This window comes from Mustela lutreola, chromosome 7, assembly GCF_030435805.1.
Source record: "Mustela lutreola isolate mMusLut2 chromosome 7, mMusLut2.pri, whole genome shotgun sequence".
Classification (NCBI taxonomy): Eukaryota; Metazoa; Chordata; class Mammalia; order Carnivora; family Mustelidae; genus Mustela; species Mustela lutreola.
Window position 1 is genome coordinate 90,748,958 of NC_081296.1, and position 144,179 is coordinate 90,893,136.

Genomic DNA, 144,179 nt, shown 5'->3' on the forward strand with positions numbered 1-144,179 from the left:
AGGTGTGTTTGTAATTGCTCACGGAAGCATTTTTGTCACGGCTGCCTTATTTTTTTTGTTTTTTTAGATTTATTTATTTCAGAGACAGAGAGAATATAGGGAGAGAGAGGGAAGAGGGGGAAGCAGACTTCCTGATGGGGACAGAGCGCAACTTGGGCCTCGCACCAAGCTCAACCTCCTCACCAGGAAATCATGAACTGAGTGGAAACCAAGAGTCAGACGCTTAACTGACTGAGCCAGCCAGGCGCCCCTATCATGGATGCTTTAAAATCTTTTTCACTGAGGCACCTGGCTGGCTCAGTGGGTTAGGCCTCTGCCTTCCAGCTCTGGTCATGATCTCAGGGTCCTGGGATCGAGCCCTGCATTGGGCTCTCTGCTCAGCAGGGAGCCTGCTTCCTCCTCTCTCTGCCTACTGTGATTTGTCAAGTAAATAAATGAAATCATTAAAAATAAATAAATAAAAATTTTTGTCACAGAATTCTTTTTTTTTTTTTTTTTTAAGATTTTTTATTTATTTATTTGACAGAGAGAGAAATCACAAGTAGGCGGAGAGTCAGGCAGAGAGAGAGAGAGAGAGAAGCAGGCTCCCGCTGAGCAAAGAGCCCGATGCGGGGCTCGATCCCAGGACACTGAGATCATGACCTGAGCCGAAGGCAGCGGCTTAATCCACTGAGCCACCCAGGCGCCCCTGTCACAGAATTCTAACATGTCATCTTGGTGTTGGGATCTTTCTTTTTTTCATTCAGTTTGAGACCTTCTAGGTTTGTGGTGTAATTTTCAACTAAAACATGGACATTTTTGTATTATAAGACTCTGGACCTTATTTAAATCTTCCTTCTTCGTGGGCTTTCTCTGATCCCACTGGCAGGGAAAGCCTGGGAACTGCCTTGTAATTGCCAGATGCAGTAGAAATCCAAGTTTCCCATTCAGCCACTTATGGCAGCAGAAATGGGGTTCCCATTTCTGGCCAGTGGTGTGACTCTAGGCACCTCCTGCACAGACACTGTTGGGGGAGCAGAACAAATATGTCACTCCTGACTGGTAGGGATCAAAGTCCAGGCTTCCTACTAAGTCTCTGCTCGCACCACTCCAGTGGGGGTGCTGGGGCACCTCATTTTATCCTTATTAGGGTGGAAGTCTAGGCCCCCCACTTGATTTTTGCTGGGTGTGTGGGTAAGGCCAGTTTTTGTGGTGTCTGGCTGGAATGGAGTGGCTATTGTCTAAATGTTTTGTCTTATGAGGCTGTTCCTTTGCTGGTCCTTTTGCTAGGAAAAGCTTTTGTTGTGGCCTTTTGTTTGTTTGTGCCGTTTAGAATTTCTAGTTGCCGGCTTCTTCAGCATCTTCTGGATATATGAGCCAAAAAGAAAACCCAGGGAACTCATCACTCTTTCCTCAGATTCCAAGGTCTCCAGACAGTCTGCCTCCTCTCCAACTTTCAGTCTTAAGTTGCTTTATACATAACAGTCAGGGTTTTCAGGTTGTTGTTTCTTTTTTAAGATTTTATTTATTTATTAGAGAGATGGAGAGAGAGCACAAGTAGGCAGAGCAGCCGGCAGAGGGAGAGGGAGAAGCAGGCTCTTTGCTGAGCAGAGAACCTGAGGCAGGGCTCAATCCCTTGGGATCATGACCTGAGCCGAAGGCAGATCCTTAATGACTAAGTGACCCTTGTGCTCCCAAAGTAAAATTTTCTAAGACATTTGGTTATTGGCATATGAAGTAATTACAAACTTACCAAAAGTTACAGTTGTGAACATATTCCTGCAAAGAATCCAGAGAGTTGATCATCTCAAAGACGTAAGAGAAAGACCTGAAAGAGGGGAACTACCGAATAAACAAACCTAATTAAATGAGAATATGGTTTTGTCAAGATTTAGATGAGCAAATAGAGAGATGACTCTATTGCCTCCCAAAAAGTCCTGGGGAAGACATTGCCTTCTGCATCCTAAAGAGGAAGAGCTACTCCTATAAAACTGGGGCCCCTGTATATCTTCCACACCTAAGAAATAGAACTATTTTATTTAAAAATGTCTGAGTGGTGTTTTTTTAAGCAGGTAGGCATATTCCAAACCTCCTTTCTTTCGTTTACTGAGAATCCCTGTCACAGGCTGTTACTGTTCTTAATGGGAGGAATCTTACTCCTCCAAGGGTTTGGGCCCCAAAAGATGCAAATCCCACTGCCATGGTACAATAAATTAGTTCCTATGGTCGGTATGTATCATATGTAATAGTACAATTCTGATTTGTAAAAATTCTAGATTCAGAATACTTGAAAAACACGTATTATTTTATTTGTACATTTAAAAAGTTGTACATAGAAACTTGTAATACAGTTCTATAAAACTGGAAGAACTGTCAGGGAAGAGGGAGGGTGTTACCTTTTACTGATTGATCATGAAGGAAGTTAGAGAAATAAAACAAAAACACAGTAAAATGTTTAAAAAAATTAAAGAACATTTTCCAGGTACAAATTTTATAAATACAAAACAAATTCACAAATTATTTTGAATGCTAAATAAATATCTAGTTAATAAACTCAGACTTAATACCTCCGGCCAGCACTGGTACAGCACTGCAAGGATATAAAATTCGATTCATTCATGTGTAGTGTTGAAAGAATGTGTTCATTAAACAATTCTTAGACATATACACTTTTCTAAACTGTGCTATAATAGAAGATTTATCTGTATACAGAAGATTTGTCTGTATATACAGACAAATCTTCTGTATACAGACAAATCTTCCTTCATATCACTTCTAAAAAAAAAATCAAGGACAAAATAAATCACAGGTGAAAAAATATTTTCAAAGATATTGGGACACATGAATGATCTCAAAATGTACAAAAACCTCTGTAAACCAGTACTGTATCCAATACATCTATTAAACTTATTAGATACTGAACAAAACTGTAGCAAAGGAAATCTTTCCTACATTCTCCTGAGTGCTTAATATTAAAATTGAGAATATAGTGCAGGCCACACTTCAGTGTGGTCAATCAGTTGTTATTGCTTTATATATATATGTCTGCTTTAGAGCATGATTTAATGTTCCATTTTCATGAACAATTTGTTTTCCTCAAATACATCCTTTAGAAGGACAAAATTAGATTCGTGACTTTTTTGCAGCTGGTGGTGTGCTAACTTGATCCACGTTCCCAGGAGTGACATGGAGTCCAAGTTTTTGAGCCTGAATATGAAAAAATGCTTGAAGCCTAGTTCCAGCTTTTGCTTCACTTGTGTTACGAGGGTTGTACTCAAAGCAGTTTGAAAACATTAACTCAATATCATCGATAAATTCCGCTAGAAAGAAAAAACCAAATGAAATTAGAATAAAAGTACATAATTTATAAACCTAATTGTTTGTTTATATGATATCTGGAAATGTCATTAAGAAAATGTAAGCCCACTTTTTTCTTTAGAAATTGAAGCCTCTGAAACAAGGTAGCAGATCTAAAGCTCAAAACTGTTTAACTACTAATGCTTTAACATTGTTCTACAGAAACTATGCAATTATGTAATTAGGAATGTTACATAATTACTCAGGACTTCTATTAAGTCAGATTCTACAAAATATCTAACTCATTCAAATCGCTATCTCTTCCTTCATCTACACAGACAGCATTTTAGAGACCTCTTGGGATCCCATCTACATAATCACATTAATATACATCATTTAAATCACAAGAAAACAGCTGTTACCTCTTTAAACAAAAATAATTATCAGAGAAGAACATAAATTACTTACATGCTAATTTATATTCACATTTGTTCACTTTTTCACGAATTATATTTAAGGCAATGGGCTTTTTGATGATGTCATAATAGTCTGGGACCTGTAAAATAATTCAAACATATCTCTTGTCTCTTGTATAGAAAATTTATCAGAATGTGTTATGGTGAGTGGTGGGAATTGTGTAAGACTGAGGATTCACAGACCTGAACCCCTGAAGCAAATAATACATTATATGTTAATTAAAAAAAAAAAAGAAAGAAACGAAATTTATCAGAGATAAGAGGTCAAATATGTGAAGGTTCTGCACTTAATATCAACTGAATATTAATTTTTGAATACTATTATTCCATTAAAACCACTTAATATGCTTCAGTCACTATAATGTTATAGAAGCTTATTTGATACTATAAAAAAATGACAGCTTATTGTGAAAAGAAAAAGCTTATGATTTTTCTTGTGTGCTCTCTATTTCTCTCCAAGAGATACATATATGTATCTATAAAGTTACTTAATGAGCATTATTGCATTTGTAATAAATAATAAAATGTATGTAACAAAACTTAGTTCAGCACAACTACTACTCAGGAAAAATAAAAGTCAAATGGAGATTTAATTTTGCAGGATGCTATCCAATGGTAATTAGTCCTTCACATTTAAAAAAAATATATTTTATTATTTGACAGAGAGAGACACAGTGAGAGAGGGAACACAAGCAGGGGGAAGTGGAAGAGGGAGAAGCAAGCCTCCTGCTGAGCAGGGAGCCTGATGTGGGGCTCCATCCTAGGACCCTGGAATCATGACCTGAGCTGAAGGCAGATGCTTAACTGAGCCACCCAGGCGCCCCAATCCTTCCTCTAGAAATCTCAAAGTAGAATTTGGAAGGTGTCACTTTTCATTCAGAAACCTTCACCTAACACACCTGACAAGTGAGACCCTTTATAATCTACTTGTGCCTCTCTAACGTACCTTTTATTCCATTCAAACTACCCATCATTTCCCATATTCTCACCTCTGGGTCTTTAACTTATCACACCCTTTTCATGAAATGTCCTTATTCCATTTCTCACTGTTGAAATTTCACCTATCTTTAATGACCAGACCAAACAGTTTCCATTAAAAACTTTCACATTCCTGCTATTCCCACCCTCCGAGATGCTCAAATCAATCTCCTTTTCTTCTGTACTTCTGGAAATCCATGAGAACTTCTTTACTGGGGGAGCGGTGAACTGGGTGATGGGTACTAAGGAGGGCACGGGTTGTAGTGAGCACTGGGTGTTCTACGCAACTAACGAATCACTGAACACTACATCAAAAACTAAGGATGTAATGGGGCACCTGGGTGGCTCAACGGGTTAAGCCTCTGCCTTCAGCTCAGGTCATGATCCCGGGGTCTGGAGATCAAGCCCCACATCTGGCTCTCTGCTCCGCAGGGAGCCTGCTTCCTCCTATCTGCCTGCCTCTCTGCCTATTTGTGATCTCTCTTTCTGTCAAATAAATAAATAAAATCTTTAAAAAAAAAAAAAACTAAGGATGTACTGTATGCTGGCTAATTGAACATAATGAAAAAAATTAAAATTAAAAAAATACACAATGGAATACTATGCAGCCATCAAAAGAAATGAAATCTTGCCATTTGCAACAACATGGATGGAACTAGAGCGTATCATGCTTAGCGAAATAAGTCAAGCAGAGAAAGACAACTATCATATGATCTCCCTGATATGAGGAAGTGGTGATGCAACATGGAGGCTTAAGTGGGTAGAAGAATAAATGAAACAAGATGGGATTGGGAGGGAGACAAACCATAAGTGACTCTTAATCTCACAAAACAAACTGAGGGTTGCCGGGGGGAGGGGGTTGGGGAGAAGGGGGTGGGATTATGGACATTGGGGAGGGTATGTGATTTGGTGAGTGCTGTGAAGTGTGTAAACCTGGTGATTCACAGACCTGGGGATAAAAATATATGTATATAAAAAATATATGTTTATAAAAAATAAAAAAAAAAAAATAAAAAATAAAAAAAAAAATAAGTTAAAATGCTTTAAAAAATATTAAAAAAAAAATAAACTCATCTGATTCTATTAAAAAAAAAAGAACTTCTATTACAGCACTATCACACTGTCCCATCTGCTGCAGCTCATGACATGCCCCACATGTATCAATAACTCCAGCACCATCTCAAATGCCTTAGTGTGAGGCCATCTCTGTTTTTACGAGTACCTACCTTTCACATCAGTGTTCTTACACAGTGAGATCTCAGCATCAGCAACATCTCAGATCTAGCGAATTAAGAACTCTGGGGTGAGGCCCAGTAACCTGTGTTTTAAGAAGCCCCCACCGCCCAGGTGATTCTGGTGTATACCGAACATTGAGAACAGCTGTTTTACATTACAGAAATACCAAGAATAGTACACAGTTGAATTAAATCTACTCATACTCCTTACACAGAATAAACACATTGGAGCCATGTCAACATACTGTCACCATGCATGAGAACTGGTCACAGGGTTAGAGGGGACTAAGGAGAGCATGCTCTCTAGTGGCCTTTTTTTCAGTGTGGAAACTAACTTTCCAAGTGTTTAAAAAACAAAGTAAATAGTGACTAATGGGTGTTTTGGCTACCTCAAAGTTGCCATGCAGACTAAATCAGATCATATATACATGACTACATTTGATCAAGTGTAATAATATTACCTGGATTTTGGAAACGAGTTTCAGAAAAGGCCAGCTATCATCATGGCGTACCAGTTCCACAACGAGCTGTTCAAAAGCAGACAATTCATGGACACCTCCTTGTCGACCAGAACTCCTTCGATTCAGGGTCAGAGGAGAGGATTCTAAATAAATAATTAATTTTAGGTGATGACAAAGCAAAATATTTGATCACTACAGGCTTAATGGGTATATAAATGCAACATAAATGCAAACAGAAAACTGATATTCTATATATGCTGAAATAAACTAACTTACATTCTGAAACACGAAAATCTGAACTAAATATTCACTCTTTCCTGTTTAAAAAAAAACTTTATTTTATTTTATTATTTTTTATGATTATTAATTTTTTTTTTTTTTTTTTTTTTTAAAGATTTTATTTATTTATTTGACAGAGAGAAATCACAAGTAGGCAGAGAGGCAGGCAGAGAGAGAGAGAGGAGGAAGCAGGCTCCCTGCTGAGCAGAGAGCCCGATGCGGGACTCGATCCCAGGACCCTGAGATCATGACCTGAGCCGAAGGCAGCGCCTTAACCACTGAGCCACCCAGGCGCCCTATGATTATTAATTTTTTAAAAAGGTTTTTATTTAAGTAATCTTTACATCCAATGTGGGGCTTGAACTCATGACCTTGAGATGAAAAGTCGCAAGCTCTTCCAATGGAGCCAGCCAGGCACCCCTAAAGATTTTATTTTTAAGTCATCTTTACACCCAATGTGGGTCTCAAACTTACAACCCCAAGATCAAGAGTTGCATGCTCTACCGACTGAGCTAGCCAGGTGCCTCACTATCTCCTTTTTGATCATAAAATTTCCAAATTAATTAAACATTTATTGGGAACATGCTATAAACATGTTTTATTAATTAAACATGTTTTATTTATTATTATTTATTTATTTATTATTAATTAAACATGTTTTATTTATTAACCTACTGTAATATGAAAGAAAATTCCTAGGACATAAAGTTTATTTTTTGCCTATTCTATTAAAAATATTTTTTCAACTATAATAAGCAAGCAAGCAATTCTCCAGAATTTCCTGAAACACATCCTTAGGAAAGCAAACTCTTCAGATCTAGCAAGTAGGCCTCTTTAAAATTATCCTGCTTAATAGAAATGTAATGCTCAACAATGAAGTAAAAGATTATCTTAAAGATAAAGATAATCTCCCTATTTATTGGGGGGGGGGAGGAGCAAGTTGTGGGGCAGGGAGGAGCAGAGGCAGAGGGACAAGTAGACCCCAGGCTGAGTGTGGAGCCTGAGGTGGGCTTCAGTCCTGTGACCCTGGAATCACAAACTGAGCCAAAATCAAGAGTCAGTCCCTCCACCAACTGAGCCACCCAGGTGTCCCTATTATCTTAATTTTATATGGCGACTTTGTTAAAGCAAAATGCTTTCTGACAAAACTCAAGGTATATATAATGAAATCTCAAGAGTATGAATTAGCATAGTTCATACTATGAATTCAGGTATTTAAATTCTCCGCTTAAATATAAATGCATACATTTCCTCCTCCCCCTTTGTCATTGGAACCAGGTTAGTAATTTTATAAATGAATTAAAAAATTTTTTTCTTGGGGCGCCTGGGTGGCTCAGTGGGTTAGGCCGCTGCCTTCGGCTCAGGTCATGATCTCAGGGTCCTGGGATCGAGTCCCGCATCGGGCTCTCTGCTCAGCAGGGAGCCTGCTTCCTCCTCTCTCTCTCTGCCTGCCTCTCTGCCTACTTGTGGTCTCTCTCTGTCAAATAAATAAATAAAATCTTTAAAAAAAAAAAAAAAAAAAAATTTTTTTCTTAGCAGAGTTTTTTAGAATACAAATGTTTTAGGTATACTATGTTTCCAAATAGCCTGAAGTTCAGAATTGGTGAAAAGCAAAACAGATAGATAATGGGACAGGAAAAGCTAAATTAGATCTTGGTGCCAAGTTACCTGATACAATACCTTTCCACCATCCCCACAATCTGGTGATTGCATAACAGACTGTCTTCCATTCTTTCACCAATGAACACCTTAATCCTCTCAAGTATTTGAATAATGCAATACAACCTCTCTATAGTTCAAGGAACAGTATCATTTTTTATGTCTAATTTCATTTTTTGGAACTATCAAAGTTTTATTACTACTGATATTAAAGGAAAGAAATAATAGAATTGAAGAGATCATAAAGAGATTATTGCTTGGATAAAGATTACTATAAACAACAATTATCAGAAACTTCCCAAATAACCCAATGTAGCTTGTCTAGATGATGATGAGTATGTGTATTTTAAAGGAGGAAAAGAGAATGAAGTGTTATAACGTCTTCTACTGACACTACTGAAATGTTGGTCAATCTCTCCATTAGAGACAGGACACTGCAACTTTCTCACAACTACCTTACTAGAAAAATACTCGTATCATTTACATTATTCCCCAAAGTGCTGTCCTTTCAATGAATATTATGCCTCAGGCCACACTACTCTCTAGTCACTTTGTCTACTAAAGTGACAGCCTTTAAGAAATGATGCAAAATATCTCAACACTCAGTCTTCCCAAATGATTCTATTTTCTTAGGTAAGAATAATTTAAATTAGGCTTCTTCATACCTGTAGACTGTCTTTTCCTTCCTCTTCTCTTGGATTCATTATCTTGGAGAGAAAGTTTTGGAGTAACATTTAGAGATCTTGACTTGTCACCTGACTTCGTGGCAATGACTCTGAAGTTAGGGAAGTGGGGACTATTTTCTGGAGTACTATTAGCACTCTTCCTGCCTCTGCGTTTTCTACGAGGACTAAGTAATTCCACAAATACATCTGCTTGCAGTGGGCCGTAACTCTGGCGAGTAGAACGACCAGCAATTCTTAAAGATTTAGTTTCTGTTGGAGGAGCAGACTTTATCTTTCTAAGGCTTCTACCACTGGTGGTTTTAGAGGGAACAGTTGTTTTGGGTGTACTCTGCTGACTCCTTGAAGTATATCTTCCAGGATCTTGTCGTTGGCCACGACTTGAGAAAGAAGAGCTAAGTCTCCCTCTTGTTTTAATTGGCAATCTAACTTGCGGTCTTCCTCGTTTTGGTGGGCTGTAAATATTGTTAGAAAACATAATTATTGTACAGAGAAACAATGTGCATAAGATTATGTCTATTCCCCTTGTTCTACTATTCAGCCAGTGAGTTCTACATACATTTCTTTGGTGTCCTTACGCTACAGGAGACTATCACTTTTCATTACCATTGATGCTGAGGTAACCCACAGATTGGTCAAAGTAGGCCCTAAACCTGTCCTGAATATGAAGCTAAGAATCTCTTTTGCCATTTTCTGATTGTCAAGGTAAAATACAGAACTAGGTTCAACACTTTAGTAAACTCTATTCCCAACATGGGGCTAGAACTCATGACCCTCAGATCAAAAGTTACATGCTCCACTGACTGAGCCAGCCAGGCACCCCTACGTTCATCCTTCAATTGCCTTTAAGTTGTAGACAAGGACGAAACAACCCCATTAAGCCTCTTTTTATCCATCTGCCCACATATCTGGACTTCCAGTTTACCTAAAATATTTCCAAGTATTTTCTAAATTCATTATCATCTTTATGTCTAACACAAATACTGCCCTTATCATCTATAGGGATGACGGCTCCTACTAGGTGGAGCTAGTAAAAAGTAACAACTTGCTTACATTAGATGGGGCAGCTCTCTCTACCTATCCTCCGCAGACTGGCCTTTCTGTACTTTCTCAGTCCAAAGCTGCCCTTGTTTTACATCCACTTTCCTGATTCCACATGAATGGGGTTCAAATGTTAAAAAGGTGGGGAGGTCTTGGGGCAAACAAGGGGGAGAAAGCTCTAGTGCTGCCATAGCAGGAATGACCAGGCCCCCACTCTACCCCATTCATTTGGCCTGGGTGACACAGCTTGCTAAGTTGCAGAACACCTGGTTATATGGTGGTATAGAAGTTGTTTCTGGGGGCTAATGTGGAAGGAGTAGAAGAATACCATGTGCTTCCTGGCCTTTCTGTCACTCTCTCTATAAATGCCAAGACCACCAATATTTGAAGATAACTCCTTGAGAAAGCAAGAGAGGCACTGGGAAGCTGCATTCATCTTTATATCATGAATATCCTTTGGGACGCTTATTTGCTGCTTTAGGCATAAAATTAAGTAAAAATCAAACTCAGCGGGTCTGGATTGGTATTCCTGTCCAAACGTGAGCTCATATTTGATTTTATGACCTGGCTAAACTCACATAGGTACTACACTCCCTTAGGAATAACTTTAAATTCTTAGAATACTAAAGCAAGGAAAACTTCAGGCCACCATATTACATACCAGTTTTAAAAAAGTTGTGGGCCCCAATCATTCCATTTGTATTTGAGTAGTCAAGAGACTGTTATTTAGCTATGACTCGCAAACTCTCACTTTGTTGCATGTTAGGACTTACCTGACTTCTTCCTCTTCGTGAGAATCATCTTCATCTTGTTCTATCTCATACTCCTCCTCCTCACTTTGACCCTCTTCATCATCATCATCAACTTCATCGTCCTCGTCTTCCATACCATCTTCCATCTCTTCATCACTTTCCAAGGATGGTCTCTGTCTAGATGAGAGTCTTCTAGAACGTTGCTTTGGCCGACACTCTGGACAAAACCAGTCGCCTTCAGGCACAGTCTGACAAGTCACAGAAATGATCATTAGTCATCTGTCACTCAAAAATCAATCACTCAATTCTAATCTAAGGCACAGAAGAGGAAAAAACTACCTTGAGCTTTGGTCGAACACAGTAGGTGTGATGACCCCGATCACAACCATCGCAGAGTACCATGTTTTCAGCATCACCCTTCTTTCGGCATATCTTGCAACGAGCATTCAATATAGATTTAGACCATATCACACTACGATCCAAGGTGGAGAGATGAAGAAAGACTTGGGACAGACTAGCAGAAGCAAGGAGAGACTCTCTCCAACGGTCCAGGACTGTTTTGTAAGAACGTCCACTGTCACTGGCATCTTAAATGACAAAGTAAAGTGATTTAAGTTTCTAGACAAACCTTCAGATATCTCCTAGAGTTATTTTCTTGGTATTTTAAACAGGTTAGATATTAAAGTTCTAAAACTTAACAAAAAGATCATGTTGATATTAAAAATGAAACCGCATGTTAAAGAAAATATTTGCTGAGCCACATCTTATTTGTGACATAAGAAATTACTTAAATCCTAACTCAAAACTTCGGGATTCCAACTGTTAAAAAAAGAAAAATAACTTAGGCAATATGTTCTCAAATTTGTCTGACCTGACTTACTAGCTAGATATGATTACAAGCCATTTACTATCCATTTGAGTCAAGAATATTGCTTCCTTTTTTTGGATAAAGGATGGACTGCTCTTGGATGCCTGGGTGGCCCAGTGGGTTAAAGCCTCTGCCTTCAGCTCAGGTTATGATCTTAGGGTCCTGGGGTCGAGCCCTGCATTGGGCTCTCTGCTCAGCAGGGATCCTGCTTCCCCCTCTCTGCCTGCCTCTCTGCCTACTTGTGATCTTTCAAATAAATAAATAAAATCTTAAAAAAAAAAAAAAGATGGACTGCTCTCTTAGTTAAATACCAACCATATATGATTTTTTTGGGGGGGCTGATGAAAATTTTCTGAAATTAGATCGTGGTGAATGGTTGTACAACTGTAAATATACTAAAACCCACTAAATTATATACTTCTTAAAAGGATGAATTTTGCTTATGTGAACTACATCTCAATAAAGCTATTATTAAAAATATCAATTATGTAGAAATGCCAACTCTATTGTCTTCTATCTCTAAGAAAATATTTTTTTAAATGAGGTAAATTAAAAAATACTAATATCCCACGTTTCCCAAAAGAACTTTCAGTACCAATATCTACATAAGAACATTTGAAACTTCCTTTCATTAATAACATCATTCTTTTGTCTTCTGGACTAAAAAATTTATTAAAAGTCATTTGATTAGGGGCACCTGGGTGGCTCAGTTGGTTAAGCATCTGCTTTCAGTTTGGATCATGATCTTGGGGTCCTGGGATTGAGCCCTGCATTAGGCTCCCAGCTTGGTGGGAGCCTGTTTCTCCCTCTGCCTCTCCCTGCTGCTACCCCTGCTTGTTCTCTCTCTGTCAAATGAATGAGTAAAATCTTAAAAAAAAAAGTCATTTGGTTAGATGGCATTAACTAGCCGGCCTATCATTTTACATTAGCATGTGATTTCTCTCTTCAATTAATATTCAATTATTGCTGACACATTAGTTTTCCTGACATTAAACTTAATTATGAAGGGACTACCACATAATGTCAAAATTCTACAAGGTATATATGACTTCATATATAGTTTGTTTCTATTATGATATCTTTCCTACTATTACCCTCAAAAAAAGTCCTTTTGGGCAGTAGCCTAATGGTTAAGGGAATATAGGCTCTGGAGTCCGTCTGCCTTGGGGTAAGTACTAGCTCCCCTATGTGAGTGAGCTCGGTCAAGTTACTTAACTCCTCTGTGCCTCAGGTTCCCCAACAGTAATATGTATATACCATCTACCTCTGAGGGCTGTTGGGAAGATTAAGTGGGGTAATATACACAAGACAAGTAAAATGCCGGTCATGGAGTAAATACTGTTACTGTTAACCATTATTCCTACATTATACTGTTCCTCCCGTGTGCCACTATTTAGAAGATAGGAGAAGTCTATTCTATGGTCCCTATCTTTAAGAAATTTTTTATATAGCTAGGAGAACACAGGAGTTGAAGTCAGAAAAGAGCAGACTGCCAAACACTAGTAAGTCTTGAGCTCCTATTTCTCGGGCAGGATGAGAGAGACAGGACATGAAATCTAGGGCTCACCCAATGTGTTAAATCCTTTCTGGAAAGCTAGAACTCCAAAGCTATATCCTCAAGCATCAGGTGGAAAAGGGTACCATGAGGAAAAAAAGTAGTGAGGAAATCAGCTTATCTGGACCTTGAAGTTGGGTGGAAAGGGAAAATAAATCTACCCGAGAACATGTAACTATAAGCAATGCATTAAGCAGTTTATTTATTTATTTATTTATTTATTTTTTTTTTTTTTTATTTATTTATTTGACAGAGATCACAAGTAGGCAGAGAGGCAGGCAGAGAGAGAGGAGGAAGCAGGCTCCCCACTGAGCAGAGAGCCCGATGTGGGGCTCGATCCCAGGACCCTGGGATCATGACCTGAGCCAAAGGCAGAGGCTTTAACCCACTGAGCCACCCAGGCGCCCCTGCATTAAGCAGTTTAAAACCTGAAAAACATAAGATTTTCAAAGTGGTCCAGGTTGGTAGTGACCTCAGGTGAATGACAGGAACAAGTACAAACCTTTGCAATTCTCTCTGAAGAAATTTCCATAGATCAAGTTCTGAGGAATGAGAGTTAACAGTCACACTCACAATGCACATGTGGAAACAAAACACTACAGGCAAGAGCTGGCAGAATCAGACCCATAAAGACTTGAGAGATTCGAATTAGACACAGGATATCTTAAAACATATTTAAGAAATGTTTTTTGTTTTTTTTTTTTAAATATGTATTTTTTTAATTTGACAGATCACAAGTAAGTAGAGAGGCAGGCAGAGAAAGGGGAGAAGCAGGTTCCCCACTGAGCAGAGAGCCTGACGCGGGACTCGATCCCAGGATCCTGAGACCATGACTGAGCTAAAGGCAGAGGCTTAACCCTCTGAGCCACCCAGGCGTCCCTAAGAAATAAATGTTTTGAAAATATAAGTAACCAAGCAGTTTGAAAAAGCTTAAGAACCTCCAAAAATTATTGAGAGCAATAACTCAATGGGAGAGGGAAAAAATGAAAGGGTCAAAGGCTCTTCAAGCAAAGCTAAAAAGAAATATTAGCAAAGTAGGAAATCAATACAGTAATACAGTCCATTTGATTTATTTCCACCCTCTCATTTGTGTTTTCTATTTGCCATGGTTTTTTGATATAAGGCTTCAAGAAAAGCTCTGGTCTGAGCAGGATCTCTAAGGAAGGAGGCAACAAAAACTGCTAGTTCAAAGATCTTGAAGAAATCTTCCTGGATAACTCAACTTAAGAGGACATTCTTATTAGTAAGTGCAAGAAATAAGGGTGGAAGAAAAAGCCAAACTGTAAAGAGCCTCTGGAACCTTGAAAGTCAGTATGAATGATTTTTAACTCAAAGGTTGGTGAAACATTAAGGGCTTTGATCAAAGAGTGTGCTTTAAGAAAATTAAATCAATAGTAGCCCAAAGTCCAATTTTTATCCCACCTACTTTTATTGATCTATTATTATTATTTTAAAATTTATTTATTTGACAGAGAGAGACACAGCAAGAGAGGGAAAACAAGCAGGGGGAGTGGGAGAGGGAGAAGCAGTCTTTCTGCTGAGCAGGGAGCCTGACGCTGCACTCGATCCCAGGACACTGGGCTCATGACCTGAGCTGAAGGCAGACGCTTAACGAATGAGCCACCCATGAGCCCCTCCCACCGACTGTTAAATGGATGTTCACATTTTCACATTTTTATATAGTACCTAAATAAGGATGAAAAAGAGTACATATAACTGATTCCATTTTTCTTTTGTCTTGCTGCTTCTTTAGATTATAAAATTCTCAAGGGCAGAAACATCTTGTTTCTCTTTTATCTTCCATCATGCTAGCACAAATAAATTCCTCAAGAAGTTAGGATTAGGATTTTACTAATATGAAATAATGGCAGAGTCATATGATCAATTATTACACTGGGAAATTTCATATTGTTAACTGCCACTACATAGTAATCCATGTGACCATGCTATGTAGGTTTTTCCCGGAGATAAAACAATACAAGAACTCCCACCCTATAACTCTCCCTATGCTAGTAAAAAAGAAGAAAAAAAAAGCTGTACATAAATACCATATGCAAAATAAATAAACAAACCTCCACCACTGTTCCGCTTTTTCACTAACTTAAGTATATTAAAATTCACAATGTCAACTTTTTATATACCAATTTTTAGAAAGTTTCATTAGCTGAGGTATGCAATGTAGAAGAAAAATGCTAGGAAGATGATATTGTTTTATAAGCTTGTTCCCAACTTCATTCCTTTCCAAAAAAATTAAATTCAAGGTTTTCTGTCAAAAGCTAAATATTCAAACTAGTACTCAGCAACATAGAAAATAAAATCATAATTCTTTAAAAAGACAGAATTCTTTAAAAAGTTAAGAAGGGGGTGCCTGGGTGGCTTAGTGAGTTCAGCCTCTGCCTTTGGCTCAGGTTATGATCCCAGGGTCCTGGGATCTAGCCCCGCATCGGGCTCTCTCCTCGGCAGGGAGCCTGCTTCCCTTCCTCTCTCTCTGCCTGCCTTTCTGCCTACTTGTGATCTCTGTCTGTCAAATAAATAAGATATTAAAAGAAAAAAAAAAGTTGGGCGCCTAGGTGGCTCAGTGGGTTAAAGCCTCTGCCTTCGGCTCAGGTCATGATCCCAGGGTCCTGGGATCGAGCCCCACATCGGGCTCTTTGCTCAGCAGGGAGCCTGCTTCCTCCTCTCCCTCTGCCTGCTTCTCTGCCTACTTGTGATCTCTGTCAAATAAATAAATAAAATCTTAAAAAAAAAAAAAAAGTTAAGAATTTACCACCTCTCACACTAGATTGATCTTCCTCTCTCTTTTTCTTATCCTTTCTTTCCTATCTCCTCTTTGATCTTTATTAATATGTTATCTAATTTCAAATTGATAAAGTTAAAGGATTTTTTCATAGCTTAAGGATTTAACCATAAAGCATGAATTTATAAATAATGAAATTACCAACCTAAACAAACAGTTCTCACATATCTTACCTAAATTATTCAAATATGAGTATCTTCCTCAAGTTGAAAAAAAAAGCCAAGTTTTACTAATGTGATTAATTTCTAGAATAAAAGAGACATCCTGAGGAAGGTGGAATGTAAGTAGAATTCTTATTTCTTACTTGCTTCCTCAAGAAACTATAGTAATCCCTGAAACTAAACTGGGAAAATGCCTAACACAGTTAATTTGCTATGCTGAAAAATAATTGAAAGAATGGAGAATTTTAATATATATTCTATCTCAAACATTCATAAAGCAGAATCCCCATTTCTTTCCCACATTAAGGATATTCTTGATTACCTTGCTCTAAATATTTAGATTATCTTGAAACTCTAGAGGAACCTCTATCTCTTGTTGTCCCATTCAAAACAGATCCTCCAAAGGCTTAAACATAACACAAAAAGCGGGACGTCTGGGTGGCTCGGTTGGTTGAGCCACTGCCTTCGGCTCGGGTCATAATCCCAGAGTCCTGGCATCGCGTCCCACAGGGTTCGCCTGGTTTGTGGGGAGCCTGTTTCTCCCTATCCCTCTCCCCCTGCTTGTGCTCTCTTTCTCTCTGTCAAATAAATAAATAAAATCTTTAAAAAACAAATATAATACAAAAAGCTACAAACATCAATTATTCTATTAGCTTTTTATGGGGTAACAATGGTAGATGATAATATACATATTATAAATGATCAACATCTAAACTTTGATCAACATTTACCACCAAAGTTAAGTTGAACTTTTCTTATTTCCCCTTTTTTAAGACCTCAAGCTGAAATTGTTTATTTTATATCCCTTAGGATGAAATTAATGTTCCAACACTCTTGTATACAAACTAGCGTAAAGAACACTATAGCTCTCAGCTCTCATATAACCTACTAGATGTAAATTGCAACATCTCCCAGCATTAACTTGTTCTCTTTGTCTAGATATTTAATGAGGTATACTCATGAAAATATGGACACACTAAACAATTTGACGTTTTCCCCTTGAATTTATAAACAACTTTAATCGTTGGTAGTTTCAGAAATGTAAAAATCAGCAGAGCTGTCTTTTATCTCTTTTGGAATCACAGAATTAATGAATAGTAGTAAAATACTTATAAGGGCTACATAGTCTATAAATAACTTTAAAAAAATATTTTATTTATTTATTTGAGAGAGAGACAGTGAGAAAGGGAACACAGCAGAGGGAGTGGGAGAGGGAAAAGCAGGCTCCCCATGGAGCAGGAAGTCTGATGCAGATCATGACCTGAGCTGAAGGCAGATGCTTAACGACTGAGTCACCCAGGCGCCCCTACAAATTACTTTTAATTGAAATTTTAATTTTAGTAATTGTAGATTCACATATGGTTGTAAGAAATAATAGAGAGGGATCATTTGTATATGTAATTCGATTTAGACACCAAGTATTTTTTTTTTTTTAAAGATTTTACTTATTTGAGAGAGAGACAGAGATACCAATAGAGATGGAGAGAGCACAAGCAGGAAGAGGGAGAAGCAGGCTCCCTGCTCAGCAGGGAGCCTGACCTGAAGCTTAATCCCAGGACCCCAGGATCATGGCCTGAGTACAAGGCAGACAGATGCTTAATCAACTGAGCTACCCATGCCCCAGGACACAGAAAATATTAAGAAATATTGAAGACTGCTAAGTAAGATTGATATAGGAAATACAAACTAATATTTTTATGAGCTATGACAATACATGTTTATTTCCACAACTGCTACCTCCAAATCTGAAAAGTGAGTTGTTGAGCTCATGGTAGAATTACCAATTTATAAAAATATGAATAGGTTTATTAGAACCTACTATTTATTATGAGATACTGGCCATAAACTTTTCAATTTCAAAACAGACATTTTACAAATACATTCACATTCTGACAGCACCATATATTTACAAAAACTTTGTTCTTACTATTCAAACAAGGTAATATTCAAATAATTTAAAAGGCATTTTAGTCTATTTAAGTTGCTTTCAATATGAGACCAAATGGATATGGTTTCATTTATTTATTTACTTATTTTGAAAGATTTTATTTATTTGAGAGCAAAAGAGAGCATAAGCAGGGGAAGGGTCAGAGGAAGAGGGAGAAGCAGACTCCCTGCTGAGTGGGGAGCCCAATGTGGGCTGAAGGCAGATGCTTAACTGACTGAGTCACCCAGGTGCTGCAAGATACGGTTTTAAAATCTTTCTTCTACCCCACTACTGAGATACAAATTAACTTGAATATGACGAGTTATAAAGTAACGTATCAGAAAGAGCACACAGAAGTAGAAGAAATTATGAGTTATGGTATGAAAATTGATTTGGAACTCAAAACATATTTTCCTAAACACATAATGATTATGTTCCTAGATTAGTACCTAAAAAGGTATTTCATAAATTGCTAAACACACGATCCAGATTGTATCCTCTAAACATCCTACCATAAATTATAGAGCATTTCCTCATTTACGTACCCTTTAACACTTGGTATTTCTGACTTAGAGCTTCTTATACAGTGCTCAGGTTCCAATCCGATTACTGTTCTTATTTTAAAGATTTAGTTACTCATTTTAGAGAGAGAGAGCATGAGAGGAGAGAGAGGTAGAGGGAGAGAGGGAGAGAGAATCCTCCAGCAGACTCTCCGCTGAGCATGGAGCCTGAAGTGGGGCTGAATCTCATGACTTTGAGATCATGACCTGAGCTGAAATAAAGTCATCACTCAACGAACTGAGCCACTCAGGCACCCCAGTGACCCATGTTATTTAACCATACCCGTAATGGTGGACATTTAAGTAGCTTCTTTGGGGTTCTGTTTTAGATAACAAACATTCATATACAGTTTTTGATTATGCAGGATCTGGCTAGTCACATGTTTTGGTAATCTTTCTTTTGATGAAACACTAAAGAAAAGACTGACAGAAAATTAAAAAGACAGTCATTAAGATGAGTACTTAGACTAAAACGTATTTAAGTACTATTGTTTTTGTAATCTTTTTAAAAAATTTTTTAAAAATTTTTAAATTTTTAAAATAAACATATAATGTATTATTAGCCCCAGGGATACAGGTCTGTGAATCGCCAGGTTTACACACTTCACAGCTTAAGTACTATTTAAAAAAAAAAAAAAAAAAAAAAAAAAAACCTCACCTGAAAGAACCCATGTTTTGGAATGAAAATACAATCTCAAGTTTTTCAAAATAGCCAACAGTATTGTGTCAGCCCGTGAGTTTATATTAAAGGGCAATTTTAGAATCCTTTAAAATAGAGCTAGTATTTAGAAGTAGAAATTGGTACTTACCAAGTGGAGCTTTGAGAAAACGTCGCTCAATGCCCTGCTCTATCTGAAAAAGTGCCATTGCCAGATAATGAACCACGTTGCTCACTGATTGCGGGGTACTTGCATTAGTTGAGACAGTACTAGGAGTTTCTGTTTTTACGCCCAAAAGTCTACAATGAAAACATGGAAGAGTTTATGGTACTTAAAAACACTGTTCGGTAAATAAAACTTGAGTTCAGTCCTCCAAATGCTTACTTACACCTGTGTAAGAAATAGTTTCCTCCATCTCATAGATCACATAAGCCAGTAAGAAATGGAGATATATACATGAATCAAGAGCTAAACTAAACACCAACTCATTTAATGAGGTCAGAAGGGCAAATATTTGGAGGGAAGGTGGATGAAACAAAGCTTAGGGGGAAAGGTTTTAGGCAGATGACCCAGTCACAGGCCTTTAAGATAAGTATCCCAGGCAGCTGCAGCTCCCTCTTTCTTTTTCTCTTGCTTCAACTTTTACTGGTTGGGACACTGATAGCTGCCTCTTCAGTTCCTTAGCCTCCCGTCTTATTCCCTTTGCAATAAATCTCCATGCTGCAGCTAAAATGATCATTTACATGTACAAACCTATCCGCTCAAAGCCTTCAGTACATCTTCCCTCCTAGGGTCGTATCTTCTTTTCTTTCCAGATAATAAACTCTTTTTAAGAGGGGTTACGCAAAAATAATTCTGAAAGTAAAAGTATCTATCGCTATAAAGACACAGTTTCTGATTAATAATTCATAAAATATTTAAGCCTACCACAATTTACTATTATCCTACAGAAAAGAAAATGGATAGAATAAAGTTACTTTAAAACCTTAAGTTCAAAGATTTTTCTTTTTTGAACTTGAGAAATTACCATTATCTTAACTAGCTGTCTTTTGGCTGCATTAGCACAAAGTAAAGTAAAAGAGAGCCTGAGGTTGAGGAAAATGTTCATTTCAGTGGTTACAAATATTAAAAGTCCACATGGTAAGATTTTTAAAACAATTTTTTAAAGAGAAAGAAACATTTACTGAAAAGAACCACATAACTGAAGTGGCAAGGAAATGAGACCGTTACTTTAGAAATATCCCTTTGTACCTGTCTTTTACTATGACCTTCGCTTGCTCATCAATTTCCATCTCTTCTACGTCTTCATTCACAGTCTTAATGATCCCATTTTCCTTGTTTTCCTCACTTAACAGCTCATACCGTCCACTCTCTAATGCTGATCTCCAGATGTGTCGATCTGTAACCTGTAACAAAACCCAAATTTACCAACCTGGAAAAATGGCATATGTGGTTCCTAAGAAGTATGAGATTCAATGTACATATGAAAAATTCATGAATATTCTAGAACAGATTGTAAATCAAAAAGGGATCTAAAACGGTTACTAAGTGGCCAAAATGAAATACGTATCATTCATAGATGGAAGTTTTAGCACCTCACTCTTTATATAGGGAAATCATAAACAATTCTAAGATTGGTCACCTGAGAGTAGCAAAAAAGTGACAGATGATAGCAAAGGAATGAACAGAACACACATATCAAGCATGAATTACTTACAGATTTTAAAAAGGTAACAAAGAAACCAATAAACAAACCAGACTCAGCAGAGCAGGCAGGAGCTAGTCAAGGAAGAAGAAAATATCCTTATACATTTTAATATCTCGGATGAAAATACCATAAAACAGATACTTAAAAAATACTAAAAATTAGTATTAAAAAGGTCAATTACATTCTATAAATTCTGTTTAAGAAAGCAGATAGCCATAGAGTATGTTTAAGGAAGATCTCTACCCATATATAAGTATTTTGATACAGGGGACAAACTTAATTTTCACAAAAAAATATAGCACTCCCATGTATTTATTCAAAACACACATGCCTTGCCTATACCAAATAAATAAACAAATATGACCAAAACTTTGGTAATTAGGTAAACCAAAAATGGGAACAGGTACAAACCTTGATTGCTCCTAATGTTCCTTGGTAGATTCTGTCTTCAATATCCAAAAGAAAATCTCTCAGCCTCAATTCAAGCTGTCTTTCTGCGGACATCTGAGCTGAATCATATGCAGTGGAAGACCTTCCCCGACTATAGGTTGGTTTGCTATCAGTTTGAGGTTTGTCTGAAATAGTTATCAATACCTTTATTATGATTTTCTTACTAAAAAATATAATGTCCCCAATGTGATGGCTATGATAGTGAGATAACTGATATAAAAACACTTAATAAATCCTCAAGTGCAAAAAATAGGGGGTAGTGGAAATGTTTGCACATCAAGTATCTGATAAGGAATTCATGTCTAGAATATCTGAAGAACTCTTACAACTCAATAAAAAGACATTCCTATAAGAACAGGCAATGAATGAATATGAATAGACTTTTAAGGAAGACATACAAACAGTCAATAAGACCATGAAAGGATGCTCGACATTATGAGTCTTTAGGAAAATTCACATAAAAACCAAAATAAAGTACCACTCCATACCTCTAAAATGGCTGGAATCTAAAAATCATCAATAACAAGTGTTGTCAAGGACGTGGAAAAATTCTAACCCTCAGACACTACTGGCAGGAATACAGAATGGTGCAGTTGCTTTGGAGAACAGTATGGCCATTCAAGTGATTATGCAGAATTATCATATGACCCAGTAATTTCACTCTTAGATATACACCCAAGAGAAATGAAAACTTATGTTGAGACAAACACCTGTACATAAATGTTGACAGCAGCATTATTCATAACTGCCAAGATATGGAAACAAAAGCAATAATATCCATCAACTAACATATGGTTAAATAAAATGTGTTATATATTTATAGAATGGAGCATTATTTGGTTATAAAAAGGTATGAAGTACTGACATGTGCTGCAACTTGGATGCACCTTGAAAACATTATGCTAAGTGAATGTCACAAAAGACCATGTACTATATGATCACATTCATACAGAATGTTCAGACAAGGAAATTTACAGAGACAGAAAACAAATTTGGGGTTTCTTTTTGAGGTGATAAAAATGTTCTACAATTGTTTGATGGCTGCACATCTGTATATAATGAAAACCACTGAACTGTACACTCCAAATGTGTGAATTGTATGGTGTATGAACTTAACTCAATAACGCTGTTAAAGAATTGTGATCTATACTTTTTTTTAAATTTTTTTAATTTTTTATACACATATATTTTTATCCCCAAGGGTACAGGTCTGTGAATCGCCAGGTTTACACACTTCACAGCACTCACCAAAGCACATACCCTCCCCAATGTCCATAACCCCACCCCATCTCCCAACCCCCCTCCCCCCAGCAACCCTCAGTTTGTTTTGTGAGATTAAGAGTCACTTATGGTTTGTCTCCCTCCCAAGAGAACTAAAGTAGTCATGACAATATGTCCCTAAATTTAAGAGTTCTTTACCTAGAGAATCTCGTTTATAATGAAATAATGAAAACTTATACCCGAAAATGCCTTACTGCTTTCTCGTATCTGTTATTAATGAACCGGCCATCATATAGGAGCTGCTGCTGCCTGATCTGCCCTTGCAGCCAATCTCCAAAGAAGTGATCACTAAGGGAACCTGTCCCTAAACCCTTAGCGAAAACCCTCAGTGACCGCACTCTCACTATCCTATCAAATGCCTAAAATAAGGTTATCCTTAGTGCCTTGGTTATTGGGTCTACTGATCAGAGAATGAGATCAGGAAGAGTATGGATCTTTGTGCACTGCCTTTCCTCATAATCCAAATGGAACCCAGTGAAATAAATCTAGAGAACCTTGTTCCTCTAACTGGTAAATATTCTCTAACTTGAAAACTGAGAGCACGGTCCAAGCGAAAGAGGAGGTGTTTTAAATATAGCTCCAAGACTTTGACAGATGTTTAAACCTGAACCGGAGATTATGGGGAGAAAGAAAGAAACAGTTTTCAATGAAAATTTACCTGAAAAATGAAATTTCTCTTCAGAAAAATGGGCTAGCTGGGCACATATTCTGCTCTTCTCTTGCAACAAAGTTTCTTTTAAGGCACTTTCTCTATGTCCTCTAGAATTAAGAGCTTCAATGAGCTGGTCTAGTTGTTCACAAGAACTGTAAAAGCACCACCGATTTGGCTTATGCACTGGTTTTGGCAGCTGCACAGAATCATCACATGGACCCTGGTCAATGTTGGAGGTAGATTCAGACATCAAAGACTCTCCAGTTTTAGTGGATACCTGAGGATCTTGAGACTGTACACTATTCTGAAATGATGAAGGTCTAGGCAACAGCATGTCTTCAGTGAGACCGGAATAATCCTCTTCAATAAATAATCCAGGAATAGAAGGGAAAATCCAATATCGCCTATACATGCGGTCTCGGCCCAAGGGAAAGATATTGGTACATGCTATGGCACTTTGGATTTTTTCCAAGAGCTCTTTCTCTTTCCGTTGATGTTCCTGTTTTAAAGCTTCTTCCTCATCAGCAGTAAGAGGCTCTCTTGTTACACAGCTGACTTCTTCTTGTCTTATAAATTCTTTAAATCCATTTTGTCGCCTTTTCCCTATGGTTTAAACATTTGACCATCACCCATCATATTTTAAATTTTCATCAGAAAAATATCCAAAAATATCCCAAGTTACTAAGTATTATGGACCAAACTGAATGCCCCCAAAATTCATAGGTTGAAATCCTAAACCCCAGTGTGACATATTGGGAGACAGGGCCCTTGAGGAGATTTTAAGGTCAAGTGAGTTCAAAGAGTGGGACCCTAATTCAGGACTCGTATTCTTTTAAGAAGAGAAAGAGACCAGAATGCTCATTCTGTTTACTTGTGGGCACAGAAGAGAGGTTGTGTGAGGACACAGTGAGAAAGGGTTATAGCGAGCCGGAAGACACCTCACCAGAAATCAACCCTGCTGGTACCTTGATCTTTCACTTCCAGCCTCCAGAACTGTGAAAAAATACATTTCTGTTGTTTAAGCCACCTAGTCGGCGTTTGTTTTGTTTTTTGTTTTTTTTTTTATTATGGCAGCCTGAACAGACTAATATGCTATGCTGATAAGAAACTGGTACAATAAATATGAGGGACACACTTTAAACTGCAATCTCTATACCAGAGAGTGAGGCAACACTGCAACATACGTTTGGTCCTTTCTCTAAGGCAGGAGTACGCAAACTAACTATTATAACGGGCTGGCTAGTAAATATTTTTAGGCTTTGTGGGCCATATGGTTTCTGTCACAGCTGCTCAATTGCGCCACTATAGGCATGAAAGAGCCATAGACCATATGTAAATGAACAACCGTGGCTGGGTTCAATTAAAACTATGGTCACTGAAATCCAAATTTCATATCATTTTCATATTATAAAATATCATTCTTTTCCCCCAACTATTTAAAAATTTAAAGATGTCAAAACCAGTTTAGTTAGATTATATAAAAACTGGCAGGGCAGATTTGGCCAATCGGCTAGTTTACTAACCACTGATTTAAAGTAACAGAACCCCTAATGCTTAGTTGGGTACCTAGCAATTCAAAAGTAGGGCATTTCCCAAAAGGAAATGTCTCCCCGGGAGGTATAGCTATGAGAAACTTCTGATCAGAGATGGAAGTAGAGCGTTATATGTAACCTCTGGGATAAATCATTTTGGAACAGGAGGATGGCAGCAAAACCGTAAGGATGGCAGTATGAACAAGGCAGGAAGAGCCTGGATTCCTGGAGGCCTACCTGGCCTTGTGTGGCGTGTTGAAGTAAACTTCTCCTGTTTCAATCACTGTCAGATTGCATAGATGGTCAGGGAATCATTTCTTCTATCTCTTTTGTTTGAAAGGGTCTGTATAAGATTAGAACTATCTGCTGCTTTAAAATTTGGGAAAATTAGGGTGCCTGGATGTCTTAGTCCATTAGCTGTCTTAGACTCAGGTCATGATAGCAGCGTCCTGGGATCAAGTCCTGCATCGGGTTCCCTGCTCTGCAGGGAAGCCTGCTTGCTTCTCCCTCTGCCTCTCTCTCTGGCTCTCATGAATAAATAAATAAGTAAATAAAATCTTGAAAATTTGGGAAAATTCACCTATAAAGTTGTCTAGGACTAAAGTTTCTGCTATAGGAAGATTTATTTTATTCAGAGAGAGAATGGTTGGGGGGCAGATCAGGGAATGGGCAGAGGGAGAGAGGGAGAAAGCAGGCTCCACGACCAATGTGCAGAGGAGCCCAACGCAGGGCTAAATCTCATGACGTGAGCCAAAACCAAGAGTTGGAAACTTAGCAGACAGAGCCACCCAGGCGCCCCTCTAGAAAGGCTTTTTTTTTTTTTTAAAAAAGATTTTTATTTATTTATTTATTTGACAGGAAGAGATCACAAGTAGGCAGAGAGGCAGACAGAGAGAGAGAGGGAAGCAGCCCCCCAACCCACCCACCCGCTGAGCAGAGAGCCCTATGTGGGACTCGATCCCAGGACCCTGGGATCATGACCCAAGCTGAAGGCAGAAGCGTTAACCCACTGAGCCACCCAGGCACCCCTCTATAAAGATTTTTTAACACTGATTCAAGATTTAATGATTTAGGACCATACACATTATACATTTTCTCATGAATCCATTTTTATAATGTGTATTTTCTAGGATTTTGTTTATTTTTTGCCTCCACTTTCAAAGTAAGGATAAAACTTATATATGCTATATATCTATATAAAACTATATATGCTATCCCCTTATCTTTAAATTTCTACTTAATCTGTAGTTACATTGCTTCCCTTTTGAGTCTTCACCTTATGTGAACACCCCTCCCAAATCAGTTTCAAGAAAGATTTGTCTAGTTTGTATTTTTTCCAAAGAACAAATTTTTGGCTTTGCTATTCTCTTCTATTATTTCCCATTAATTTCTACTTGTACCTTTTGTTTCCTTTCATCTGGAGGGATTATTCTGTTTTCTACCTCTAACTTCTTAAATGAATGACTAGCTCAATTTGCCTTTCTTCTTTCCCAATATGTAATAAAACTAGAAATTTTCCTCTAAGCAGAGGGAGTATCCAACAAGTGTTAGTGAACAATACTGATTAGTTTTTTTTAGTATAGATTAGTATTAAATATTTTCTAGTTTCCATTTATGGTTTCTACTTTGACCTATTATTTAGCAGTGTGTCTTAAAATGAATCAAATGAGGCCTTTTGGTTTGGATTTCTAAATCAATTGCATTATAATCAGAAAATGTAGCCTCAATGATATAAATTTTTTGTCTACTTATAATAACTACTTAGCAAATAAAGTAGAAAAAAGATATGAAATTATAGGCACAGAATAAAGTTAAAAATCTTCAATAGTTGTCAAATGAAGATGGTTAAAGATCCTCAGAAGTAATTTGTATCAACAACTTTTAAAAAATATATTCCCTTTGATCGAGCAATTCATGCAATTATTCTAAGGTAGCTGATTTTCATTCTCAGCCATATGGTACCAATTATAAGCATTCCTGACCTTTGTATTTCTAGCAGCTAAATGGCACCTAATGCACGCTGAGTATGCTGTAGAATAAAAATTTCTATTTGGCCTAGTATAAAATAGTAAATACAAAAACTCCACAAAATTTGCTAACCAAAAGTTGAAGTTATTTTTTATTTTAATTTTTTTTTAAAGATTATTTATTTATTTATTTGACAGAGAGAGAGAGAGATCACAAAGTAGGCAGAGAGGCAGGCAGAGAGAGAGAGAGGAGGAAGCAGGCTCCCTGCTGAGCAGAGAGCCTGATGCGGGACTCGATCCCAGGACCCCGAGATCATGACCTGAGCCAAAGGCAGCGGCTTAACCCACTGAGCCACCCAGGCGCCCCCAAAAGTTGAAGTTATGAGAAACTGACCTATTAAAACAATATGAATATTGTCGCTCCTCCCTCAAGTATAAATGACATGAAAATAAAGACTGAATGTAACTTCTAAAACCATTTAAGAAAACGGTCACCATTTAAAAAACTTACCACAGCTATGAGGCGGGCATTTAAAAAGCAAATACACCTTGGAATTACAAATGAAGTAATCTCATACATATTTCAGGATAGCTAAATTATAAAGTTCCTTATAAATTAAAAACAAGCAAGCAAGCCCCCAAGAAACTTCTCTATTACCTCTTCTGCCTCTTTTATGTGATCCTGGGTCATCTTCATCTTCAGTGACTGTGTCTTGATCAAGTTCCTTTTGCTCTATTTCTTTGCTCTCAGTGCTAGTATCAAAATCTTCCCTTTCTTCCTCTCTTAAGGAAAAAAACAAAGATTATTTTCATTAATGAACATATAATTCTATTCATGAGATATTTATTGCCTGCCTATGAAGTGCTAGCCATTATGTTTAGGAAGTAGTGGACAAAATGACATAGAGTTTATATTCTCAGAGAGATAACAGATAATAACACAATTAAAAAATTAAAACATGTAATAAGTATTAAAAATGAGAAATTCAAGTTGCTATGAAAGCTTTTCAAGGATCAAGAAAAAAGTGACATTTAAACTTTGAGACTAGAGAGACTAGGGAGGGGTAAGGTGGCAGGTAAGAAGAAATCTGCTAGAAGAGGGGGTAACATGCAAAGGCTCTGAACTGAAGAGAAAAGGAAGGAGCTTATCATTTTGAGAAAAATATAAAACAAAAAGAAGTAATCCAAGATATGGATGAGAAAAAGGTAGGGTTAGATCATACATACAAAAGGCTTTGTAGGGCATTACTTAAAAAGCAATGGGGATAAAAAGTAGAAGAGTTTAGAAAAGGGAAATGATAGGATTGGAAAGCACTTTGGTTGCTATGTGGAAGATGATCTGGGAGAGAAAGTAGATGGGGGGAGACAAGACGCCACTGTAACAGCCCAGGTAGCTTGGCTGGGAGGTGATGGTTTGCTGAGTAGAAAATAGACAAATAGTAGAGAAGAGTAGGCTGAATGAACACATCAGATGTTTCATCTAATCCACTACACTGTCCAAATTAAAACTAAAACTGTATGCACCTTGAAATAAGCTCCACCACTTATGTTCTTTATCCAGAGGTTTGCAAACTCTAATATGTTTAGGAGCCAGAGAGATAATATAAATGAGTGAGGCTAGATGAGGATTTAAAAAAAAAAAAAGAAAGAAATGGTAGAATCTATAATATGCTTATTTTCCTTTTTTTCCAAAATGAAAAGATTACAAGGAAAAAATCTTTAACTACAGGAGGTAATGAAGAGTAACCAAACTTATTGTAGTAATTATTTCACAACATATGCATATATCACATCATTATGTTATATACCCAAAATGATTAGTACAATGTTAGAAGTCAATTATATTTAAATAGAACCTGAAAAGGTTTATAAAATACAAAAAGAATATTGAGTTGTAACTCACATATCCTAAAATTACCATTTTAAAGTGTACAAATTCAGTGGTTTTTAGTATATTCACAAGGTTGTGCAGTCATTACCCCTATCTAATTCCAGAACAGTTTCATTATCCCAAAGAAAACCTCTGTAGTAGCCATTAGTAGTCACTTTCCATTTCCTCTTCCCTACTTCCTTGGAAACCACTCATTTACTTTTTGCTGTAGATTTGCCCATTCTGGACTTTTTATATAAATGGAATCATACAACACATGGCCTTTTGTAACTAACTTCTTTTAATCAGCATAATGTTTTCAAAGTTTATCCACACTGTAGCATATATGAGAATTCTATTTCTTTTTATTGCTGAACAACATTGGGCTGTATGGGTATAGCACCAAAGAAATACAACGTTTTATTTATCCATTCATCAACTGTTGGACATTTGGGTTATTACTTCTTTGGCTATTAAGAATAATGATGCTGTGAACTTTTGTATATACATTTATGCGTGAACATTTGCTCTTAATTCTCTTCAGTATACACCTAGGAGTGAAACTGCTGGGTCATACGGTAGCAAATGGTTCAACTGTCTGAGACACTGCCAAATTTATCCAAAGCAGCTGCACCATTTTATATCTCTACCCGCAGTGCAAGAGAGTTCCAATTTCTCCACATTCTCACCAGTACTTCTTATAGTCTCTTAACTGGATTACAGCCATCCTAGGGAATGTGAAGTAGTATCTCATTGTGATTTCAATGTGCATTTCCCTAATGACTAGTGATGCTGAATGTCTTTTCAATGCTTCTTGTATATCTATTTTCTTTGGAGAGATGCCTATTAAAATCCTTTACCCATTTTTTAATTGGGTTGTTCTTTTATTGTTGACTTATAGGAATTGTTATATATACTGGATATTAAACCGTTATTAGATACATGATTTGCAAATATTTTTTCCCATTCACTGTGTTGTCTTTTTACTTTCTTGACAGTGTTCGTTGAAGCACAAAAGTTTTTAATTTTGAAGAAACCCAATTATCTATTTTTTTTTTTCTTTGACTGCTTGTGCTTTAGGTATCAGATGAACTTTTCCAAAGTATCCAAATTCCATTTCTTAAAGTACTGTTGATGTGCATATAAAATACAGCTGTTACAAGTTTTTGATCTATGACTCTAAGACTAATAGGCATTTTTATGTGCATGTTTAACTAAGAGTCAATATACGAATTTCAGAATACTGAGATTTTAAAACCTTCCTTTGCAGATTTCATAAAAAAATTATTTTTGCAAAATTTGAACAGAGTTTGCCCTCTACAATATGCAAAAATTCCCACTTGTCTTCATAGCCAATTTTTGTCCCAAATATTTTCAAATGCCAAGAGTACTTAAGTCACTAAATTACTTAAGGTGCTTCTACCTTCTCCCTGTACCATCTACTAAAACCTCCAATTTCATCCCTGTTCCTCAATAAAGTCAGAGGAACTTTGGGAAATACACTGTACAACTGTGATGGTGGTGGTAGTTGTGGTGGAGTGAGGGAGTTGCCACTATTAATGCTAGAAATGTACTACTGGTTAAAAATAGCCTATTGAAGGCTTTCTGGGCAATTATCATTTACAACATTAATTTTATGAGAAAATCAATTCTAGATTCCCTGAAAGTATTTTTTAACATAACACATGTATACTTGAGAACTGTATATATATATATGTAAATTTCATAGGTCCACTGGTATAATTATTATGTACCTATAAACAAAAAACTAGAAAACTTGTTTTTAGAACTTCTGAAAAGCATTTTAGAGGTTAAGGTGCTGATTTTTATTCTTTATGTAAAGCCCAGTGAGCACTGTAATTCAAACCATACCCAACAGATGTATCTGCAGCTGAGTTTCTCAGCTCATCTTCCTTCAGTTTCTCTTGTTTCTCTTTCATTTTTTGTTCTTGTTCCTTCAGTTTTTCTTCCTTCCTTTTACGAATTCTGAAAGTTAACATAAAATATTATAGTCTATTTGATGGGAGATAAACTTTTAACTTTCAGCATATTGTTTTAATCATAAAATTATAGAAGTGCTCTAAATGTTATCACAAATTACCGTGTAGTAATTCATTTATAACAGTTAAGCCATCGAACATCAGTGTGAGCCAGTATCGCATTACAGTTCAACGTGAAATATCATTTTAGATGCAAAGAAATAAACAGCCTTCATTAGCACAACTAACTATAATTATCTTTTACCTAGCAGCTGCTTCTTCCCTCTCTTTCCGATGTTGTTCTGCTTTTAACTCCCGGAACTCCTGCTTTGCCTGTCGTAATATATCAACATAATCTTCAATGAAATCCCTAGTAGAAACTAGGGTCAGTAGTTTCCCACAGAGAGCATGAAGTATCTTCATTTTTTCTCCTGTCAAAAGTGGGTAAATAACTTCTGTATCATCAATGGCAAAAAGGAATTGTTTGAGAAATCTTAATTTGTGGCTCAATGTGAAAAAGCTTAATAAAGAATAGAAAAAAGTCTCTGGACCAAACATGCCAATGGCATGTTTTCAGAAAAAGCACCTCTGAATCCAAATTAACAGATACATGACATACAAGGTATTTCAAATACAAATAATTACCATATAGACCAATTAAACAGACATAAAAAACTTTCTAATGACAAAGAATTTTTTTCAAGTTTTAATATTTAGGCTCACATAGGAAGTTCAATTTAAAAACTAAATTATTACCATGTGAATTAAAAAAGGGCGACAGGCAAATCGGTACTCTGAAAATACTGCACAAAAACACTACTACAAAGTATAATAACTATGTGAATGTTAGGAATGAAGGCACTCTACTTTTATTATATTTATTATATCTTTATTATATGTTCTCTTAAATAAGTATATTAAATTAAACTCTATGTATTTGTGCATTGTAATTTTTTATCCAAAAAAGGAAGTGAAAAGTAACTTCATCTTAATTTTATATACCCTTTCTCATACCTCAAACACTGTTCAAGCAAATGTTAGAATTTAGCAGCTACAGCTTAAATTTCTGATATACTGACAAATAAAAGTTCTGGCTAATTCTTACTTATCCTTCTAAATTTAGTAGATTAACCACAAATTTTTAAAGTAACAGAAAACCTACATGAAAAAGAAAAGAACATCAGAAACAGCTGATATGAATATCAAGAGTAGTCTCCACCAGGGTCACTCTTTGTATTCCAACAATTTTTTTTTTTTTTAAAGATTTTATTTATTTATTTGATAGAGCACAGTTAGGCAGAGAGGCAGGCAGAGGGGTACGGGAAAGCAGGCTTCCTGCTAAGGAGGGAGCCCGATGCAGGGCTCAATCCAGGACCCTGAGATCATGACCTGAGCCAAAGGCAGAGGCTTAACTCACTGAGCCACCCAGGCGCCCCTTCCAACAATTTTTTTTAAGGATGGTTCTCCTTCTCTTTTAAAACGGCTATCTGAAATTTCTCAGCAGGACCTAGTTTTCTAGGCTAAAGAGAAAGAGGAGGGGAGGAAGTGGGCAGATTATACCGATTCCAACTTGCAAAGCTTACCTGGTGTCAAATCATACACTGAAGTGCTTGCCAGTTTCTTCACGAGACTGGGGTTGCTCAAACGCAGCTCCATACAGGCGTCGTCTGTAGCATCAAATCCTCCTCGCTTCTGATATCTATACTTTGCATTTGCTGACGTTACATCAGCACCTGAAGCTAAGATGTGCAGTCTGAGGATTTCAGAGAGAGTGCAGCTATCAAGATCCAAGCTTTTCAAACTGCAGCCTATAGTTGTTAAAAGACGAAGTTGTCATTTAGAATATCAGCAATAAACCCTCAGCAATGTAAAATGTACCTTTATAAAATTAAAAATAAAAAGCCAAACAACAAAAAAAAATAAAACCCACACATACCCTGGTGCAACTGCGGCCACGCAGCTGCCAGAGATGCAACTGCAGACAGTGCAGATTTTGTGGGGTCTGCATCTTCATCCAAAGCCTCTGTTAAATCTTTAAGGAAATAAATACTTTATTCTAGTGAAAATCAAAACTGGAATCTTTGGGAATAATGCCTTTCTAAAATGATGAAAGAAACAGCAAACAGCTTAACATGCGGAACCTCAAAAGAACCAACGCTAGGTACAACAAGCATCATTCACATGCTGCCTAGTGTCCACCTTCAACTAGAAATCCCGAGACACGTACTGCACACTCTTATTTCCTTAGTTAACACAGAAGACAATTCCAAGTTACCAAGTTACAAGAAGCACGTATACATTCCCCCCAAAATGGTACAGTGCACTTTTAAAAACAAATCTCTTTGCTCAATATAACTTTAGAAAAGTCTACTTTGAAAATCAGAATCTCTTTGAAGATCCCCAATCTTATATAAATTTTTTAAGATCGAATCATAACGTATGGGTTATAATCACAAAACCAGCACAGAAAAAGAACTAAAACAACTTTAAGGTAGAACTTCTGTCTCTTAACCACTGATTTATCCTCTTCATTTAAGGTTCCTGTTTCTACTTTGAAAACTCTCCAATCTAAGACACAACAGGAAGAGTTCCCTGCATTTTCTAAGTAAACTGCTTTAATTCTGAAAGTCATGCCTGGCTTACAAACATGACTACAGAGTAAATCTACTGACACAAATTGTATAAAGCATTAGCATAAGCAATTATTCCTAATTATAATACATAGATGATAAAAAAAGATTAAAGTGTCAACCATGAAAAAACTTTAAGCTTACGAGAAAACCTGTTGTTATATCACAGAATGGTGGGGATAACTTCAGACTGAGTCGGATAATACATATTCTAGGCTCAGCACTGCCAGTCCCCTAGTTTCTAGATGTGCAGCCTTCAGACAAATCACTTAATTGGCTTCCTTCTTCTTAAAGGGGTGGGTCTCGATCAGCAGTTTTTAAATTCTTCCAACTACGTCTTAGGCATCCAAACAAAAGAGATAAAAGTTCCCTTGTTCAGTGGGGTATGGAGATGATAACCCTGACCAGACATCTTTCCAACTCTCCTGCAGGGGCCCCCAGGAATCCCTGTACAACTCACAGTACTCCATGGATTAGAGCTGGAAAATCGCTGGGCAAAACTCCATCTGTGGTTCCTTAGCCTCCTACTATGTTCCCCTTCCGAAAGTTCACAAGCTGACAAAATGAACCTCAGAGAACAGAACTACTGTCCTTTACTAAAAGGAAAAAAGCAGCTCTGGGATCATGTCTGATTACAATCATTGACAATTTCATGGCAGCTAAAGCATAAACACTACTACACAGGAGAAGTTATCTGACTGAACATTGCATATGTGCAGAAGTTTTTCCTCCCAGGCCATGAATCCAGTCCAAATGACAGACATTCTCTTCCTTCTTACCAGGGAAATACTAGAGCTAAAACTTCTTCAATTTTCACTTTACATGGAAAGCCGAAGAAAATTAATAGGCACTCTAAAATTAGCAATAGTCTTAGTTACAGAACTGTAAAAGTGGACTGGCCCTCTTCCTTTGCAGCAATCACCACATTCAACCTATTTTATCTGTAGTAACTTTTAACTTCCTAGGACAAAGTTATAAAGGCCTTAGGAAATGGACAACCAACAAAATGACAGTTTACTTTTAATTGTTTAATTGTAAACTAGCATGTTAAAATATGTGTTTTTTTACAAAAAATTTTATTTATTTATTTGTCAGAGGAGGGGAAGGGAGGGAAAGAGAACATGAGCAGTAGCATTAGGCAGAGGCAAAGGGAGAAGCAGGCTCCCCACTGAGCAGGGAGCCTGATGTGGAGCTTGATCCCAGGATCCTGGGATCATGACCTGAGCCGAAGGCAGACACTTAACCAACTGAGCCACCCAGGTGCCTCAAAATATGTATTATTTAACTCAATTATCTACCAAATAGGACTCTCAAGAAAGTGTATTGTTACTCTAGGATTTGCTTAGAGACAGTCACTTGGGTACATCATACCAAGAGAATATAGTTGCCCTTGAACAGCATGTGGGACCATGTATAAGTAGATCTTTTAAAAAAGACTTTTTAGGTACTTATTTATTTAAGAGAAAGAGAGAGAAATTTAGAGAGCAAGCAGGGGGAGGGGCAGAGGGAGAGGGAGAAAGAATCTCAAGGGAGACTCCATGCTCAGCGCGAGCATGATGGGGGTCTTGATCTCATGACCCTAAGATCATGACCTGAGCTGAAACCAAGAGTTGGAGGCTTAACTGACTGAGCCACACAGGTGTCCCTATAAGTAGGTTCTCTCTCTCTCTTTTTTTTTTTTTACAATATAGTACTGTAAATGTGTATTCTCTATAACATCTTCTTTTCTCTAACATACTTTATTGTAAGAATATAGCCTATAATACATAAAAACATACAAAATATGTGCTATTTAACTGTTTATATTATCAGTAAGGCTGCCAGTCAACAGTAGGCTGCTAACAGTTATTTTGGGGGAGTCAAAAGTTATACTTGGATTTTGGGCTGGGGGTAGGGAGGGTTGGTATTTCTTTTTTTTTCTTTCTTTTTTTCTTTTTAAAGATTTTATTTATTTATTTGACAGACAGATCACAAGTAGGCAGAGAGGCAGGCAGAGAGAGAGGGAGAAGCAGGCTCCCTGCTGAGCAGAGAGCCCGATGCGGGGCTCGATCCCAGGACCCCAGGACCATGACCGGAGCCGAAGGCAGAGGCTTTAACCCATTGAGCCACCCAGGTGCCCCGGAACTAAAATTTTTAATGTAAGATGTAAAAAATTGTTGGTCAAAATTTCCAAGATTTGATATAAAAAAAGATGGATAATTTTATAGGCAATGCTAGGGAAACAAATATCCCAGTTTTCAAAATCTTTGCCATATTATGAGGCAATATAGCATAGCCAGTATGAGGCTCCCAAGTAGGCTGCCTGAATCTGTATCCCATCACTTTCTTATTAGCCATATGTCTATGGGCAAGTTAATTAAACTTCTTAAGTCCTAAGTTTTTTTTCAGTAATGGCAGAAAATAATTATTAACAACCTACTGATGTATTATACCTATCTATACCATAAGGATGGTATGACCATTAAATGAAATAAAGTATATATAGTGTCTTATGTCACTTTCTTTCAGAAAGAACTGTGGGGAAGCTTTTTTGTAATGGAGATAGGAGAACATAGGTAAAATAACCTGGGGGAATAGCCTAGGGTCCTTACTATAACTGAAATAACTATGTAAATTGTAGTCGACAGGACAGGGAAGTAAAGATTGGAAAAACTCCAAAGCATTTTTTCCCCTAATACTTAAATAAATAACTTCAAAAGGAGCATTAAAACCTTTATTTAATGACCAATACTCATTTAAAGGTAGATCTTGCATTAGCATGTATAGATTAGTCCTCTATAGGATTAGAGCTATAAAAATTACAGATCAAACCAATCATGAAAGGAAAATACAATGGCAATACAAACACCAATAGTTGCATATATTTTCTTTAAACTAGCTGATTTTTCCAATATAATTTCCTTGTCACCCCATTTTTTGTCATCTGTACAAAACTACAAAATTCACCCGCTTCAAATCCTGTATTAAATACAAATTTAAGGTCAGAAATTATGTTAAGGTCAGAATTTGATCACCCTGTAATGTTATTGGTCATTAAGACAATCTAATGGCTATTTGCCACATTTTCCATCTTAGATAATTCATCTTTAGTGCTGGTACTTGTTATCTTAGAAAATATTTAGACTTTTATAAATTGTTTTCTTTTCTATCTTCCCTTTAGTAGAGTCTCATTTTATGGACTAAGTCATCTGATGACAAATGGGACAACACTATTAAAATGACCTTGATAAGGGACCTACTATGGTGCTTAGCACTCAAGCTAGAGAATATATTTAGTTTGAACTCAGGCTGTAAAATAAAAAGAAAACCAACATGAGATGCGTAGTTATTATAATCCTGTTGCTTTAGGGCCCAGGCATAAAAAAATAAGCTCACATTATCTGAGGTCAACAATACTATCTGAATGCAAGAATGTCCCATCTTTTTGTATTGAGAATGCTAACAAAATGTCTCCCAAAAGTTATTTCTTATTGTGAATTTTTATGCAATACATTGAAGTATTGTTTAATAAGGCTTCTAATAAGGCTTCTTCCATTTATCTCTCATGTGACAAGGTTCACGGAGAGTATAATTCAGGAAGCCAAATCGATCTCTTTTTATACATGCTTAACAATTCCTCTGATTAAGGTAAGTCCTAAACAAAATAGAGAACACACTCTATTTTAAAAATAAAAAGGGTTTCTTCAAGAATTAATCCCATGTTAATATGTACCACATACTGACTTTAGATATTTAAGTGCATAGAATTTAAATAGCAAAATTTCTAGGTCAAACTGTTGGTAAAATAAAAAAATTAAATTTTACTTAACTCTGATCTACAAACTATCACATCTGAAATGAAATCAGCAGAGTATTTTCAATTTAAGTACTGGTAACAATTATTAAAGTATTTCCTTAGGTGGGGGCAAAAAAAAAAAAAAAAAAAAAAAAGAATCAGTGCCATTTAGCAGAATCTCTTGGAACTAGATACTGGTCAGTGACATCTATAATGCTCCTAAATCACAAGTGAAATCTAAAAGAATAAAAAGGAAGATAGATTGTGGGGGAGGGTAGATATTTTAAGGTCATCGGATGCATTAAACAAAGTTTTTATAACAGGATGCATTAAAACAAAGTTTTTATAAAACAACTGATAATGTATTGTTCATATATGATTCCAGAACTGGGAGACTTGAACAGTTATATTTTATAACTGTAAAAGCGAGGTTAATTTTAAGTTAACCTTCAAAGATCAGTTCCAAAGCTACAAAGCTACTATCAATCAGCAATAATACTGAATTCTGACCTTTGGTGTCAGCATCCGTTATTTGCTCTTTGGCTACTTCCTCTTCTTCTTCAGCTATCGCCTGGAAGATGGCAGTCAGGAAGAAAAAAAGCAATTCACATAGTGGGCCTTCACTGTCATTTCCTACAAGAGCTTCCTCTAACACTTCTGTGAATAAAATGTTTAAAATGAATTTAAAGTTCTGTTCATGTACTGAAAAAACAACTCCATTGGAATAATAAACATTTTAATCAAACAGCCTATGTAATTATTTTAAGTGTCCATTTATCAAAGTAGAATATTATCCAAGGTCAAATCAAAAAACAATTTATAATGATTATAATAAAATACAATAAAATCATAAGCCAAAATCACTACATTCAGGAAAGTCAAATTAGCCTCAGCAGATCAATACCATATTTCATTTTAAGTTTAAATTTCAGGTACAAATTAAGGCACATATTAAAAATTATCATTTTATTCTAATTTGAATAACAACTCAAAGATTTGTTATTGTTGCCCCACTGTTCTCAAGAGCTATGTGAGACATTACTGTTAACAAAGTAGTGCAGAGGAGAGGTAATCATTAGTATCAGGAATAATCTTAATATTGTATCCAAGTCATAAATGTTATCTAATTTATCTTACCTAAATGAGCATTGTTTAGACCTTCTTGATCTGCAAGGCACAATGATTCATGCCTCACCAAGTTCATAGAGAAACTGAGAGAATGTGAAATGAAAGCCCTCCTGAAGAATACACTTTTATTAAAATAACAGTAGCATCATAACTGTGTCTTTGAGGGTCTTTATTTTGATTTTAAGAAAGTTATTTTGCTACTTAACAATTAAAAATCCAAAATGAGACCCAAAGCCCTTCTCAATTAATGTAGTTCTTACATTGTTTGTAAGTACAATGTTTGTACAAAGTACAAGTACAGAGTCAATATAGAATGACAAATTAAGGGAGGCAGTAACTTGTCTCTAAATACAGCTGATGTCAATTCCTTCCTTCCCTGCACTTATGCAAACCATGACAATGTCAAGAAGGATTCCTTCACTATTCACTATTCCTTCACTCCCTTAAATCCCAGCAGGCCTGACCAATGGAATATGACAGAAATAAGGCTTGCCAGTTCCAACCCTAGCCTTAAAGAAGGCTGGCAGTTTCTGTCCTCTTCCTTCTTGGAGCCCTTAGCTGCCACATTACAAGTAAAGGCTACCCTGATGGAGTGGGATGTTCATGGACGAGCACTGAGGCACCAGGCCTATGTGGGAGGAAGCCATCTTGAACATGCAGTCAGGTAAGCCTTCAGATGACTCCAGACCCAGCCCACTTCCTGTTACCACATGAGAGATTCCAAGAAACGGGTGGACAGAGAGGTCCAGTGACTCTACAGAACTCTGAGATATATTAATTTTTTATTTTAAACCACTAATATTAGGGTGAACTATTAACACAGCAATAGCACTTGCCTAAGGTTACTCCCTCAGGAAACTCATCTTGAAGATCAAAAAGTTCCCCAAAAGCATTAAGAAACTCCAGAACCATCAGAGCATCACCAAAGATTTCAGGAGGTAGTCTAGTCTTCACTGGAGTTGGTTCTGGAAGTTCCTGAAAGATTAAACAATTTATGTAACTGTTTGAGTTATATAGTGGAGAAAACTGTAAAAGGTAGATATATACTCTTTGCTGAATAAGATTTCAGGTAGACTAGTGGTTCATAACCCTGGATGTTTATCACAATCACCTTTGGAACTTTAAAAATTATAGATGTCTTGGCCTTATTCCAGCTTTAGTAATTACAGTCATTAGTGACTTTTTAAAAATCAAGCTAAGAACAACTTTGAGCTGATGTGTACTTCTGACTACATTTTCTAGTTAAGAGAGACTTTTAACCTAGATTCTGAGATCAAGGCATTATTAGCTACATCAATATTATCCTCAATTCAGGATCTTCTTAGGATATGGAATAGAAGTAATCCACCATCTACTGAACGTGGAATTGGTTCCTTACAAACTGAGATGCATGATAATACTGGATTATTAACAACTATACAAATGACAAATTATGTCTGCAGAATGAGAATCATTTTTGAAGTCTGTTATAAAACACTAACAGTGCTGCTTTGGGACTCTACCTATAGCATCTGCTTAATTGACTATTTCCTCTCAGTTCAATATGATCCCGCTGTTAAAAAGAAAGAAAAATTTAATTAGCAAAGCCACATAAGGCATGTAGAACATAGGTGTGAAACGTCACATAATATACTTATACCTTAAGATCATCACATTCCATATCTTCTCTAGGTTTACTCCACTGTTTTAAGTATTCCATATATTTTCGCTTTTCTTCCCGTAATTTTTCTCTTTCCTAAAACAAAAGGTTAATAAAATTTTTTATAAGAATTTTGTAAGACAGCATCAGCATCACCTGGGAACTTATAAGAACTACAAATATTTGGGCCCTAACCCGGACCTACTGAACAAGGAACTTGGTTTGAGACCCAGGAGTTGATGTTTTAGTAAGTCCTTCCAGTGATTTTGATGCATGCTCAAGTTTTAGAACTACTGATTTAGAACTACTGATACAATGCCTGTCTAACACAACTGCTAAAAAGATGGAAAGGTCTCATACATAGTAGCCTGTGGATAAATACTAGTGCAATCTGACACTGCCTACAGGGGCTCTTCCATTTCAAATCAATTAAATCCTGACAAAGTAATGAACAAATTATTAGAGTACCTAAAATAAAACCTCCTCCCGTATTTCTAGTATAGTTGTTATTTTCAAGATTCATTTAAGTCTAGCAGCCTAAGGATAGAGGGACCAGGAAGTAAAAGCAGTATTATCAGAACACAGTTGGTAGGTTTCTTTTTCTTTCCATCCAGACCACTTCTCTTGCTCTCTTGGTCTTTTGATAAATACACTTATTTCTTGGTTCTTGTATTTGACACTGGAAGATAAATAATGACCCTAAAAAGTCTCCAATAATGCAGAGTGTAAAGGAAATATTTTAAATTGATTACAATTTATAATTACTTTCCAATAAATATTTAACATATGTTAATATTATTCTCTTCCTTTGAAATTTAGGACCCCTGGAGGTAACAGATGGGCACTTATCAAATTTTCAACATAAAAAGATAGTTACAGAACTAATTCTGCTATAGTAAGTCTTCCCCTCCCTGCCCCAAATAATTCTTGTAGCATGTAATAAGATGGGTATTCTTATTCACTGTTAAGAGTGAAAATAAGCACATTTAGCAAACACATACCTATGTACATTTTAAAAAATGTTCTTAGCCTTTGACCTATTATTCTACTTCCTAAAAATTTATCCAGGTATATCATCTAAAAACATTAAAAACTTTTATTCATAAATTTGAACAGGGTATCATCATTTATGAGCAAAAAATTATAAAGTACTTTACTTGTATCTATTTGATTAACTATTATGCAGTCACTAAAAATCCCACCTTACTTAGTTTACTTAATAACATGAAGGGATTGCATGGAGCACTGGGTGTGATGCATAAACAATGAATCTCGGAACACTGAAAAAATAAAATAAAGTTAAAAAAAAGAGGAAAAAATAACACGAAGGGATATTTCAATAATGTTAAAACAAAAAAAATTACAAAATTATAAATCCTGCATTTCTTTTTTTAAGGCCCAGAATTAAGATTAAATATAAACTGAAGTGCTAAAAAAATGCTATATTTAAGGGCACCTGGGTGGTGCATCTGGTTAATCATCTGACTCAGTTGGGGCTCAGGTCATGATCACAGGGTTCTGGGAACAAGGCCTGTGTTGGGTTCCACACTCAGCAGGGAGTCTGCTTGAGATTCTCTCTCTCTCTCTCTGCTCTTCCTGTTAGTGCTCTCTCTCCTTTTCAAATAAATAAATAAAATCTTTAAAAAATTGCTATCTCTAAATGTTAACACATGTAGGTTACAAGTAGTTTTCTTGTCCTCTACATTTTCTGGAGTGTATATGTATTAGAGACTTCCAGCCCCAGTCCAATGGCCTATTTGAAATAGTTCAAGAAACTACAGGCAATTTAAACGAGCACAGGGTGTAACAGGATCAGCTAGGGCTGCTTGCGAATATCTGGGAAAACCAAGGACACTTCCTGACTCTGGAGGAAGCTACCTACAGAATTCTCTAAGAAATATCTACCACTAAAGACTGTAATAAAAGATATGCTGAAAAACCCATTTTTACAGATACTTTTTCCTTCAAGGAGAATAAGAACACTAATAATTCTTATTATTTGTAGATTTTATTGTATTTTTTCAATTACAGATTTTACAAGTTTTATGCATATCATCTTCCCTAAATTTAGAAGTCTAAATAATGAAGAAAATCAACTTCAGAATCGTTTTTAAGAGGCTTTGGGGTATAAAGACAGGTATGTGTACACACACACACACACACACACGTTGAACCTTAAATTATTAAATTTTTTTTAATTATTAAATTTTCCAAAGCAAAAGAGAGATAAAGCAATAACTGTTTATCAGCAGTCTATGCACGACTAGAAATATGAATCAAAGTGTAAAGGCATTTGAAAATTAACCATGAATTTAAGTATGTAAAACCCAATACTTATTATATAGAGAGCATAGCTAATATACTTGAATGAATACCTTTTCTCTTTCTATTTTAAGTCTCTCTTTTTCCTCTTTTTTCTTCAGTCTCTCCTCTTCAACAATTTTCTTTAATTCTTCCTTCTTCTTCTCTTTATCTTCCTTTTCTTTTTTCTTTGCTTCTAGGGCATCTGCTTTTTCTCTTTTTAATTTAGCCTTTTCAAAAGCTGTGGAGAAGGTCAAAGTTAGAACTATTCACAGACAGAAAACATTTTTTAAAGTAACAAAATAATCCCTAAAATAAATGTGATCAGTAGAGACTCACGAGGGTTGTAAATTGCTGGAGGGAGCCAGCAGGTGATTAAAATGGGAAAGCAAGTTGGCTGGGTTTAAGACAAACTACTGCACTGGAACAAATCTGTACCTGCCTTTCAAAGCCCTGTTACTACTCCAAGTGTGGTCCTAAGATCAGGAGCAAAATATCCCCCTGTTAGAAATGCAGACTCTCGGGACGCCTGGGTGGCTCAGCTGGTTAAGCAGCTGCCTTCGGCTCAGGTCATGATCCCAGCGTCCTGGGATGGAGTCCCACATCGGGCTCCTTGCTCTGCAGGGAGCCTGCTTCTCCCTCTGCCTCTGCCTGCCATTCTGTCTGCCTGTGCTTGCTCTCTACCCCTCCCTCTGATAAATAAAATAAAATCTTAAAAAAAAAAAAAAAGAAAAGAAATGCAGACTCTCTTCTCCCACCCAGACCTACTAACTTAGAATCTTCATTAAGATTCCCAAATGATTCATATGTATAGTCAATTGTGGAATGCAATGTTTTATAAAGCTGCGTGAATCAAGCAAATGGCCCCAAAGAGTCTGTAAGCCATAGAAACTCTAACATGTGCGTAATCTAGCATTAGGTTGGTTTAACAGTAGATACCTTGAGATACTGTTTTAAGAGATGAACACAGGTCTCATTTATCATAAAAATCTACAAATACCTGAGGGGGATTTTTATCATAAAAAACTACAGATACTGTAGATAAAAATCTACAGATATCTGATAAAGATATAGATACCGAGGCTTAAAAAAAAAAAACCCAAATAAAAGAAATATGCCATATCAGAAACACCCCCCACCAAGCACAGAGAAATATTCTTTCCTATACAAACAGTTTTTGGAGAGAATGTTAAACTCACCCAGTGACTTCATTTCTTCTTGTTTCAAAAGTTTGTCTCTTTCTTTAGTAGCTTTGTTCCTATAACCTGCAATAGTCTGTTTATTAGCAACGCTGTCCTCCTAAAAAAACAAACCAAGAAACTAAAGTTGTAGACCACCAAAACTTTTACAAATTAATGGTCTGGCCTTGTTCTAACAGTAATAAAAATTTTAAACTCTCATCAAGTTAAACTCTCATCTTACTATAATAATATTTTATTCTAAGCATAACTGAACTTTTAATAACTTTATTCAGTAACAGAGAGAATTTGAGTTAGTTCTATAGCTCTACAAATTAGTACAAAAATGTCCCAAGAAAAACAACCAGTGATTTACAAGAAAAGCCTTAAAAATATGCATTAGAAAATAATTTTTTTCCATGGTACCCTATAAACAAAATGGTGTAAACATCAAATGTGAAAGAGGCGTATGTCTATAGTCAATGTCAGAAGATTTCTTTTTACTGTACTTCTTGGGAGAATAATGGTCTGTAACCTACTTAGTATGATTTTTTATTATCTTTTATCTTTTATATGCTCTTCATGTTTCAGTCCCATAATTTATCTCTGTATTTCTGCTGCTTTACATTTCAGTAACTGCTTATATGCTTGCTTCCACTTTGGTATAAAATCCCCTTGGCATTAAAGTTATGTCTAATTCACACTTGAAACTGCTACAAGTCTCATTGCTAAGTAGTTATCAACATATAGTACATACATTGTATACAAAGGAATGTGCCCCTTATTAAGGCTATGTGCAGGAGGGGAGCCAAAGTGAGCCAAAGGGAGCCAATGACCATTCTTGATTTTAAACAGTTTTATTAAGAGCTACAATGTAGTTTTCATTCATTCTCTACTTACCTGACTAATAGATACTCGTTTGGGAGGTCTCCCTCTTCTTCTGTTAGTAGGACTAAATATAAATGTGGGTGGATCATCAGGGAAGAAGTAAGAAAAATCTTGTTCTGCTATTTTATATGTTGCAAGAGATGACGCCTTCATTAAAAAAAAAAAAGACACAGGGTACAGTAATAACACCATTAGGAAACCATATATAGATTTAAAATGTCTAAAATTTCGTATGACTGCTATTAAAGACTAGGTCAAAAACATTAGAATTTCATGTGTTAATACATAGTAATACACTTTTAAAATTTTTCTCTCCCGTATGTTTTTTTAAAAAGATTTTAGGTATTTATTTATCAGAGAGAGAGAGACAGAGAGAGAGAGAGAGAACAAGCAGGGGTGTGGCAGGCAGAGGGAGAGGGAGATGCAGGCTCTCCGAGGAGCAGGGATCCCCCCGCCCCCAATGCGGGATTGGATTCCAGGACTGTGGGATTGTGACCTGAGTCAAAGGCAGCCATCTAACTAACGGATCCACCCAGATGTCCCTGTTTTTTTTTTTTTTTTCTCCAGTTTTAGGGGTAGAATTTACTGATCTATTAGTTGCAGATAACACCAAGTACTCCTTACCTCAAATGCCCTCCCATCATTCCATCTCCCAATTACCCCAACCAACTCTCCCTCCCCTCTCCTCCAGCAACCCTTAGTCTGTTTCCAAGAGTAAGAGTCTCTTATGATTTGCCTCCCTGTTCTCATCTTATTTTACTTTTCCTTCTCTTCCCCTATGTTCACTTGTTTGTTTCTTAAATTCCACATATGAGTGAAATCATGTATTTGTCTTTCCCTGACTGACTTACTTCGCTTAGCATAATACCCTCTAGTTTCATCCACATTGTTGCAGATGGCAAGATTTCATTCTTTCTGATGGCCGGGTAATATTTCAGTGTGTGTGTGTGTGTGTGTGTGTGTGTGTGTGTGTGTGTATGCACACAAAAACTGTTTACCCAGTAATACACATTTTAGCTGGTTCACTTAATCTATCATTAATCAGCTTTCCCAGAAAGAAAACCATAATTCAAAGGGTTTTCCCCCTATAAAATATGCAGGAATCCTTCAAACGTTTCTTAAATTCTAAAACTATTTCAAAATTATGTTTATTGGATAAACATTGCTTTTGGATTGCATTGCTTTTGACTTATTTTGTATGGAATTTTCTTTGTAAATAAATAACCCATATATTTAACATTACAAGTCCACTGTATTAACCCAATTAATTTTTCTCAACCATTTCCTAAGTGCTGAACATTTAGATTTTCCCTCCAATTGGGGGTGAGAGACTTTTTAACTTAAAGACTTTACGTATCAAATTACAAAGCTGATCTGGCAAAAAAGAGAAATGCTGATAAATTCCTTTTTTTAAAAGATTTTATTTATTTATTTGACAGAGATCACAAGTAGACAGAGAGGCAGGCAGAGACAGAGGGGGGAAGCAGGCTCCCTGCTGAGCAGAGAGCCCGATGTGGGGCTTGATCCCAGGATCCTGGGATCGTGACCTGAGCTGAAGGCAGAGCCACTGAGCCACCCAGGCGTCCAATGCTGATAAATTCTTAACAAATTTCAATTCAGATTTAAGTTCAGAAAAGTCAACTTTTTTTTTCTTTTTTTTTATCAGAAGTTGTGCAGTTTTAGGATATTTGCTAAATCCAAAAGTTTCAAAACTTGTTCACCTTTCATCCAAGTCCAACTCTAAACTTTTTATTTTTGGTCTAATAGCCAAGATCATCATTCCTTCTCTCCAAAAAAATCGAACATGCCATTCACAGTAGTATCTTTCAGAAAATGTGTAAGAAAATAATGATAATAAATATTTAGGGGCACCTGGGTGGCTCAGTCAGTTAAGCATCTGCCTTTGGCTCAGGTCATGATCCCAGGGTCCTGGGATCGAGCCCAGCATCAGGCTCCCTGCTTGGTGGGGAGCCTGCTTCTCCCTCTCCCTCTGCTTGCCACTCTGCTACTTGTGCCCTCTCTCTCTCTCTCTTTCTCTGTGTCAAATAAATAAATAAAATCTTATAAAATTTTTAATTTTTTTTAACACTTCAACTGGGAATCAAATTTTCTGTGTAATAATTGTAATCATGGTAGAACATAACTTTTAACATTTAAAACTCAATCAGTTCTGGGCATCATAATAAATCAATAATCTATTAAGATTTTGTATTAAAGTCTATTAAGATGGTTGCTGACTATCCCACATAAATAACTCCTGAATATATAGAATTGTCCTTTAAAAATATGAATATAAAACATATGGGTGGTTTCTTCTCAAATATATATGCTTAAAAAAGGTCAAAATAGGCTTTAATACATCAATTGCCAATGTTTCTTATTCATACACACACAACACAATAAACAAATGCATCTTCGTGTTCTTGAGTACTCCTAATAGTGGACTATACTCACATTGGGTATTAAACTTTGTTGTTCTGGGGTTTGTGTGCAAGTATACTAGACTAACCACTAATAACTTTCGTTACACTCTAAGAGAAAAACGTGTACTGTCACTTTAATTTTTATTCATTCATTTATTATTTTTTAAAGATTTTATTTTTTTTATCTGTCAGAAGGAGAGAGATTGAGAGAGAGAGAACACAAACAGGGAAAAGCAGGTTCCCCATTGAGTAAGGAGCCTGATGCAGAACTCGAACTCAGGACCCTGGGATCATGCCCTGAGCAGAAGGCAGATGCTTAACTGACAGAGCCATCCTGGTGTCCCAATTTTCATTTATTTATTATTAAGTAAAGTTGAATGTCTGTTCATGTCTACTGAATGTTTATTTTCTTTGGTGAAAAACTGCCAATACTTCTTACCATTTTTTTTCCAATTGGGTTGTTTTTATTCATCGATATGTAAGACATTTTTATAAGTTAGGGAAACTGGTCAACTTGCTATTTATGATAAACATACTATAACTTATTTCATATATAACAGATTGCTTACCAGTGCCAGCACTGTTCTAGCCACTTCTCACAAATACCTGAATCATTAACTTTTTGTAAGCATCTTTTTACATGGCTATCTGTGATTTTCAATGCCACAGATTGAGCACAATTTAAGCTTTTCCCTCTTACCAAGACAAATACATAAATATGCTCACATTAACAAAATTATTTCAGATGATTCTATCATACGTTTTCAAGTTTTTATATTTCATCTACTGTGAATTTTGATCATGCCTATTTTTATTTTTCTACTAGGATATTTATGTTTTTTAATTGCTTTGAGCTCCTCACTATAGTCACTGAAAGTATTTTTCCTCTAGCACTTGTCTTTCAATTCTATTCATGACATTTTTATTTTTATTTTTTGAAAATTTATTTATTTATCACAGAAAGAAAGTGTGTGCGTGCACACAGGTGCAAGTTGGGGGGCAGAGGGAATCTCCAAGTAGACTTACTACTCTGAGATCATGACCCCAGCCAAAATCAAGAGCCAGATGCTTAACCAGCTGAGCCACCCAGGCACCCACCTAGGTACCCCTGAACCTACCTTAAGTTTCTATTGTCAAATAAGTCTTATTCTTGGTATTTCTTTTCTCTTGCTCCTCCTAAGTACTTTAGCATGCATAACATTAAGAATTATTTCATTTCCCTTTTTCTCCTTTGAGTTAGTTCTAATTTTGTTTTCCAAGTTAACCAGGTGTCCCAGTTTTGTTAAATAATCTATCTTGGTTTGTAGAGACTTGAAATAGTACTTTCCACATAAACTCATATCTTCTTTTTTTCCATTTCTTTTGATGGAACATTTATTTATTATGAAATACACAAATCTTAAGCATATAGTAGCTGATTTTTGACACATGCATACGTCTCTCTACCCATTCTACTGCTTTTTTACTTAGTATTTCTTCCAATATGAGTTAAATATTTCTCAGTTAAAAAAACTAGTCCTAGTTTTACCATTTAACTTTTTATTTACTTTACAATGTGAGACTTCTAAGCTTGATTTTCCTCCTCTTAATGATTATGAATCAAATAATCTATCTACTTAGTATAGGTCTCTGATGTTCTTTTTATTATATGAATTGTTTTTCTCTCTAGTAGAACTTATTTTAGCATTGTTTTTTGAATTTATTTTTGTGAGACAGGATCCCACTTAGAAAAATACAGTTGTTCCCTTCCCCTATAACATTTCCTTTTTCCAAGTTTTCCATATATTACTCTTACCTGTCTTGGTTGATCTTTTCTACAAAGGGGAAAAAAGTGCAGTACCTGAGCCATCTAGCAATTCTAGCAATTGCAAAAATAGTATTTAATAAATAGAAAATTACTAAAAACTGGCTCCAGATAAAAAGAGAACTATTTTCAAACACTTTAAAATAACATTTCTGCAATGTTTCAACTTTATAATACAACCCGTTTCTTTTTTCTTCCTTCCAATAAATAATTTCACTGTTCTGATTACCTTAATTTTAATGACTCCATCTTGTGGTTCACAGTGTTGCTTCAGAAAAAGCTTTAATTTATCACGAGAAAATAAGTGTTTTCTCCGGCTACCAGGGAAAGAGGAGGAGAAAGTGTAAAGTGTTAGTATCAAAGAATTCAGTTTGAACTTCATAATCTCCGTAAATCCATAACCTCTATTTCAAGCTGAGGAAAAGAAGGATATTTCATTTTCCAATAGCATTTATGTAGAAGTTATGAGAAACTTTATACAGAAGTATTTATGTAGAATGTTAAAAGATCAACAAGTGGATCTATTATAAATGTCCATTATGAACATAGTATATGCATTTGTTGCAGAAGAACCACTTAGAAACCAAATAAACCTCAAGGAAAATATACTACAGAGTAAACCTAATTTTTAGAAAATTTGATGATCATTCTTACAAATATCACCGTTGAAATTCTTTAAAAAATTAAAATCAGAGGACTATAAGATTTCATATAACACTAAGTAGGTCAACACTCGTTTTTTTTTTTTTTTTAATATTTTATTTATTTGACAGAGATTACAAGTAGGCAAAGAGGTAGGCAAAGAGGCAGGCAGAGAGAGAGAGGGAAGCAGGCTCCCTGCCGAGCAGAGAGCCCCATGCGGGGCTCGATCCCAGGTCCCTAGGATCATGACCTGCGTGGAAGGCAGAGGCCTCAATCCACTGAGCCACCCAGGCGCCCCAGTAGGTCAACATTTGAATGGTTATTGTGAACATTCTTGAACACAGGTTGTTTCAAATTCTAAAATATTTCATATTTGCTGCCTTCAAAAGGCAGCAAACAAATTCATGGGATTAAGATGAAAGAGAATTAGAATTAAGATTCCAAAAACATGCTATTTTTGATTTTCCCTTGCCCCCAAACTCAAAAACCACCACCACAATGGTAACAAACACCACCAAAACCAAATCAAAACAAATTAAAAAATCCGCCAAAATACCCAAGTATTTCTAGAAAAGTTCTGGAAAGAAAGTAAATGTTTTAATTGAATTCTATGTATTTCTTTCAAGAGAAAGCCAACTTAAAAGCTTCTAAGAGTGAATAAACAATGTAGGAGTTTTAAAGTACTAGTCTCCTCAAAAATGTATATGCTTTTCTTATAGAAAGGACTATATGAGAGAAAGGGTTGGCTTGCTGTGCGTACTTACTGGCTTACTGTGCTATCCTGGCTTCATAATAATAAGAAGGTTAATTATCTCTTGACTACTGAATAAACACACCAGTGCTCAAGAATCGTATTGTCGGGCGCCTGGGTGGCTCAGTGGGTTAAGCCGCTGCCTTCGGCTCAGGTCATGATCTCAGGGTCCTGGGATCGAGTCCCGCATCGGGCTCTCTGCTCAGCAGGGAGCCTGCTTCCCTCTCTCTCTCTGGCTGCCTCTCCGTCTACTTGTGATTTCTCTCTGTCAAATTAATAAATAAAATCTTTAAAAAAAAAAAAAAAAAAAAAAAAAAAGAATCGTATTGTCCTACATGGCACTCACTAGCCTACTTAAAAAAAATAGTTAAAAACAAGTGTGCATAATCTATGAGCATTATTTTGGGAATACTATTCTTCGGCATATAATAAAATGCAGAATGCTCCAGAGACCTTTTTTTTCAATTTTTATAAAACAAGATTTTTATTTATTTATTTATTGTCGGGGAGAGAGAGAGAGAGCGCACACAAACAGGGGGAGAGGCAGGCAGAGGGAGAAAACCAGGCTCCTCAATGGACAAGGAGGAGCCCAATGCAGGACTCAATCTCAGGATCCCTGGATCATGACCTGAGTGAAGGCAGACTCCCAACTGACTGAGCTAGCAAGGTGCTCCCACTCCAAAGATCTTAATTAATGATGTACCCCCCAAACCCAACCAAACAAAAACTACACTCACCTCCTTAAAGAAAGTAATATATATGACTCAGGAATTCACAACACTTAGGTTATTATCACTTTTCTTTGGACTCATATGAGAATATATGAGGCAAGAGGTATATGAGAATAAGTAAAACCATTTTTTTCTAAAGATTTTTATTTATTTATTTGAGCAAGAGAGCACACATGCATAAGCAGGAGGAGTGGCAGGCAGAGGAAAGAGAGGGAGAAGTAGGCTCCCTGCTGAGCAGAGAGCCCAATAAGGAGCTGGATCCCAGGACCCTGGGATCATGACCTGAGCTGGAGGCCCATGTGTAACTGACTAAGCCATTCAGACACCCCCAAGTAAAATCATTTTACATCAAATGAAATGCAAGATTGACTACTAGGTAGCAAGTTGATCAATGGTTGATAGCGTCAATTTACTTTCAGATGACTAGGGGCCTAACATCAGCACACAACAATAGGGGTTGTCCTAAAAATAGATCTGTGTCACCTAAAATCATTTCCTTTAAATATTAACCACTAATCATCCCTCTTTTATTTATTTAATTTTTTCTTTTCTTTTCTTTTTTTTAAGATTTTATTTATTTATTTGACAGACAGAGATCACAAGGAGGCAGAGAGGCAGGTAGAGAGAGAAAGAGAGAGAGAGAGAGGGAGAGAGAAGCAGGCTCCCTGCTGAGCAGAGAGCCCGATGCGGGACTCGATCCCAGGACCCTGAGATCATGACCTGAGCCGAAGGCAGCGGCTTAAGCCACTGAGCCACCCAGGCGCCCTATTTATTTAATTTTTTGAAAAAGATTTTATTATTTACTTAGGGGGAGCACATGTGCAAGCAGCGGGAAGGACAGAAGGAGAGAGATAGAGAAGCCCAAGCAGACTCCATGCTGAGCACTGAGCCCGACTTGGGGTTCAATCTCATGACTCTGAGATCATGACTTGAGCTGAAATTGAGAGTCAGATGCTTAACTGACCACACCAACCAAATGTCCCTCAAACAGGAATTTTTAAGGATACTAATTTGCTATTATTAACTTGAAGGAACAGAAGAGACTGATCAGATGTTTGTGTCTAATGAATAAAATATTACAAATGTGACCTATTTCTAAGTACCATCAGACTTCTCAGCATTGAAAACTGAGTTTTCTCATGAGAAGTACCTTGCAAATAGGATCCTTCATAACTTTTTAGACTGAAGACTCTTTGGGGTTAGTTACAAAGGGCTCATGGAGTCCATTAAGATTCACTTTATCAGTCTATAAGTGTACATTTATTTTAAAAAGGGAAACAATCACAGGCAACACTGTTTGTTCTATAGCGAATCTTAATTGAACACAGTTATTCTATTTTTAACCAGCATGGGTGAGATACTGAGTTTTACCTTATTTGTGTTGCTTTAACAATAGCACACTCATACAATTCTTTTTTAGTGGGTTGCACCTTATACTTGAATAATAAGGGATCGATTGCGTCTTTTTTCTTCCTAAAAAAAAAGCAAAGATATAAATCAGTTAATAACTTGTTTGAAAATCTGAGATTTTAAATAGAAATACAGTTTCTAAGAACACACTGTAACAGAATCTAATGCATTTTTAGTTTAACTAGGATTTTATAAGTTACTAACATCCCTCACCATTCTATTAGCCAAAATAGTACAAAGCACTATTTTATGTTAGGTATGTATTTCAATCATTCAATAAATTTTCCTGTGAAGAAATCAACTAAAGATGAAAAAGCACAAAGTACCCAGTTCAGGTAAGATAATTTTTTTTTAAAAAAAGATTTTATTTATTTATTTGGGAGACAGACAGTGAGAGAGGGCATGAGAGGGCAGAAGGTCAGTGGGAGAAGCAGACTCCTTGCTGAGCAGAGCGCCCAATGCGAGACTAGATCCTGGCATTCCAGGATCAGGACCTGAGCCCAAGGCAGTCACTCAACCAACTTAGCCACCCAGGCACCTTAGGTAAGATAAATCTGTAAGCAAACAAATAGCTCTTGGATTTGCTTTTAAGCTTTTTTCTTAATAGCTATGTAAAGCAAGAGCAAAAGTGGTGATAATACAGTTCACCCTGTTTTAAGAATTGGCAGAGGGTATAATTTAATCCTCGTCTCCACCAACTTCTCATCTCGTCTTTCCTTTGGGGATGCTTTCATCCATTTGTCCAATAAATACTTAAGAGTATATTATGTGCCCCAAACTAAACAATAAAGATTAAACAGTGAACGAAAAAGAAACATAGTGGGGACATAGAGGCAAGCGAAGAAACAAAAATCTGCAGCAGGGTAGGTGGTAAGCTATGAAAGGAATTCATAGGTACTTTCTATTATAAAGTGACAGCCCTGATCAACTGACGAGATAGGGCTGATAAGAAGTTAACATTTAAGCAGAGATCTGAAAGAAAAGAGGGAACCGCTGAGGAGAAACTCCTGGGAAAATGAGTTTAAAGGAAGAGAGAAAAGAGTGCAAAGGCCCTAAGGTGGAAGTAGTCATGGTTTGCATAAGAATGATAAATAAGGAGAATAAAAGAAGAAGATCCGGTTAGAGAAGAAGCAGAAGGGCTAGATTACAGGCAAATAATAAGGGTTTTGGTTTTCACTCTGAAAAGACACTAGAGGATACTGAATAAAGGAGAGATAATGACTTAACTTACACTTCAGAAATATTACTCTGGCTGCCAGACTGTGGGGCAAGAGTGCAAACAGGGACATCCATTAGAAAGCTAGTGCAATGAACCAAGTGAGAATTGATGGCAATTACAGACTAGGGTGGTCGTGGTGGCAGTAGATGACAAGTGGTTGGATTTTTGATAAGCTGCCTCTGTGAATGCAAGTACATATATAACAAGGATGTGAGTATGGGTGACTGAGATGAAAATGATAGGAAAGGACAATAAAGGAAGCATTTAGCAATGAGGGTCAGATATAGCCAACGTGTTATAAATACAGTACACACAAGGTGGGGGGTGTGGAGAGACTCAGACAGAAGGGATGCATGAGACAATCACACAAATAAAATGGAAGTATTCACCTTTAACTGCATTCAAGTTTCTAGTTGGAGAACGAAAGATCTTTACATTGAGACCCAGTATACACAGGAAATATATTTAATCATTCAACCTGACTATATGGAATGCAGCTAATATTTTCTATTCTGTTAAAATTCATTATTAAATTAATTTCACAACCTACACAAAGCTATATAACCCGCAGTTTGAAAATCACAGTCCCAAAAGAACAGATCAAAGAGAGAAGTCGAAGTGTTCAGAGAGTAATACTGATGTGAGTTTCTGATAAAGGAATTTCTTGGAATGAAAAGAAGGGGAAAAAAGAAAGGATCTTAATGAATCAGCAGCAGTTGTTCAAGAACAGACTTGATTTTTTATCTTGATATCATTTTTTTAATCAATCACTACCATTTTATACATATAAGGGGTTGATCAAGCATAATATAGATTGCACTTAAAAGATTACTGCCAGGAGCAGTATATAATTATATTTTAAGTCACAGTTATAAATCTATAAATATATTTATTTTATTTATATATTATTTGTTTATAGAAAACTTGTTTGGACTTTATCTTAATGGATTTAAGGCTATAAAAATGTGATTTTTGGGGTGTATATAAAATTATTTTTTTCTTGCTATATCACGAAATTCATTTTTTTAAAAGATTTTTATTTATTTGACAGACAGAGATCACAAGTAGGCAGAGAGGCAGGCAGAGAGAGGCGGGGAAGTAGGCTCCCTGCTGTGCAGAGAGCTCCATCCCAGGACCCTGAGGTCATGACCTGAGCCGAAAGCAGAGGCTTTAACCCACTGAGCCACCCAGGCTCCCCATAAAATTCGTTTCTGAAGATAAAACACAACAGAACTAAAATCATTTTTTCCAATCAGTGAAAATATTCTTATGGGAGTTTTGTTATAACTCCTACACAAAATTCTATATAAATAAAATCATAACTGGATTATTTCCAAGGAAGTACAGTTGTTGGAAACCAATAGAAACTGCTTATCATATGGATTCACCTATAAGACAGGAATTAAAAGATAATACTAAAAATAAAGGGGCGCCTGGGTGGCTCAGTGGGTTAACCTTCTGCCTTCAGCTCAGGTCATAATCTCAGGGTTCTGGGATCAAGTCCCACATTGGGCTCTCTGCTTGGCGGGGAGCCTGCTTCCTCCTCTCTCTCTCTCTCTGCTTGCCTCTCTACCTACTCGTGATCTCTCTCTGTCAAATAAATAAATTTTTTTTTTTTAAAGCCCATTTTAACAATTTTTCTCCTTTGCTTCCTAAAGCCTAGGCCTAAATAGCTGGAATACTAAATTGAATGTAATGATCTTAGCCATGACTGTAACTAAGAGACTGATTTTATTAGCAACAAGTACAGATCTATTACTAGCTCTACACTGGCAAATTAACACCAAATATTATATTTATAGAAATTAGATCACCATTCCAATGATTTATTCACAAAATTTTATCACCGATTTATTTTATAAATATATCATATTTCAATATGCCTAGTTATATGTATTTTTTAGCGGGGAGGGGCAGAGGCAGAGGGAGAAACTGCCAAGCAGGCAGGCTCTATCGTGGGACTCAGTCTCACAACCCTGAGGATCATGACCTGAGCCAAAATCAAGGGTCAAACATTTAACTAAGCCCACCCAGGTGCCCCAATACGCCTAGTTACATATAATATATACAATATGCCAATATGCCTAGTTACATATACATTATATATATGTATATATATACACACATATATATAATGTATATATATATAATACACATTATATAATGTATATGTAACTAGGCATATTGTATATATTATACATACATGTTATATGTATATATATAATTTTATATGCATTATATATTATATAATTATATATTTTCTATATATAATTTATTACATCTTATATAATATATTTCAGTATTATATTATATATTTAATTTTTATTATATTATTATATTATATTACATATAATTTTATATATTATTATATGTATTATATATTTTATTATATATTATATATATAATTTTAGTTCTACTTTTATTTTCTCATAATGGGAATTGTTTTTGTTGCTATCCCATGGACAATATTTGACACTAAAAAGGCAGTTAAAATTTTTTTCTATAGCAGTACAATAGAAATGACAAAAGATCAAATAATTAAGCTTTCAGCACAGGGGTTATTTATGGTGGTGTTTTGCTTGTTTATTTTTAGAATTTAAAATGCTAACCTGACCTCACACATAAAAATTTCATATATGAACTACAATTAGCAAAACAATTAGGTCTACTTCTTTAAAAATGACACTTGGATAATATGTAATTCACGCCCTGAAATATTATACAACAATGAAAATGAATCAACTAGAGCTATCATCACAGCCAGATTACACTGCATGAAGGAAGTCAGTTGCATAGTATTTCAAAATGGGATACACAATACACTTTTCAAGGTTCCTAAAATAATTAGTTTTTCCTTGTGCTCTTGCAAATTACCACCAGGATTATAAAATGTTACCAAAAATGTATCCTTGTTCATATACTATTTTCAGGTTAGAATAATATTTTTAAGATAATTTTAAACTTCAAACAATATCTGCCTAGAGATGACTCTATAAAACTCTGATATTCAGATATTCATCAATATTTTCATCATTATTCATTTTAATCAATTATTTCCAATTTCATCAATTATTCATCAATATATTCATATTATTATTATTCATATAAACTCAAGCATCTATCAACAAATGAATGGATAAACAAAATGTAGTATACACATACAATGGAATGTAGAGTAATAAAAAGTAATGATTAGAAAAATTAGCCTCATCTCTTTCTAAAGTATATTTAAGACAGGTATATCAAAGCTCTATTATAAATCTCAACATAGTACGACATGGCTGTACCTTGGAAAATAGTACTAAATGAAATAAGCAACACACAAAAGGAAAATGCAGTATGATTTCACTTTATATGAATATTTAGAATACGTAAATTCACAGAGACAGAAAGCAGATTAGAGGTTACCAGGTGATGGAGGGGGAAAAGGGAATGTACCATTATTACCTAACGGGTAATAGAGTTTCTGTCTGGGGTAAAGAAAAGGTTTTGGGAATAGTGGTGATAGTGGTATGACACTGTGAATGCAATTAATGCCATTGAATTATACACTTAAAATGGCTAAAACAGAAAATATTATATATATTTTAACGACCCCCTCCCTGGAATGCTGGTGACCATTTTGAGCACCTAGGCTTAATTCTAAATATGCTGCCTTAGTAAGTCTCACAGATATTTTTAACTAGGTGATGTGGAAACATTTTTTAACTCTGAACTTCCATTTCTCCTCAATGATAAAAGAATATGATCACCTACCCTTATAGAATGGTTCTGAGGAATAAAATAAATAAGAAAACAGATATGGGTGCTGTTATACAGCTCAAGTAATGGAAAATGACCAATAAATAACTGTTCCATTCTCATCCTTTCAACCCACCTACTGAAACGTGAGAAACTCCAGATTATGTCAGTCAGGGAGCAACCTAGAAGAAGTAAATTTCTTACTCACTTAGGTCATAGAATTGATAGAAATAACAGAACAAAGGCCCAAGATGATTATGTTTCACTTTTCCTGGTATATCAGAATACAATGGAAGCAAGCTATATATAAGTAGGCATTTTATGATGTTGATGTATAGTTAAGGCTCAGATCCTTTTAGAATCACAAACAGGTTAAAATACCTGTGAATAAAGTAATTAATTAGCTTACTCACTTTTTCTATACCAAGTATATTCATGGAATAAGGCACAAGCTATTTAGGCAGGAAATCATGGTCAAATTAAATAATACTCTGTGATAAGCTTGTTATACGTGGCAGAAGTAGAATTGATGGGAATAAAGCCACATATAACAAGTAAAATATTTACTATTACTAATGGGGATTATGAATTAATTTGCTTTGTACTCAAGGTACCAAATCAGCTACAAACTATGCATGTACCTCATATTCAAAAAAGGAAGAGAAAGGACATTAATGAGCTGAATAATGGAGTGCTGAACCTAAGAGTCTAGACATTCCTCATCCTAAAGCACCTCACAGCATCTATAAGAATTAGAAAGATTAGGTTAAAAGTTACTACAAAATAGGGGTGTCTGGGTGGTTCAGTAGGTTAAGCGTCTATAGGCTAAGGTCATGATCTTCGGGTCCTGGGGTGGAGCCCCCGTATTGGGCTCCCTGCTTCTCCCTCTTCCTGCCCCTCCCTCTGCTTGTGCTTTCTTGCTTGAGCTCTCTCAAATAAATAAAAACTTAAAAAAAAAAGTTAGTATAAAATAGCCTTAACTGATAAATCGTTTAAAATGAAAAAATTTAATGCTTACCATATTTAAACATCAATTTAAATAAAGTCTTTTATATACAAATCTATATTTAACCCTTCAAGACTCATATATAATTAACTCTATTTAAGGGTTATAATCATTCATACACTCCAAACAAAACACATGAACTACTGTCAGGGCTTCTAAAGGACATGTATTAACCACCATAATACTCAATAATTTTGCATCATAAACTCTATATTCAATGAGGGACGCAAAAATCTCTTTTTTGTCCTTAATAAAGTAGCAACTCAAGAAAAAAATGAGATGCATCTAAAGACTTAATATATAGGATCATGTCATGCTTCACTCACCTAAAAATTGTTTTTTCTGTCAGGCAATATACTAGGCTAGATGGTCTTGTGCAACACCAATTAACATTACTAAAGCTCAGGTTCTTCTTGTTTAACAAGGATAACAACACTCTTCCAGGAGTGACTGATAGGCATATAAAGAACTTAGCACAGTGCCTGGACAGCAAATGCTCAAATGCTAGTTATAGATACAGTAAGTTCAAGTCAGATAAAACAAGAAGCTGAACTGTGTACAGAACTTGGTAGTTACTGATATTTCAGATACAAAGGAGATAAAGTAGTTAAGAGTGGCCTCAGAGAGTTCATATCCACAATATATAAAAAAGTGATACAATTCAACACCAAAACCCCCCCAAATAATCCAATTAAAAATGGGTGGGTGGGGCGCCTGGGTGGCTCAGTGGGTTAAGGCCTCTGCCTTCGGCTCAGGTCATGATCCCAGGGTTCTGGGATCGAGCCCCGCATCGGGCTCTCTGCTTGGCAGGGAGCCTGCTTCCCTTCTTCTCTCTCTCTGCGTGCCTCTCTACCTACTTGTGATTTCTGTCAAATAAATAAATAAAATCTTAAAAAACCCAAAACACTCAAGGGGTATATAGGCCTCTAACTCTTGATCTTGGCTCAGATCATGATCTCATAGGTTGTGGGATCAAGCCCCGAATCAGGCTACCTGCTTTGCAGGAAATCTGCTTGAGGTTCTTGCCCATATCTCTTTGTCCTTCCCCTGACTCATGCATGCGCAAGCTCTCTAAAAGTAAATAAATAATTCTTTTAAAAAAAATGCTCAATTGCTGGGCACCTGGGTGGCTCAGTTGGTTAAGCGCCTGACTCTTGATCTCAGCTCAGGCCTTGATCTCAGGGTAATGAGTTCAAGCCCCATGATGGGCTCCATACTGGACATGGAGTCTACTTAAAAAAAAAAAAAAAAAAGTTCCATATCACTATTAATCAGGGAAATGCAAATCAAAACCTTGCACCTGTCAGGATGGCAACAATCAAAAAGATAAAAAAAACAAGTGTTGGTGAGCATGTGGAGAAAAAAGAATCCTGTGTACTATTGATAGGAATGTTAACTGGTGTAGCCACTGTGGAAAACAGTATGGAAGTTCCTCAAAAAAATTAAAAACAGAAATACCATATGATCTAATAATTCCTGTACTGGATATCTACCCAAAGAAAACAAAAACATAAAGATATATGCACCCCACGCCTATGTTTATTGCAGCATTATTTACAATAGCCAAGATATGGAAGCAATTCAAGTGTCCATCAATAGCAAGTCAATTTACTCAACTGAATGAGTGAAGACACACATACATACATATACAATGGAATATTAGGTAGCCATAAAAAGGATGAGATCTTGACATTTGTGACAACATGGGTGAGACAAACACCATATGATTTCACTTATATGTGGAACCTAAAAAACAAGTGAACAAATAAAAAGGAGAATCAGACCTAAGTATGGAAAGCAAACTGATGGTCAATGGAGGGGAGAGGGGTGAGGTATGGGCACAATGGGTGAAGGGGAGTGGAGGATACAGCCTTCCGGTTATGGAATGAATTAAGTAACAGAAATGCAAAGGCACAGCATAGGGAATATAGTCAATTGTACTGTAATAGCATTGTAGGGTGACAGATGGTAGTTATACTTGTGGTGAGCGTAAGTACAGAGAGAGATACTGGATCACTATATCACATAGCAAAAGTACAGAGAGATATTGAATCACTATGTCTTTTTGTTTGTTTGTTTTTTGAAGTAAGCTTTATGCCCAGTGTGGGGCTCAAACCCATTACCCTGAGATCAAGGGTCAATCGTATGCTCTACTGACTGAACCAGCCAGGAAACCTGAAACTAATGTAGCACTGTGTGCCACCTATGCTCCCCGCCACACACCAAAAAAAAAAAAAAAAAAAAAAGCAGTCTCAGGTTAGGTTTCTTACTAGAACAGAGAAGGAAGTAGAGCTAAAGAACATAAGAAGACTTTTTTTTCTGGATATATTTTAATTTTTTAAAAATAATAATAATTTTTTATTATGTTAGTCACCATATAGTACATCACTAGTTTTCGATGTAGTGTTCCATGATTCACTGTTTGTGTATAACAGCTATGACCTGACAACTCTATTTACCCCAATGATGCAGATGTAGTGAAAAGAAAGGCCATATGTACCCCAATGTTCACAGCAGCAATGTCCACAATAGCCAAACTGTGAAAAGAGCTGAGATGCCCTTCAACAGATGAATGGATAAAGACATGGTCCATATACACAATGGAATATCATTACTCAGCCATTAGAAAGAATAAATACCTAACTTTTCATCAACATGGATGGTACTGGAGATTATTCTGAGTGAAATAAGTCAAGCAGAGGAAGTCAATTACCATATGGTTTCACTTACTTGTGGAACATACAGAATAGCATTTAAGAAGACTTTTAACCAGTTGAAGACTTAGCTGAGATTTTAAATTTACCTGCGGACAATGCCAATCTATATTTGTCTGTGTGATTTTTTGCCCAGGAACACTCAGCTGACTCAGGCTGTCAAATGACCAATTTCCATATGCACTATAAAGTGATTAGGTATACTAATTAAGGTACAGAAAGAATTTTCCCAAGAAAACCAAATTGGAATGTGTATGTGTAACTGAATGAGGCAAACTTCAGTTATTCCTAAGCAGCTGACTAGAGTTAACTAGGTACTTTCAATTTTGCAAATTCTAACACGTGTTGTTGAACCACATCACTTACATGGATTTTATTTACACTGTAGGCTTACTAAAGAAAAAGGGAAGGATTAAAGAGAAAATTGTATCAATAGGGTATCATTAGCCAATCTGATAATACATTTAAAAAATTATACACTTAAAAATAATACATTTAAAAAAATCACTTACCCATTTTGAAAAGAACTGTTTTGTGTTTCTGAATCATCACTATCACTGATGATAATAGTTTCTCCATCGACACTGCTGATATGTCCATTAGCAAAGCCATTTTGATGTGATGGAGGGAGGACTTCCAAAATCCTACACTGTAACCTGAAAGAAAAGGATACATTAAAAAATGGAAATTATTTGATATTTTATAATCAAATGTTTCAGAACAATCTAATTATTCTGAACAACTGAAAGATATTTTGTTTCATAGAAACTATGACTCATTGATGTAACCAAATAGAAAATCTGTAACATCCAATTTAAGCAAAGGTTAGCTACAGTTTAAAATAATACGAGGTCAACTTATCAAAATTCTTAGCAATTAAATTCTTTTTTAAAAAAAGATTTTATTTTATTATTTATTTGTCACAGAGAGAGAGATAGGGAGAGAAACGGAGAGAGGCAGGCAGGTAGAGGGAGAAGTAGGCTTCTTGCTGATCAAGGTGCCTGATGTGGAACTCAATCTCAGAACCCTGGGGCATTATGCCCTGAGCCAAAGGCAGATGCTCAACCCACTGAACCACCCAGGTGTCCCAAGCAAGTATATACTTAACTAAAGTTACTGCTTAGAAAATAAAACACTGGCATAATATGTCATTATACAGACTGGATCTTATAGTTTTTCAAAGCACCCAACATTTTAAATTCTGAAATTCTCCTGATCATAACCTTTTTTATTCTCACCGTAGCTTTTGTTGGCATTTCTGATCTCTATAATAAACTTCCTATTCACTAGTTCTATTGCCTCTATTTTTTTTTTTTTACTAACATATAATGTATTATTGGTTTCAGAGGTACAGATCTGTGATTCATCAGTGTTATATCATATCCAATGCTCATTACATCACATTCCCTCCGTAATAACCATCACAAGTTACCCTTCCCTCCTTGTTTTTTTTTTTCTTAAATTCCCCACATCAGTGAGGCCACATGATAATTGTCTTTCTCTGACTGGCTTATTTTCTTAGCATAATACTCTCTAGTTCCATGTTGGCACAAAAGGCAAGATTTCTTTCTTTTTTGATGGCTGAGTAATATTCCATTGTGTATATATACACACCCCATCTTCTTTATCCATTCATCTGTCAATGGATATTTGGGCTCTTTCCATAGTTTGGCTATTGTGAACATTGCTGCTATAAACACTGGGGTGCAGGTGCCCCTTCAGATCACTACATTTGTATCTTTGGGGTAAATACCCAATAGTATAACTGCTGGGTCATAGGGTAACTATTTTCAACTTTTTTGGGTAACCTCCATACTGTTTTCCAGAGTGGCTGCACCAGCTTGCATTCCCCACTAATAGTGTAGGAGGTTCCCCTTTCTCTGCATCCTCGCCAGCATCTAGGGTTTCCCGACTTGTTAATTTTAGCCATTCTGACTGGTGTGAGGTGGTATCTCATTGTGGTTTTGATTTGTATTTCCCTGATGCTGAGTGATGTGGAGCACTTTTTCTTTTTTTCTTTTTTTTTTAAAGATTTTATTTATTTATTTGACAGAGAGAAATCACAAGTAGGCAGAGAGGCAGGCAGAGAGACAGAGAGGAGGAAGCAGGCTCCCTGCAGAGCAGAGAGCCCGATGCGGGACTCGATCCCAGGACCCTGAGATCATGACTTGAGCCGAAGGCAGCGGCTTAACCACTGAGCCACCCAGGCACCCTGGAGCACTTTTTCATGTGTCTGTTGGCCATCTGGATGTCTTCTTTGGAGAAATGTCTGTTCATGTCTTCTGCCTATTTCTTTATCGCCTCTATTTTGAATTCCTTAACCTCTGCCCACTCTATTTGGATTTTATGGGCAATTCCAGACATATTCACAACTGAAATACTTCTCAACCCCATTTTTACTATGCCAATTTGCAACCTATTATGAAAATGTAGTATATCCATACAATGGAATATTATTCAGCACAAAAATTAAAATGAAGCATAGATGAACTTTGAACACATGCTAAATGAAAGAAACCAGACATACAAGGCCACATAGTGTATGACTCCATTTATAGGGAATATTCAGTAAAGGAAAATCCATAGACAGAAAGTGGGTAAGTGGTTGCCAAGATCTTGGGGGCAGGGAAGGGAAAAGGGTGAGAGAAAACAACTTAGGCAATCCAAGGGGAGGTTTTATTACTAAGAATATCTTAAGTACATATATACCTATACTTACCAATGGGGTAAATCTCTTTTCTGAGAAAAAGCGGTTCAAGATTAGACAATTTGCTCACTATTTATCATTCATTTGGTCATCCTACAAACCATAAACAAGTTTTGATATATTGTGGGCATTCATAAACTGTCCACCTAGTTACCATCCCCATTCTCCTAGGAACTTCATTCTTCCTTTACCCCACTTCTCTCCACACGGCAACTAAGTAGAGCTGTCATGGTCCCACAAGGTCCTGGCCAGAGTTAGTTGATACTGGGTGGGCACCTTTTTGCTGAGCCAATACATTTTTTCCAAGACTTTATTTATTTTTTTATTTACAAGATTTTATTTACTTTTAGAGAGAGGGAGAGTGAGTGTGAGCACATGTGCACAAGGCGGGGTACACAGAGGGAGAGGAGAGAGAGAAAATCTCAAGCAGACTCCCCACTGAGCATGAAGTCCAACATGGTGCTTGATCTCACAACCCATGAGATCATGGCCTGAGCCAAAATCAAGAAACAGACAGTTAACCAACTAAGCTACTCATGAGTCTCACTCTTTTCCAAGATTTTAAAATTTGGAATCTAGAAAGCAAAAATCAGTCCCTTTCCCATCACAGAATTTATAAGATATAAAGTTCTGGTGCTGTTGGAGGCCATGTTTCCTGCCCTGAGAAGCAGGTAACTGTGCAGTGAGAAGATGAAGCCAGGATGCCTGGGTGGCTCAGTCATTAGCCGTCTCCCTTCGGCTTGGGTCATGATCCCAGGGTTCTGGGACTGAGGCCCACCCTGGGCTCCTAGTTCAGTGGGAAGCCTGCTTCTCCCCCACCCACTACCCCCTGCTTGTGTTCCCTCTCTCTGTCAAATAAATAAATAAAATCTTAAAAAAAAAAAAAAAAAGAAGAAGAAGATGAAGCCAACGAGAGAGGAGAGATGGCAAAGGTACTAGAGGCAATCAATTCTCTTATTTCTGTTTTTCCTCAGACTTAAGCTGGGCTTTGCTCATCTAAGGTTTAGCTATTTAATCTTTCCTTTGATTCAATAAACTGATAAGTGACCCTTTGTCCCTGTTTTTTTTAAATTAATTTTTGTCACTTACAGCCAAAATAAAGAGAATCATACAATTCAGAAAGACCAACAGTATATTCAGAGTGGACTCATTTTGGGAAGCTGGTGAATTATTTTTTAAGGTTTTTTTTTTTTTGGACAGAGAGAGAGAGATTACAAGTAGGCAGAGCAGCATGCAGAGAGAGGTGGGGGGGGCAGGCTCCCCATGGGGCAGAGAGCCCGATGCGGGGCTTAATCTCAGGACCCTGAGGTCATGACCATAACTGAGGGCAGAGGCATAGCCCACTGAGCCACCCAGGCGCCCTGGAAAGCTGATGAATTTTTATAACATAATAGCACATATTTTCATTAGTGTACATTTTATCATGTGCTCATTAATTCTCCATTAGAAGAACATCTTTAGTATACCCTAAAATATCTAATAGTGCTGCTGTTAGGCACAGAGAAAACCAGGACCAGGGATTTCCTGCTAGGAAATTTTTGCATCATTCCTAAATTGAAGAAATAATTGGTTTTACAGCACCCCAAAGTTTAAGAATCCTCAAAATGTAAACTATGTAGGTGAATCCAGGCCTCAAATCATCTTCTCTCTTTGCTCATTTTCCCTCATTCTGAGTGTTATATAGGTTCAATTAAAAGTATCATATGTGACTCCTTTACAACTTGCTCTTAAAGAATTGAGAACAAACAGAGAGGACTCAAATTACTAAAATGAGAAGTAAAGTGGGGGACATTACTAGTGATTTTACCAAAACTAAAAAAAGACTATAAGAAAAGATTATGGACCATTGTTTATGCTGACAAATGGGATAGCTTAGATAAAATGAACAAATTCTTGAAAATACACAAACTACCAAAACTGACCCAGGAAGAAATAGAAAATTTGAATAGATTTGTAAGCAGTAAGACTGAATCAATAATCAAAAACTTTCCAAAAAAGAAAAGCCCAGGACCAGATAGCTTCATGGCAAATTCTATTAAACATTCAAAGAATTAATATCAACTCTCAAAATCTTCCAAAACACTGAGGAGGATATAACATGTCTTAACTTATTTTATAATACCAACATTACCCTGATACACAAACCAGACAAAGACATGGCAGAACATATAAAGAACACTGATTAACTCAACAAAAAGAACCCGATTCAAAAACAGGCAAAGGACCTAAATAGATACAAATGGCAATAAGTACATGAAAAGATGTTTAGCCATCATTAATCTTAAGGAAATACAAAATAAAAATTGCAATGAGATACCACTTTATACCAAGATGGCTATTATTAAAAGAACAAAACATGAGAAATAATGAGTGTTAGTGAGGATATGGAGAAACTAGAACCCTTGTGCATTGCTGGTGGGAATATAAAATGGGGTAGTTGCTGTGAAAATAGTGTGATGGTTCCTAAGAAAATTAAACACAGAATTATCACATGACCCAGCAATTCTATTTCTAGGTATATACCCAAAAGAATTGAAAACGGGAACTTGGGGTGCCTGGGTGGCTTAGTCGTTAAGCGTCTGCCTTCGGCTCAGGTCATGATCTCAGTGTCCTAGGATCAAGTTCCGCATTGGGCTCCCTGCTCAGGAGGAAGCCTGCTTCTCCCTCTCCCACTCCCCCTCCTTATATTCCCTCTCTCACTGTGTCTCTGTCAAATAAATAAATAAAATCTTTAAAAAAAATAACAAACAGGAACTTTGCAGATACTTGTATACCAATCAAAAGGTGGAAAAAACTCAAATGTCTACCAATACGTAAATGGGGAAACAAAATGTGGAATATTCAGCATCCATGAAAAGTGATGAAATTCTGATACAGGCTACAATATGGACGAACCCTGAAAACATTATGCTCAGTGAAATAAGCCAAACAAGTAACAGATATTGTACAAACCCACTTATATTAAGTATCTAGAAAAGGAAAATTCATGGAGACAGAAAGTAGAATAAAGGTTACCAGAGTCTGCAGGGAGGGAGAAATGGGGAGTTATTGCTTAATGGGTACAGAGTTTCTGTTTGGAATGATGAAAAAGTTCTAGAAATAGTAGTGATGGTTATGTAACACCGTGAATATACTTATGACAACACATTATACATTTAAAAATGATTACAATGGCAAATCTTATGTTTATTTTACTTTTTTTTTTTTTAAGAATTCTGTTCTGTTCTAACAATAAAGCTTAAGAAGGCTCAATTATCAAGGCTAAATCAGTAGCAAATGTAAATGGTATAAAAAGAACTGCAGGCTGACTTTCACCATTGGTTGGCAGAAATAATCCAGTGTTTCTAAAGAGGAACAACTACAGGAAATCCTATCAAAAATGTTAGGTAATTATGTAGCCTAATAATACAAAGGTTCTGTAAACTTAGTGACATGAACTGCACAAAAATATGCAAGGAATCAATCAAATGGACCCAGTTTTTAAAAATGTATTATTGAGGTATAGTTGACATGCAATGTTATATTCATTTCAGGTATACAACACAGTTATTCAACGATTCCGTACATTATGCAGTGCTCACCTCGGTAAGTGTAGCCATCATCTGTTGCCATATAGCGCTATTACAACACGACTAACTATATTCTCTGTGCTGCACTTTTCATTTCCGGATTTATTTATAACTGGAAGTTTGTATTTCTTAATCCCCTTCACCTCAAACAGACCCAGTTTTGAAGGGTCTGGGTATCATCTAGGGATGATTTGCTTAGAGTTCCCTTTGGTGATGAAGGAAGCTCTTCAGTGAACTTATGATAAGGTTCTTCAAGTTATATAAAGAGATGGTTTTTCACTAGCAGAGCCCAGGTGAGTTCCCCTAAGTTGTGATGGTGGTGGTGGTGGTGGTCATGAAGAAAAAAAAAGAAATGGGTCTGTGCCCAGCTCAGGTATGGCTGGTGTGGTGCCTGAAATGGTTCGACAGTCTACGGAAGGGAATAGTCTATGATCCCCAGTAGGGCCCACAGAGCTACAATAATTCAACAACTAATTTATTTAAAACCAACAGAAAAATAACATAGAAATATAATTCCCTGGCACAATGAGGGAGAAGCAAACCAGTCCAGAGGCATAGATGAGAATGTAGGAAATGTTCTACATATAAATTATACCACTTATTACCAACACTATTAACTTTGCACAAACCACAGGTTTAACATTTCTTGCTAATCTTATCAAGGCCAGGCCTCTTGCTAGTGCTAAGCTAAACTTCAGTTAACTATTCAAGATGTTAAGTCAACACCTTCTAATAGATTTCTAAATAAGCTTATTAGTCTATGTCTTTCAAATCCACTTGCTACAATTTCTTGGTTCTAGTCCAAAGAAGGTGGGAATGTAAAAAAGCTTAAAGAATCATGAGTCCACAAATAGCTAGTGGGTCTTTTAGGGTACAGAAACTTTCTAAATTAAAGTTATGCTCCATTATTTGAGGACAGAGCAGAGGCTGGCAATCAAAAGATGATCCTTATTATTAGAGTTTCTGTATGCCAGATAAGTACATGACTTATATGTGTTTCTGTCTTCATATCAACTCCACAAGTTATATATTTTCCAGAAGATGAAAATTTAGTGTCAGAAAAGTTAAATCATTTGCTCATGCCCATAGAATCAGTAATGATACAATCAAAACTTTAGCTTTGACTCTGAAGCCCATGTATTTTCTAATCTTCCACTCTTATTACTGGAACAGAAACACTGTACTGACCCAGGTGTACTTCAAAACTTTAAGCCCAGGCAGTCAAGACGCTCCTAAGGTGCTAAAAACTTAAACAATTTTAAGAGTGAAAGCAAGTCTGTGGAACAGCAGTAAGCACAGAATGAGGACACAGCAGAAATTAGCCATAAATCTGTGACAATGAGAATGTAAACAAGGAAATAGCCTTTTATAAGAATACGGTATATAGCTCTTCTCCCAAAAAGTTGGGTCTTGTTTTATTTATTTTTTAAAAAGATTATTTATTTATTTGTCAGAGAGACAAAGAGCAAGTGAGCACAAGCAGTGAGAGCAGCAGACAGAGGGAGAAACAGGCTCGCCACTGAGCTGGGAGCGTGATGTGGGACTCAATCCCAGGACCCTGGGATCATACCTGAACTGAAGGCAGCCGCTTAACTGACTGAGCCACCCAGGCACCCCTGGTTTTGTTTTGTTTTATTTATTCATTCATTCATTCATTCATTCATTCATTCATTTAAAAGATTTATTTGAGAGAGAGAGACAGCAAGAGAAAGCATCAGAGGGGAGAAGATCAGAGGGAGAAGCAGACTCTCTGTGGAGAAGGGAGCCTGAACCCTGGGATTCCAGGATCATGACCTGAGCTGATGGCAGATGCTCAACAATGGAGCCACCCAGGTGCCCCCTGGTTTTGTTTTAAAAATAGTTTTAATAGGGACACCTGGTTGGCTCAGTGGGTTAAAGCCTCTGCCTTTGGCTCAGGTCATGATCCCAGGGTCCTGGGATTGAGCCCCGAATCGGGCTCTCTGCTCAGCAGGGAGCCTGCTTCCCTCTCTCTCTGCCTGCCTCTCTGACTACTTGTGATATCTGTCTGTCAAATAAATAAATCTTAAAAAAAAAAAAAAGATATATAGTTCAAGTGGAAATCTTTGGAAATAAAATCCTAGATATAAGATATATGGGTTAAATCCTACATATTTCTAATAAGTATCAAATACCTGGATATTATGAGCATGCTATTTAAGCTCTTTAGTATTCAAAATTATCACCTTAAAGCCCCAAGAGTTAGTCAGGCTTAAGTATAAATCATATTAATTAAAGCTTCACCAAAATACTTTAAAATTCTAACTACTGTATTCAAATTAATAAGCATTTAAAGCGTTTGTGTGCTTAGCTTTATGTTAGCCTGGCATACTGACACCAACATGTAAAGAGACATGATAACCTTGTAAGAAGGCAAGACCAACATATGAAGATCAGAGACAAGTAAACACTAAATATAATGAAATGCCACCACAGATTTAGCAGCAAGTGACCTTTCATTTTGACATATAGTATTTTATTTATTTATTTATTTATTTGACAGAGAGAGAGAGAAAAAGAGAGAGCGTGCGTGCGCACGCACAAGTAACCAGAGTAGCAGGCAGAGAGAGAGAGTGGGAAGGAGGCTTCCTGCTGAGCAGAGAGCTCAATGCAGGGCTGGATCCCAGGACCCTGAGATCATGACCTGAGCTGAAGGCAGCGGCTTAACGCACTGAGCGAGCCACCCAGGTGCCCTGTTCTTTTAAAAATATTAATGCACATGAGAAAGGCTAACTGAAGTAGGTCTACTTGTTAGATCTCACTGAAGTATAGATTAGTCCTGTGATACTTATCAGAAGAAAGGTCAAAGAGTTCTGTGTAATGCGAGAACTGTGTCAAAGGAGACCTATTCTATAGGTTCTTTCTACCTCAACCATAATAAACATTATAAAAATTCACCTAAAAATCCATTCTTCATGAAAAAAAATTCAATATACGGTATCTCTCTTCCACCTCGAGTTAGTCAAATGAAAGTCAGATGGCTTCTGCACATCAAAATACAGTGCATAGAAGTAAAAAAGAATTAGCAAAGATTATTATATACATGACTACTAAATTAAGATGACAGAATTATACCAAGTACTTCTTGCACTCTCAAATTCTAGCTGGAAGCTTAAAGGAAATATCCTGAATATTTTTTTACTATCCTTAAGGTCAAGAACATTCTTTTTTAATAATTATTATTTATTTATCAGAGAGACAGAGAGAGACAGCAAGCATGTAAAAGCAGGTGGAGAGACAGAGGGAAAAGGAGGCTCCCCACTGAGCAAGGATCCTGCCAGACTCCATCCCATGACCCTGGGATCATGACCTGAGCTGAGGGCAGACACTCGACTGACTGAGACACCCAGGCATCCCAGGTCAGTAATATTCTTAATATGGTAACAGTGAAAATCAACACACTGACTGACTGACTGGAAGCAGGTGAAGATGCAAGCATACCTTCATAAAGATTAGTAACTAAAAGGTAAAACATCAGCCCATTCTAATGACCAATCATAGCAAATTATTATCAGATTGCTAAATTAATTTGGCATTACAGTATCTTTTATTTGTTCTTTTTTTTTAAAAAGATTTTATTTATTTCTTTGACACAGAGAGAGACAGCAAGAGAGAGAATACAAGCAGGGGGAGTGGGAGAGGGAGAAGCAGGTTTTCCGGTGAGCAGGAAGTCTGATGCGGGGCTCGATCCCAGGACCCTGGGATCGTGACCTGAGCTGAAGGCAGACGCTTAACGACTGAGCCACCTAGGCACCCCTATTCCACTCATTCTATTTGAATGTTAGTGATATATTCACTAACAAAATAAAACTCAACTATGTCTCTTTTAGCCCAACTTTTGCTGAGGAATTACTGACATACGTCACTGTAGAAGTTTAAAGCATACAGCATGATTTGATGTACATATACTGTGAGTGATTTATAATAGATTCAGCTAATATCCATCACCTGATACAGATACAATAAAAAGAACAAAAAAAACTTCTCCTTGAGAACTCTTAGGATTTATATATTCACTTAACAACTTTCCTGTATTTCATACAGCAGTATTAGCTACAATCATGTTGTACATTATATCCCTAGTACTTATTTATCTTGTAACTAGAAGTTTCTACCCTTTAACTACTTTCCTCCAATTCTCCCTCCCCTCTATGCCCCTTAGGGCATTTCTTATTCAATCCTTTGTCATTTATACTTATTTCACTTACCTTTGTCCTGCAAACTCTATTTCTATTACTGATGTTCTGCTTGAGAACAGTAAGTACTAATTCATTACTCATACTGGATTATCCTGTAGCATCCAACAGTGGTTTATGGAGAAATCATTGGATTTAATTGGCTAAAACAAAAAAGTATAACTCAAGATTCTATTCCATCAAGTTTTCTTTTTTTTTTTTTAAAGATTTAATTTTTTTATTTGACAGAGAAAGACAGTGAGACAGAGAGGGAACACAAGCAGGGGGAGTGGGAGAGGGAGAAGCAGGCTCCCTGCTGAGCAGAGACCCTGATGCAGGACTTGATCCCAGGACCCTGGGATCATGACCTGAGTCGAAGGCAGACGCTTAATGACTGAGCCACCTAGGCGTCCCAAGTTTTATTTTCTTTACAACACTGATGAGAATCTGAATTATCTTGTTGATTTGTGTGTTTCTCTCTCTTGCACTTGAATATAAGTCCCTAGTTCTTGCCTTAATCACTACCCTCTTTTCAAAACCTACAAGAGTAATAACCTAGCACACAATGCTTATTGAACAAACCTACTTTGTTTTATACACAAAGTAGAGGACCTAGAATACATAATATTCCCTACTATCTCCAAGAAAAAAGACATAACTAATTCCATTGTTCATTCTGGCAACTCTGCCAAAAGACAAAATCAATAAATAAAAATTACAGTCTTCCCCATGCTTGCAGTAACCTTTTAATAGTTTTTTTTTTTAAGATTTTAATTTATTTGTCAGAGAGAGAAAGAGCACAAGCAGGGGGAGAGGCAGACATAGGGAGAACCAGACTCCCCACTGAGCAAGGAGCCTGATGTGGGACTCTATCCCAGGACCCTGGGATGATGACCTGAGCCAAAGGCAGCAGCTTAACCAATTGAGCCACACAGGCGTCCCTGCAGTCACCTTTTGTTGCTAGTAAATAGCATTCTTCAATCTGAAGGCAAAATATCTGAAAAGAAGATAGCTTAAACAGGCCAAAGTACAGAAGTAAAATAATTAAGGTACCCTGTAGGAGTGCCTGGGTGGCTTAGTTGGTAGCATCTGGCTATGGCTCAGGTTGATCTCAGGGTCCTGGGACTCAGCCCCCAGTCAGGCTTCCTGGTCAGTAGGGAGTCTGCTTCTCCCACTTGTGCTCTCAGTCTCTCTGTCTCAAATAAATTAAAAGAAAAATCTTAAAAAAGAAAAATTAAGGTACCCTCTGATAGGAAAAATGATGAAGAATTTAAAGAAAAAGGGAACCTGTTTAAACATTGAGTTTTTTTTCCCCTTTGAATCAATGATCAATGCTGAGTTTTTTTCCCCTTTGAATCAAAAATCAATGCTGATTTTTGGACACTCAACCTTATGACCTGTATCACTGTCTCTTAGAACAAATGATCAAAAGATGATCTAACCACATATATATAATCCTATCTTTCTTCACACTTAGACAAATTATAAAATGCTTATGTAAAGGGAAGAGTAAATGATGGGTGTTCAATGGGTATATTCAACTATAATTTTTAAATCCTCCTTAACTGCTATCCTTTAATATATATATTTCTGAGTGTATTCTTCTCAAACAGAAGCAGTGATTCTGACAATGCCTTGTGCTTAGAAATCTCACTTGTGACCTTGATCAAGTTTTAATTAATTAACCTAGCTGTATAAGCTTCTCAACTGTAAAGTGAACAAATGAGCTCTTGTTACAGAAGGTGTTGTGGGAATTAAACAAGATCATATAAAGAGCTTAGAACAGTGTGTGGCATATAGGAAGCTCTCAAAAGTTTACAGGTATTGGCATCATCTCCCTAAAATGGTATGTGGCGAACTCTGAAGAACAGTGACTAGGATGTAAGAAAATTAGGGATTGACTTAAAAAAAGATGAATCATCACAGCTGGAAGACTCTTCACTCATCTCTGACAAGTACAGGAAGGATCTGACATTGACTGAGTGCTTCCTGTGCCAGGTACTCTGCTGGCCTACTAACAAATGGTAACTACTGTGGCAGATAATTGCAGGTATGGCTCCCGTTGACTCACATCTCTTTGATTCCCTCCCACAGCAACTCCGGATTTGTTCATGTGACTTGCTCTGGTCAATGGAATACTAGTAAACACAAAGCATGCTGAGGCTTGCAGTGTGCTTGCACAGTGGAGCTTGCCCTCTCTTGCTGCTGGGAACCCTGCTACTGCCTTGGGAACAAGTTTGAATTAGCTTCCTGTAGGATGAGAGGCCACATCAAAGTAGCCACCCCAGTCTGAGGCCCCAGACATGTGAGGAAGGCTATTCTAAAGTAGAGGACCTAGGTAATCCAGCCCCAGACAGGACAGCCCAGACCATAAGAACATTCCAGCCAACCAACTGTGAGAATAATGTTTACTGATTTAGGCCACTAAATTTTGGGTCTGGTTTGTTATGCGTAGAAGCTCATACAACTACTATATGAATATATATATTATTTCAGCTTTATAGATTATGAAAGAAGATTCCCAGAAACAGTAGTCAGTTTGGCTCCACAGGCTTTTCCCACCCTCCCAAATCACTTCGGCATGCCAAACTCTGAAGTTCTAAACATAAAGGGGACCTCTGTGGATTTTATTCGATAAACCTTATTTAAAGCAGGAACCCTTCCCTCCCCTCAGGAGTCAGCACACTATGGCCTATGGGCCAGATCTAAATTCCCTCCTGTTTTTTTATATGTACGACCTGCAAGCTAAGAACAATTTATACATGTTTAAGTGGCTTCAAATAAAAATCAGAAGACTACTCTGAGATATGTGAAAATAATAGGATATTCAAATTACAGTATTTATGAAGAAGGAACTATTAGAAAACAGCCATGCTCATTCATACGCTGTCTATGGCTGCTTTTGCACTTCAACAGCAGAGTTTGGTGGCTGTGACTGAATCCATATGAATTACACAGTCTGTAATATTTACTATCTGGCCCTTTATTTTAAAAAAAGGGTACCAAACTCTACCCAGAATTATTCTCTTGGCATATGTTTTTAATTTAATCAAAGGATTCTGCCTGTCCTTTAGTGATGAATAGATTCTACTTGTACTTTTTTTTAAAGTAGGCTCTATACCCACTGTGGAGACAAATGTGGAGCCTGAACTCACAAGCCTGAGATCAGAGGTCAGGACACCTAACTGAGTCATCCAGGCACCCCTCTATTTGTATTTTTACCATTCCTTTTCCTTTCATCAAAAATTATTTTAACTTCTGTCATTTCTCCTATTTCTCCTTTAACTTTTATGTTTGGATGGTCTCTGACTTTGTCTAAGATAGACAGATAGCCCCATTTTAAAAACAGTAATTCAGAACCATAGGTCAAATGAATGCCACTTACACACCATACTACTGGTCTCCAAAACAGCATAGAAAACTAACAAACTACAGTTTTATCTTGTTCTCAGAAAAATTCAAAGTATCTACAAGGTAAGTCACTCATCAAAAACTGATCTTATATTGGCCACAATATATTCCTACCTACCACGAAGTAGGTAGAAAAAGATGAGAGATTTTATTCAGAAGAGGCTCAAATTTCTCAGACCTGAACTTGTAACCATGTAGAAATGAACTTCCCTTTTATTTCTAACAGCGATCTCCGGACAGTAATAGCTACTCATAGTCTCCCTTCTTGTGATATTACCTCTAATATTCTCCTGTCACAGGGAACTAAGAACTTCAGAACTACTGTTCTACTTCACCATACCGCTACTAACAAGTTCAATGAGATACAAATTGAAGCAAGCAAACATTTGATTTCCTTTTATGTTAGAAAAGAGGTGAACCTCAATTTACTTGTCAACTCCTCATTTTGATCATTTTTTCTCACCCCCATCATAAGGACTGTAAGTGTTGGTGGTGATGCACCTGACTGTACTTGGTTTTAATACAATAGGGAAGTTGCCACAGAGACTACCCTCACCCGTAACTTTTAACATTCAAAGACTTTTGAAAGACATTAGGCAGATGCTCCTAATGGCTAATGCAGTTTGAAGCCCCTTAGAATACTGAAGAAAATGAGTTAAGTTTGTATGATCAGTCGAAATTTTACTGAACTATTTTGTTAAGGTGAACTATTTTGTTGAGCCCATACAGAAATACAACATAAGCTTTACAGATGATTTAAATTAAACTTCTTTAGAAAAAAAAATTCTTGGGGCGCCTGGGTGGCTCAGTGGGTTAAAGCCTCTGCCTTCGGCTCAGGTCATGATCCCAGGGTCCTGGGATGGAGCCCCACATCCGCCTCTCTGCTCAGCAGGGAGCCTGCTTCCTCCTCTGTCTCTCTGCCTACTTGTGATCTCTGTCTGTCAAATAAATAAATAAAATTTAAAAAAAAAGAAAAGAAAAGAAAAAAAAATTCTTTTTCAGGAGTACCTGGGGGGCTCAGTCAGTTAAGTGTCTGCTTTCAGCTCAGGTCAAGATCTCAGGGTCCTGGGATGAGCTCCATTCTGGCTCCCTGCTCAGGGGGGAGTCTTCTTCTCTTTCTCCCTCTTCTCCCTGTCCCCACTCTCTCTCTCTTTCTCAAATAAATAAAATCTTAAAAAAAAATCATTTTCAGCGATATCTAGGCGGCTCAGTTGGTTAAGCATCTGCCTTCAGCACAGATCATGATCTCAGGGTCCTGGGATCCAGTCCTGCATCAGGCTCCCTGCTCAGCGAGGAGCCTGCTTCTCCCTCTGCCTGGCTCCTCCTGCTTGTTCTTGCTCACCCTGGCAAATAAATAATATCTTTAAAAAAATCATTTTCATTCATTTTTGTGATTATTTAGGTATTTTTAGAGTATAAAATAGTTTCCCAGGATATCCTCCTAATTTGCTTATGCAAGTAAATAAAGATTCTAAATTTTAACTGTTGAACTTGCAATGACAATCTGGGAATCAGCTTGTTAAGTCTGGGTCTTTGGTACATACAAGAAACACAACATATATCTAAAGAAGGGGGTTGCTACTTTAACTTAGAATTCCAAAGAATAGTTTGTCCCAAACAGCCCCCCCCTTTTTTTGGTATTAAAAATTCTATCAACATACTAGGCTCACTGAAAACAATTTGTGAATGTTGCTAAGGACTCTCTTTGGTTGAGAACCAGACATTTTTACCTTAAAAGATCAGTAGGGGGGCACCTGGCTGATTCAGTCAGTAGAGCATGCAACTCAGTCTCAGGGTTCAGTTCCAGCCCCATGTTGGGGGTGGAGCCTCTTAAGAAAAAGTTCAGTAGTGTAAGCTGAGCTATAGAAAACCTTCTTTCTGAAAAAGATTTGCAATACATGGGGAGCCAGGGTGGTTCTGTGAGTTAGGTGTCCAATTCTTGATTTCAGCTCTAGTTGTGACTAGTTGTGGACTGAGCTCTAGTTGTGACTAGTTGCGGACTGAGCCCAGAGTCTAGCTCCCCACTCTGTGATTAGTTGAGAGCTAGACTCTGAGCTCTAGTTGTGACTAGTTGTGGACTGAGCCCAGAGTCTAGCTCCCCACTCTGTGCAGAGTCTGCTTGAGATTCTCTTTCGCTTCCCACTCCCCCGCTTTGTGCGCATACGTTTGCTCTCTCTCTCAAATAAACCTTAAAAAAGAAAAAAGTTCTAATAATAAAAATTTGATTAATGGGGCGCCTGGGTGGCTCAGTGGGTTAAGCCACTGCCTTCGGCTCAGGTCATGATCTCAGGGTCCTGGGATCGAGTCCCATATTGGGCTCTCTGCTCAGCGGGGAGCCTGCTTCCCTCTCTCTCTCTCCTTGCCTCTCTACCTGTGATCTCTCTCTGTCAAATAAATAAATAAATAAAATCTTTAAAAAAAAAATTGATTAATGTACATTGCTGAAAGTTCTATACCATCTTTACACTTAAATAAGAAGAATTTCTCCTTTAATCTTTTTCTACAAATTTATATTTTTTTCTCTCTGTCTTCAAATTTCTAGTCAACCCTTTCCCAAAACTTCTCTTTGATTAATCCCACCTGGATGGAGTCACTAACATTCAAGCATGTATGTTTAAATAAAACTATATTTGGCCCTCAGTTAAATCTTTTATGTTCATCCTATCTTCTCAATATATTTAGTATTTCTCTGTCTTCAAAATTAATGCAGTTTAATTATGATTCACTAATACCATTTAGGCCAGCAATAGTAAAAAAAGAACCCAAAGACTTAGAAGTTCATTTTCTTATTTCCACTTCTAATATATACTGAGTGCCTACTTTCTATATTATAGGTTTTGATACTAATTTTCTCTTACCTCATTACAGTAAAGTGCTTAAAAGCTCCACCAATGAAACATAGAAAGCTACAGGGAATATACTTTAACAGCTGAATAATTAAAATCTCTAGTTCGTTGGTTACTACTTAATGCCAAAACCAATATAGACAAATTCTATACTCTTTATTTTACAGAACAATTCTAAAAACAATATTGAACTGTTATCTCTTATGCTTCTTAATTAGGTAACATTTTGTAAATTTTAAATCTAAGTAGTATGGGGATAATATTTGGGAAAATCTGGCCATAATTGAAACTCTTTGGTACAAATCCAATTCTGCTATTTCACTGATTCATTTTTATTATTTTATTTTATTTTTTTAAAGATTTTATTTATTTGTCACAGAGAGAGACAGCGAGAGAGGGAACCCAGCAAGGGGAGTAGGAGAGGGAGAAGCAGGCCTCCCGCTAAGCAGGGAGCCTGATGTGGGGCTCCATCCCAGGACCCTAGGATCATGACCAGAGCTGAAGGCAGACAGTTAATGACTGAACAACCCAGGTGTCCCTATTTCACTGATTTAAACTGCAGTGGGGAAAAAGGTCTGTCAGTCAAGGGTCAGAGATTAGAGAGAGAGAGAGAGCACACACAATGGGGGGGCGGGTGCAGAAGGATGGGGAGAAGCAGAATCCCCGAGAAGGGAACCAGACATGGAGCTCACTCCAGGACCCCGAGCTGAAGGCAGATGCTTAACTAACTGAGCCACACAGGCATCCAGGTCACAGATTATTTGGAAAAAATGTAGCTTTTTTATTTTCAAAGGGAAAATTCACATAGGACTAGTAAAAGAAGTAACTTTCTCCAGCCTCAGGAAAAGCAAGTAAGCTTTTTAGGAACCAATATTTTAATCAATTTATGCAAAACCAATTAGAAATGCCCATCTATGTATTTTGATATAAGAAGATACCCAAACATTATTAAGTGAAAAAGCTGCTTGCTATTTTTTTTAACTCTAGCATAGTATAGAAAAAAGAACAATATTTTATATTTTTTAATGTACTAATTTTTTGAAAATGGTTATCTCTGAAATGAGCATTTGGAAAATGCACTCTAGGCCTTCAATTTTCATAATTTTCTTTGATATATATGAACCTTTATAGAAAAAAACAGATTTTAATTAACTATAAACTTTAGTCTTAATAAACATAGCACATAATTTTATTGTTAATGCAAAGACTTTAGTTTTTTAGAGCAGTTTTAAGATTCATAGCAAAACTGAGAGGAAGGGGGCGCCTGGGTGGCTCAGTGGGTTGGAGCCTCTGCCTTCAGCTCAGGTCATGATCTTGGGGTCCTGAGATCGAGCCTCGCATCGGGCTTTCTGCTCAGTAGGGAGCCTGCTTCCTCCTTTCTCTCTGCCTGCCTCTCTGCCTATTTGTGATCTCTGTCTGTCAAATAAATAAATAAAATCTATTTAAAAAAAAAAAAAAAAAAAAAACTGAGAGGAAGATCTAGAGACTTCCTGTATACCTCTTGCTGCCCTACATTCACAGCCTCTAATCAATAACCCCCCACCAGAGGTGATTTGTTACAACTCATGAGTCCACACTGAGACATCATCATTACTCGAATTCTATAGCTTATGTGACAGTTCACTCCTGGTGTGTTCCACTATGGGTTTGGACAAATGTATAATGACATGTATCCATCACTATAGTGTACACAGTATTTTCACTGCCTTAAACACCTTCTGTGCTCTACCTACTTACATCTCCCCAACTCTACCTCAACTACTGGCAACCACTGATCTTTTTACTGTCTCCATAGTTTTGGCTTTTATAGTTGGAACCATACATATGTACCCTTTTCAGATTGGCTTCTATCACACAGTAATATTCACTTAAGGTTCCTTATGTCTTTTCATGGCTTGATAGCTCATTTCTTTTTAAACCTGAATAATATTCCATTGCCTGGATGTACCAGCTTATTCATCCATTCACCTAGTAAAGGACATTTTGGTTGCTTCCAAATTTTGGAAGTTAGTAATAAAGCTGCTATACACATTCATCTGCAGGTCTTTGTGTGGACATTAAGTTTTCAACTTTTCAGTAATACCAAGGAACATACAACTTTTGGAAAATTCTGAGTTCCCAATCAATATCATGGGAATTGAAATGAAAGCATGTAACATAGTGCCTAGAATACAGGAAAAGGTCAATAAATGCTACGATACTTTTAATTCTGCAATGTCCTCTAATGCTACCAAATTAAATACTAAGCCAAGCCAGTATACTTAACCATCAACAGTAGGTAATGGTTATTCCATCTCCTTCTTTCCTATCAGGTGCCACTTCTTGGTGTCAGTATACCTACTTTTTTAGCGGTACCTCTTCATATATGTTGCTTCATATCTCCTCTGAACTCCAAGAATATCTTGACTGTGCCTATAAAATGTCTGAAAACAAGCTGCCCAAAGCCCATTTTAATTTAAAAAAATTACCAAATACACAATTATATTGATTCAGTTTTTCAGATTCTCTCAAATTCCAACCCTATCCTTCAACGGAGAGAGAACTCAACAATCCCAAATGTGTATTTGTGGTGTGATTCCCACCTTCTTTTTCCTGATTTTATTCTCCAGTTCCAGGTGTGGGTTGAGGGTGGGCTGAGCAGGGAGTAAGAATGGGTTTATCATGTGAGCACTGAGTTCTAGGTCACCATACTCCCAACCTTTCACTAAACAATGATGTTAAAAAGAAGATCAAGTTACTGAAACTTAGATGCCTTAAAATTGTTTGTGCAGCAGGGCGCCTGGGTGGCTCAGATGATTAGGTTATCTGCCCTTGGCTCAGGTCATGATCCCAGAGTCCTGTGATCGAGCCCCGCACTGGGCTACCCCTCTCTCCTACTTGTGCTCTCTCGTTCTGTCAAATAAATAAATAAAATCTTAAAAACAAAAACAAAAACAAAAACCTTCTATTGCAGCATTTTTTAGACCATGTACAAAAGTGGGATGACCATCTTCAAAAATAAAACAACTATGTCTTTCTTAGTGAAATTGTTAACTATGGGGTTTCTTTTCATAGCTACAATAGAGAAATTTGATTCTTAGTTAAAGTGGCCCAAGCAGTTATTATAGTCACTTTACTACTGAGATCTCTCAAAAAACAAAAGCAATCCGTCCAACTGCATGGCCTCACTACATACATTCAGATACTAACAAGGCACCTATATCAAATGCAATATTATAGAATACAGTTTAAAAAAATTCGCCTTCATTGTCTCATTTCATCCTGTGTGTCAAACCTGTAAGGCAGGGGTCCATTTAACAGCTTAAAGAATTTGAATTTACTTGCTCAGAGCAAATAAATGGCAGAATCTGAAACTAAGGAGACAATGATACAGTGTAAGAAATGATTTTGTAAGTCAGCTCTACCTGAGTTTAAATCCTACCACTTACTATTTATAAGACTAAAATGGGAGCTCCATGACTTCTTTTTGTTCACTGCTATATTTCCAGTGTCTAGAACAGTACAAGTAAATAGCAGGAGATCAGTAATAGATGATAAACATTACCAAAATTCTTTGGATCTGTTTCCTCATCTGTAAATGGAAACAATGAGGTTGTATCTGCTGATATAATGTAATGTAATGTAACATAACATAACATAATGCAATATAATCCTAGTTTAGTGCTCTTTACATAGACCACTGATTCTCTCACTTCTCCAGTAGGTTCTAAGGAAGTAGCAGAGAACAAATGTCTGCACAACTGACAGGCAAGCTAGGTGGTAATCAGGATGGGGAAGATAAAGAGCTGAACTGTTTCCTCAAGTAGTCAGGTTTTGTCTTTCCTATTCTGCCATAGAAATGACTAAGGATCTTCTAGAACGATCTGTTGGCTGATCTCTCATTTCAAAACAGAAAGTCTTGGTAAGGAGGCAAGCACCTAATCTATACTTATAAAATGCAACAAGAAAGAGGGGAGGAATACCTAATGGTAAATGAGACGGTGAGAAAAAAGTACTGAGGTGGAGAGGATCCAGAGTACCTATACAGACTAATTCACCCTAAGAATGGCATCCACCCCATTTCTCTGTAATTTAGCATGCTCTTTCCAATAAAACTAATTCTGGTGATAAAGCAGTCTTTAGGACCACTGGTAAGTACTACCAGAGATCGAAACAAAAGGTATACACTATTAGTAAGTAGAAACAAAAATTAAAATTAAGGGGAGATGGTACTGCAAATGGTACCATCAAGAAAGTGAAAGGACGGCTCATGGAATGCAAGCAAATAGCTGCAAATCATATAAGGGATTGTACCCCCAAACCACCAAGGACTCTTACAACTCAGTAATAAAAACGATAAATAACCCAATTTAAAAATGGGCAAAGGACCAGAACAAACATTTCTCCAAAGAAGATACGTAAATGATCAATAAGCACATGAAAGGATGCTTAACTTGACATAGTCATTAGGGAAATGCAAATGAAAATGACCACAAGATACCATTCCATAGCCACGAGGATGGCAAAGTAAAAAAGATGAATAGCAAATTGTCCATAGTCAGCACTTGGTGAGGATGTGGAGGAACAGCAACTCTCATCCACCGCAGTGGGAATGTAAAATGATGCAGTTGCTCTGGAAGTCTGGAGGTTCTTCAAACGTTAAACATGGTGTTACCATATGACTTAGCAATTCTACCTCTAGGTATATACCCAACAGAACCGAAAACATATGTTCACACAAAAACTTGTACATGATTGCCTGTTACAGCATTATTTATAATAGCCAAAATGTGGGAACAACCTAAATGTCTGTCACAGAATGTTGACAGATCCATAAAGTAGAATTTATCAATAAAGAAATAAAATCTTGATACATGCTAAAATATCGATAAACTTTAAAACATTAGTCAGTGAAAGAAATGAGACACATGACACTACCAATTACATGATACCAAGAGGCTATAAAAAGTTTTAATGCAAATAAGAAAATATTATGGTAAGTATTAGCCAATCACAAATACTTAAGACTTGAGGAAAGCAATAATAATTTTTAACTTAATGCCATAGATAAAGTCATTTAAAATTTTTGCATATGAAAAATTCATTTTTTCTTGAAGAGCGGGTAAGAGAACCCAGTGGAGTATATAAAATCCAGTCCTTGTATTATCAGAGGAACTACTAAAACCCAGTAAGAAATACATGTATATTTAAACTATCAGGTAGCATAATAATGACAAAATAGGTATCTTTAAGGCTTTTTTTTTTAACTTGGAAATAAAGATGCAACTTCCATACAATAGAACTTACTATACAATAAACAAAAAAGAGAAGAAAGGTGGTTCATAAAGCAATGGACTAATGTTCAAGATATTTTAAAAGAAAAGGGTATCAAGCATTAAAAGGGACAGGAGATTGTGTGTGTGCGCACATTCACATATATACACAAATACCTATGTGTATATGTTTCTGGTGGTCTGTATAGACATAAGCTTTGGAAAAATATACTAACATTATTAGGGCTATCTGTGGGGAGGGTAAGAGAGCAATGGAAGTAGAGAAGGGAAGCCTTCCTCAGTTCACCTTTTTGTGTACTTTTAATTGTGAGTAATGTGAATGTATGTGTAACAAGAGAAAAAATTAGAAGTACTTTACCTTGCACCATTGTTCCTAATGACTTCCACAGTTTCTTCAACAAAATATCGATCCTTGACATACGCAAAAATATCATCACAAATTTCATGTAAGCGTGAACGATGGGTAAGGTTGGTCAAGTATAAAACTGGAATAATTAGTGGTTCTGGAAAACTCTGAAGATTCTGCCTTGCTTTTTTTTCTGACTCCAGTGCTTCCTGATAGGTCAGTCCAGGTCTACCCGTCACAGCACAACTCCACACAAGGCTGTTGCACAGAATGGTTCGCTCAAAAAAGTCACTGATTAAAAAACAAAAACAGAAATCCATTTATTACCTATCATTTCAAAAATTTTACATTAAAAGCTGATAAAGGATTGTGGCTTCACTGCAAAATTTTACATAGAATCATAGAATAAGGAAGGGCTTACTAATTGGTCAACTTACGCATTAATACAAAGCTAACAAAAAGTATATTTAAGCTAGACATTTATATTTTGCAATTTAAAGGTACATTCAGCTAAAATTGGACTTTGATTTCCATCACTTTTGAAATTAGGAGTGAAACTGAAAATAAACTCAACCTTTCTTTTTTCCTCTAATTTTAAAGCTTTTTGTTCCAAAGCAGCCAAAACACTAGGGACAATTTAAGCACTTAACTATGAACTTTAAAAAGCTCTAACATAATAGAGAAAAACTGGCAAATCTAAGCATATAATAATGAGAAAATTTAAGTAAATTACAGTACTTCATATAATGAAAAATCATAGTCTTAAAACAGTATGAAAAGAGTTCTTAAATAACATGCTCACAGGGGAAAAAAAAAACCAACTTTCTAGTTTGATTTCCTCCTGTATTTTTATAAGTAAAAGCTTACCAAAGCAATATATATAATATGGTCCCACTTGAAAGAAAGAAAAAGGAAGGCAGAAAAAGAAAGCTCAAGAAGCATGAAAAGATTTCTAGAATGTTACACAAAAATCAAGGCCAATAGCTAGAGTATGGATGGGCCTGGGGACCATTCTACTGAGTGCTTTTCTGCACTGTTGGAATTTCTTAACATGAACATTTCTTTCTTTTCAAAATTCTATCCAGTCAGTTTTAAAATGCAAGAAATCCATAATATGGAAAGATTTCTAGGGTACACTAAGTAGAGAAAAACCTCAAATCACTGAATATACAATCCCATATTCACTAATTAGAACAAAAAATATGTACTTATACAAATACTATAGACAGATATTCCCTATGGAGAAAGGGAAGGACTGAGAAGGAAGGAAAAGGAAAATTTGTTATCCTAAGTATGTCTAATGTTGCTTGAATTTGTATAATGAGCATGTACTGTATTGTTTTTACAATCAACAAATTTTAGAAAATGTTAGACATACACAAAAAAGGTAATAATGGTTGCCTCTAAGCGGTAAGGTATCGGTAAATATCTTCCCTTCCTCTATACTTTGATGTACTTTAACATAGTTTCATTCGTATATTTGTAGAAAGAACAACAAAAAAAAATGAAATGTATGGAAAAAAAGAGAAACTAATCATAACCTAATATATGTATATGTATATATATATATATATATATATATATATGAGATCTAAAGAGGTTGATGCATTCGTCAAGTTACATGAATCTAATTCAGTACAATGAAGATCCTTTGAAGTATGTACCTTTTAGTAGAGGTGATAATTGGATGTATATCATTAAAATTAAAACTACAAGGTGATCAAAAGATACCTAAAAGATAAGTAAATATCCTTGGGAGATGAAAGGAAGGGACGGAGGAGAGACAGGAAAAAAATGATCAAGAAGTTTTAGAACAGTTTTTTTGAGGAAGTGGTTAGGTTATAAAGGAAAAGTAGGGTTGAAGAAAGGGATACCAGACAGAGAAAAGATGAATGCAATAAGGTTCTTATTAACAAGAAAATTTATGTACGTCAGTGATCAACAACAGATATATATACCCAATAAGTGGCTATCAATGGTGCAGAATAAAATAAATGAATGGATGATCTTGAAAGAAGTCTTAAGTTTTACCGCCTAAAACAGCAGTTCACTTAGAAAGTGTTATAAAAGTTTTAAATTTTTTATTATTGGAACAAACATAACTGTAAGACTTAGCTTAACAAGCCAACACATAACCAGCACATGATGTATGTGAGGTATACTTCTGATAGTTTAAACTATAATACTGTTTAAGAAAAATATATTTCAAATTTAGGTATTTAACATTAACTAGTCTCTAAACCAGTGCTAGCAAACATAGAATGCTATCCACACATATAATTTTAAATTTTCTAATGCCTGCATTAAAAAATTTTTTAAAGAGAAACACTAATTTTCTATATTAATTACTTTTACATATTTGATTTAACCCACTACATTCCCAAATGCTTTATTTCAATATGTGATGAATTTTAAATGCTTCAATATGTAAATATTTTAAATTATTTGGGGGGGGTACTAAGTATTCAAATTCCAGTATGTATCTTACTTTTATTGCCCATCTTAATTTTGATTAGTCATATTTCGAGTTCTTAAAAACCCCTGGGCCAAATAATGGCTCCTGACAGCTCTAATCAAAGTTATTTGGTATTTGGTCACCTAGGGTACTTCACGCCATGTCAGGGAGACAGACTTTATACTGAGTTGCAATAAACACTACTTAGATGTGTTGATGTTGTTCAAAATACCCAAAATCAATGGCACAAGTGCCACAAACCTCCATTAAACGTGTTACTAGGCAGAAAAATAGGATAGTCAGTAACCATTGCTGTACATATGGCTCTCCTTTTACACCCAGGTTCCCAGCTCCTCTTGCAAAGTGTTTGTACTGTGTTTCCCTTGTGTGTATCTACTCTGCAAAGTTGTTATATTATAGCCCTGCTGTGTACAAAGATCTACCCTCAGGGGGAGGCAGACACAGACACTATCATCATGGCCTTTTTAAAGCAAGCAAGCAAGCAAAAATTAAAAAAAAAAAGGCCCAATTCTCCTGATTCATTACCTCCTACCAGCATGGTAGTATCTCTAACATTTTATACCTTCACTTTCTCACACTTCTGTAATTCTGCTCTTCATCCATTTGCCGTACACATTCAAATATATAGGATTCTTCTAATAATAACTCTGGGGGGGTAGGTAACAGTGCCTCCTCAATTTCTATATTATAAGAATTTAAGATCATGAAACTTTTATAAGAAGCACATTTTGCTATTATGAACAAAATTCTTAAAAAACAAAATATTGTTTTGTATGAATATGTTTAGGCCAATATAATTATGTGTCCGATTTATTACTACATTCCTTCAACCATCTTCTTTTCCAGAGATGAGTATACTACTGGCCTGGAGGCCAAATCTAGCCTTCCACCTGTTTCTGTAGTTTTAAATGGAACATAACCGCACCCATTCCTTTAGGTATTGTCTATAATTGCTTTCTCACTATGTCCTGTGGAGTTGAGCAGGCGCAGTAGACACCATTGCCTACAAAGTCTAAAATTTTATTTTATCTAGCCCTTTAAGAAATAATTTGAGGACTTCTTCTCTTTATTATTATTTTCTTAAGGAAAAAAATTGTTTCTGAGTTAACAGCTCGACTGCCAGCAAGAACACACCTTTAATTAATATAAAGTCAACCAATACTCTGGTGAACAAACTAAGGGACAAAGGGCAACATACTGTTAACTTACAGGGTCATTTGGAAAACTTAAAAATCTAGTGGAATAAGATTAAGAATGATGTAACATGTAAGAATGATGTGAATAGTTAAAATTCACAACACAGGAAACAACAGATGTTATTAGCAAGTACGAAAGAAAGTGGAACCCTCTTGCATTGTTAGTGGGAAGGCAAACTGGTAAAGCCACTCTGGAGAACAGTATGGAGGTTCCTTAAAAGCTACCCTATGATCATTGCACTACTAGGTATTTACCCAAAGGATAAAAAAATACTGATTTGAAGGAATACATGACTGATGTTTATAGCAGCCTTAACAATAATAGCCAAATCATGGAACTGATGAATGGCTAAAGAAGATGTTTTATTTATACACACACACACACACACACAATGGAATATTAGTCATAAAAAGGAATGAAATCTTGCCATTTGCAACAATGTGGATGGAACTAGAGAATACTATGGTAGGCAAAATAAATCAGAGAAAGACAAATACCAAGATTTCACTCACATGTGGAATTTAAGAAACAAAACAAATGAATATAGGGGTTAAAAAAAGACAAGCAAACCATAAAACTAACTCTTAACTATAGAGAACAAACAGAGGTTGCTGGAAGGGAGTTGGGGACAGGGCTGGGTTATATGGGTGATGGGTATTAAGCAGGGCACTTGGGCTGAGCACTGGGTGTTGTACCTAAATGATGAATCACTAAACTCTACACTTGAAACTAATATTCATGTTAACTATCTGGAGTTTCAATAAAAACTTGGAACTAAAAAAACCAAACCAAAACCAAAACAGATAAACAAAAAGAATGAAGTGACATAAAAACCAGAAGCTAAATATAATTTAGAAAAGATAAATGCAAAGCGTATTCTCCTTAAGGGCCAAACTTTATCAATTAAACTTAAGAAAGACTCAGCACAATACTGCACAAAAGATCTAAAGGATATAAACAAACTCCTCTGTCCGTAACATATTTAGTATAACTGAGAAATGCAGCCACAGGTTAAAAACTAACATAATTTCCGGCCTTAAGCGGCATATAATACCAAGAGATGGGAAAGTATTTTATAAACTTAGAAAAGTAGTAGTTGCTATAAAACAGCATAGAGTGTTCTAATAATACCTACCACTGAGAGTATTACAAAGTAGGAAATTAGGAGATCTTGGGCATGGCAGACTTAACATGCCTTATGTTATTTAGAGAAAAATCAGCTAGATGATTATTACATTTATTCATAAATGGGAAGAAGTCAGATTAATTAAAAATATAATGCTTAGTTTTAAAAAACATTTAATGACATACTACTTTGCACTTGACTCAGTGCTGCCTCAGCTTAGATAATGACATATAAGGCAGGCTCCTAAAATCTGTAGATGACACTGAGGTGGAGGATAGCAATAAAGATTTTTTAAATCTAGAGTCTAAAACCCTAAATAGGTATCAACAAAAGTAAAACATTATAGTAGCTTAACAAAACTACTAGCTTAATAATAATGAATGTGAAAAAGGCAAATTTTAAGTGAGACTGCAAATTCATACTTCTATGACTTTCTATAGTTTCCTCAGCTTAAAAAGTATTTTTTTTAAGCATATTTTATGCTTAGAATGCCCCTTTTCTCCATTCTGTGTCTTGAAAGCTCCATCTTTCAGGACCCAACTCAGATCTTCTCTCCTTATTCGAGGGCTTCCTCAATTCCCCAGCAGTTATCAGCTCCATTTTCTATGGTCCCATTACACAGGCTCCATAGCCCACGTTGATTTATGCCATTGTGTTACGGCATTCTATTCTCACTAGAGGGACAAATTATCTCAGTATCTCCAGACTCTGCAAAGCATAGTGTCAAGGGTAATAAACAAGCATACACTCCACTGGCAGCCCACATTTATTTTTATGTGTATCTAAACAGAGAAAGTACACACATGACTGTGAAGGAGAGGAAAGTGTCTGAATTTCAGCTTACCACTTGTAGAATGTGGTAACCTTTGGGTAAATTACACAACCTTATCGAACCTGGTTCCCCTCTATAAAATGGGGATATCTTCCATAAACAGTTAATATGAAAATTAAATAAGATAATAATAATGTATAGCATATTGCATGTGCACTCAATAAATAGTTATCAATTCTAACTGTTCAGGTACCATATCTGCAAAAAGAGCTAGAAAAATACATAGAATAACCAGTGTGATAGCGGAACAATGTCAGAGGAACTCATGAAAGACTTGAGCATCTTTGAAGAAAAAGTCTGGCATTGGGTAGAAGGGTAGCAAGAGGGATTAACTGCAGAGAGATTACCAATGAACTACCAAAATCCAATCAGGATGGCCCAAGCATAAAATCTTACCAGCTGCTCAGTGGTAGATTGTCTCCAAAGAGAGTTGAAGGTAGGCAGGCTCCTTAGAAATATGACTGATACTTGTATCTCACAAGAGAGAAAGTTTATTTTACCACCTCTTTAATCTGGGCTAGCCTGGAGACGGGCTTTGACCAACATTATACAGAAATGACACTGAGAGACTTCTGCTCTCACACTCTTGGAACCCTGAGACCAGCACCTAAAGAAGCCCATGTTAGTCTTTTGAGGATGAAAGACCACATGGTAAGAAAAGCCATCTCGATATTAATATGCCACATTGTACACTTTAAATATCTTACAAATCTATTGGTAAATTACACTTCAATAAAGGTAGAAAAAAAACCCCACATACACATAAAGAAAGAAAAGCCATCCCGGCTGAGCTCCCTGCTGTGTGACTTGAGGCTACCTCTTACTCTATCACAGCCTCAGCCTCGCCTCCAGCTGACCATAGCTAAATGAGTGAGCACACAGGCCAGGAGAAACCACACTAGCATTCTGCAGAAGAGTGAGCAAATAAAACAGATGATTATTTTGAGCTACTAAATTTTAGGATGGCTCGTTATACAGCAACTGGTAAGACATGTTCTGTCTGAAGAAAGAATGTATTAACCCAAAACATGGTAGCCTACTAAGTGGATAAAAAGTAAAGGAAAGGCATTTAGGAATCTCTGTTATACCACCTAAGAAAAAAAGACTCATAGACCCAAATATCAGGACCATGCAGCAGACTTATTCCTAAAGAGGAGCTGAAAACCTAATTTGAAGACACTATCTATGAAGATTATCCAATTTTCCTTAAAAATTCCATGCTCACCAAATGGCCTTCAGGTAATAATTAGACCTCATACATACCTAATTATCAGTAAGAGAACCAGTCTGTGTGAAAGACGTTTTTCCCCACTGTAAACTGATGGCATTCTAGTTTGTATATTTAACACCTTGAGCTTAATCACTGGGGATACAGTAAAGAAGCCAAACGTCTGGGTGCCTACCCAAAGATCTAGGCAGCAAGTTTAAACTCAAAGCAGAGTCCTATGTTCCTGGTGCACATTTCTGCAAGCTTCAACAAATACTAGGGAAAATTCTCCATAATATGTACCATGTGGGTAGTAAATAAGAAAATAACCTCCAGAGTCTTAGGTATGTGAATGAAACGTCTGGTGTCACCAACGGCTAGACAGGTTGTTTTTGACACTGATCTCAGACTTACTCTCTTTAACCCAAATCCAGTTTCCTTATCTGTAAAAGAGGGCTATTGAAAGGACTGAATTAACAAATAAGGAGCTGATGAACCATGAAAATCAGGTTAAACACCTTTCACTAGAAAGCCAGGTTGAAACATAAGCTAGCATATAAGTAATGAAGAGGTTCCTACATTTTGTATGAAAAGTATAACTCACTCAGAGATGGTAAAAACATTCCAATTCCAAGGGTCTAAATGGCTAAAGAAATAAGTTATTTTATTTAGGAAATTAAGTCATTTGGTAATACAACAAGTCACCTTCCTTATCCCACAACTCTAGAATTCCTAGTATTCAGACCTGACTGCTCTGTTTAACAATCCACAGTCCTAAAAACATAAATAAAAACAAAACTGTCAGCTAACCAAATTACAGAATAAATTTTATCTTATCTAAAAGATTAAAGTACATGCTTTATTCTGCTCTCTTTGCCCATGAGCTTAGTTGTGTGTGTGTGTGGTTTTGGAGGTGGAGGGGGAATAAAATCTTTTTTAAAGTACAGTTGGACACACAACATTGTTAGTTTCAGGCATACAACTTAGTGATTTGACAAGCTTAAACATTATGCTACATTCACTATAAGTATAGTTACCATCTGTCTCATAACATTGCTCTTACAATATCACTGACTATAGAGTTGAAGGGTTGTGAGCTTAGTATTTTTCTTAACTTTTTTTTTCCCTAGATTCCACATATGAGAGAGATCATTGGTAGTTTTCCTTTCTGTCTGACTTACTTGATTTAGCATAAGGACCACAAGGTCAATCCATGTTGTCCCAAATGGCAAGATTTCAATTTTTTTATGGCTGAGTAATATGCTTTTGTATATATACCACAATTTCTTTATCCATTCATCCACTGATGAAGACGTAGGGTGATGAAGACTTGGTTATTGTATATAATGCTGCAATGAACATGGGGGTGCATATGTATTTTCAAATTAGTGGTTTTTAAAATTCGGATAAACACCCAGGAAGAGTTGAGGGATCAATTTGTAGTTCTATCTTTTTTAAGTTTTTGAGGCACTTCCATACTGTCTTCCAGAGTGGCTGCACCAATTTACATTTCCACCCACAGTGCAGAAGAGTTCACTTTTCTCCACATCCTAGGCAGCAACTGTTAACACTCGCTAGTCTTTTTGATAAAAGCCATTCTAACAAGTGTGAGGCAGGATCTCACTGGAATCCTGATTTGCATTTCCCTGATGATTAAGGTTGTGTAGTCTTCTCATGTACCTGTGAGCCATCTTTATGGATCCTTTAGAAAGATATCTATTCAGATCTTCTGCTCATATTTTAGTCAGATTTTTTTGTTGTTGTTGTTATTGAGTTGTATGAGTTCTTTATAACTTGAATATTAGCCCCTACTGGATGTATAATTTGCAAATATTTTCTCCCAAGTCAGTAGCTCACCTTTTTATTTTGATGTTTTCCCTTGTTTGCAGAAGCTTTTTAGTTTCACGAAGCCCCACTTGTTTATATTTGTTCTCCTTGCCTTTTTTTTTTAGTGTCAGATTTTAAAAAATCACCAATAACTGTATCAAGGAGCTTACCATTTAAGAGTTTTATGGTTTCAGGACTTCTGTTCAAGTCTTTAATTCTTTTGAGTTTATTTTTGTGTATAATACAAAGATATTGGTCCACTTTATTCTTCTATACTTACTTTAGCTTATGCATTTGCCTACAGTTAAAGGGCTATTTTTAACGAGTCTTCTTTACTTAAGAAAAGCAGGTCAAACAAGAGTTAGCAATTAGTTAAAGAGCATGTAGTTCAAACAAACAGAAAAAGGAGTTTGTACTGTATAATCACTAAGGATCCATCCTGGTCACAGTCCCTTTCTCAAAAAACTCAGGGTCTAAGAGAAAATTTGAGGCAACAAATGTACTGCATTACCCTGCAATAATAGCTGATCTTACACTAGATAAAAAGGAGAGATGGTCATTGATGCCTAGGACAAAGGAGAAAGTGTTAGGCTATTATATCAAGCACGATAAAGACAGAAAACTATTTAACAAAAGGTCATGGGCAACTTCTACTAACCAGAGTCAGAGGGAAAAGTTACTTTTCACTGTGTTGCAAAGGGAACAAGGCAGGGAGATGTAGAAAATCTCTTTGAGATTAAGGTAGAAAAGGTTATATTCAAGAAATTAAAACCTGAGCAATTGGGTGAACACAGTAGTCTTCACACCATTACAAAAGACAAATATTCATATAATGCACTTAAAGGGTAATCTTCAAACAAATTCACATAAACCAACTGGTGATTTAATGAATGAGTAAAAACAGAGGTTTCCTTCTCCAGACCTGTGTTAAGGGTCAGATTACCATAATACTAAGGATCACCATATACCATACACTATGAATGCAATTTTGGAAGGATGTCTCTGTAATCATCTAAGAGAGAGAAAGTAATCCAAAATTTAACACAAATGTAAGTCTTCTTCCATTTTTGCCAATTCAAAGTCACAAAAATTAATACCTAAGAACACAATACTAGCAGCTCTGCTTTGTTCAGGGTAAATGATCAAATATCTTTGCTCCCAAACCAAATGCCTTTCCTGAACTGCTTGTAAACTGCAAAAACCCAAATACTTCAGCACAAACAACAAAATCAAAAACCAGCTATTAAAGTAAAAAATCTGTTAATAAGACGACAAAGGGCACAGTTCCGTAATATTAGTGGAAGGTAGTAGGCTTGGAATACGAAAAATCTCTTCCTCTATTTTGGCATTTTAGATATTTCAGATTTCTCCATTATTATATAAATCATCCAGAACCAAAGTATACAAAAAATTTAATTCAAAAAGGACAGCCATATCCTGTTTCCTTCTAAAGCAAGAAAAACCTCTCAAAAAGATAAGATTGCTTATATCAAGGTGGAAAAGTTAAGCCCATTTTCTATTTTGTTGGCATTCTTAAATGCCATTTAAAAAAATTTTTTTGGTATTACCAAGGATTTTAACTTAAAAAAAAAAAAAAAGAAAAGAAAAAGACGTCGTCGTTGTCAAGTTACCTAATCCAAATTCACTTAAGGAGTTACAAGAGTGAACTCTATTTGAGTAACAAAACAAGTCCGTACAGGAGCAGAGTTAAGATGTGCACTCCTATTTAAAAGCACAGTCTGCTGAAAACTTTTCCAGATATAACAAGTTTAGGTGTAACTCCTTCTGTGGAGCTGAAGAAAAAGAAGCCTTACTTTAAAAGCTCAAAGGAACGGACTTCTCTAACGTCACTGCTCCTTTCTCGGACAGGTGCAGACTTTGCGTAAAGCCCTCCCTCGAGCAAGCCCCCACTCAGAAAAAGTGGCTCCTACACACAGTTTACTTCGCTGCTCTAACATTTGGTTTCTAAGCCACAAAGGGATTCCTTCCGAGCGGAGACGATAAAGCACAAGAAAAAGGGAGGATCAGGCTGTTTCCCCGATCGACCAATTCAGGTTCTCACTTGGGAGATCCCTTTTCAACACCGATCTCTAAAACACCCCCAGTGCTCGGTGTCACAGGCCAAGGGGATCTCTGGGGACACACCAGGCGAGGCACTGAAAATTTAGCAGCCGAAACTACACACGCGGCAGCTCCGGGATTCTTATCAAAACAATAGCGAGTGGCACATGTCAGGCAGCCCACATGCGCAGCGGGATCAAAAGAGGAGACTGGCTGAGGCTGGAGTTGAACTTGTCTTAACCCCCTCCCCCAACAGCCACCGCCGCCCTTGGGGCCACGCGAAAGTGATAACTAAGGGCGCCCAGTGCCCCTCTCTCTCCGCCTTCTCCTCCCCCGCCGGCACCCCCGCCCGAGCCCGACTTCTTCCTCACCGAGGTCTCCCGGAGGCGGAGACGCTGAGTTCTCCCGGGCCGGGAGTTAGTCACCGACAAGAGGTGGTGACAGAGCACTCAGCTCGCGTCGCACACTGCGAGGCCTAGCCGCACGGGACGAGAGGCCGCCGCGGGAGGCTGTCGCGTCCCGGCCCCCCACCCCCCACTCCCCGCCCGCCGGGGAGCCCCTTCCTTCCCCGAGTCTCAGCTCCGCTCCCTCCCTTCCTCTCCTCCCCTCCCCTGGGCAGCTCCGACGTCAGGCTCCACTCCCCACCGAGGAGCCCAGCCCTCGTTTCCTGCCCCCCGGGGGCGGGGATTCCCTCTCCGGGCCGGGGGACGGCGGCCCCGTGCCGCTGACCCGAGCGGGGATCCCCTTGGCCGCCGGGCGGGGATCCCGGAACTGGCCCCGGAGTGCGCGTGTGGCCGAGGCGGGGAGGAGCGAGGCGGGGAGTTTCCGCCGCTCGGCGGCCCCGCGGCAGCCGCGGCTGGACGCGGTCCCCACGGCCGAGCGAGGACCCCAGCCCCGTCGGCCCCGGCCCGCTCTCCCCACGCGCGCCACGGCCGGCCGCGCCGCCCAGGGACCCCGCGCCGTCCCCGGGTCGGGCTCGGGGCGGGGTGTGGGGGGTGGCGGGGGGAGACGGAGAAACGCGGGCCCGCGGCCAGCCGTCACTTCCAAGTCGCCCCGCCAGAAGCCCCAGGCGAGGAAGAGGAGAGAGACAAAAGGACGCTGGGGAGGGGGTCCCCACACCCCCCTCGCGCCCCCGCGCCCGGCCCGGCCCTTACTCGTAGTGGCGGAAGATCTCGTTGGTGACTTTACAGTAGAAAACTTCCTCGTCCGGCCGCAGGTCCGCGGGCGGCTTCCGTCTCACAAACGGCTTTCGGTGTAGCAGCGGCATCTCCCGTGCGCCCGCGGGCTCACCCGCGCCCTCGGCCGCCCGCGTCGGCCCCGCTTCCCTATCAGAATTGGAGGGAAAGGAGAGCCGGTAAGGTGGGGAGCGCTCGGCGGCGGCGTGGGCCAGTCCGCGCGCCGGGGGGGGGAGCTCCACCGCCTTTTGTGTGACTGACGCGCCCGCGGCCGCCGCCGGAGCGGAGGTCGTCCCCTGCCGCTCCTGGGGTCTGGAGCCTGCGGGGCCGCCGCCTCTGCCCTCCCGGCGCGCCCCACCTCCGCACGCCCGGCGGCCGGCTCACAATGGGGCCGCACGCCCCGCCGCGGGCGGGCGGTGCGGGAACGGCGGCGGCCCCCTCCCCCAGCGCCGGCTCCCAGCCCGCCGCCGCCGCCTCGGGCTCGCAACGTGCTTGGCGCGCAGCCGGCCGGCCCGACGCCGCGAGAGCTCGCTGCGGGCGGACCCCGGCGCCGCTCCGCTTTGTTCCCCCGCTCGCCTACACTCCCCGCCGGCGCCGGCCGGCTCCCGAGCGACCGCACGGAGCCCCTCACCTGCGAGCACGCCGGCTGCCACTTCTCCACCTTTCCAACTACAAAGGCAGCGCGGGGAGTCCCTGTCCTGCCGGGGGGTCGCCTCTCGCCGGCCCCGCCGCGCCGCCGGCCGCCGCTGCTCCCGCTGCCACGGCCTGGCTCCGCGCGGGGGATCGCGTCCCACCGCCACTTCCCCGCCTCTCGGAGCTCCTGGGAAGTTTCTGATCTACTTTCGGCTCCGAAGGAGGAAGAGCTGCTGGGAGGAGCTTTTCACTTCTCGCTTCTACCTTTTTATTGGCTACTCGATGACTTTTACAGCCTGTCACTGATACAGGAAGAGACGGCGGAGAGCCTGGGAGAGCTACATTATTAATTAATGGAGCAACCCCTTGTGCAGAATCAGAAGCATCCTCCATGTTTGAGATTATCAGCCGAGAGATCTGGGGAAGGCGCTGGGCTTTCGTAAACACATGGCTAACAAAGTAAAGCCTTCATCTTCAAGTCTGGCACCATCGCTGGGCTTCACAGTGGGGAAGGGATTCCAATTAAGACTGAACTTTTATTTTAAAGATGGGAAGGGAAATGAGGAATAAAAAAATAGAAAGTATTTTGGTGTTTTCCTCCAAATTAGAACTTTCGTGTCGAAAAAATACTTTGCTTGGGTAAACATCCTCCTCGAAGAGAAAATACCTTCCTTGACAGCAGTTCTCGTTAACATTTAAAGAGGGCAAGTCAGTCAAAGACTTAGCAGAGGAAAAGACCAAAAAAGTAGGTTAGAAAATGTCATCGTGCCTATAGGACCTCCCACATATTTAAAACTAAAAAACCGCACCTTTAGAAAGTTGGGGTTTTTTTGGTAACACGCCGCTGAAAATGCATTGCCAAGTATCGATATTCAATTCAATCACACAGAATTTTAAAGGTTGTGGATTTACTAGTGAAATTTCCCCTAAAGCAACTTTCCCATATCCACAAGTCATATGTGACACTAATTTTAATGCACATAATGCATGTGACTAGAAATTGAAAGGAATTTTCGAAACTATAAATAATTCCAAATTTTTGCCAGCTTTGTATTAAATGGTCTTTTTTGCTATTGCCCTTGACATTTGCTTATTTCTGGATTAACATGTAAGAATGAGTCTATAAGATGGTTAAGTTTGAAGAACATTCAACCAAGGACATAAGTACCAATACTGTGATATGATAACAGTTATAGAAACAATGTGGAATTAAGTATATGTGTACGTAGGAGCAGGAAATGTAAGGACTCTATTCAAATAGCAAGAGTTATAATTTTTAAAATTCTTTCAAGATACTTTTATGGCAGCTGGCAAAATAAAATTTTGTGGAAGACACAATATACTTCAGGTGTTTTAAAAATCATTAAGAAAGTTAACGCACCTTACTGTACGAATACAGTAGTCACAGAGGCTTGGAAATGTTCTCAGTACTAACTATATTCTTTAGTATGGATAAACTCTTCAAAAAATTATGCACTCATTTAAGCTGGCATTGTACTTGAGTAACAATTTAGAATTCCCTATCTAGAAAGTATTTAATATTCCAGGTGAAAATTTAGAACCCATAAAAGTAATCTCAAAAGCAGATCATGGAGGATGGATAAATTTATAAGTGCTAATGAAACATCACTCTCACAAGTCAAAATCCCAACTTAACTATTAAGCTAAAAACAGGAAATTTTCTCTGAATATACAATATTTGTATTTCTTAGAGCTCACTAATTTTTTAAGTTTTTATTTAAATTCCAGCTAACATACAATGTAATATTACTTTCAGGTGTACAAATCACGACTCAACACTTCCATACATCACCCGGAGTCTTAGAGTTCACTATCTGATAAAGTGTTAAAATTTTGCTAAAATCATGATCAAAGATACTGATTTTATTTTCATTAAATACAGACTTTTAAACTGCTTCTTTTTAGTACTAACTTAAAATTGAAATTTAATTCTATTTTATCATACTACCATTTCCCTACCACCATATTATGGTATGATAGATTTCAGTACTATCATACCATAGTAACTTAATTTTCTGAGTTATATACATAGCATTTAATGATTTGTGATATTTAATAATGTTATATAGTTGTTCATTGTTAATTCACAATAATGTAAGTATAGTAAATTATAATTAACATATTAGTGTAAATTTTTTCTAAAAGATTTTATTTATTTATTTGACACAGAGAGAGAGATCACAAGTAGGCAGAGAGGCAGGCAGAAAGAAAGAGAGGAGAAAGCAGGCTCCCTGCTGAGCAGAGAGCCCCATGCAGGGCTCGATCCCAGCCTGAGATTGTGACCTGAGCCGAAGGCAGAGGCCTTAACCCACTGAGCCACCCAGGTGCCCCATATTAGTGTAATTTTGATGTATTTATATACTATTTGATCAAATTGATAGCCTTTATAAGTTACCTCAAAATAACACTTCTTTTAAAGTTATCCTACACATTTATTACCAAAAGCTTACCTAATGTATTTATTTTATATTTTGATATCATGATTGCTTTCTTATTACTACTTCTAGGCTTTTGAGAATGAAAAGCTCATTGCTATTTTAGGAAGTAAGTTAAGGATACAGTCATGAATTAAGAATTCATAAGAGAAAATTGGAAATACTGTAAACTGAAAAAGTATCACATAAAAAGAAGCAATAAAATTAAAATCATTTAATTTTTTAACAGTTTTAACATTTATCAGGCTTTTCTTACATGCTAAGACACTACTAGCTCATGGGATACACTATAAATTTTCCTGGCCTTAAAAATTGTACAATCTGGGGTGTCTGACTGGTTCAGTTGGTTAAGAGTCCCACTCTTGGTTTCAGCTCAGGTCATGATCTCCAGGTTGTGGGCCTGAGCTTGCATCGGGGCTCCGGGCTCAGCATGGAGTCTGCTTGGGATTCTCTGCCTCTCCCTCTCCATTTGTTCCCTGCCCCACTCACTGCTCACACTCTCTAACTCTCTCAAATAAATCAAGTCTTTTTAAAAATGTACAATCTTAAAAAAAAAAGTACAATCTTATAGGAAAGAGATAATGTAAAGACAACAAAAACAAGAATTGTGTGAGTACTAATGATCATGAGTAATATAATGCAAAAAGAGAAGTAGAAAAGATTACAAGAAAACATAGAAGGAGGACCCATGATCTGTCCCAAGTGAGGTTATCCATGGGGTGGTGGGGTGGGGAGGAGGGGGATGATTTGAAAGTCAACATTTCCTCACAGGTCTCAGGATGCAGCACCCCCCAACCCCCGACCCTCCGTTAGTCACCTGTCTGCGTAAAGATAGCAGTTGCCCCTGCTTGCTTAAATGTAAAATGTGTATCTGCAAGTTAGGCAGGACATATATTAGCCTAATAGCATCAAGACCTAGTTTAGTATTTGAGAAAGCATACTGCCTTTTGTATGTAAAAAGACAAATCTATGAAGTATGTATTTTAAAAGCTTGAGCTACAATACTTTTCCTGTCTTCTACTGATTAATTAAGAAAGGCCTTACCTGGGGGCTGGGTGACACAGTAATTACTTAGAGCAGAAAGATATGTTTGGGATCTCTTAATTCTCTCATCTTGCCGCTGAGGAAACAGGCTCAGGAACTAAAATCTAGGCCTCTTGACTCTTTGCCCAGTCTCTTTAGACCATACTAGTTTCCTCTTGGATTCCATAATATCTAATTTTCCTGTATACCCATCTCACACTTTATAAGTGAGCTAAATACCTTTCCAAATCCTTTCTAACCTGCTAAAATGTATAAGGGGATAAGCTGTATTACTCATGATCAGAGATTATTTATTTTTGAGAATTATCCAGGAATTTATCTTGGAGAATGAGGATAATGAGAATCCTAAATTTGAAGAGCTGAGGAGTCCTATCTCCCTGCTTCGGTTAGCACATCTAACAAATATAAACACTTTATATCTTTTACATCTAAGGAGCAGTTAGTAACAGTACTTACGGATAGCAGCCCTGAACTCTTCTGAGAAAGAGGTCTTAGAAGTATATACAAAGAATATCTACAACTTTGTAACTCCTTTTCTCAGTATCTGTATCTGACATCAGTCTCAACTCTTTAAGTTCTCTTTTTAATGTCTTCCTCAATAATTCATGGCAGTTAGGGGCGCCTGGGTGGCTCAGTGGGTTAAATCCTCTCTGCCTTCCGCTCAGGTTATGATCCTTCAGTCCTGGGATTAAGCCCCACATCAGGCTCTCTGCACAGCAGGGAGCCTGCTTCCTCCTCTCTCTCTGCCTGCCTCTCTGCCTACTTGTGATCCATCTGTCAAATAAATAAATAAAATCTTTAAAAAAATAATAATTCATGGCATTTGACATAAAAAATTTCTACGTATTGTTCTTTAGAGGTAATGAACATGTTTTTCTTAATGTGTGAAACCACTGGCAACATGTTGGGATAATAGTTCTAAACCTTAGCTGCCCACTGAAATCACCAGAGGGGTTTTTGAAAAATACTGATACCTGAGCCATACATGAAACCAGTTAAAACAATATCTGGGGTAGGGACCCAGGCAGTGGGAACTGAAAAATCTACTCAGATGATTGTATACTGCCAAGGTTGAGAGCTATACTTAGAGGTGATTGGATTGTTTATGTTAAAGTGGTAATGTGGGCAAATTTGGGATGCATTTTTTTAGTCAACCTTTTGTGATTAAAGTCATGAATTGTGGGATGGTGTAGCAGTTGAAAGAATAGTCTATGGTCATCATCATTATCAGAGTAGTTTACATTTAATGAATGATTCTAGCTTGTGAAGCATAGTGCTAAATAAGGGCTTTAAATGAATCATCCCATGATTCTTACAACAAACTAAGTACTATTTATTATTTCCATGTTACAATTGAAGCTGTGGAGGCTCAGAGAGGTTAATTAAGTAGCATACTCAAGATCATACAGCTCAGAAGCAGATTATCAACTTCAAAGTTCGTGCTCCTTACTATTGTTCTGAATTTCATGGGACTGATTTGGTAATCTAGCTCAGATATAAATTGAAACAGGGAATTTGAACCTATGCACTAAACAGTTTAGAACTTGTAATGATATTTTTTTTTAAAGATTTTATTTGTTTATTTGACAGAGATCACAAGTAGGCAGAGAGGCAGGCAGAGTGAGAGGAGGAAGCAGGCTCCCCGCTGAGCAGAGAGCCCGATGTGGGGCTCAATCCCAAGACCCTGAGATCATGACCCAAGCTGAAGGCAGAGGCTCAACCCTCTGAGCCACCCAGGCACCCCTAGAACTTGTAATGATTAAGAAAGTATGTTAATCATAAAAGTACTAGAGGAGAAAAAAAGTACTACAGGAGTCCATGGAGAATTTTAAAACTTGTCTCAGAATGGGGAAAGCTTAAGTATGACACAAAGTCCATCTATAAAAATAATTCTAAAGAATAAAAATTTAAAATTTTTGCCTGACAAAAGCTGCCACAAAGTTGTGAGACATTTAGCAAATTGGGAAAAAATTAAGTATTTGCAACTCACTAGCAAAGGGCTAATTTCCCTAATATATAAATAATTTCCTGTTGCCTTATTTTATAAGGAAATACAAATGGTTTTGAAATATGTAAAAATATTCTCAACCTCACTCATCATAAGAGAAATGCAAATTAGAACTACACTGAGATGACATTTTTCATCCTTTGGCTTTGCAAAGATTATCATCATTTGTTGGTAAATCTATGGGGAAACAGGCACAACTTCTGTGAAGGGCAAATTGACAATATTTATTCAAAATTACAAATACATCTCTAGGAATGTATTACATTACAAGCAAATACTTGTAAGTACCTTACAAGTTCCATCTGTAAGAAGATATCCACAAATATATTTGCATATAAGACTATTTGACTTTGTTAGGAATAGACTAATACTAGAATTAAGTTAAATATTTAAAAATTAATGGAAATGCCCATAATTAAGTAAATGATATGTCCATACAATAGAATAGTATGCAGATGTAAGAAAGAATGAGACTGGAAAAAAAAAAGATAAGATGCAGAAAAATACTTACAGGGAGTTTAATATGTATATACATTTGCTTGATACATACAATGCATCTGGAAAGATATATAGAAAAATATTACACTAGTTCCTTCTGGGAGAAGATTTCCTAGGGAACAGGAATAGAAGGAAGACTTCTCACAGTACAAAGATTAAAAATGTGTAAGATACAGAGATTAGATGGTAAAAAGGCAGGTCAGGACAGATAGCTGATGTAATAAAGTCTTTCACTAACAACTGGAAATAAATTTTGAACTGCAAATAAAAAGTACAAATGTCTATGTTAAATATTTTACAGGGCCTAGCATAATGCCTTTCCCACGATAGGAGTTTAACACACTTCGTTGGATGAATGAATGGCTAGATAGATATATGAAATACAAATTTAATTTGCTTACAGTGAAAGAAATGGAGTCAGATGGATGGCTGCTTTCATCTTAATGTGGAGATAGAATTTAGATTATATATTACCAAAAAATGTCTCTAAAATGTTTAAGATAATCATTGTTTATATATAAATTTATAGACCAAATCATATTATGTTCAAATAGTTTATTATTGCTTTTAAAAAGACATTTAAGGAACAAGTAGAAGGTTTTAAAATGTGAAATAGAGGGACTTTTTCTTATTTTTACCAACTGCAAAATTAATTTTTAAGTTTTAGTTTATTTGTAAGTTAAAACTAGCTATCTGTAAACTAGCCATCAGTTAAAAGTTAACACTAATATTTATCATCTCATTTACTAATTTCTGTTAATACTGGAGTATAAAATACTGGAATATATTTTGTTTCTCTTTTACCTTTCCTTTAGTGTTCAGGCTACATAAGCTACTCTCATACCATTTTAAGTATTGCCATATGATTAAAAAATCTTTTTTTTAATCTTTTTTTTTTTAAAGATTTTATTTATTTGACAGAGAGAGATCACAAGTAGACAGAGAGGCAGGCAGAGAAAGAGAGAGGGAAGCAGGCTCCCCGCTGAGCAGAGAGCCCGATGCGGGCCTCGATCCCAGGACCCTGAGATCATGACCTGAGCCGAAGGCAGTGGCTTAACCCACTGAGCCACCCAGGCGCCCTTTTTTTTTAATCTTTTAAAAAATATATACTATAATGCCTGGAACACAGCAGGCCTTGAAAATATTATAGTATAATAGTAATGGTATATAGTACCATATAGTACTATAGAAAAGTATTATGATCTTTCATTTTCCTAATACTATTTCTTATAATATTTAAATGATATTTATACTAGTCAATTTTTAATTTTATAATTAGGACTATATCCACTTTTTTAGAACCATTACCTTTTTTTTAACCAATTATCTTATGTGATTGAAGCATGGTATTAACATTGCAAGTTTGACTTGCAAGTTTGACACCAAGAGCTAGCTCCATATTTCCTGTATCCATAGACTACCTTGCAATTATAGATAAAGAAAGAGGATTAAGACTTAAAATTTAGAATCCAGTTCTGAATAGATCACTAAATTCAAATAAATCTAAGAACTCCTGCTGAAGCCTATTCTATTCCTACAGTGCCTCCAAGTGAACATATTTAGGGTTTTCTCTCTTTTATTTCTGTCACTATCATCATACCTCAGACCCAGGAGATAGCTTACTACCTTATTTCTCTAGTCTAAATGTTTAGGTCAAAACGCCCAACTCCTATTTCCTCAGCATAACTGAAATTTCACTCTAAGCTACCAGGAAACTGTTTCTCAGTAACTTTTTAGCATCTAGACACTACATACGTGACATCTAGAAACCAGTTTATCTTCCAGAGCAAGCATTTTGCCTATTTTAAGAATAAAATACAACTACTAAACATCTTTCTTTTTCCCATTTCAAATTTCCCTCTTAAAATAAAGACCTCACTCTCAGTTCTAGTGTTGTAGGCAGAATAATAGCTCCCAACGAAGCCCACAACCTATTTCTCAGAAACTGTGAATGTTGTATCTTACAAGGCAAAAGAAATTCACAGATGTACTTAAGGCTAAGGACCTTGAGATGGGAGGTATGCCTGGATTATATATGTGGGCCCAATCAGATCACTTGAGTCCTTAAAAGTGAAGATGTTTTTGTGAATGCAGTCAGAGACAGATGACATAAGTGAAGAAAGGATAGAGAGATGTTTCCAGTTTGGAATAGAAAAAAGGGGGCCACAAACCAAGGAACTCTGTGGTCTCTAGAAGCTGGAAGAGGGAAGGGAACAGATTCTCTGAAGGGAACAGAGGCTTCCAGAAGGGAACCTAGCCCACCAACATCTATGTTTTGCGCCGTGAGACCTGTGTTGGTCTTCTGACCTATCACTAAGTTTCTGGTAATTTGTTAGGACAGCAATAGAGAATGGATACATCCACTTCTCAGTCTGAAAACATTCTTAATTCTCAGCTTATTTTCAAGGCAATAGTGACCAACACCTTTGAACTTTAATGAATGATTGGGCTCTTTCAAGCTGAGGTTATTAGTAACTCCTTAAGTTTTCTGAAATGATTCATCTAGTTCTACCCCTTTAAGTTGCAAAAATTCATGTAGTTATTTCATAATGCCTCATTACCTTAACCATACACAACCATAAGTTACCATGTATATAGCAAGAGGATTATAAATGGACAAAGACTTTTTTTCTCTTCGTTAGATTGGATCTCCCCAGATCTCCTTGGGGGTCTTGCTCAGTCAGTTGTCTTCTCTCTATCTAATACCAAGCTCTCCACTACAGAGATTGGTACCTTTAGGCTATAATCTAGTGCAAATCTCTTCCCCGGGGAGGATATTTTTAAGTTCACCTCTCTTTATCTTCATTCAGCATGGTTTCTTATCTCTTCTTAACCAACAACATTTAAGAAGGAAACCTATGCTCCTCATTTCTACTTCTTTATTTCTTAACCCTCCATAGTCTCCCTAAATGCCCCTAAAGCTGCTCTTGATTCTGACACCCTAATTGCCAAATCCAATGGACTCCCACCAGGGAAAGAGCTACGTTATTCACTCTGTTCCTTGACATCCTCTCCTACCTTAGTCTTTGTGATACACTCTCTCTGGTTCTCCTCCAACCTTTCTAACTTTCCTGAGTCTCCTTGGCATCTCCTCTTCCTCCTCAACTTACTTCCTAAACCCGGATGTATCTCTTCTTTCTTGCATCCACTCTCCTCTCTCATCACTCCTCAGGGAAGCCTCCTTTAAGTCCTCATCTCCTCCTGACCACATAAACTGCCCCATCCTTCTTAGAATATAATGTCTTCCAGGGTCTTCTTGTTTCCTCATGGACTCCACCATAGCTCCTCGAGGGGTTTTGAGATGAGGAATGACTTATCATATTGACCTTTTATAAAGATTAATCTGGATGGGGTATGTAGGACTGACTGGATTGAGTAGGCCTGGAGGCAGGGAAACCAGTTGAGAAGGCACAGAATTACCCAGTATGGAATGACAACAGCCTGAATTATTGCCCTGGTAATGGAAAGAAAGATAAGCCAGGAGAAATATTTCAGTGGAAGTATTTAAGGCTGGTACTTGGTGACACATTAAAGAAGGAGAGGAAAAGTCAGAGATGACTCAGAAATTTCAGGTCTGGGAGACTAGAAAGGTTAACAGCATCATTAACAGAAATGGGGTAACTGGGTATAGAAATAGGTTTGGGAGGAAGCAGAAGCAGTTAATCTTAGATATGGAATGTGAAAGCAGAGATGCCCCATCAGGGGAAGACTGGGCTCCGTAATCAAAAGAATCAAGGAACAGTTTCTAGAAATAGGATAACAAAAGCTACTAAAGTTGATGGATGCAGTAGTTCTCCCTCCCCTTTATTCATGGTTTTGCTCTCCATAGTCACAGTTATCCACAGTCAACCAGCAGATGATCCCTCCTCCTGATGACTCATTAGAAGCTCTACAGTCGCCTAATGCCAACCTAGCTTTTCACCTGACCTCATCTCATCAAGCAGGCATTTTATCATCTCACAACATCACAAGATGGATGAGTACAGTATAATAAGATATTCTGAGGGAGAGAGACGATATACATGTAGTTTTATTATAGTACATTGTTATTATAATTGTTCTATTTTATTATGACTTCTTACTGTTAATCTCTTACTGTGCCTAATTTATGAATTAAACTTTATCACAGGTATGGGTGTCTAGTGAAAAGCATAGTTATATAGAGTCCAGTACTATCCATAGTCTCAGGCATCCACTGAGGGTCTTGGAATACGTCCCCTGTGCGTGAGGTGGGGCTACTATATGACTATATAATATTTGCATAGAAATGTTAACATGTAAATAATATTTGCTAAATAAATAAATCTATTGATGTTATTTCCTCTATTCAAGTACCTACCCAAGATACCAGGACACCCAAGACACTCACTGGCGCTCCAAAATATCTATCTCACTGTACCACCATGAGTAGCCCCGGGCATTTGCTTTTTCTGTTGCTTCTCTTGATTGATCGTTGCAAGGTATTACAAAAACTGTGGTGTTTGATCTTAGGGGCCTTCACAGACACAGATTCCTTGTAAGTCCTCTCATGTTAACATTCTATTGAACACCCTACAACAGGTTTTCCAAATCATTTTTTATTTTTTCTCAAGCTTCCAACCTGATCTTTCCTTTTTAGCCTTTCCTTGCTCTTGGCACTCACTTTGCCTCCTAATTCAAATCTGGGCCATTCAATATGACTTCTGTTCTCAACCCCAACTTTTTTATGTTTTCACTCCACCCTTCTTTCTTTCCCCATTGTCGTCTCCTTTCCAAGGCTATATCTGTGTTTTTTATCACATTTCTTTCAACCTCCAGGACCTTGTTCCCTGACTTCATTCTTAAGATCTCCCTACCTCATTTGCTCCTTTCTTTTGGGCTGCTAACATAGTCAAGTCCACCCTATCTTTAAAAATTTTTTTCTTTAATAACACAGAGGATATGGGGAGATGGAGAAGAGAAGGTTGTTGGGGGAAATTGGAGGGAGACAAACCATAAGAGACTATGGACTCTGAAAAGCAATCTGATGGTTTTGGAGGGGTGGGGGGTGGGAGGTTGGGTGAGCCTGGTGGTGGAGCACTGGGTGTGGTGCATAGCCAATCAATTCTGGAGGACTAAAAAGAAATTTTTAAAAAATAAACAAAAATTTAAAAAAAATTTTTTTTCTTTAGCTTTGATTTCCTCAGAGCTTCCTATGACCTTATTACTCTTTTTTTTTTTTTGGTGCTACTAAGTAATATAAACTTTACAACTATATATATGTATGTTTGTGTGTGTGTGTGTATATATATATATATATATATATATATAATACAAACTTTACAACAATATATATAGTATATATATAAAGTAATATAAACTTTACAACTATATATATATATAGTCTTGATAGTGGCTTGAATTGTTGCTAGAGCTATTTGTGTATGTCCTATATGTTTATGTCAGAGTCTCGAAAATGTGAGTTTCTGTAGGGCAAAAGCCATGTAGTAAATTAATCAAAAATGTTTTCAGCTATGACTAATCAGGAAATAGTTGTGAGATTTGGGATGCCCACTTCCCAGAAATAGTAAATACTGCCATTAGCTGTTTGCAAGGAGTTAAAATTATAAAGACACATAGAGTTTCATGTAATGGTTATCTCTTATTCATAAGTCAGGATTTTTCTGATACCTATAACAAGAGCAATTACACTCATTTGAGGCCCTAAGTAAGGGTCTGGGGCAGTCCCTATGGCAATGAATGTAGACGTTCGCATGAGAAACAGGTAGTCAAGTTTTAAACTTAGAAGGCACCATGAGAGGGGCATCTGGGTGGCTCAGTCAGTTAAGCAGCTGCCTTCGGCTAGGGTCATGATCCCAGGGTTTTAGGTCAAAACACTCATTTCTTATTTCCTTAGCATAACTGAAATTTCACTCTAAGCTACCAGCAAACTGTTTCTCAATAACTTTTTAGCATCTACACACTACATCCTTGACATCTAGAAACCAGTTTATAATTATAATTATAATTTTATAATTTACCTGCATTGGGCTCCCTGCTCTGCGGGGAGTCTGCGTCTCCCTCTCCTTTTGCCTGCTACTCTGCCTACTTGTCCTCTCTATCTCTCAATCAAATAAATAAATAAAATCTTATAAAAAAAAAAAGAAGGCACCACGAGCACACTACTTTTTCCCATTATTAATTTAGATAGAATCAATACTCAGTAAAGTTATTTAGGCTTTAGAGCTTTCTAGCAGGAAAGTTGACAATGTTTCCCCTCTATACTCAATACATACACCTACATTTCTCTTTCTATCCTAAAAAGCTATTTTTTAGCCCTGATCCACCACTATAGCTGCCTTCTTAATTGATGAAGTTAGAGAAAATGTCAGAACGTGATGCTATGTAGTTGGAGCCAAGAGCTAAAGAACAAAATATTTTAAAAGTTAAAAGCATGGAGGACATGGGGAGTTAGAGAGGAGAAGGGAGTTGGGGTAAATTGGAAGGGGAGGTGAATCATGAGAGACTATGGACTCTGAAAAACAATTTGAGGGGTTTGAAGTGGCGGGGGGTGGGAGGTTGGGGTACCAGGTGGTGGGTATTATAGAGGGTACGGATTGCATGGAGCACTGGGTGTGGTGAAAAAATAATGATACTGTTATGCTGAAAATAAATAAATGAAAAAAAAGTTATATTAATTTTTATAATCAACTTTTAGAAAAAGTTATTTTTATAATTTCACAAAAATAAAATACGCTTTTATGTCATCCTAACAAAACTAAAGCCCACAACTAGAAAAATCTGAAGATTGAAATTTGCAAGTAAAGCAAAGTTTATTCCCCACAGTTAAGTGTGAAAATTCAATTAAAAATAATTTAGAGAGGAGTACTTGGGGGTCACAGTCAGTTGAATGCCTCACTCTTCATTTTAGGCTGCGGTGGTGATCTTAGGGTCGTGAGATCAAGCCCCATGTCTGGCTCTGTGCTCAGCTTGGCATCTGCTTGAGGCTCTCTCTCCCTCTGTTGCCCCGGGCCCCCACACTCTCTCTCTAAAATAAATAATCTTTTAAAAAATCACTTAGAGAGCAACTACTTGGTATAAAGCACTTTGCCAAGCACTGAGCATAATATTTAAATATAAGAAAGTCATAATGGCTCAGCTTAAAGGTCTGTGTTACAAACATGTCTAGAAATACATTCTATGTTGTTATTCCTTGTTTATAGATAATCAGGTTGAGGTTTAGCAGAATAAAGAAATTGTTCATGTTCCCACAGTATGCCAGTGGAAGAGCTGGAATTCAAATTGAGATTGATTAGATGTCAAACTCTATTCATCCAACAAATATTTCTAAGCCCTTTCTATATGCCGGCCACTGTTCTAGAAAAATAGGCTACTTTAGGGAAGGAAACAGAAGATCCCTGCACTCTTGGTGTTTATACTCATTAGCTGACAACTCCTCCATCTTCTCTCCTGCCACCCACCTACACACACACACACACACACACACACACACACACACGTACTTTTCCGAGATTAACCCTTATACCCAGATTGTTGATTTTATCACCTGCATCCTAAATCTCCTTTGAAGCCTGGCTCAATCAGTTACTGCCTCTTCCACAGGATCCATTCAACTCCATCAACTATATACAGGTCTCATCTTGAAAAATGCCTCTACTACTAGTCTTTACTTCCATTCTTTTTTCTTGCTCCATACCATCCCCCACATTCCACAGCACTCATTCTCTCTAACGCTCTGCTACCTGGTTTTCCTTCCACAAGCTGTTTGCAGTCCTCATGCCTCTCGATGAGTCTATGACATTTAATGAAGCTGGCCACTCCTAAAAACTCCTTCCTTGATTGTTGAGAAGTCAACTTACACTGGCTTTGAATGAATGGTGTTTCTACATCCATAAAATTATCTTTAAGAAGAAATAACATCTTCTCTAGTGAATAATGTCATCACAGTGATACATTGAGTAAGTTAGAAAATTGGTTAATTTTTTTCTTGAAATCCTCTAGAGGAATTTTTTCTTTTCATTTTTAAAAAAGATTTTATTTACTTATTTGACAGAGAAAGAGAGAGAGAGAGAGAGAGAATGGGTGGGGTGAGGAGCAGAGGGAGAGGGAGAAGCAGACTCCCTCCTGAGCAGGGAGCCCAATGCAAGACTTGACCCCCAGACTCTGAATCATGACCTGAGCCGAAGGCAGATGTTTAACAGACTGAGCTGCACTGTGTCCTTGTTTTCACGTTTTTAAGATCTTTCTTTTCAAACTTCTAAAAAATTTATTTTTATTTATTTTATTTTATTTTTTTAATTTTTTTTAAAGATTTTATTTATTTATTTGTCAGAGAGAGAACGAGCGAGAGCGAGCATAGGCAGACAGAGTGGAAGGCAGAGTCAGAGGGAGAAGCAGGCTCCCTGCAGAGCAGGGAGCCCAATGTGGGACTCGATCCCAGGACGCTGGGATCATGACCTGAGCCGAAGGCAGCTGCTTAACCAACTGAGCCACCCAGGCGTCCCTTTTTTTAAATTTTTTTAGAGAGAGAGAGAGAGCACACACATGAGTTGGGGGAGAGGGGCAGAGGGAGAGAGAGCATCTTAAGTAGGCTCCACAGTCCAGAGCCAGACATTGGGCTCACAGCCCTGAGATCATGACCTGAGCCAAAACCAAGAGTCAGACACTCAACTGCTCAACCCACTGAGCAACCCAGCCTCCCTTAAGATCTTTCTAATACAAACAAGATGATATGTATTTATATTCATTGTATCATGTATTTCAGTGGAAAGCAAGAGGTAACTCCAACTGCCATAAAAGTCAGACACAATCTCTACCACTCAGAAGATGACTCAGAACTACTTCATACTCAAGACACATTCAGAAGCAGATAGAAGAATTGTAAAAGCCTGGATTTGAAGTCATTTAATGTTAGCACATAAAGTCCCACATGCATTAATTGTATTATAGCCCCATAATAAGTGTTTATTATAGTACTTCTGAATTATTATTATTATTATTATTGTTACCATTTTAAAGATTTTGTTTTTATTTATTTGATACAGAGAGAGAGACAGCCAGAGAGGGAACACAAGCAGGGGGAGTGGAAGAGGGAGAAGCCAGGCTTTCCCCCCTCGCAGGGAGTCTGACTCAGGGCTTGATCCCAGGACCCAGGAATCATGATCTGAGCCGAAGGCAAATGCTTAACGACTGAGCCACCCAGGTGTCCCACACCTCTAAATTATTAAGAAAAGATAAAATTATGTTCCGTATACCATTAAGGAATCTAAGAATACATACACTGTATTTTTATATGTGTATATGTGTATATATATGTATGTATACACACACAAAACAATACTCAACCTAAGGATTTATCACAGAAAACACCGCCTAGGTAAAGAAAGAGAGCACAGTGTATGCCCCCAAATTTAGGAGATTCATCTAGGCTGTCACACATAGCTGTAGTTTATTCATTTTTGTTGCAATGTGCTGTTCTATACATTCACCATAATTTACCCATTTTTCTGTTCATTAACATTGGGTTATTCGCAGTTTTTGCCTATGAATATTCTTGCACATAAGTCTTGGACATGTGAATGTACGCATAGCAATAGAATTGTTGGGTCACAGGATATACATATTCTCAGCTTTAGTAAATAGTGAAACTGTCTTCTATAATGGTCATACTAGTTGGTACTCTCATCAACGACATTATATAAGTTCCAGTAACTGTTTATACTCACTAATAATTTGTGTTGCCTTTTTTTTTAAAGCCATTCTGGTGGCTTTGTAATAATATCTCATTGTGGCTTAAGTTGGCATTTTCCTCATTGCTAATGAGGTTAATTATATTTTTATATGTTTATTGGCCATTTGGATTTTTTTCTTTGGGAAATACTCTTTACATTTTAAAGGATTTTGATATTAAGTGGTTAAAATAAACAGAATGAGTTTTGTTAAGTGGAACAGGGACAAAGATCAGCTACTAAAGGCCTTTAATTATGGGGTGCCTGGGTGGCTCAGTGGGTTAAGCCTCTGCCTTTGGCTCAGGTCATGGTCTCAAGATCCTGGGATGGAGCACTGCATCAGGCTCTCTGCTCAGTAGGGAACCTGCTTCCCCCCTCTTCTCTCTGCCTACTTGTGTCTGTCAAATAAATAAAACTTAAAAAAAATATAAAGCTCTTTAATTTTGCTCTTGGGCTCTCTGAGCAAGACAAGACAAGACCAAAAGCTGCTGTCCAGAAATGGAGAGTTATTGTTTCCATGAACTGAGCTTGAGGCCAGCAAATAGAGGGAGAATATTATTTTCTTAAGAGGCTTTGGAGAAATTTATATTTCAAACTATAACACTCAAGTTTTGTGGAGTCTAAAGGAACAGGAAAGTTGAACCAGAGGGACCCTGCTCTATCGCATTTTCTTTCTAGGCCTCAGGATCCAGAAAGCATTTGTTCAAAGAATGGACTTCAATCAGTTTCTAGGGTGTCTACTGGGTTTCGGTAGCAGCAGAGAGTCTCATAACAAGAAAGAACATATTTGAGAGATTGTCAGCCTAACACTGGAAGCCGCCCCCTAGTCTAAAAGTGAAGCTGCAGTGGGGGCTGAAATGGGAGGGACAGCTAACCACTGGCTGATCATATATGGGAAATTCACAAACATAGAGGAGTTTCATTTCCCCTCCATGTCAGATTATTGAGGCTTTTTATAAATTCTATTCTATCAAAGGAGAAGAATCCCTTATTTGCAAGACATCTCTACAATCATTAGGAATAATGAATCATGCTAGAGAAACAATAGGCTATTGCAGAAAGCAAACATCTTTTATGACTGGTGCTTTAAATTTCCATTTGGCCTGTAAAGCCTTGAGAAACAAAAAGTTTCCTCATCTATAAAGAATGGAGATAGATTCTAGGCTCATAACTTTAATACATAACCCATAGTATCTAATCCACTCTAGAAAATAGAATGCTACAGAAAGCTTTATTATTCATTTTACAAAGTTAGCATAACCCTGAGAACAAAATCTGAGACACATAGTACAGAAAAAAAGAAAACCACAGACTAATATCATTTATGTAAACTGATGCAAAAAAAAAAAAAAACCAACTCAAATAAAATATCAGCAGTCGAATCCAGTAGTATGTATTATTAGAATAACACACCCTAACTGAGAAGGGTTTATTTTGAGAATGTATAGATGGTTCAACATTAAAAGATCAATAAATAAATTTCACCAAAAGATGCATCGAAAGAGTAGAAATCCAAGAGCACTTTGAGAGAGAACAAAAGAGGACTTGATAAAAGTTGACGTCTGTTCTCGGTTTGTTAAGTATGAGCAAAACCAAAATAAAACATAAGCAGCAAATTTCAAACCTAACGTTAAAACTTCAGTTACGTTTTCATCAAAATCAGGAACAATAAAAAATCCCCGCTGTTGTTGCTCTTACTTATATCTGTTCAGGAAGCTAGCTAGTAGGTGAGATATGACAAAGGAACAAGATAAAGCTATTTTATTTTTTTAAAGACTTTATTTATTTATTTGACAGAGAGAGAGATCACAAGTAGGCAGAGAGGCAGGCAGAGAGAGAAGGTGAAGTAGGCTCCCTACTGAGCCCAATTTGGGGCTCAATCCCAGGACCCCAAGACCCTGACCTGAGCCGAAGGGAGAAGCTTAATGCACTGAGCCACCCAGGCACTCCAGATAAAGCTATTTTGAAATAAGAGAACTTTGTCATTATATATGGATGGTCTAATTGTCTGGAAAACCAAGGGTCAACTACAAAAACTATTACCATTAATAAGAGATTTTCAGAAAGATGTTTGGTTACCAAATAACTTTCCTCTACAGTACCAATAGCTGTTTAGAAAATGGAAGAGAGATCCCATTCAAAAGAGCCCAGACTGAGGCCTTTACCTTGGTGCTTCTGCTTGAAATATTTCCCCTCCCCTTTGCTTGTCTGCCACTCATCATTCCATTCTCTTCTCAATTTCCTGTTCTTTATAAAGACTTCTCCCCATTCTAGGCCCTAACGCTCTTAATCATTTCCAGAGGCAGAGACAGCTGCTCTGTGTGTTTGCATGTGTTTACGTCTTCTCCTAGATGCACAGAACACATTTCCCAGCCTTCCTAGTAGTGAGTTGGATCTATGTGACTGAATTTTGGCCAGTGTTGTGTGGGATAAAGTGCCACTTATGGAGTAGGGGAAAAAAACCCCAACTCTCTCAACCACTTCTCTGCTCTTCTCTTTTCCCACCAACGAGACGAAAATACACCAAAGACCTAGAGATGGTGGAGCCTCAAGAAGGAAGTGAGAACTAAGGAGCCTACGTCCTCGAGTTACAGTTTAGTAGAGAATTGCTCAAGGAAGTCACCTTATCAGGAACACCCACACTGGTTTGTTGCATGAGCAGGAAGTAAGTTTTTTTTCTTTCATGTAAGAAGTCTTTGGTTTTTTTATTACAACATTGGACAACCAGACTAATAATACATTGACCCTGTGTCAAACAGTATGGCACTCTGCAGACGTTAAGCTTTTAGTACCCCTGGCTCCATTTCCATTTCTTGCTTGCCCAAGATCCCATAGCTACTTGAGTGGTGAAGCCACTGTTTTTGGAGCCTAAACTCTTTACCACTAGGCTATCCTGATCCACCAGAGCAAGGACATATTTGAAAAAGAAGAGGCATGAAGATGACCTTCCTTACAATGATACTTCGTTACTATGATACACAGTGTATCAGAAATCTCTAAAAATAAAAAAGAATAAACAGGGCAGGTAGACACACAGATTGGTGAAGTAGAGCTACAAGTAATCCAAACAATGTGCCTGATGGATTTTTGGCAAAGGTGCAAAAACAAGTCAGTGGAAGAAAGGAGAGCTTTTTAAATAGATGGTGCTGGAATGATTGTGGACAGCTATAGGCTATAAAGAAAAACTTCCTTCCACCTAAAACTTACACTTTATATAAAAATTAACTAAAAATGGGGAGTGCTTGGGTGGCTCAGTTGTTAAGCATCAGCCTTTGGCTCAGGTCATGATCCCAGGGTCCTGAGATAGAGCCCCGCATCCATCTGGCTTCCTGCTCAATGGGAAGCCTGCTTCTCCCTCTGCCACTACCCCTGCTTGTGTTCCCTCTCTCACTGTGTTTCTCTCTCTGTCAGATAAATGAATAAAATCTTAAAAGAAAAAAAAGAACTCAAAATGGGTCATGGACTTAAATTTAAAACATAAAAGCTATAAAACCTTTAGAAAAAAGAAAATTTTCAAATCCTCTGCCATTTTCCAATCAGATTGGTTTTTGTTATTGAGTTGTATGAATTCTTTAAATATTTTGGATGGTAACCCCTTGTGAGATATATGATTGGCAAATATTTTCTCCCATTCAGAAGGTTTCCTTTTCATTTTGTTGATTTTCTTTGCTTTGCAGAAGCTTTTTAATTTTATGTATGTATGTGTTACATATATATAACATAAGAACTCTTAAAATTCAACGGTTAAAAAAGTTATCCAATTAGAAAAACGGGCAGAAAAACAGGAACAGACATTTCACTAAAGAGGATAGACAGATTAACACATGAAAAGATGTTCAATATTATTAGCCATCAGGGAAATTAGAATTAAAACCATGATGAGATATTGTTACCCACCTATAAGAGTGGCTAAAATAATGAAAAATGATAAGACCAAATGCGGGCAAAGAAGTGGAAAATGGAAACATTCATACATCTCTGGTAGGAATGTAAAATAGTACAGTCATTCTGGAAAATAGTTTGGCAATTTCTTATAAAACTAAAAATGCATTCCAGCAATTGTACTCCTGGGCATTTATCCCAGAGACATGAAAAGTTCAGTTTACACAAAAACCTGTAACAGCTTTCTTTGTAACAGGCCCAAACTAGAAACAACCCAGATGTCCTTCAATGGGTGAATGACTAAACAAACTGTGGTATATCCACACCATTAAATATTACTCAACAATAAAAAGGAACAAACCATTGGTATAACAACTTCGATGGATCTAAAGGGAGTTATATGGAGCAAAAACAAACAAACAAACAAAAAAAACTCATAAGTTTATATACTGTGTGATTCCGTTTATGTAACCATCCTGAAATAACAAAATTATAGAGATGGCGACCGTTTTAGTGGTCGCCAAGAGTTAGAAATGGGGGTGACAGAGGTGTGAGCTTTGTGGTGATGAGACAGTTCTGTATTTTGATTGTGGTTGTGATTACAATAACCTACATATGATAAAATTGCATAGAACTTTATACATATGCACACAATACACAAGTGCATATAATATCTGAATAAACTCTCTGGATTATACTAATGTCATTTTCTTACAAAGAAAAGGAAAAAACACCCAATAGAAAAATGGGCAAAAGACATGAAGCTCCTTATAAAAGAAGAAATACAAAACTAACTAAATAAATACATAAAATAAAAGAAAAAATACAAATGACCAGTTGTTTAGAGAAAGATGTTGCCTCATTAGACACTAGAGATGTGGACATGAGTTTTCACTTATTAATCTTCAAGGAATAAATTTCACTCATTTTTTTTTTTCGCTAGAATTATATTCCCCGGAAATTTTGGGTATTGTAGGCAAAGATTTATATGTAAAGCTGTCAAAGTTCTATTTCTATTAGTAAAAAAGGAAGAAAAAAAAGAAAAAGAAGAAAATTCTAATAGTTAGCAGAAAGGGATTAAATAAATTATGGTATATCCAAACAATTAACTACTGTGCTACCTGCGATTAGACATGACATTGTAGAGTGTGTTTTATTCCCATGTAAAGATATTTAGATATTTTTAATGTATGGTTCAAATGAAAAAAAAAGTTATAAAATAATATGTTTGATAGGTCTTAAACATGTATCGAAATTCTAACACTGACCAGCGTTTATTTCTGGATCGATGGGTTAATTGGTGTTTTTAATTTTTATTTTAAATATTTTCGTTGCTGTTTTGACTTCTCTGCAATCGGCATAGATTGTTTTTATAATAAGAATAAATACTAAAGGGAGGTGCCTGGATGGCTTAGTGGGTCAAGTGTCTGACCTTCGCTCAGATCATGACCTCAAGGTCCTGGGATAGAGCCCCACCTCTGGCTCCACCCCTAGAGGGTAGCCAACTTCTCCCTCTGCCCCTCCTTCCACGCATGCGTGAAGGCTTGCTTTCTCTCTCAAATAAATAAGATCTTTAAAAAAGAGAGAATAAAAAGTAAGGTTGGCTGGGGTTTTTTGGTCTTTAAGTACTGCAACTCAGTAATTTTTATTACTGAGTTAGTAATAACTCACAAGACAATACATCACAAAAACTTTATGGTGGGTCTGTGAAAAAATGTTTACAATACACAATGAAATAGTTTGTCTTTGACAATACTATTACATATGAAGAATACAAAAGGCAAGTAGGGATGCCCCCCAAGCAACACCATCCCAGTCCCTAAAGTTTACTTGATCGTACCTGCCTCCACACTGCTCTTTTAGGTGGCAGAACACAACTCAATATCACTTTCTTTCTCTTTCCAGTTCTCTCTGTTGATGATATTGGCACTTTTATGACAAAAATAAAAGGAAAAACGTACTCTGAAAAATTATTGTTCTAGTAAATTAATTTGACTATTAAGTCCATTGACCAGCAAAGGTCAGATGACCCTATGGATTGGTAATTTCTCAGTCTTCTAATTGCTTGTTTATGCTGAGAGAGTTAATTGTTACCTTTCAGAGAAAGTACTAAGCGCAGTGTCTGCCCATAACAAGCATTTAGTATTGTTCTCTCTTCTCCTTAAGCAATATTTGTATTTATAACAAGAGTCTTTCTAAACAGCAGCAAAATTGGGGTTCCTGGGTGGCTCAGTGGGTTAAAGCCTCTGCCCTCTGCTCAGCTCATGATCTCAGGGTCCTGGGATCGAGTCCTGCATCAGGCTCTCTGATCAGCAGGGAGCCTGCTTCCTCTTCTCTCTCTGCCTGCCTCTCTGCCTGCTTGTCATCTCTCTCTGTCAAATAAATAAATAAAATCTTTAAAAAAAATAAATAAATAAACAGCAGCAAAATCAACATGGTCAATGTCGTCATCACCCTCCCACCAAGAGTGGGACTGATCATGCCTAATCCGAGTAACCTGAGGACCACCTTTCTACTTTTACATGTTGACGTTCATTTTAACTTGATTTGCATTTAAAAAAATGCTGGGTGGGCACCCAGTATAATGTGATCTGGGGCCCATTTGTCTCTATAAAATGGTCCTGGAGGCCTCCCCTCAACATTACAGCCCCACCCACACATTTCACCTCAATTCCTATGTTTTGTTCTTCCCCAGAGCTCATTGTAAGATTTCTGAACAAACTCATTGAAATAAACCCCACCAATGCTTGTATGCTACAGCAACAGCAACACTGGGGCGGCACTCAGCTTTTCTAGAAAGATCCCTGGGTCATATGGTGGCTCCATCCTACTCACTTTGAAAGGAAGGCTCTTTGGGACTTGCTGTCTATGGAGTATTTAGTCTCTGTCCCTCCGATGACTTAGCTTCCCAGCAAAAAGTAGAGTCTCTCTGTTCTAACAAAGTAGTGAGTTTTATTTTAGTCTGAAGATTGCTTCCCTGTGTTTTGAATGGCTTCAGGTTTACAAATTGTCTGTTAGTAACATGGAACTTACAATGCATGTTCTCAAAGATAACCTAAAATCAGGCGCCTAGTCGTTAGGCTAATGCCTTCGGCTCAGGTCATGATCCCGGAGACCTGGGACTGAGCCCTGCATTGGGCTCCCTGCTCCGCGGGAAGCCTGCTTCTCCTTCTCCCACTCCCCCTGCTTGTGTTCCCTCTCTGTCAAATAAATAAATAAATAAAATCTTAAAAAAAAAAAAAAAGATAGCCTAAAATCTAATTATGCTGTAATTTTGTTCTTCATAATAATGGGGATACAAAACTAGGTCGACCCCTATACCTTCTGGAGTCTACCCAGTTGCATGATTGGACCTTGGGAATGTTAAGATTCCCAAGAGACAGTCAGCACAAAGTTTTCTGCAACTTGCACTTATCTGTTTCTTGTATTGTCTGTGTACATTTTAAAGCAAAGTAGCAGATCTAATAAATAGCAAATTCTGAACTGTAGCATTTTGTGTTTTTGTTTATCTTTTAATTTTGCAAAGACATTCCAAGGCTGTTGCAACCAGTCTGTTCAAGAACAACAAGAACAAAAGCTCATTAGTGTGTCTCAACAGTCAGAGAAAACAAATTGCAACAAGTAGTGCTAAAATTTCCAAAATAAGCAGGACCTGGGAAGAACTTAAGGGGTCCAAAAATTCTTATGTAACTCTAATTGGCCAGAATAAAAACTTCTATTTTGCACAAGTCAGATAGAATTATGTAGACCAAGGCATTGTTTTTGTAAGATCAAGACTAGTAATCTTAAAACATATTAGATTAAGCACATATCTTCTCAAGGAAGCACTTCCTGTTACCCACTCCCCCACCGCCCCGCACCCAAACACCAAACGCTGAACACTTCTTTCTTGGTTCCCTTATTCTCCTACATACCTCTTACAACACACTGCACCCATTTGTTTATATGTTAATAGTCCTGGGATGGAGGAGGGCAGGGACATCCCCTTCCTCCCCTAAAACAATACATGTCACACATGTCCCCTTATTTAATATATCCTAAATGAATGAATGAATATGAATATGAATGGACATTAAGAAGAATTTGGATTGTATTTGTTTGTTTTTAGATTTTATTTATTTATTTCAGAGGAAGAGAGAGAGTGCAAGCCTGAGCAGGGGGAGGGGCAGAGGGAGAAGTAGACTCTCCACTAAGCAGAGAGCACTGGTGAGCAGAGAGCAGGACCTGGGATTGTGACCTGAGGGGAAGGCAGATGCTTAACTGACTGAGCCTCCCAGGAGGTTCTGGACTATATTTTTTTTCAACTCCATTGTATAAACTTAAAGAGATGGAAAATGGTTTCTCCTTTTTTGGATCTTGAGTAATGTTGAAATAAAATCATGTTAAAAGTGAGATGGAGGGGCGCCTGGGTTAAACCCTCTGCCTTTGGCTCAGGTCATGATCCCAGAGTCCTGGGATCGAGTCCGGCATCAGGCCCTCTGCTCAGCAGGGAGCCTGCTTTCTCCTCTCTCAGTGCCTGCCTCTCTGACTACTTGTGATCTCTGTCTGTCCAATAAAGAAATAAAATCTTAAAAAAAAAATAGAGTGGGATGGAAAAGAAGAAATAAGATAGAACCCCAATAGTAGCCAGGAGGTTTAGTTTCTACTATCATTCACTAAACTTCTGATGGCGGGTGAATGGGACCCGGTTTTCTTGGTGGTGGGGTTGACATAACTATATAATAAGAGGTTTCAATTAGATGCCACAGAGCCAGCTTTTTGGGCCTTTTTATAATAGAGAGAGAGGGAGAAAGACAGAGAGATGGGGGTGGGAGGGAAGGCAGAGGGAGAGAGAGAGAATCCCAAGCAGGCTCCTTGCTCAGTGCAGAGCCCAGCCTTTATCTCAAGATCCCGAGATCATGACCTGAGCTGAAATCAAGGGTTCCAGGCTTACCCTACTGAGCCACCCAGACATGCCTGGAACCAGCTTACAGATTTTGTGAAGCCGTTCATTATTCCATAGCACAGAAATGTATCTTTGTCTTTAGAAAAATTGGTATTATTAACACAGTTTTTGGAGTGATGGTTATTAATGTAAGATCTTTCACCTTTTTACATGCCATTGTCCTCATGCTTTAGCAGAATAGCACTTTGGTAAACACCTCTGTTACAGCACTTGTCACATTGTATCATAATTCTTTGCCTCCTTGATGGTTTCTCATTGGATAGTTAGCTCTTCAAGGCCAGGTGTCAGTGTTGACATATCTTTACCTACCAATGGATAAACCACTTCTAGTACATGTTTAATGCACAGCGGACCTCCAAAAATATTTTTTGAAGAATGAATTTTAATATTTTAGGTCCACCTTGAACTATTCCAAGCACAAAATTTCACATATTTCTAAAGGAGCTCTGTTTTTAAATTTAGGAGTCTTCATGGTTATTTCAAATTCATCTGTATTTCTCCATGGCTTGTGCCATTTTTGTTATTTAAAATTTTAAATTTCATTTTAAATATGCAAGAGCATAGTAACTAGGAACTGATTCATATACCAAGTGGGCAGATCACAGAATTTAATTACCCCAAACTGTCAGAGGTGTTGTGAGTTTTAATGTCTGTAAAGGCTTTTACCATGCTAGGATGAAAGACGTTCAGGAGTAATGCGTCACCATCAGTAGTGCTACCACCATCTACGCACACCAATTTAAAAGTACATTTAAAATACCATTTCAAATTCTGTAAGGACATGCAAATGTGCCATATCGTGCTGCAACAAAATTAGAAATAATTTAGATTTTTATTAGTGCTTATTTTAGTCTATTATTTCTAGCTTAAATGTTTCATTTTTAAAAAAAGATTTTACTTATTTATTTGAGACAGAGAGAAACAGAGAGAGAGAGCATGAGCAGGGGGTTAGAGGCAGAAGGAGAAGGAGAAGAAGGCTCTCCACTGAGCGGGGATTGACATGTGGGGCTCACCCAGGACTCCAGGATCATGTCCTGAGCAGAAGGTAGTTGCTTAACTGATGGAGCCACAAGGGCACACCTTCCTCTTTGTTAATACAGCTTAATCTTCAACTACATTTTAGGAGGGTCTTTATTTTGTTTTATTGTTGTGGTGGTTGTTAACCTAATTAACTCTCAAATTACTTTATCTCTAAAATATGACTATATTTCATTGTAAAACCACTTAACTCTTTCTTAATTCCCATTATCTAATTCATAAAATTCATAAAATTCAAAATAATCCCTTTTTAAAAAATCAAATCAGTTTAATTTTCCTGCTATCCCCTCAAGCATACAAATCTGTAATTTGTTGTTTCTGCTGTTTAAGAAGATCAATTTTCAACTTGAAACCCTCTCATGGCACTATGTACATCTTTCATATAGCCCTTGCCACAAGCACAGCTTTACATTTATTTGTGTAATTATTTGATTATTTTGCTTCTTCCATGAGTACACAAACAGTTTTTGCTCACTATTAGACCCCCTTCTCTTAGAACAGTGCCTGGCACATAGATGCTCAATAAACACATGTTAATTCTGTTCTACTAAGTCTTTGTCCAGATTTACTGTAGGCACTAAAATACTAAACGTTTAAAAGAGGGAATTTTAAAAAGTAGAATCATAAAAAATGAAATCACTATTTGGAAATTATTATTTTTTTAATTTTTAAAAAATATTTCATTTATTTATTTGACAGAGAGACAGTGAGAGCAGGAACACAAGTAGGGGGAGTTGGAGAGGGAGAAGCAGGGTTCCTGCCAAACAGAGAGCCCAATGCAGGGCTCCATCCCATGACCCTGGGATCATGAACTGAGCTGAAGGTGGCCACCTAGGCACCCCAGAAATTATTATTATTTTTTAAAGATTTTATTTATTTATTTGACAGAGAGGAGAGGCAGGCAGAGAGAGAGAGAGGGAAGCACGCTCCCTGCTGAGTAGAGAGCCCGATATGGGACTCGATCCCAGGACCCTGAGATCATGACCTGAGCCGAAGGCAGCGGCTTAACCCACTGAGCCACCCAGGCATCCCAGAAATTATTTTTATTAGTGAAATTATTAAATCTGGTAATGGAGAAGTACATAAAATCAGAAGATATATTTCATAAAAATTTTTACCAACAATAACATTTTTACTAGTATGTATCAATGTCACTCTCTCTTTTGAACTGTCACTGTGAAATAATGATAAAAATAACAGATGGCATTTATTGAGTGTTTACCTTGTATAGGCACTTAAGTACTGTACATGCATGATCTCACTCAATCCTCACAAACCCTTGAGATAGGTATTATTAAACCCATTTTACTTATGAGAAAAATCAAGGCTTAGAGAAGTTAAGATGACTTGCTTAAAGTCCTACAACTACTAAGTGGTAGAGACAATACAGCCAATAGTCAACCCAGATCTGTCTGACTCCTGACTCCCTTCCTCATCCTTTCTTAACCACGAATATCTATGCTAAGAGATACTAGATCATCATAGGCTTTGATGTTAGACCAGCTCTGAGTTTGAGACCCAGCTCTAGAGCACACCAGCCATTTGATCTTAGACAAGTTACATAACCACCTCATTTCCACCCTAAACCTCAGCAGAGTTCTGTAAATAGAAAATGGAATAATAGCATCTATCTTTGCTAGTTGTTGTAAAAATTAGGTATACTGTAGATAAAATGCCTGACACACAGTATGCCTTCAATAAATCACTTTTTATTGTTATTTTATATGATGTTTCTTTGTTTCATGTAACTTGTATTTGGCAACATTGTGTTTTAGATGGTTCAGGATAGTTCTCTTTCTGTAATTCAAAAACACTATTGCCAAAGATACACTTGTCAGAGCACATATCTTATTTTTTTGGTCTGGAAAATAGGATCGCTATACTCAAGTATCATTTAGTTGTGTACTAAACCTATTAAAGATAGCTAACCTATCTATGTTAAATAACTGAATGATTATTATATAGCAAATACATGAAGAATTCATAGGGAAACAGGAAAAACTTACTTATGACAGATCAGAAAGAATAAACAGGTTTCAAAAATTATCTCTGAATTTTATCTCTCATTCTGTTCTACAAATATAGGTCCAATTTAATTTTTGCAATTTGATGTGATAATGAAAAAGCAACATCATTGTCTGTACATGTAAGTCTGTAGTTACTGATCAGTCAAAAAGTTATGATTCACTACTCATAAAATCAAAATAAATGAGCAAATGTAATGTTTTTTAAATTATGTATAATATTTAATCACATTCATGTGAAAATAAAAATAATTATTTAATTAAAAGAAATACAGATGATTCGGATTGTCCACAAAAATACTGAAAATTAATTGAGCTATTTGGATGATAGTAGACATATACAAGCACCTTTCAGCATAATTACTAAAAACAATTTTGCTTTTAAAGCTATGCCAATTCTTTTTCCCAATTCTAAAACCTCAGGGAGAAATCCAAATTAAGTAGTATAGTTTAAAAATAGAATCTATGAGCTCTACAACTGAAATAGTATATGGTTTATATACTGTATAAATTTAAAATTATAACTTAGTTTATATTAATCAGCAGTATTGATTTAGAACCTATAATTATCACTGACGTAAAATGTCAGTAGTTTTCTTATTTTACTCTGACTTGCTCATTAGGGACAAATTTCAAACACAAAAATTAAAATCTATATTTATCCATTTTGAATGTTTAATGCTTCCAAACATCTTGATTTAATGTTTATGTGAATCAACATTTCACACACTATTTTTAGATTATTAATTTCTAATGCTATGTTTATACCTGGATAATTTTATAAATGGTAATATTGTAGAAAACCAAAGAATGTAACTTTAAATATCATAATTATTCTTTACTTCTTTATACTTATAATGTAGTAAATAACCATTGAGTTCTGTGACATTCCTACAAAATATGATATTTCATTCCTATTTATAAATTATTTGTATAGGAATGCACATAGGATATGTAGTAGCAACAAAGCCAGGAAAAAGATGAGTTTCTGATATGTGATTTCGGAATGAGTCTCCTAATTCTTACTTTAACTCTAGATGTCGAAAAAAAATAAAATCCTCACATTCCCAGACACAATTAAGCAGTAGCTCCCTAAATAAACAACGATCTTATATTTAGTATATGTGCCCCTAAATAGAGCACAGAACTATTTTATATTTAAATAATACATTGTTTCCAAATGTACCCCAGGACATGGTGATTGATTTGTTTAGGGAAAATACCACACTTGTAGATAAGCTCATGAATCTGTTGTCCAGGTAGGATTTGAAAGCCCCAGGGAGAGGCCTTTCTCAAACCTCTCCCCCAAATTCCCAAGACTGCTATCAGTCACTAATATGTTAGTTTGAATGAGTTTAGTAGTTACCAACCTGCACAAGACTTGTAGGAAATAGGAGCTCAGTGCTGAAAGGAAAAGAAAGGACAACTGCCAGGCTAGTGTGTCTGCCGCAGAGCCTGGAGGCCGTTTGGGAGCCGCTGCAGGACACCAGGCCCTGGAAGAATGGAGAACGCAGAAAGATGGCACAGAAAAGAAGATAAAGGACTCATGGAGGAAAACTTCACATATTTCACAGTTTCTCAAATAATCAAAACTAGTAATTTATACGGTTGATCCCAAGCAGTAGTCAAACAAAATGGTCAGATCTGAAATACTAAATAAAGATAATCAAAGTTCTAAATGGCTAAGAAATACTTAAATAATTACCTTTTCTTCTGGTGTTGAAAAGTTATAGGCTGAATTTCACAGAGGCTGAATGTATTCTATTTATTCTACTGGTTTTCTCCTCCTAGCAGTTAAAAACCGGTAACCTACAGAAAAACAGTAGTATAATCTCAACATTCCATGAAAGTTGACCGTAATCAGGAGCCGGGCCAATACTGAAGTGGTAAGGTCATTTATTGTAATTTATAGCAAAGTAAAGATATGTGTGTGTGTGTTTAATCTCTTTTATTGGAAATAAGAGATTATAGAACATTTAAATGATTGGGAAAAAAACCCATATTTTTATCCTCCTTTCTTATTCTCTATGCACAGTTCTAATAGATGGGCTGTTAGGTTCAAAATCTGAAAATGTAATATAAGGTAAAATATTTGGGGAAGCATGTGTGTCCATGTTTCTGGCTGTTTCAGATATGTGCAGGGGTGTGAAAGACAGAAAAGAAACCAAATATTCAAATGGACCCCATGGGCACCACTGAGTCCATGAACTTCTTACAAAGTAGGGTGGAGGAGCCAGAAAAGGACCATTCATATTTTGTTGTTTCTGTTTTGTTTTCATATGTCACTGAAGGAAAGCAGAGTGTTTCATTAAAAAACAAATGCAGTGGAGCGCCTGGGTGGCTCAGTCAGTTGAGCATCTGCTTTGGCTCAGGTCATGATCCCCGGGACCTAGGATCGAGCCCTGCATTGGGCTTCCTGCTTGGCAGGAAGCCTGCTTGCCCCTTTCCCTCTGCCCCTCCCATGTTCTCCCCCTCCCCCACATGTTCTCTGTCAAATAAATAATAAATAAAATCTTTTAAAAAATACATAAAAGCACAAGTAAACTAAAAAACTATGCATTGCCACAGATACATAGTAGGGTTGGCATTGAGATGAAATTGCTTAGTGTCTTCCAAAAACCATCTCAAGTCTGAGGCTACGATATCCCACTGACAACCTGAAGGAAGGCAGGGAGGCAAGCTTTACCCAGTAATGCAGAGGGAACAGCAGCAGACAAGAGAGCAGTTTGTATGGTGGTTCCTCACTTAAGCCTTGGTGTCAGGTGGGCTTGGGTTTGAATCCTACACTAGCACTTAAGGGCTACCACTAAACCATGTGTTAGTGTCTATTTCCTGATCCTGTGTCTATTTCCTGATCTGTAAACGGAGTTAATAATAGTGCCTACCTCAGAGGCTTGTTGTTAAGATCAAATAAAATAGATGCCTGTCTTAAATGAGCTAAAGAGTCATCATTATTAATGCTCTTCTCTACACTGTTCTGAAGTTGGGAAGGACAGATTTTGAGGCAGATCATAAAATATGTTTTGAGTGACTTGTTGCAATTGTTGAGCCAAATCTGCATTAACACTCTGACTGTATGCCCACAATACCAAACATTTTAAATCTTTATTTTGATGTAATTAAAGAAAATATTTCACCTGTAGATTTTCTTTAGAAGTTTGTGAGAGGAAATACTTCAAAACAAAAAATAGGCCCACTGCTTAAGAGAAATGGTATGATTGTAATAGCTAAAAAAAAAGAGAGAGAGAGAATGGGGTTACTTGATTACTTCATAGAGTAATCAAGTTAAAAAAATATTCTAAAATGCAACAAGATGGGATTGGGAGGGAGACAAACCCTAAGAGACTCTTAATCTCACAAAACAAACTGAGGGTTGCTGGGGAGAGGTGGGTAGGGAGAGGGTGGCTGGGTTATGGACATTGGGGAGGGTATGTGTTATGGTGAGTGCTGTGAAGTGTGTAAATCTGGCAATTCACAGACCTGTACCCTTGGGACTAATAATACATTATATGTTAATAAAAATTTTTAAAAACATTCTAAACAAAAATATTTCTGAGCTGGAAAGAAAAATCAAAATACTACTTGGAGGGCGCCTGGGTGGCTCAGTTGGTTAAGCAACTGCCTTTGGCTCAGGTCACGGTCCCAGAGTCTTGGGATCGAGTCCCGCATCGGGCTCCCAGCTCCCTGGGGAGTCTGCTTCTCCCTCTGACCTTCTTGCCTCTCATGCTCTCTCTCGCTGTCTCTTTCTCAAATAAATAAATAAAATCTTTAAAAAAAAATACTACTTGGAAACTGGTCTCTAGTCCCTCCAAGATAAAATCCTTAACATAATCCACACCCCCGGGACAAGCTTTAGAATCTGCAAATCCATAATATCAGCATTCAAAATTCAGAACTTTAAGACCAGCTACTTTCACGTACAGAATTTCATCTACCCCATCCAACCCACTTCTTTCACACAAGAGTGTGTATTGGTTGAACATATACATATTACCTTTTCAAAATGGAGAGTAAAATCCTTGATTATTCAACTTTGTCCAAGTTCAGCACATTGTGGTGCTCATTCATGTATGTGAGATAAACAAAACTAAGGGTAGATGAGAAGAAACCTACAATATGTGAAGAAATAATGACTATTCTTATACTCTTATTTCTGCAAAATTCAAGACTCCAGTACTCCTGAGAAGCATACCCTTAGATGCTAAAAGCATTGGCTCATTGACTTCATTCAGAGTCAGTGTTAGTAATTCTGAGAAATAATGTTTAAAAAAGGGTAAGGGGGAGCAGGTTTCTAGAAACCATAGACTGATAGCTTTATAAATTTTTGATAATGTATATTCTAATAATTACATGGTGGATAGCTTGCTTCTGGTAGCCTGCAACATTCTGTAGCAGTTTATTAAACATCGGCTCATGAGTGTTAATGGAAGTACAGTGATTATTAAAAGCAGCATGTGTTCTCTCAGAAAGTCATTCAAGAGGAATCCTCTTTTCCTCTTTTGCTAAAGTTACGGGGATGGTATATCAGGGGAATTCTGTAACCTGTTTTGCTAATCACCATGGCTCCACAGTAAGGTGAATTGGCGAGTGTGAGAGCTATTTATGGTTATAGGACTCTAACTGTGCAAAACCCCCCAAATCTCTCCAAGCCAACGCTAGAGCTAGAAGGCAGGGATAAAATTAAATCAGGCTGGTGAACTGGAATATTTAAGGTAGGACAGAAACACAGGCTGGAACCCATTTATGGCTTCTTGTTAAGAGTAAGCAGACAAGGGGCACCTGTGTAGCTCAGTAGGTTAAAGGCTCTGCCTTCAGCTCGGGTCATGATCCTGGGGTGGTGGGATCCAGGCCCTCATCGGGCTCTCTGCTCAGCGGGGAGCCTGCTCCCCCACTCTCTCTGTCTGCCTCTCTGCCTACTTGTGATCTCTCTCTCTCTGTGTCAAGTAGATAAATAAAATCTTTAAAAAAAAAAAAAAAGAGTAAGCAGACAAGTCAGAGGCTTTCATTGGGCATCACAACAGAAAGATGAAGAGATGGCTAAGGAAGCAAGAGTCATGTGTCAAGGAAACCAAAGAAATGGTGGGAGGAAAAAATCAAGCCCAGCTGGTGCAACAGCTAAGAAATACCGGGGATACAAGTTGTGCAGATAATGCTTATGGATCATGGTTGTTTTCTAATGACACCCCATCAGATGATAAAGGCATCCTTCATGGTTTTCGAGTAACTGGGACCTTAACAATGGCAAGCTGTAATTCTAGAGCACTGTTTCTCAAACCTGGCTGCAATTACAGGTTTTTAAAAATACAGTGCCAAGTGTCCCAACCCCAGACCAATTAAATCAATCTCTAGGGGTGTAGCCCAGTCCTCCGTATTTTTTAAAAGCTCCCCCAGATGAATTTCATGTGCGGCGAAGGTTGTGGATTACTATCCTAGAGGGAAATCTCTATTGTATACTGCTCTTGAACTTTTAACATGCATACAAATCACTTGGGGGGATCTTGTTAAAATGCAGATTTTGAATTAGTTAAATCTAGGTTGGGACCTCAGATTCAAAATTTATAACAAGCTCCCAGGTAGTATTGGTGGGGTTGGTTCATAGACCATACTCAGAGTAATGAGACTCTAGGACAATGCTACAGGCATCTATTTCTAGCCCTTTTCTGTTGAAAATTTTATTTTGGATTAATATCTGTAGGCAATGTTATAAAACATGATAATTAAATAGAGCAAACAGTTTACCTCAGAATTAAGATTTTAAAATATTTTCACAGGTTGAAATAAACAAGGTGAGATTTACTCCTTAACAGGGACCATTTAAAGTCTGTCATCTAAAAAAATAAAATAATAAAATAAAATAAGTCTGTCATCCAAGCTAATTCTGGAAAAAAAAAAAAAAGAAGATATTAAAATACATTAGAGAGGTACCAGGTGGCTCAGTTGGTTGGGCATCTGCCTTCAGCTTAGGACATGGTCCCGGGGTCCTGGGATCAAGCCCTGTATCGGTCTCTCTGCTCAGCAGGGAGCCTGCTCCTCCTTCTGCTGCTCCCCCTACTTGTGCTCTCTAGATTGCTCTCTGTAAAATGAATGAACAAAATCTTAAAATAAATAAACAAATAAAAAATAAACAAACAAATAAATACATTAGAAAGCAATACTAATTTCACAGTGTGGCAATAGCTTATGAATAGACTAATTAAACTGAACAGTAAGCAGAGAAATGTACCTTAAAACATGAGCATTTGGAATATGATAAAAGTGGCTATTTAAATTGGGAGGTGATTATGCAATTACATGTATTCAAAATGAAACAAGAGAAAAAAAAGAGTTATCCAGAAAAAAAAATTAAGATCCATATTTCACGCCTAACCCTAGGACAAGTTTCACATAAATCAAGGATTTAAATGTAAAAAACCAAACCCTTGAAACTATGAGACAAAACCATGGAAGTATTTTTATTTTTATTTTTATTTTTATTTTTTGCTGTCAATGTTTGAATGGGGGAAGCCTTTTAAAATATGGTATAAAGCCAGAATGCCATAAAAAACTAATAAATTAACCAAAAAAAAAGCATGCTAAAAGACCTTCATAGGAAACTCAAAAGACTAAGAACAAGCTGAGGAAAAATATTTGTCACTCATAGCAGAGACAATTAATTTTTCTAATAGTAAAGAGTTCCTACAAAAGAATAATAATAAAAACCCACAACGCCCAAGAAAGATGAACAAAGTATATGACCAAGCTGTTCACAGAAAATGTTACAACTGCACCACATGATTCCTATACCAAAGTACTTATTCAGCTAAGACATACTGGTGCCCAACTAGTTATCTATAGATAGTTATCTATCTATCTAAGCTTTGTATTATCGATAAAGCAGGCAAATTCCCATGCTGCCTGCTAATTGGGCTGTCATAGAAAAAGAGCATCTTCAAAAGGAGAGAGTGATCCCCAGTAAGAGTCAAGGCTGATGAGAGGTCAAGTGTGAAAAGTGCCCATTAGACCCATACATCTATGGTCAATTGATTTCAACAAGGGTGCCAAGAAAATTCAATGGGGGAATGAATAGTCTTTTCAACAAATGGTGCTGCAACAGTTGATATCCACATGCACAGTAATGAATTTGGACCCCTACATCACACTATACATAAAAATTTACTCAAAATGCATCAAAGACCTCAATGTAAGAGCTAGGACGATAAAGCCATAGAATATACAAGAGGTACAAACCTTCATGACCTTGGCTTAGGCAGTGGTTTCTAAGATATGGCACCTAAAACACAAGCAACCAAAGGACAAATAAATAAATGGGACTTTATCATAATTAAAAGTTGTTGTGTGTTGGGGTGACTGGGTGGTTCAGTCGTTTAAGTGTCTGACTCTTGATGTCAGTTCAGGTCATGATCTCAAGCTTGTGAGATTGAGCCCCACACTGGACTCCTTGTTAGGCATGGAGCCTGCTCAAGATTCTCTATCTCTCTCCCTCTGCTCCTCCCACCTCTGGCTCACATGTTCTCTCTCTCTCTCTCCAAAAAAAAAAAAAAAAAAGCTTTCGTGTGTCAAAGGACACTATCAAGAAAATGAAAAAAACAGGCCACAGAAAGAGAGAAATAGGTATAAATCATGTATCTGATAATGGTCTAGTATCTAGAATATATTAAGAACTCTCACAACTCAGTAATAAAAAGATAACCCAATTTTAAAATGAGCAAAGGATTTGAACAGACATTTCTCCAAAGATACATACATGGCCAATAAGCACATAAAAAGATGCTCCATGTTTTTAGTCACTAGGGAAATGTAAATCAAAACTCCAACGAGTATCACTTCACACCCACTAGGAAGGCTAGAATAAAAAAATAAAATAATAACAAGAGTCAATGAAATTGGAGCCCTCATCTAATGCTGGTGGGAATGTGAAACGGTGCAGCTGCTTTGGGAAACAGTTTGGCAGTTCCTCAAAAGGTTTAACAGTTATCATAGGACCTAGTAATTCCACTCACATATTTACTCAAGAGAACTGACACATATGATCATACAAAAACTTATGAACTTTCTATGAATATTCATAGAAACATTATCTTAAGAGCCAAAAGTAGAAACAACACAAATGCCCATTAACTGATGAACTGATAAACAAAATGATAGATCTGTTCTGTGGCATACAACACAATATTATTCATCAATAAAGGAAGGAAGTATTGATACATGCTCCAGCATGGAGGAACCTGGAAAACATTATGATAAATGAAAGAAGCCAGTCCCAAAAGGTCACACGTTATATGATTTCATTCATAGTAAATGTCCAGAATGGGTAAATCCATAGAGACAGGAAGTAGACAAGTGGTTGTTAGGGCCAGCGGGGAAGAGGAAATGGAAAGTGACTACTAATGGCTAGGGGGTTTTTATTTGGGGATAAAAAAAATATTCTGGATTTAGATAGGGGCAATGGTCACACAACCTTGGGAATATACTAAAAATCACTGAATTGTACACTTCAAACTTGTAATTTTTCTGGTATCTTAATTACATCTCTTTTAAAAAGCATTTATTGGATTTTTGAGACTAGGATATCACTGATGTCCTTTGCAAGCATAGTTTTCCAAAGGTTGATGGTCCCAGACAGATTGCCGTGGACCAAAGAATGAGTGGGCAATGCAGTGTAGTTAGTAAGTATATGCAACTCTTGGAAGGCCAGGTGAGTGAGAAGAGGATAAGAAGGGCAATGGCTGAGTGAGCTGCAGGAGGGGCTGAGGGGGAGGGAGAGGGACGGGCAGACTCCACGTTGAGTGCGGCACCATCGTGGGCTCGATCCCAGGACCAGAGATCACGACTTGAGCCAGAATCAGGAGTTGGACACCCAACCAACCAAGCCACCCCGGCGTCCCTCTACTTTTTACTCTTTAATCTACCTGAGCCACATATCTGCATTCTCATTCTTCTTTTGGTGTTTTATAAAAAGAAAACTCTATCTGCAAGACTTTTGCAGCTGACATATACAATTTCCTGAAAACATACAAAATTACATCTTGACCAATTGTATGTGGATAGGCATGCATACAGGCCCTGAATCCAACTTATTTAGAAAGAGCACCTAATTTTCTCCTAGTCTTAGAACCAGGTAAGATTTACTTTAAACATCCATATTTGATAAAATGATCACAGTGGCATGAACAGCAGAGTACAGTGTTTAAGAGTTGGAACACTAGAGCCACACAGCCTGGATTTAAGTCCCAGATCTATGTAACTTCATATAAATTGTGGAACCTATCTGAACCTTAATTTCCTCAAATGTAAATGTTTGCCATTAATTAAGTATAAAACATTTAGGATAGGAAAAAAGTCTGTATCTGAATCTGATACTAGGACCAGAAATCTCAGTCATAAGTACATCCTAATACTGTTGGCAAACCCAAAAATTCAGTCTCTGGTCCCTGACGATTTAGGAGGTTTAGGGCACTTGATCTGGTCAATTGACTCTCTAATGTATCATTGGGGTTGTTCTTAACTTCCAGAAAAATCCCCAGACGAAATAATTCTAGTGACCCCAAACAACCCAGTTTGGTCCTGTTACTGATTATGCTTATGTTTACTGGAATCCCTTGGTAGTACACACTTTCTGAAACTGATCAGAACTCCTTGGAGAATCTATAGTGCTTCTGACCTTTTGGGTATATGGTACCTCCACTTCCACTCCCTTGAGTTAGGTCCCTCACACCCATTCTAACCTTACTCTAAACCCCAGAGCAACCCAGGAGCCTGAAAAAAATAGCCGGTAGTTTCCCATTGGTTTGGTGAAACTGTGGGTTAAGCTACAGTTGTCAGCTACTTTCCACTAAATTGGGACTAAGCCACAGGAAACTATTCTTGTAATTAAAATTCCTTGGTTATTTTATTTTCATATCTCCATCTTGTGTTAGGCATATATGTATCTATCTATCTATCTTTATCTCCCTCTTCACTGTGGTTTGTTGTTGTTTAAAACAATCTTTTTTTTTTTTTAAAGATTTTATTTATTTATTTGACAGAGAGAGAGATCACAAGTAGGCTGAGAGGCAGGCAGAGAGAGAGAGGAGGAAGCAGGCTCCCTGCTGAGCAGAGAGCCCGACGTGGGACTCGATCTCGGGAACTCGAGATCATGACCTGAGCCGAAGGCAGCGGCTTAACCCACTGAGCCACCCAGGTGCCCCTAAAACAATCTTTAAAAAAATTTTTTTTAAATAAACATATAATGTATTTTTATCCCCAGGGGTACAGGTTTGTGAATCGCCAGGTTTTCACACTTCACAGCACTCACCATAGCGCATACCTTCCCCAATGTCCCTAATCCCACCACCCTCTCCCAGCCCCCCTCCCCCCAGCAACCCTCAGTTTGTTTTGTGAGATTAAGAGTCTCTTATGGTTTGTCTCCCTCCCGATCCCATCTTGTTTCATTTATTCTTTTCCTACCCCCCAAACCCCCACGTTGCATCTCCACTTCCTCATATTAGGGAGATCATATGATAGTTGTCTTTCTCCAATTGACTTATTTCGCTAAGCATAATACCCTCTAGTTCCATCCATGTTGTCACGAATGGCAAGATTTCATTTCTTTTGATGGCTGCATAGTATTCCATCGTGTATATATACCACATCTTCTTTATCCATTCATCTGTTGATGGACATCTAGGTTCTTTCCATAGTTTGGCTATTGTGGACATGGCTGCTATAAACATTCGGGTGCACGTGCCCCTTCGGATCACTACGTTTGTATCTTTGGGGTAAATACCCAGTAGTGCAATTGCTGGGTCATAGGGTAGCACTATTTTCAACTTTTTGAGGAACCTTCATGCTGTTTTCCAGAGTGGTTGCACCAGCTTGCATTCCCACCAACAGTGTAGGAGGGTTCCCCTTTCTCTGCATCCTCGCCAGCATCTGTCATTTCCTGACTTGTTAATTTTAGCCATTCTGACTGGTGTGAGGTGGTATCTCATTGTGGTTTTTGATTTGTATTTCTCTGATGCCGAGTGATGTGGAGCACTTTTTCATGTGTCTGTTGGCCATCTGGATGTCTTCTCTGCAGAAATGTCTGTTCATTAAAACAATCTTTATAATAAACATCACCATGATTTATAAATGACTAATACTTTCCAACTTCCCAAAAACAAAGATCGAAGTGATGTATTTTAATCACATGAGGGGCACTAGTTTTAATATACATCTATACCACTTTATTAAGTGCTTACTAAACAAATTCCTTTTGCCAAGCATGATGAAAGTTTTGTGTAGAATTATTGCTCAAGGTCAACAGTCTACAATAAACCTCAGTTATATGCCAAAACTCACCAGGAACAAATAATCCATTTTGTTGAGTCTTCAAACATTGAAAGCTAAACTTTGAGGGGGAAATGATGGTTAGAGTACCCATAAACAATGTGGTTGTGGGGCACCTCTGACCCTGGGAGGAATTAAATGGCTGAGAAGCATGGCCTGCAGGGCCTCTGTCACATTTCTTCTTCCTTCAACCAATCTCTGGGTGAGAAGGGGAAGGAAGTTACTTGCAGCATCATTAACAATTTCCTTTCCACCTCTCCCTGTAAAAACTGAAGCACAATAGACTGGAGAAAAGAAGCAGAGAGGCTTCGACACTTCTGACAAGTCAGAAGAATCATATCTAATGTAGACAAAAACCTATTGTCTACACCCACATAGTTTCTTAACTAAATTCACATTTGCTTCCGGTGTTCCCATGGTGTGGTGGTTTATCTATTCACTCTATAGCAAATACATGGAGGTCACAAAGGCTTTCAGTAATAAAGCTAAGGGCTCATGTTTTTTGTTCTTAAAAATAGATTTTTGATTGTGATAAGATACACATAATGCAAAATTTACCATTTCAATCATTCTTTTATTTATTTATTTGTCAGACAGCGAGCGAGAGCGAGCACAGGCAGACAGAGAGGCAGGCAGAGTCAGAGGGAGAAGCAGGCTCCCTGCGGAGCAAGGAGCCCGATGTGGGACTCGATCCCAGGACGCTGGGATCATGACCTGAGCCGAAGGCAGCTGCTTAACCAACTGAGCCACCCAGGCGTCCCACCATTTCAATCATTCTTAAGTATACAATTCAGTGGTAGTAATTACACTCATAATGTTGTACAACTATTACAATGCATTCCAGAACCTCTTCATCACCCCAAATAAAAACCCTGTACCCATTACATTCCTTCCTCACCAACATCCACCTCTCCCCTCCCCTGCTCCTGGTAAACTAGTCTCTTTCTTTCTTTTCTTTCTCTTTCTCTATGAATTTGCCTACTCTATGTACTTCATATGAGTGAGATCATATAATATTTGTCCTTTTGTGTCTGGTTTATTGTACTTTGCATGAGGCTCTCAAGGTTCATCCATGTCATATCATGTATCAGAATTTCATTCTTTTTGAGACTGAATAGTATTTCATTGGATGTATGCACCACATTTTGTTTATTCATCTGTTGATGGACATTTGGGTTGTTTCCACCTTTTGGCTGTTGTGAATAATTCTACTATGAAAATTGATATACAAGTATCTGAGTTCCTGTTTTCACATTTTTTTTTTAAGGTATATACCCAGAGGAGGAAATGTTGTATTATATGGCAATTCTCCTTCTCCCTTCTTTCTTTCCTTCCTTCCCTCCCTTTCTTTTTTCTTTTCTTTCCTTCTTTCTTTTTTCTTTTTTTTGAAGAACTGCCATATTGTTTTCCAGTGTGCACCATTTTATAGTCCCAATGGTATAAACCATTTTGTATTGGAGGGCTCCAATTTCTCCATATCTTCACCAACACTTATTACTTTTCAATTTTTATTATTATTTTTAAATATTTTATTTATTTATTTGTCAGGGAGCAAGAGATACAGAGAGAGATCACAAGCAAGGGGAGCAGCAAAAGCAGAGGGAGAAGCAGGCTCTCCTCTGAGCAAGGAGCCCAACCTGGGAGTCAATCCCAGAACCCTGGGATTGTGACCTGAGCGGAAGGCAAATGCTTAACTGACTGGGCCACCCAGGCGTCCCACCATTTTTATTTTTTATAATAGCTTTCCTAATGGGTGGTGGTTTTCAGATATATGATTAGCAAATATTTTCTTTCTGTCAATGTGTTGTCTTTTCACTCTCTTGATAGTGTCCTTTGATGAACAAAAGTCTTTAATTTTTATAAAGTACAATTTACCTTTTTCCTTTGTTGTCTGTGCTTTTTGTGTCATATTTGAGAGAACCTCTCCAAATTTAATGTCATAAAAATTTCGCTCTATATTTTCTTCTGAGCGTTCCATACTTTTAGTTCTTACATGTAAGGCTTTGATCCATTTTGAGTTGATTTTGTACATGTTGTAAGTTTAAAAACCCAACTTCATTGTTTTGTATATGAATTTTCCTATGCCTTTTGGGTTACATTTATTTTTCTCATTTATAAACTTAAGATTGTACTAGCTACATTGTATATTTGTCTTTAAAATTATTATATATAGTATTATATTGTTAATAAGATAACTACAATATGGACATTTTAAAAGTATATTTAATTCAATAAAACACTTTTTTTGTTGTTGATTGCATTTCATAGGCTGAGTAAACTCTACACCACGTTTTAGGGACCTATGAAGAAAGACATCAATGTAGGAAAGAAAACTAGAATGGGGGGTTGAATTTCAAAAAAGTTGTTATCAAAAGGAGCCAGCTCTAAAGATGAGTGCCCTTCTTCAGCAACGGGTTTGGGGACAACTGGTGTCAAGGCCCCTGCCTTGGGTTATCCATTACAGACTTCTACCATTAGAAACTTGAGTCTAGAAGGGCCTTCTGAAGCTCTGTGGAATAAAGGCATTTCACAGATTATTTTTGTTTTCTGTCCAATGTTAAGCTTGGACCCCTGACTACTCACCCAAGGTAGATGACCACCCTCTCACTGGCCGGGCTCTCCCCTTGAGTCAATGTGGCTCTGAACTGGGTCCACTCATTCTCACATTCTTGCATATTTCCTGGTGGCTTCCTGCTCTTCCCCAACAGTGCAGAGATCTTCATCATGCTGCCGGCAGCACTAAAATACACCCAGCTCACCTAGGGCAAGCCCCACCCACCTTGGGGTTGTGACTGCTGGCCTGAAAAAACCTTTGGATCTCTTGAGATCACTGTGTATGTTTCAGGACAGAATTTCTGCAGGAAACATGTTGAATGGCTCTCACCAAAAACAAAACCAAGGCCTAAGTCTGCCTTTCCTACCAGCAGAGCTTCAGAAGGGGGCAAGTTGTTGGGTGAGCAAGGGGAGGCTGGGTCCCTGCGGGCTTGCGGGTGTGTGTGTGTGGCTGAGCAGGAAGCAGAAGGGACCTGAAACATTTACAAACCCAGACTCAAGTGAGATTGTGAATGGAGCTCTGGTCAGACAGTAGTGACAAAGAGAGACAATTAACTGTCTGGTCACCTACACACTACTGACTTTGAATGAATGGTACTTTTCCAAAGCAGACGCTCTGGCTACTTCTATAAACACATTCCTCACATGTGGGGTAAACACAAGTCCTTAACCTAAGTGAGAAGTGGGCTGATAGTAATTGAAAATTTAGAAAAGTGGAAAATAACCTCAAAATGATTACACCTAGAAGTCTCCTTACAGACTGGCTAAGATTATTCAAAACGGATTATCTTCTTGAAGATTCCTAAGGATGGAATTCTAAAATCCTATTTAGATAGTTATTATATACATTTAAATGGAGCCCCTGTAGTGGGGCAGCAGGATATAAGGGGAAAAGCCCAAGACTTGGAATTAGAGTTCTGCCTCTTTTTTCTTTTGTTCTCTTCTTTCTTCTTTTTTTAATGTGAGCCAGTATGGGGCTTGAACTCACCACTCTGAGATCAAGACCTGAGCTTAGATCAAGTCAGATGCTTAGTGGACTGAGCCACCCAGGCATCTGTCTGCTGTTTTTAAATGTGTAAACATAACCTAGGGCAAGTAACTTAGTCTTTCTCACCCTTAATTTACACCCAGTGTTGTAATAGTGTTACAAGAAATAAATGAGGTAGAGTATGTGAAAAGTGTATTGTAAAGCACTATACAAATGTTAATCTTTCAATAAATTTGTGTTTTATAAACAACTTGTACAAAAGGTCATCTCTTCAATGGCCATTTATATTTTTTATCTTTATGGTCAATATTGACATCTTTTTTTTTCTTTACATCATTATATTGGTTACTGGACACCACTTTAAAAATGGCCATTTGTTGTCATGTTATAGATTAAACCTTGGTAAGGCCAGCCTTATAAAAATGTATTATTTTCTGTGAGCCATTATATTTATAATTCAGATACCACCAAGTGGATGGTGGTGCCTGGTTAATGGTTGCATAGGCTTATTGTTTAGTCTATTCTCTGATTTAGATAAGAGAATATAGAGTAGTCTGCAACCCAGTTAAATTTTTTTTATTATACGTATTTGTTAAGAATAATAGTCTTAACATGAACAGACATTTCTCCACAGAAGACACACAGCTGACCAACAGACTCATGAAAAGATGCTCAACATCACTCATCATCAAGGAAATGCAGATCAAAACTATAATGACGTATCACCTCACACCTCACATCAGAATGGCTAAAATCAAAAATATAAGAAAAAAAAGGTGTTAGCAAGGATGTGGAGAAGAAGGAATGCTCATGCACTTTGGTGGGAATGCAAACTGGTGTGGCCACTGTGGAAAACAGTATGGTGTTTCCTCAAAAAGCCAAAAATGGAGCTACCCTATGATCCAGCAATGATGGTACTGGGTATTTATCCCTAAAATACAAAAACACTAATTCAAAGGGATACATGCACCCCTATGTCTATTGCAGTATGATTTACTATAGCTGAACTATGGACACAGCCCAAGTGTTCATCAACAGAAGAATGGATAAAGAAGTAGTACACACACACACACACACACACACACACACAATGGAAGAACAGAATCTTGCTATTTACAGCAACGGAGATGGAGCTAGAGAGCATAATGATAAGCAAAATAAGTAAGAGAAAGACAAATACCATATGATTTCACTCATGTGGAATTTAAGAAACAAAACAAATGAGCAAATGAAAAATAAAAACAGAAGGGGACAAACCAAGAAACAGATTCTTCTTCTTTTTTTTAAAGATTTTATTTATTTATTTGACAGACAGAGATTACAAGTAGGCACAGAGGCAGACAGAAAGAGAGAGGGGGAAGCAGGCTCCCTGCTGAGCAGAGAGCCTGATACAGGGCTGGATCCCAGGACCCTGAGATCATGACCTGAGCCAAAGGCAGAGGCTTAACCCACTGAGCCACCCAGGCGCCCCAAGAAAACAGACTCTTAACTATAGAGAACAAACTGATTGATGCTTCCAGAGGGGAGGTGGGTAGGGAATGGGATAAATAGAAAAGGGAGATTAAGAGTACAACAGAATTGTTGAATCACTGTATTGTACACCTGAAACTAATACAACACTATATGTTAACTATACTGGAATTAGAATTTTAAAAACTCAATAAATAAGAAGAATGTTCTTCAAGTATGACCTCTCTAATGACCAATGACGTATGGTGAGCATCATATTCAATAATATTTAGAGAAGCATAAGCACTCATCTACAAAAACCCTCCCTCAGTCAATTTCAACTCTTTAATAACACCTTGCCAAAACCACCAAAGTTTCTTTTGGAGCTAAAGTCAGAGCTGGAATGTTGTACCTATTAGGATGGGTGAAAGGTAAAGGCAGCAGAGGGCTGCTGGAGTGGTGCATTCTTGAAGAACAGGTGGGTCAAGTTGCCAAGGTAGAGCAGGTAAGGTGGGAACCAGAAAGGAGTTGTGGTGTGCTCTGAATTAGTCACTGAGATGACAGGGAGAATATTGACATTAAGTCAGAACTGAAATGACCCAAGAATTAGGAAACCATAGATGTCTTACCAGGGGAGGAATTAGGGACTAAGCTGAGTCAGGCTGCCATGAGGAAAAGCCTTGGATTGAAAAAAATTTTTTAAGATTATTTATTTATTTATTTGACAGAGAGAGAGAAAGAGATCACAAGTAGGCAGAGAAGCAGACAGAGAGAGAGGGGGAAGCAGGCTCCCTGCTGGACAGAGAGCCCGATGCAGGGCTCGATCCCAGGACCCTGAGATCATGACCTAAGCCGAAGGAAGAGGCTTAACCCACTGAGCCACCCAGGTGCCCCAATTGGATTGAATTTTGTATGAAACATATCCCTCTTGGAAACCAGAATTTCCCTTTGGGTTGATGGTCAAGAACTTTCTGTGGTTATCTTCTTTTTTAAAGAAATCTGGTATTTATCGAGCATATGCTATGTACCATCGCTATTCTAAGCACTTTGCTTGTGTTACCTTTTTAAATTTTTACAACAACTCTATGGAGTAGGTAATCTATTCTATGCCTTTTATAGAAGAAGAAACTGAGGCAAAGAAGGTCAACTAGCTTGTCCAAGGTTGCTCATCCAATGCTGAGTGTAGCTGTGACTCCATTCTAGGCAACCTAACTCCAAAGCCTGCTCTCCAAACCATCATAGTACATGGCTCGTTGCCATTTGAACTCATGTTGATCATTTTGCCATTTCACTGGGCTCAGCCTAGTCTTGCGAGAGATGGCTGAAGACATGCATATCAGGTCCAGGTATTATTTAGTCTAAATTTTTCTTGTTAAGAACAAAACATTTAAGAAAAAAACTCAAAGAAGTACAACTTAAGGAAAAACATCTTTATCCCCTTTGAGGTTAAAAAACCTCCAGTTGGCTGCACAAAGCACTTGATATTTTGTCATCAGAAGTCTTCACGGCTGATTTTTATTGATTTTGGATTTGTTCATTTATAGAAGAGAATTTGGCCTTATTTTTCCTCTTTCAAAGAAAGACCACATTTATCTCCTTGCATCCTAAACTCTCAATCCCTACATTTTTCCCTCCCTGGGGGCATATTGAATTTAAAGGGGATTTCAATATGTCCAAATGAATATGTCAGCTAATACATGTAATTGGAACTCAAGAGAAATTAAGACTAGAAATACGAATTTGGGTGTTAATAATAAAGGGGTTATAGTTGAAGTTATGGGAAATAATGAAGATCTCCAAGGAAAAATATTCAAAAAATGAAAAAAGAGCTCAGTTCAGGTAGAAAAGACTTTGTAGATCATTCTAGTCCAATCCTTTACACAAATCTCAATTTGCTAGAATAAAATGATCCCAGCTTGCTACCATACCTGTGATAACATAAACTCATTAACCCCCTACATTAGTTTCCCCTATCACTGTAACAATTTACCACAATTTAGTGGCTTAAATAACACAAAAATATAGTCTTACAGTCCTGGAGGTCAAACGTCCAAAACGAGTTTCACTAGGCCAAATTCAAAGTGTTGATAGGCTGAATTCCCTCCAGAGACTAGAAAGTAGACTCTGTTTCCTTGTTTTTCCAGGTTCCAGAGGCTTCCTGCATTCCTTGGCTTATGGCTCCTTCCTCCATCTTCAAAGCCAGCAATATAACATTTTCATATCTCCCTTTCACTCTGGCCCTCTGCTTCCATCATCACTTCTCCTTCTCTGATTCTTCTGCTTCCCTCTTCCATCTTTTAAAGACCACTGATGTTACATTGGGCTCATCATTAATCTCCCTAAATTAAGATTCTTAAATTAATCACATCTACAAAGTCCCTTTTGCCATGTACAAAGCCACATGTAGGGGTCCCGGGAATTAAGATAGAGACAGCATTAGTATGTCTACCACACCCTCAAAGTAGCCTACAACTCTAATGGCTAGAAAGCTCTTATATTGAGCTAAGCTTTGTCTACATGTAGTTTCTATAGATTGATCCTGGTTTTGTTCTCTGAAGCCACAAATACTAAGTTTAATATCTACCACATAACTCTCCTTCAGATATCTGAAAATATGCCATTTCTTCAGCAGTTTCATAAAACATAGGTTTAAATTCCTATTATCCTTGTTGGTCTCTTGTGATACTTTTGGTTTATTAATACTTTTTTGAAACTATGATGTTTCCTAATCAGCCAAGAGTAGATAGGGCCAATGCTTCTCTGGTTCTACACACCGAATTTCAATTAATGACGCCGAAGATGATGTCTAAAAGTTCTTGTCAGGATGTGTTTACCTGAATTATTTATTTATTTATTAATTATTATTATTATTATTATTTGTAGAGTTGACTTTTAACTGAAATGCTGGCCCTTACAACAGTTTATCAAATAACTCTTTAGTGTCAATGAATAAATTAGTAATCCTTAACTACATATGATCTACAAATTTAATTACATGTGAGTTTCTATCAAGCCACTAATAAAAATGTGAAGTACAGTAAAGTCCATGACAGACCCTTGCAATATAACAGCAGGACTTGTCCAAGAAAACATTTATTTACTTTTTGGGGGGCCAAAGTCATCCAAAACTAGATCTAACTGCACTATAACCTGATCCATAGTTTTTCGTCTTGTCCACAAGGAATTCAATGTCTTACACCCTTCATATAGCATTTTCCTTTACTACCAATCTAACACACTATTATCTGAAAAGGAAATAAAGTTAGTGTGGCTTACCCTGTTTTTGGTAAATTCAGGCCAGCTCCAAGTGATCAGTGTCCTATCCTTTAAGGGCACTCAAATCATTAAAGAAAATCCATCCTCACCTTTTTCCTTTTTCTTAATGTTTTAAATGTGAAGTTTTCCAGAATACACTACACAGAATCTATCTTTCTTCTCTTGTTGAAAAGCATGTTCTGGCTTTACCATCTTTTGACCCCTCTCTTCCTCCTTATAATCCTTTAACTATCAATCACCTGACTTACGGCAGGTGATGGCCTCATCTAGACATTCTCTTGGTAGGGGCGGGTTTGTGTGGCAGGTTCAACTCCTCAGAGACTGATAGTAAGGGTTGCAAAGAGCAGGTTCAGCACGTAAGAGGAATGGAGGTAGAATATGTGGAAGGTGGATCAGGTAATACAAAATATACTTCATAGTTTTCAATTTAAATGTTTATTTATGTAAGAGCTTCCTGACAAGGCTACAAAGAAGTTGCAAGGTGACGAGTGGAGCAATAGGAAACTTTCTGTTCTAAAGCCCAGAGCTTTAACTGAATACATGTTGACAACAGATATCATATACAAAGTGAAATATGTCCAGCTAACCCACTCAACAGTGAATAGGTTTTTATCACAGTTGATCACTTCACCAGACAAAAAAGATTTGTTTTTTTATGTTAATAGTTTTTACTTATTATGCTATTTATTGAAGAAGCTATGTCAACAGAAGCAAAATCTACAAACTTGATGATCTTTTAATAAATAACATGATAAAAGACTTTTGATGTGATTATTACAATTAGGTACACACCTGGTTTTGTACTGGTGCCCTTGAACTTCTGTGGAGGGCATATATTTAGTCTGTTTCCACAATATAGGAATACACAGGGGAAAAATGGAATATATAGATATTGAACACAGATTAATTTAAAAAATAACTTTTAATAATGAGAATGATTTTGGGGAATGATTATTCTTCTCTGGGTAAATTTGGCCATTGTAGACTTCCAATTGATATTAAATGATTAAAAACTTGATAGGATAATACTTATTAATAATATCTTCCAAATTATTGGTTTAATTTTAATTTGCCTATATTAGTAAGCTTTCTTCTAGCACCTGAAATCCTAATAACAAGTTAATAACAAGCATACAGAGAAAGACACTCAGTGTGATGAGATGCCATAGACATTTCTAATAATTATCCTAGCTATGAAAAATACAAAGATATAGAAAAAAATCCAGCCTTCAGATATCTAGATGTCTCTGCATTTGGTTAGATTTTTCAACTTGATTTTATTAGTTTTATAACATATTTCCTATTTCAACAAGAAAAAATTTAAACACTTCTGGCA

General features: G+C 37.3%; 1 protein-coding gene across 2 annotated transcripts; it reads right to left on the minus strand.

Annotated features, from left to right (window-relative positions):
- Positions 1–2,263: 2,263 nt before the first annotated feature.
- On the minus strand, positions 2,264–95,241 carry BAZ1A (bromodomain adjacent to zinc finger domain 1A). Of its 2 annotated transcripts, XM_059181894.1 has the most exons (26): positions 95,012–95,241; positions 83,144–83,422; positions 61,299–61,442; positions 52,068–52,169; positions 48,802–48,889; positions 44,358–44,492; positions 43,479–43,578; positions 42,354–42,520; positions 39,979–40,074; positions 39,176–39,314; positions 37,722–37,868; positions 32,743–32,838; positions 32,390–32,614; positions 31,072–31,237; positions 30,700–30,813; positions 27,616–27,740; positions 23,465–24,061; positions 21,487–21,650; positions 20,619–20,773; positions 19,518–19,666; positions 11,180–11,427; positions 10,862–11,088; positions 9,030–9,502; positions 6,427–6,569; positions 3,745–3,832; positions 2,264–3,299 (listed from the first exon to the last, which is right to left on the minus strand). In XM_059181894.1, the coding sequence occupies exons 1-26, from the start codon at positions 95,122–95,124 to the stop codon at positions 3,103–3,105; spliced, it is 4,677 nt and encodes a 1,558-aa protein (XP_059037877.1). In that variant the 5' UTR covers positions 95,125–95,241; the 3' UTR covers positions 2,264–3,102. The 2 variants fall into 2 exon arrangements, with proteins under 2 accessions (XP_059037877.1, XP_059037876.1); XM_059181893.1 differs by lacking the exon at positions 32,743–32,838 and having other exon boundaries at positions 95,012–95,161.
- Between the last annotated feature and the right edge of the window lie 48,938 nt (positions 95,242–144,179).

Bases quoted from the DNA above. Each gene is read 5' to 3' on its own strand.
- BAZ1A (XM_059181894.1), bottom strand. From the start codon at position 95,124: ATGCCGCTGCTACACCGAAAGCCGTTTGTGAGACGGAAGCCGCCCGCG. The intron at 37,869-39,175 runs GCAAGTGCTATT...TTTTATTCACAG, and splicing joins TCCTGAGGGAGTAACCTTAG to AAGTGTTAGAGGAAGCTCTT. The intron at 19,667-20,618 runs GTACAAAGGGAT...TTTTCATTGTAG, and splicing joins AAGGTCATAGTAAAAGACAG to ACTTTTGGGCGTAAAAACAG.